This window comes from Copidosoma floridanum, unplaced genomic scaffold, assembly GCF_036245765.1.
Source record: "Copidosoma floridanum isolate Cflo_tuat_1 unplaced genomic scaffold, Cflo_Japanese_pri ptg000006l, whole genome shotgun sequence".
Lineage (NCBI taxonomy): Eukaryota > Metazoa > Arthropoda > Insecta > Hymenoptera > Encyrtidae > Copidosoma > Copidosoma floridanum.
In genome coordinates this window covers 16,155,348-16,280,174 of record NW_028321883.1, presented here as the reverse complement: position 1 = coordinate 16,280,174, position 124,827 = coordinate 16,155,348, and the positions used below count along the sequence as shown (strand labels likewise).

General features: G+C 41.0%; 4 protein-coding genes across 6 annotated transcripts; 1 reads left to right on the top strand and 3 right to left on the bottom strand.

Moving 5' to 3' along the window:
* Window positions 1-8,272: 8,272 nt before the first annotated feature.
* On the bottom strand, window positions 8,273-22,596 carry cyc (basic helix-loop-helix ARNT-like protein cyc). The gene is made up of 15 exons (XM_014359667.2): window positions 22,485-22,596; window positions 21,603-21,948; window positions 19,671-20,258; window positions 17,702-17,770; window positions 16,969-17,206; window positions 13,330-13,422; window positions 12,360-12,477; window positions 10,791-10,970; window positions 10,196-10,442; window positions 9,978-10,116; window positions 9,767-9,885; window positions 9,583-9,665; window positions 9,318-9,481; window positions 9,022-9,160; window positions 8,273-8,922 (listed from the first exon to the last, which is right to left on the bottom strand). Exons 1-15 carry the CDS (start codon window positions 22,498-22,500, stop codon window positions 8,744-8,746), a joined length of 2,718 nt encoding a protein of 905 aa, XP_014215153.2. The 5' UTR covers window positions 22,501-22,596; the 3' UTR covers window positions 8,273-8,743.
* Window positions 22,597-35,194: 12,598 nt separating this feature from the next.
* Window positions 35,195-36,784, bottom strand: LOC106644238 (nitric oxide synthase-interacting protein homolog). Its single transcript, XM_014359653.2, has 5 exons — window positions 36,510-36,784; window positions 36,297-36,408; window positions 35,829-36,232; window positions 35,651-35,759; window positions 35,195-35,563 (listed from the first exon to the last, which is right to left on the bottom strand). The coding sequence occupies exons 1-5, from the start codon at window positions 36,683-36,685 to the stop codon at window positions 35,492-35,494; spliced, it is 873 nt and encodes a 290-aa protein (XP_014215139.1). The 5' UTR covers window positions 36,686-36,784; the 3' UTR covers window positions 35,195-35,491.
* A 14,881-nt stretch (window positions 36,785-51,665) lies between these two features.
* On the top strand, window positions 51,666-100,817 carry LOC106644255 (UNC93-like protein). Of its 2 annotated transcripts, none has more exons than XM_014359680.2 (6): window positions 51,666-52,055; window positions 69,057-69,862; window positions 73,899-74,121; window positions 82,977-83,142; window positions 95,461-95,728; window positions 99,819-100,817. In XM_014359680.2, exons 2-6 carry the CDS (start codon window positions 69,076-69,078, stop codon window positions 100,136-100,138), a joined length of 1,764 nt encoding a protein of 587 aa, XP_014215166.2. In that variant the 5' UTR covers window positions 51,666-52,055; window positions 69,057-69,075; the 3' UTR covers window positions 100,139-100,817. The 2 variants fall into 2 exon arrangements, with proteins under 2 accessions (XP_014215166.2, XP_089454495.1); XM_089598369.1 differs by lacking the exon at window positions 51,666-52,055 and adding an exon at window positions 58,460-58,754.
* Window positions 100,818-106,958: 6,141 nt separating this feature from the next.
* On the bottom strand, window positions 106,959-122,589 carry LOC106644222 (uncharacterized). Of its 2 annotated transcripts, none has more exons than XM_014359631.3 (9): window positions 122,344-122,589; window positions 113,262-113,427; window positions 112,725-112,851; window positions 112,442-112,589; window positions 111,842-111,929; window positions 111,281-111,737; window positions 107,415-110,312; window positions 107,170-107,208; window positions 106,959-107,088 (listed from the first exon to the last, which is right to left on the bottom strand). In XM_014359631.3, the coding sequence occupies exons 1-7, from the start codon at window positions 122,438-122,440 to the stop codon at window positions 108,060-108,062; spliced, it is 3,336 nt and encodes a 1,111-aa protein (XP_014215117.2). In that variant the 5' UTR covers window positions 122,441-122,589; the 3' UTR covers window positions 106,959-107,088; window positions 107,170-107,208; window positions 107,415-108,059. The 2 variants fall into 2 exon arrangements, with proteins under 2 accessions (XP_014215117.2, XP_089454582.1); XM_089598456.1 differs by lacking the exon at window positions 122,344-122,589 and adding an exon at window positions 114,705-114,991.
* Between the last annotated feature and the right edge of the window lie 2,238 nt (window positions 122,590-124,827).

The window sequence follows — 124,827 nt, the reverse complement described above, 5'->3', positions numbered from 1 at the left end:
TAGAGGTATAAGAATAGAGGAGAAAAGGGGGCGTGATATGCGACAGCAGAATTCGCTACGTAACGAGGCATCTGTCTTTGTCTGGCAGTTATGTTATTGGTCGAGTCATACATGAGATTGAATCAACTGTAGGATTCAGGACGAAGAAGTAGCCAATAACGTGGCTTTGGCAACAAGGACAGATGCCCCGTTACACTTAGTTATGCTGTCGCTGCCGCTAATGGGCTAGTATAGCGCTTTTCCCCTCTATTCTTATACCTCTATGGTATATACACTAATATACAGTCTGTATCTGTACAGTCATCAGTATAGATCTCACTATCTCACTTAATCAGAGAAGGTTAGGTTCTTTGTTTATTTATAACACTTGAAATTTACTTCTCTGTAATAAATGTATTTTTTATTCAGTGAGATCCAATGCTCCATTCGTAGGAGACTCTTCGTGTGACTGTGCTTCTTTTTTAAGCCTTTTTACCTCAGTCATCTATTTAAGATTGATTAATTTACGTATATATTTGATTTCTGATTTTGTTACAGATTTCTGTAACACAAATTTTGCTATGTACATATTACAAAAGTTAACTGTTTATTGGAAATCTAAAGTTATAGGGCTGTGCTTCCATGAGTTAATGGTACAAGGTCTTAAGAAAGTATTGTAATTTTGTAAATGTGGTTGATTTTACAAGCCATATGAAATAAGTAGAATATTTATACTTTCAGAGGTAAACTTTTGGGTATAAGATAGATTGTAAACTTGCCTCAAATAGCACAGAAAATGTTCACTTTTTATTGTACATCTACAATATTAGTTGCGGCTGGTTTATAATTGATTGTACAGGGCTCTACTGTAAGTTGTAATATTTATATTGATCAGCGCCATCTAGCGGTTTTCATTTTTTCGCCAAAAGTGGCCTCTAAAATTCTGAAACCGAGCACAAGGGCTTAGAGCCATTTAGTCAATTATAAACCAGCCGCAACTTATCTTGTAGCTATAAAATGAAAAAATAACAATACATGTGTTTTTGGCGGCAAGTTAACAATTTATCTTTTACTCTAAAATTCATCTTTAAAAGTATAAATACATAGAAGGTCGATTTTTGGTAAAAAATAAATTGTCAACTTGCCGCCAAAAACACATGTATTGTTATTTTTTCATTTTATAGCTACAAGATAAGTTGCGGCTGGTTTATAATTGACTAAATGGCTCTAAGCCCTTATGCTCGGTTTCAGAATTTTAGAGGCCACTTTTGGCGAAAAAATGAAAACCGCTAGATGGCGCTGATCAAAATAATCATTACAACTTACAACAGAGCCATATAATAAACCAGCCGCAACTAATTTGATATATAGAAAATAATAAGTTAACATTTTCTGCGTTATTTGCGGCAAGCTTACAAATTACTTTCTACCCAAAAATTGATCTCCAAAATCATAAATATTCTACTTATCTTACATGGCTTATAAAATCGACCATAGTTACAAAACTACAATATTTTAGACCTTTTACCTTTAACTTTTTAAGCATTGACAACATTTAAGTAGAATAATAAAAATAAAGATATTTTTAATATTTCTCGCTATTGACGGACTATTGTATAGCTAATAAAAATTCTAGAAGAAGCAGAACAGGTAAAATTTAATATCAAGTATCTTTCGTTATTATATAAATAATGTCCAAGTGTATTACTAAACATTAGTAGAATTGATGATTAAGTAAAAAAAATAAAAATTTTTATGTATTCATTTTGAAAGTGCAATTAAATCTTGAGTATGTTACAAGTTTTTAATGTAATTCCAAAAAATGTTTAAATGTCAACTGTCGACAGGAAATACCACAAAAACTGTACAGTATGGCTGATCGTCATGATGAGATGCAGAAAAGAAAATCTGAGGAACGAAATGGAAGAAGATATGGAAGTAGCGGAGGTGGAAATAGAGGAAGAAGAGATGGTAGTGATCGTTTTGGAGGAAGATGGTAGTCATTAAATAGTACTTGTTTCAAAAATACTTAGCATTTTTACGAATTAACAGATTTTTTTATAAAACTTTTCAACTGATCGATTTGTTGAATTTGTTGATGCAAAATTATGAATGTGTTTACAGCATGATCATCATGCTACTATGGAATAATAATTTTTATATTTAAAAAAAATTTTAATTTAAGGAATATTACCTATAATGAATTATGTAAACTCTATTTTTTTAATGTGATTTACTTGTTTTTGACTGGTTATTAATAACTTTGTTGCAATTGCCATCCAAAAAAAAAACTGTTAGCAAAACTGTGATGAAATGTAAAAGTTTGTAAATTTAATTACAGTAGTTCCCTGTCAAAGCAAATGTACAAACTATTGTTATTTTTTAGTAAAAGAAATAAATCCGTTTGAAAAAGTGTTGAGAGAATCATTCATGTACTATTAAAATATATAAAATATTGTTTTTTTATAAGTTACTTGATAATAAAACGTGTCCAATGATAGAAATACTGATACAAATCGAGTATTATGAATAGTTCACTTCATGATATATGTATTTGTTGATAAAAACTGCTATTACACTACACGATTTTTTTTTTAATGATCAAAATAGTATTTTGAAAAGGCTTAAGTAATTTTTACGAAACGTAAGTGTCATAATCTCAAATAAATAATGCTGCATAAAGGCATAGCAGCATTTAATGAATGGACGTAACATCTGCATATTTATCTTATGGCGTCCATAAAAATTTCATATCCACAAATACACACTTATTGAGTACCTAATTTTTTGCAAAATAGGTATGGTAAATTCTCGACACTTAATATACGTATTACATCTATGTGTCAAATGTGTCAAATTAACACATAATGTGAGTAGACGTAAAACAACGATGCCATAGCCATACTTAAAAGCGAATAAAATTAATTTTATTTTCAATTCATGAGACTAAAACGATAATTTATATATCAGTTACAAACTAGCAGAATATTAACACCTAAAAACGCTGGCTGCCGGTATATGTTGTTATTGTCGTGTGCAGATTTGCAAAAGCAATTTGATCTTACAAAAATGAACCCATGATCAATTTTTGAGCAAAAAATGACTTTACATCATGCCGCAACTAGCATTTCTAAAAACATTATGTAGTTTGTTTCCCGAGGTCAAAATTGCGGCTGGTTTATAATCAATTACACGGCTCGAGCCGTAGATCTACTGTAAGTTGTAATACAACTGTTGTATTAATTATTTTGATCAGCGCCATCTAGCGGTTTTCATTTTTTCGCCAAAAGTGGCCTCTAAAATTCTGAAACCGAGCATAAGGGCTTAGAGCCATTTAATCAATTATAAACCAGCCGCAACTTATTTTGTAGCTATAAAATGAAAAAATAACGATACATGTGTTTTAGGCGGCAAGTTAAAAATCTATTTATTACCAAAAATCGACCTTCTATGTATTTATACTTTTAAAGATGAATTTTTGAGTAAAAGAAAAATTGTTAACTTGCCGCCAAAAACACATTTATTGTTATTTTTTCATTTTATAGCTACAAGATAAGTTGCGGCTGGTTTATAATTGACTAAACGGCTCTAGGCGCTAAAGCTCGGTTTCAAAAGTTTAGGGCCACTTTTTAGTTCAAAAATCCGCAACGCTAGATGGCGCTGATCCAAATGACTATTACTACTTACAGTAGAGAAACTTTTTTAACTATAAACTAGCCGCAACTATCCTGTATATAGACAATAAAAAGTTGACGTATTTTGTGCTATCTGCGGCAAGTTTACAATTTATCTTTGAGCCAAAAATTGACATGTAAAAGTGTGAACATTCTACTTATCTTATGTGGCCTAAAAAATCGACCACATGAAAAAAATTACAATACCTTAAGCTTTTTACCATTAACTTATGGAAGCACGGCCCTTTAACGTTATAGTTCAAATAAACAGTTAACTTATATGATACGTATTGTGTTACAGAAATCTTGAATAACAATCAAATAAATACATGAATTTATTAGTCTAAAAGAGATGACAGAAGAAAAAAGGCTTAAAAAAGATGTTCAGTGACATGAAAAATCTCATGAGAATGGAGCATTGGATCGCACTAAATCAGAGGTGTTTAAGATATAAAGAAAGTGAAAATTCATAATTTTATGTTAAGGGCTTGGGTTTATTTAAAAAATAAAGAAAATTTGTTAAAAAAATATAGAGCTTTATTTGTTTAACATTTAACAAATAATTAATGACGATTACACAAGCAGCTCTTGAATCTTATTGTAAGTCTGCAGAAGCTGATCCTACCAATTCTACCTTGATTAAATTTTTAATTGAAATGACCTTGTATGTACACTGTTAAATGATTTTAAATATTAAAAGTTAATAAGTTCTTTTATATAATAAACTCATTTTGATTAATCCTCAAAAATAATGTAATGGTCTATGTTGGATTAAAAAACTTTCAGTGTTATATATGTCACAGTGCAATGTATCACACATTCATGTAGTGAGGTTTTAATATTACAATAACAAAGTTGGATAACACGCAAGTTGAAAGTCTTAACTAGCATCATAAATAGAAGAATATTAGAGAAATTTGTGAACTAGTAAGATTTACCAACGAGCAAAGTGAAACATAAATCTTGATAACACGTTTGAATAAAGCAATTGTTTAATTTTTATAACTTTTAATCATAACAGTTGATACTGTAAATATGCATTTTATTTGCTCCTTTAAAATTTGGTTTTTCCTTGTTTTAATAAAAATTTGTGTTACAGAACTCTTGAATTACGATCCAATATATGCATAAATTAATCAGTCGACAAGAGACAACTAAAGAAAAAAGGCCTAATAAAGAAGCACAGTCACAGGAAGAGTCTCTTGGATCTTACTGAATAAAAAATACATTTATTACAGATAAGTAAATTTTAAGTCTTATAAATAAACATAGAACCCAACATTCTCTGATTATGTGAGATCCAATGCTCCATTCTTAGGAGACTCTTCGTGTGACTGAAACTCTTTATTAGGCCTTTTTTCTTCTGTCATCTCTCTTAGACTGTTGAATTCACGTATGTGCTTGATCGTTATTGATGATTTCAGTGACGCAATACATATCATATACTTAAGTTAACTTTTGATTTAAACTACAAAGTCAAAGGGCTATACTGCCTTTGCTTCCATGTGTCAATGGTGAAAGGTCTAAGGTATTGTAAGTTTGTGAATATGGTTAATTTTATAAGCCACATAAGATAAGTAGAATATTCACACTTTTACATGTCGATTTTTGGCTCAGAGATAAATTGTAAACTTGCCGCAGATAGCACAAGATACGTCGTCGTATTATTGTCTATCTACAAGATCAGTTGCGGCTATAGTTTATAGTTAACAAAGTATCTCTACTGTAAGTATATTAACAGTTATTTGGATCAGCGCCATCTAGCGTTGCAGATTTTTGAACTAAAAAGTAACCCTAAACTTTTGAAACCGAGCTTCAGCGCATAGAGCTATTAAGTCAATTATAAACCAGCCGCAACTCATCTTGCTGCTATAAAATAAAAAAATAACGATACGTGTGTTTGTGGCGGCAAGTTAACAATTTATCTTTTACTCAAAAATTCATCTTTAAAAGTATAAATACATAGAAGGTCGATTTTTGGTAAAAAAATAGATTGTTATCTTGCCGCCAAAAACACACGTATCGTTATTTTTATATTTTATAGCTACAATATGAGTTGCGGCTGGTTTATAATTGACTAAATGGCTCTAAGCCCTTATGCTTGGTTTCAGAATTTTAGAGGCCACTTTTGGCGACAAAATGAAAACCGCTAGATGGCGCTGATCAAAATAATTATTACAATTACAGCAGAGCCGTGTAATTGATTATAAACCAGCAGCAACTAATCTTGTAAATGAACAATAACAAGTAGACATTTTTTGTGCTGTTTGTGGCAAGTTAACAATTTATTTTTAACCCTAAACTGACCTCCTGAATCACAAATATTCTATTTATCTTACATGGCTTATAAAAATTTTATAGCCAAGAGCTTGTAGCTTAGGGCCGAGGGTATAGTCAAAAATCTAAACCAGCCGCTATTCTTAACAAAAATGAGAATCTTGATGATCTATTGATTCGTAAAGATTCTTTATACTTTTGTCATTTTCCATTCTGGTGATGAGTTATGTAGTAATTAAAGCAGTGCTATGTAGTTAATTTTATAAACCAGCCGCAATTTTGATGGACAGGTAGAAAACAAAATTTATTACTGTAATATATCATTGAAGGCGAGATTAAAATGTATTTTCTACTTGAAAATTGACCATAGATCTAATTCTTTGAAGGTCAAATTTTGAATAGGAGATAAATATTAATCTTGCCGCAAATGACATATCAGAAATGATCCTTTTATTTTCCATAGATTGATTCTTGTTGTAGCTGGTTTCTAATATTAATTACATGGCAGTGCTTTAATTATCATGTTACTCTTTACCAAAATAAAATATGATGAAAATATTTTAGATTTTCACTACTTAAATATGAAGTTTCTCAATTCTAGTGGGATTGACGGCTGGTTTTTGACTACCCTCGAGCCTCGGCTGTTGGTCTAGTACACTACTAAGTGTATATTTAAATTAATGCATGTATTGCAATGAGGGTTGCGGCCTTTTAGTAAAATACGACTTGATTTTATATCATTACAAGCTGGTTTTAAAAAATTGATGAAAAATTTTTTTTTCTGTTGCAGTAGAGTCGGGCCCAAAAGTTGCTAGCTAGTTTGATTCCAGTACAACTTGGAAAAATCGAGGGAGAAACTTGTACTATTTTAGTATAATCAGATTTCACCCATGAAAGTATTGTTTTGACACTGCGAAAGTGAAAAATGATGTTTAAAAATGAAAAATACCATTTTCAACGGTAAGGTTCGAATTTTATATATATTTCTTTCCAATTCAATACTTATAACAACACCACTGAAAAATCAGAGAAGGAACTTGACTTTTAATATAAATTGTTATTTGATAAAAAAATACGTAGTATACACATAGTATAGGTACATGACTTTTTCCTGATATTACAATAACTCATTTCACCAAAAACATCAATGTTTTGACATTATAATATGAATGGCAAAATCGTTTCATCATATTTATGGCATCTTGGATATTTCAATTACGCAATGACTTCATAATCTTAAGTCGAAAATATTCATTACATATATATCCTAATTGTGTGCATGTATCTATTTACATTTTTAAATTAATGAAAATATTTACACGTACGTAATTTTAATTGGCTTCATACATATCATACTTTTCGAGGTATTTCAATCAATTAAAATTGTAAATCACACATTTTTTCTTATTTAAAGAAGAATTCAAAGTTTTTGCTACTGAACTTATGTAATATGTATATATATATATATATATATATATATATATATATATATATATACATTCATATGACTTATGACAGTTCAGTTACGTTTAGATACAGAGGAGGCCGTTTTAATTCGTTGAGTGGAACATTTAAACGTTTAATTCCCATTGGTTGATTCGATCACATAACCTCTTTCATTCAATTAAACGGCCTCCACTTGTACACTCATATTACTCACACATATATTAGTCTGCACCTTCTCTGAAAACTATCAATTATGGGTGTAATCCACAATCGCCACCAACAGTTAGATATGTGAGACGTGACAACGTTGCTTGATTGGGGGGCGCTACTGTCGATTTACTGGTGATGTCACGTATCCGTAATCCCGCCAGCAGTAAAAAAAGCAGACGACGCGGAACTTCGTCCGATTTTGTCATATTGTGCTATACTATCCAAAATATCCTAAAAATTAAGCTATACTCGAAAATATAGCCTGCTTAACTGCTGGCGGGATTGCGGATTACATCACGTGACATCACGAGTAAATCGACAGTAGCGCCCCCCCAATCAAGCAACGTTGTCACGTCTCACATAACTGCTGGTGGCGATTGCGGATTACACCCTATAGATGCGACCAGATATCCCTTATGTTTATCACAACAAAAAAACTATTTTTGATTTCAAATAAATACAATAATTACAAAATATGTTACACATAACAATTACATCACACTTTTTTTGTTCTCAGAGTTTTAAAATTATTTTCAACGCATAAAAGAGTTTTTTTTTTAAATATTGATACTTATATACTTATGAAATGTTAGCTTTTATGCAAAATTTCAGTTGCTATTGACCAAATATATCAAATTAAATAACATGACTGATCTGTTTTCAAATAAGTTTGGCACTCACAGAGACGACAGACAAACATACTTTTATTGTCTTTTACCACAAACAGAAACAACATTTGAACTATAGTTATAAATAAATATATTTATCGCAGTTTCATCTCCATTGTTCATCGCAGACTCCAACGTATTTTCCTACAATTTCAATAATGATCGACGTGAATAAAACAATATTACATTACATTGATTCAAGACGCGACTATCACTTAAAATTATGCAAAGTCAATATAAAAGTCTCCATAATTTATATTCCTAGACGCTCGACACATATGAAAAAAATGGCACACATTGAAGCTACTAAGATTCTTCCTTATCGTATTTAGCCTTGAAAAAATATAATAATAATAATCATAAAAAACACTTAGAGCTACATTTTTTGTAATGATAATCGACTGAAAATATGATCTAGTTATAAAAAAACAAAAAATTGATTTGTATAACGTAGGTATGCACCTCGTCAGGCCATCGGACGAGCTCGAGTCAGGGCAGAGGCCAGGGCAGGCCTGAAAAGTCGACGGGACCACCGAGGCCAGCGTCAGCCTCCAATAAACTCATGATGACAGCCATCGCCGCTTCGTCGTTGCCATCAGTGGGCCCCGGATTCGACGACTCGTTGATCGTCGTGCCGCTTATCATGTCTATCATGTCATCCTCGCTATCTGTTGGTCAAATTGAAATTATTATTATTTTTTTCGCAAAAAAATATCCAACATTGTTTAAAAGATATTATACATACGAAAAACAAGATTTTCACTTACGCTGATCACTGGCGATGATGTTTAGTTGTACATTGTTCATTTGACTGTACAGGGACGTGGGATCGCTGCTACTGTTGTCGCTGCTGGCCTGTCGGATGTCCGACGTTTGCTCTGGGGAAGCCGTTGTCGTTATCTGTGTCTTTTTTCAAACAAACGCTTGATTAAAATTGACGGTTGCTCAACAAATTTTGAAAAAAGTTGTAACATTCATCTTCTCGAGACGTACGTATTCGAGCCACCTGCTTTGATATTTGTTCGTACCAAACGCGCATGGCTACGTGTATCTTGACAATTACCTCGTGATTGAGCAAAGCGGCTTCTAGCCCGGACATGGGGCTACTGCCCGAGGATGAGTCGTGGTCGCTACGCCGCTGCAGATCCAGGGCCTCTTCGGCTATTTGACGTCCGATTTTGCTCACCTCGACGTGACTAGAGATGAGCCGCTCGAGGCCACCGTTACCTACGATTAATGATCCTTCATTTGTTTTTTTGTTGTTGTTGTTATTTTGTCACTCGCTTAGCTCATGATTTTCATCCAATTCAACATACGGGTCAACTCACTTTGAGCAAAGTAATCGTAGTTTTCCTGAACACTACCGCCTTCCGATCGATTAGCGCTGCTCTCCACCTGCCGCGTATCCGAACTAAAAGCCAACATTGTACATGGTTTTATTTTATTTTATTTTTTAAATTATTTTCCAAATCCTGCGAGCAAGTAATATACTATAGGTATTCAGGGACTCACAAGACGGCCGAATTTTTAGCTATGAGGTACTCGATGTCCTTAGTCCAAGGATTCTTGAACGACTTCCATTCCGAGCGCAGTTTCACGAAACTCGCTCCCTTGCCGCGAAACCTGTACACCTGAAACACCGACGCTGATGTTTAACAAAAATATTATCGTATATACCAATTGATTATTTTTCGAGTGTTGGCCAAAGCATGTTATGTTATACCTGAGTGGTGACGGGTTCCGTCGTTTGCAAAGCCGTCTTGTGCGATTCCGCCAAATGCGGTATGTCGTCGTGGTGGTAATACTCGTACATGCTAGTACCGAGCAACTCTTGGGGCAAAAAGCCCAGCACGAGGGTAGCTCTAGCAACGATGCGATAGTTGTCAAATACGCTTTCGGTTGAAGAAAGAAAAAAAAAAATGTAAAAACAAGATAATCTACCTCTGATCGACAAAGAGGAACTTGCCGTCGATGGCGTGCCGCGAGACGAACTCGATGGTGCGCAGCCTGAGTCTGAGGGGTGCCGACGACGGTCCGATCAACGGCGCCTGGACCCGTCCCACCGCCACGAGGCAGGACAAGTTGCAGGCCTCGGTGTCCGCCTCGGGCTCCTGATCCTCGAGGCTCACCTTGGCCGGCGCCCACGACTTTAGGTAGCCCGTGCACTGGATCACGCAGTACTTCCAGTCTGCACGACGCACAACCGTTAACGCCTCAGTGAAATTTTATCGCCAAGTTGATTCCCACCCCTCGTCGCCCTTTTACAAGACACACGCTCTCTCTAAAGCATTCCCCATCGATTTTCGTATGCATACATATATACACCGAGGGGCTCAGGTGTCTCGGCCCCTTGTCAAAGAAGTACATCATAAAAATGTACGCCCTGCACCCTGGGTATGGAGGTGGGGTGGGTCGGATTCTTGAGATTGCGCAACGCTGTCCACCTCCCGGAAGAGCCGATTACGCTCTGTATTCTATATATACTTGGAAAAAAAAAAAAAAAAAAAAAAAAAAAGAAAGAAAAAGTTTTTCTCACCGTGATTCTGCTGTTTTTTCCGTCTGTGGGAGCCGGTAGTGGTGTCGGCCTCCTCCTTGACTTGCGTCTCGGGGCAGCGCGCGTCCACCTTGCGCTTCATCCGGCAGAAGAAGGAGCGCCTCGCGCCCGGGCATAGTCTCGACACTCCTTGGGGTACGTCCGTCTTGACCGGTAGCATCGCTGCGGACATAAAAAACACGTTGGTGGATGAATTATCATGCGCGCGTTATTCATAAGCAAATAGTTTATCAGGGAGGATATTATATAAGAGATCGGTATGTTGTATTGTGCGTAGGTGCGAGGGTTAATCTCAAAGTCAAGTTCGCCTCGATACGTCAGTATGTGTAGGATCGGACGTGCGAGTCGTTGCCGATGAATTCCAATACGAAAACGTTGTCGGATTTATGGAATACTGTTGCCGATCTTCCGAGTTACCGACTTTTTCCGTACAATATCGTGCTTGACCTCTTTTGTTATTCGTCGCGTGAAAGCGACCGATTGTGTAACTGCACACGTATACACAATTATTTCTCCTTTTTCCAAAGCTGTGCGATTGTAACGAGGTTGCTTCGAGCGCGCCGTCATTCATTGACGTAGGTATACTTAATTACCGCTGCAGCATGTCTTCGAAAAAAAAAAAAAAAAATGCGAGCAACTTTGTTGAGCAAAACATTTATCTCACGCAGGCATATACGTATACCGTGTACATATAAAAATTTAATATAAGTGGACCACCCAAAGAAGGATGTTTCAAAACGACACCGTAATATACCTGTCATAAACAATGGCTCAACTTTCACTGACTTACATAGATCTATATAATATATACCAGGATCTCAGCCTCGCAACTTTACCCTTTGATACATACGTATACGTATATTTTATATACCTATGATTTCATAGCAATCAAGACACGGAAAACGTCACCACGTATAATTGATTTCTCTATAACTGCAAAGCTATAGACTTTACCCATGTATAAGCACAGTGCACACTACAGTATACATATAGAGCTCGGTTATCGTGTTGTATTACGCAATAAGCGAGGGATCCGTGATGTAACTCCTCGCGCTTATGTATACGTATATAACGCAGCAGCGTGCAAACTCAAGAAGCACGAGAGCTAAGACTCGAGAGATAAATGTAATATAGGTTCAAGGTATAACGCCTCCCCGATGCCCCTATATGCAATATGACATGTGTGTAAGTATATCGATGGACTAATAAATTCGAGTGTAAGTATGTGTAAGTGTGACACAGTTTTTTTAATTCAAAAATATGCGTAAATGGTCTGTAATCCTAATGGTCCATTGTTTGGTCGAAAAATTAAATTGATCCCGTAATACCATCTTTTCGTAGTTACAAACCATCTTTGGTTTGCGTCTTCCCTTGTACCCAACGTACTCAAGTGGAAAAGGTCACGGTCTGAATTTCCGTCTTCTTCTCTACATTTTGTCCAAGTATTTCTTCATTAAAAAAAAAAAAGTCTCATTTTCTGTGCAATCACAAGTAGTTCATGGTGGAGGGGCATTAATTCACCAAACAAAAACAAAAAAGACAAATACTCACTTTTGGCATCGATGAGTCGCTCGCGGGGACTGAGATCCGAGGACGAGAGCTGCTCCTTGACCTTGGCGACGTCCTTCGGGTGTAGAATGTCGAACCAGCTCTGGCCGAGCAAATCGTCCTGTCGGAGGGTCAAGTCGGAAAAACGACCATTACATCCTTTGTCACCCTTATCCGGTTCATGGGGTCAAGGTCGTTCGTACTTGGCGACAAAAACGGTGCACGCGATCTGGGCGAAAGTGCGAGAGGGGAATTTCGCGGGTGTGGTTCTCGTCCTTTCTCCGGAGCTAAAACTCCGCTTATGTAAGCACCCCCTCCCCCCTCCCGATAAGAGTTCGCGAAACCCACCTATATATACATAGGCTCCGCGTTTACGTAATATTTTATTGCCATTGGAGAAAATTGAGCATTGTTCGGCACGAAGGGGGGCTCAGGTTTTTCCGTGTGTATTTACGTATACAAAGATTCGGGCGATGAATTCGTCGATTTGACGGATCAAACGAATATTGTAATTTTTTTTTTTTTTTTCACAAATTTAGTTGTTACTATGGCCTCCATGGGAAGCAAATATCTATGTCTACAAATCCCGATAAATCAGCCCCGGATGGTTTTGTTTTTTTTCTTTTTCAAACGCGCTTTAAGGTGTCGCGGTTAGTGGGGTACGGGTGATCATTACATGCACCGTTGGGCGTACTCGTTGCAGTTTTCTTTCTTGATCGTTTTCTCATTATGTGTGTTTCGGTACGCGAGTGAAAAAAGAAAGGCAACATTTGACGTATATAAACGTACAGCGTGTCCCGGTGTATCGGCATTCCTGTGCCATTTTCTCGTCAATTACAAACTCGCGGTCTTTTCTTTTCGAAAATTCGTTTTGTATACGCTGCACACCGTAAACTACCGATTTTTGTTTTCGATCGCGAGACAAAAAAGTTTAAGAAGAGAAAAATGAGCAACTCGCGTTGCAAATGCTTACCTGAGAGTAATTGAGCGCCTGCGAGACCGACTTGGAGACGTAGAGTATCCTGCCCCTATCGCACCCGACGACGAAGACGAAGCCCTCGGCTGCCTGCAATCAAATGCACGGTTTGTTTTGTAATTCGCGTACCGTCGTAATTCAGTTTCAATATTTATGCAATCTGCGGCATCAGTGGTCCTAATTTCTTCTTTTTTTTTTTTTTTTTTTTTTTTGCCTTTCTCGGGAGTACACGTGTAGCAAATTTCAATAAAAATGAAAATAAATGCCATTCAGGTACCGATCACCACAGTGAACGCATTAGGGGTAAAAAGAAAAAAAAACCAACGCGAGACCGTGAGAATTGAAACTCGCAAAGTCCGTATACATATATGTACAGTGTACAACACACGTGCGATAAGAGCCGCTTGCAAATCGCTTGGTTTGAGTTCTCCCGTGTAGGCATCGGAGAAAGGGGTTATAGGTACCATATACATATACCGATCGCCGGTTCGCCAAACAATGCAAAATCACGCAATCTTAAGCCCAAAAGGTCGAGGTACTTACTTACTCCATGCACGCGCAAACTAACACGTGGATCAGCGAAAATTCGACAATAAACGTGAAAAAATCATCTCGTGCGCAACAACTGCCGAGAAGTGTAGGTATATTACACCAATCCGAAAACGCCTTCTTGCCCATAACTTTTACTGCGTGTATATATATTATGTACATTTACGTACGTGGTATACATATTGTAATGTATGCAATGCGCAACGGTCCGAGCAGTTGAAAAAAAAAAAAAAAAAAAAAATGCAATCGAAAAGACGTGCGCGAGGGAGTTTGTTGTTGAAGCTTTTGTGTATTTGTATACAGAGCGAGAAAAGCACATGCACGTGTGTACATTGCACTGTAATCGGCCGACCGATTGTAAAAGGTATGCAAGATCCGAGCGGTCGGGGTGTGGTCACTTTATGTACTCTGTATCTCCATTTAACCAGTGCCTTTTTTTCTCTCCTCGTTGCACGCGGGGGAGGGAAGTACAGTGAATTCGTAGACAAGCATTTCGTTAATTTATTCGTTAAAGATCGAGCATTGGGCCGCGCGTTGCGAGTTGAATCGATCTGCACAGCTTCCAATTTAATTAATGTGCGGAGGGACGTAAACAAAAAAAAAAAATTTCGGGCCTTACATAGGTACACACACGTTACGATCGTGGGATATGTTTAGCTGCTGAACCGTTTTATGTAACAGAGGCAACCTTAAGTATATAGGCACCTATAACGATCATGTTTTGTTTGCGCGATCTGTATATCACGTCATAATCCTCGGTCTCTAACGCCGTGATTACAACACGTAAATACGTGTGTACCTACTTACTACTACCATACATATAACATATTATAAAGCGAGAACGTTTTTACCTTTAGATTAGCATGTGTTTTGTTTTTTTTTTTTTTTTTTTTTTTTTTCTTTCCGTGGGTATAATCACAATGTCGTATTCAAATGTTCACGCCTCAACGGGTGCCAAACGCAACACAGCTAATGGTTTCGTTGCTTTTTTGGCGTCCGCGTTTGAATGGGTACACACTTATTTTTCAATAGTATATTGAGACAATGTGCTTAACCATGTATGTAGTATATATAACTCGGAAGCTATACACATGGGGTGTGACGAATGCACCAAGGGCTCTTTTGTTCGTTGCGTATTTTAGGAGATTTTGTGATCTAATTTTGATTTATTTTCTATGTCTAACATACTTTACGTTTACCCCTGTTACAGTAAAACAAAAAAAAAAAAAAATGTATCTTTCCCTAGTTTCCACACTATAAATACCATTAAAAAGGAGAGCGAGTGAAAAATAAAAAAGAAAAAAGGAAACTGCAACATATGGGTGTATTTATATGTAGATCAAAGAGAGGGAGGAGGCGTCGAAGCCGCTGAAACACGGCGTGCATTGTTCGGAAGCATTTTATGTCTCTCCTTTTCTCGAGACTCTTTTTATCTTTCCGTTGCTTTTGACAGTTTTTTTTTTTTTTTTTTTTTCTTATATTTTCTACGCATTTATTAGGCATACATGCGTGTCTTTTGTCACGCGGGTACGTTATACTCGGCACCTATTGTGATTTTTCCTTTTCATGGGGCGATCGATTCTTTTGATCGTTCAACCAAGCGATGACTGTTTATTAAATAATAATTGTATGTTTCGCGATTTTCCACAGCAGGCACTTTGAATGTACCTGCGTGTTTTTTAAAAACAATCTCGATGACGACTGTAAGAGAAAATTGTCAAGTTTTCGATCGATGCAAGTGTCAACGTGAATCACACGAAACAATTCATTCAACAGCCTTCGTGACGTTGCAAGCAATTGAAATCCATGTAGATTCAACCCTCGAAATGTACCTACCCATGATTAGCGCAATAGACGAAGAAAAAAAAAAGTATAACAAAAAAAAAAAAAAAAAACTCCCCACGATTTGTATCGGCTCGTGTTAACTCGGCCAACAATCCGGCAAAGTGAGAGCACGTATAACAATGGGTACACGTATATATACATATAAACGATCGCGGCCGCGGAGAAGGAAGAAAAGCCAATCCATTATCATTATATACCCCGCGGCTGCGGTGCACTGCCGCACTAGAAAATTTACTATCTATCAGCTCCCCCCCTTGACGCGTACGTAAAATATTGTATATATATATACCAATGCATCGTTACAGGACTATATTATAACGAGCCGTATTCCTGTATCTACGTATATGTATATTTTTTTTTTTCTGCGCGTATAATATACGTATGCATTTCTCCGTCCTCTCGCGGGGGTCACGAGAGTGCAATAAAAGTCACGGAATTTCAAGCGAATTAATAATCCCCGCACGTGCATAGAAAACGTAATGATATATACTTACCGGGCGCTGCTTCATATAGATAAGGATTAGGTACAGTCTAGATCTGATATATACTTACAGGACGTATACGTGTATATGTATAAGTATACCTGGAAAATCGATCTCGTTTTTCAAAACTGTGTATCACATGTATATACACCTATATGTATGCACATACGGTACAATGTTTAATTGACCGGTTGCTCGTGGGTTTCGAAATCCCAAGGAGGGAACGACCATTGCTAGCTAGGGAGAGGTGGTGGTGCATTGTGAACTCTCGTGATAAGAAAGGCGGACGCTCGGGAACGAAAGTGATCTCGTTTACGGGTCTCTGTCTCGCGTTCGATCGTATCGCACCTGAGTTCGCTCTTTATTTCTCCCTCTGTCCAAGCGGCAGACAATAGATTTTTTTTTCCCTTTCGAACGAATAGCTATGTGTTTTTTGTGTTGCAGTTGTTTGGGCAATACACGCGTGGTGTCGTTTTTTATGCATACATCTTTATTTAACGTTGCAATATACCTAAGTACGCTCCGTTCGAGGGAAAGTTAATTGAAAGCGCGTATAATAACGGAGCTTATCTAAATTTCCTTTTAACTGCGCGGGTGACAATTACGCGGTGGATTGGCTGTATTATCCACACGCGCGTTTTTTTCCCTCCTGTTATCTAAAATACCCATGCCCGAACCGATGGATAATTGAAATATCCGTCGCTATTTGCAAAGTAATGAAATAATAGCGCGTGTTTGCGTCAATTGTTTTTGCGCCTACCTGGAGGATGAGAGTCTTGAGTTCCTGATCGCTGAGAAAGGCGGGTTTGTAGTGTCCTTCCGTGTAAGAAGTGACGGCTCCGAGGATGGTCTTGAGATGCTGGACCGCCATACGGAGCACGGTGAGCTTGTCGAGTTTGCGCGACATGGCGTGGCACATCGGTATCATGGCCGACAGCTCGGTTATGTACGTGTTCATCTTGTCCCTTCGTCGTTTTTCTATCTCGCTGTGGTTTTGCCTGAAAAAAAAAAAAAAAAAAATCGGTATTCCTACTTGCCGATTTCTCGTATAAATCGGAGATGAGGATTACATTGATTATTAATCCCATTGGAAATAACAAAAAATAGTACATGGAAGGTCATTAAATTTCTATCTATACACGTGAGTCTGAACCAAGTAACGGATTTCGTTAGTGCGACTTTTTTAACGAACTAACGAGATGAGGGTAAGTTGCAATAGAAGCTCGAAAGCAAGAAACGAATAAAAATTATCACACCTATTGTATTATATATGGTGTAAAATTTATATGTACAAGTATAGGTCCGTGTAAGCTAAAAAAACATAGTTTGTCAAAAACCTCGGGGAAGCCGTACACGCGTTGAGAAGGAATCGAGGCTTAGGTCAAGGTCGCCAGGTTCATTCTTTCTTTTTTGCTGTACTTTTCGAAGATGCATGATACACGATGTTGCTTGCAAAGGTGCAAGTTTAAGTCGTTTAATGGAGTTTGACTTACTTTTTACAGTCGTTGTTGGACCTGATGGATTTGGCATCGTCTCCTTCGTCCTCCATGTCGTTGCCATCGCTGAAATAAATAAATGTATACGATAAAATCGGTATGAATCGGGTAGTAAAGGAATCGAGAAAATGAAAACGTATCGAAAGTTCCAGCTTTGATCAAACACAAGAACTCAAAGTTCGGCTCTCGAGACGACAATGAGCCGTCACAAGCTTTGAATGATCTATCGGTTTTTTTGTATAGGTGTACGGTTACCGCGTGAAAATTCAAGGAAAAATCAGCTGTATTAACGGCATCGGCGACAATCCCCGAGGTTTTGATGAATTATGCAAAAGAGAGTAACAGTAGCAGTCTGTTGCACGATAAGTTGCGTTACGGGGTGTGTATATATATGTATAGGTATACCTATCCGTACGAATGTGTGCCAACGTATACGCCGTATACATAATATACCTATGTGCAAGAACGTGTGCTCGCGCGATCGGCCGCCATTATAACGAAAAACCCGGTTGCGCAACCACGCGCTGATTCTCTTTCTCTCTTTCTTTCCTCCAATTCTCGCGCACGTTTATACACATATGCATAGATAAGCACGGTAACGTTGAAAATGCACAGGCTGATCTATAAATTTTGGGATTTTTCCGATTTGCCACTCTATGAATGCACACATATGGGCGCAAATGCATAGTTCATACACGGCGTACATAAACACACAATCACCGCATAATGGATTATTTCTTCCTGTTTCGTAAAGTTTATTACGCTATACGTGTATGTGTATACATGCGCACGTGTAATACCGCCCCTCGCGATCATACAAAATTCATTGTTACCGATTTTCACGGAAGGATGACGATCGGCACTCATAATAAGCTCATCGGACTTTTGTTTCAAATCTATAATTTGTTCGCGGTGTCATCAATAATAATCGAGTCGGATGGAAGTTGGAAAACTACGAAACTATGTGATGCATGCTATACTTTTTTCTCACACCGATTTCCAGGATATTTTTTTTCCATATCTGTACGTATGAGCCTTCGAGTTGTGCACGCGAAAAAAAATTCGGACTCATCCGTGGCACCAATTACATACATACGAGTATTGCCAGTGCGACGCTTGTACGAAAAATAAGAAAACCTTTAAAGACACATATTAAGTATACGTACTCGCGAAGCTGCGGAGTCGGTGCAAACGAAGAGAAGAAAATCGAGGAGGAGGGAAGACTTTGGAAAGACTTTTGGAGGGGGGCGGGGGGCAAGGAACTGCGTGGCTTTTCCGCGACACAATCGAAGCGCGCGGATCAAAGGGTTGACTACACACCTCGTCAAGGCTTCTCTCTGCCGCTCGCGACGCGGGCACTCGAAACAGCTGCGACAATTGCGGGGTTTCCAACCGACACGACGACAAACGAGCGCGAAACTCCAGGAGCTGCTCTCCCGCGACCTTCGCGAAACTTCCCCGCTAGCTGTTGCTCGATTTCCTCTTGTGAGTTTTACCCTTTTGTCGAGGGTGCAAGTATAGATCGCTCTCTCTCTCTCTCGCTCTCCCTCGTTGGTGATTCCGACACGATGACAATTTTATGGGTACGTTGTTCCGTTACGAAGATCGTTGTGATTAAAATCAATTCGATTTAAGGGTTTTAATAAGTACCTATACCTGTTTTGGATCGGTTGGAAAATCGTTATCGGATGATTTACTCGAACATTCTGGATACGCCACAACGTATACAAATACCCTTCAAAATAATTGTACTAAAAGAAGGTAATCATCAGAGATGTCACAACAGGTATATACAAGATAGAAACCGATGTGAGTGACGTGGCTATCATTATACCTCCAAAAACTTGACAAGTCCGTACACGCATTGTAATTTTGCATAGAAAAAGAGTACCGATCGACACTTAATTTCCGACGAACCCAAGCATTTGTACTTACACGTATAATCATAATAAAAGGAAATACTCACTGGCCAAGGATCTTCCTCTTTTTCGACTGGTGCTCCAGCGCGTCGTCGACGCTGCCAATGACCCCGTGCTGCTGGTTATCGTCCCGCTCCGACAAAGAGGACAAACTCCTCGCGGACGAGTGGTGATGGTGATGATGGTGATGGTGGTGGCTGTGGTGGCGCCTTCCCGTTCCAGATTGTTGCCGATGCTGCTGTCGATGATCGGCAACCACGGCTGGGGTGCCCGCGCTGCTGGTTACTGTAGTCGCCACGACCGCTTCTGTTGCAACCGTCATCGTAGTCGTAGTCGTGGGGATCGACTCCGGGGTGGTGGTGGTATCCATACGCTGGTCCGTGCTGCTGTACACCGGCTCGGCGGGGGAGACCTCAGCGGGGCGACAGGTGCTCGCCACCGATTTCGCCACCACGACCACCAGACACGGGGACGGCGTTGCCGTTGTGCTCGGAGTCGACGGAGTTGTCGGGGAGGACGATGGCGTCCCGACTCGAGCGTCGCTGCTGACGATCTCACCTCCGGGAGGGCCGGCGGCTACCGCGGTGGTGGTGGGTGGTTCTAGCTCGCCATAGTACACCGTTGCGCAAGGGCTTCTGTTTTTTTTTCATAATTTTTTTTGTTTTTTACTTTAAAATCGAAACTGCATTGGTTAATACATATAGGTGCGTGTGTATAGAATTTTCATTTCACCGGGGGATAATTTTTCATCGACCGAACGCATCTTCGTGTAACTGCAGACACTTTTTAAACGAACATTGAAAAATAATTTAAGATTATCGTACATGTAACTATACAATGTTAATTGCGATTAAACTTTTTGATTTGGTAACGGCAAAGGTTTTTTTAGTTTTTTTTTGTTTTTCATAAATTTAACTACTTGTAGAGTCGTAGTTCCGAGTAGATTATCTAAGCATATTACGCGCTGGTGTAAATGTAATAAAGTACATATCAAAGTACCATTATGAAAAAAAAAAAAAATTAATAAATAATAATAATTTCTGCGCTAAGCGATCGACTCCCAATCATATTTATATAGATGACAAACGCGAAAAACATTTTGCAAGTTCTAGCTTAGGGTTTCCTCGTCCGCTCACATACGCACCGAAGCGCATTAGAAAAGGAAGAAAAATAATAATGAGAAGAAGAAGAAGAAAAAAAAAAAAAAAAAAAGGAAAACTTGAAAAGTCATGGATTCACCAAGGTCACCAGCTTATCCGCTCGGGCGAGCAGCTCGCCCGACTACGCTGCACGCGTTCCCCGCGCACATATATACGTACGTACACGCCGTCATCATCGTCTCGCGATCGTCGTCGTCGTATGCACGTAATAGTTATATTACACTTCCTCTCTCGCTCTTCTACTTTTTTTTTTTTTTTTTTTTCCGCTAGCGCAGCGCCACCGGTGATGTAACATCAGCCAAGATCAACGTAATTCCATTTAAGCTTATGCTATACCTACTCATGTGAGCACAAAGCAAACGTGCACCGAGAGATACATATATATACACCTAAGTGTACATACCAAACACGATACCTTTAAAAATTATTTATTTACCTATAATGAGTGAAATAATTGAAACGTGATTTTGGGTGTAAAATATTATTGTTACAAAGACTGAGAGGAATCTCGGCGAATCCATAGAGTAGAGGAAGGAAAGGAAAAACAAGAGAACGATGTTGTTGTACAAAAAATTGCGCTTTTTTTTTTCCTCGTCTCCAAGTATCGGCGTAATAATAGAAAGAAAGTGAGAGATAACCGTGATACGAGTCGTCCCCTTTTGCGATAATTGTATGTTTTGTCACTGCAACGCACGTATTCTCGGCTCTCCCACAAACTTTCTTCTTCTTTTTTTTTATTTTTATTTTTTTTTTATTATTATTTCAGCAAAAAATCTTGGGGGAAAAAAAAGTGTGGAAAGAAAAAAGGATAGCCCTTACTCTTGTAGAGCCTCGGGCAAGCCATAGTAGACTTGACTCTGTTGGTGGTAAATCATGGCACTGGCCGAGGAGTCGCCGGGTAGCCTCGGTCTGAGCTCCTCGAGTGAAACGACGAGCTCCCGGGGCTGGTGACGCTGCGATGATTGGTGGAGTAGCTCGTGAGCGTAGCCCTGGTTACCCTGGGCCACCATGTCGTCGATTTCAGCCCCAAGGCCCTCGATCAGCCCTACTGGCGCGACATTGCTGCTGCCCTCCGGCGACGCCTGCTCGATTTTGCTCCCGACGTCCTCGAAGCAGTCAGCGATCCTGCCCTCGATGCACCCGTCCAGCGATAGACCGCCCTCGTCTGTGTGCAAAGTGATTTTTTTTTTTTTTTTTTTTTTTTTACTATAGGTGGTGGATAAAAAAATCACGCTAATCGCATACATAGTTACTATATCCCGTAGCACGGATAGGTGTAACAATCACAATTCTATACTCGACTTGCACGTTTTTTGGAGCACGAAGTGAATCGAGTCATCGTGGAATGTGACATGGTGTTCTTACCGTCTGACCACACCTGACCCGTTCTACTTGGGCCCCGCGTTTTCAAGCTTACACGGGCGACAGAAGTCACTCGTTTACCCGGTTTCGCAGCGCGTCTCGGCGGCAATTTTTCAATGCTCGCACAGCCACGGCGTACTTACAAATTAACCCGATTCGTGCAACGGCAAGAAGAGCTGCATCCTCGTCAACCGGAATCTCGTTAGCCGCGGGGGGGCTTATCGCGTAATCCAATCACCGCTACGCAGTCATCGAAGAAGAGACACCGAGCAAATATCATCCATAGGGTAAACAACAACAACAACAACAAATGACAACGTGTGCGTTAAATATAATTACCGAAGAGCCTGTACATCCAGGAAGTGGCAGCGGCATCCTCGACCGGTTGCACTGGAGGCCTGTCCTCCCCGGTGCTCCTCCCCACGGGCAACGACGACGCCGGCTTCTCCTCCTCCTCCTCCTCTTTCCTCCGCCCCCTCGTGCCACTCCAATGAGTCCCGACGCCCGCCGTCGAGCCTCAAATTACACTCGACATTTTTCTACCTGCACCGATACATACCAATGATTCTTTGACTGTTGCAACTGTGTGTGGGAGCCTTTTTTTAACTTGCGCTATTGTTTCCTTTACTTTTCGTACGAGTAAGTATACCAGTGGCTCCGCTCACGGGTGACATCCATGTGCTCCTCTCTTTTTACTCGTGTGTACGTTTTTTCCTTTTTTTTTTTTTTTTTCTTTCTTTTCAGTCGAACGGGCACAGAAGACTACAGCTCAAACGCCGCGTTCAAAGAACAAACTATACCGTACACGTAAACACTGCACAAGTATATAGAGAAAAAAAAAAAAAAAAAAAGAATAAAAAGGATGGAGGTGGAACAATGCGTGGCTAAGCGAGCGAGAACAAGTAAACGCGAGCGGTAAGTGCCGTGTCACGAGAGCGACTGGAAAGCGATCGCGCGACCCGCCAACTCTCTCCCCACGTGGTCGCGTGCGGCCGGCGATCGGTTAACTCCACTTGCTCGCTCGCTCCCCCCCCTTTTTTTTTTTTTCATCCCGCACGCGTAAGTATATACGGCAATGTAATAAAGTGGAGAGAAAGAGAGCTGCCGCGCACAGGTGATGGGAGTCGCCCGAGTGTCTAATGTATGCGTGCACGAGGAGTAGATGTGTAGACCTATATATACGCGCGAGTAGGACGTACCCTCGACCGAGCCCCCACACCCCCTGTATACCCACTGCGGAGGCGTAGGGGGTGTCGCTCTTCGCGGCCGGCGCACGCGCCTCTTGTCCACCGCTCCTCGTCGCTTATTACTTTTTTTTACCCCGAGGTCTCGAGTATATACTTGTACCGTCAACCTATGTACACCACTTTTTACCACGATTTATATAATATATTCACCGTCATTTCTACGTACATCCACGCGCAATCGAACAAAACGTTGCGCGTTTCTCGTTTGCGATAAATCGGCGTGCTTTTCGACTGCCTCGTCGGGTTTCAAGTTTCGATATTCCCGGGAGTCGTTGAATTTTTGGCCAAGCGATTTCAATGATACGCGTGTGGTGCCTCTTTGTTTGCCCGTATAACATCTCGAGGAGCTTTTCGAGTGACGTGAAACACGCGCGGACAGACGCACATTATGAGAAAAGTTGCGGCCATTCGACTTCCAAACTTGGAACCTTCGAGTATACAACCCTCGAGGTATGGGTACCCGCATTTGTCCACCCTCACCCGATCCGGGACATTTTTCAGCATGAAATACATCCACGTACACACCCCAACACGCGTGTATATATCTTTGTTCTCCACGTCCGGTAGAGAGAGAGAGAGAAGTGCATCGTCATAACGATGGCCATTCGTCATTAAACAAACGCAGGCGCACGTTGTACTGACGATGATCGTTAAGTCGGGCTTATCGCGTTCGGAGGTCACATCCTGACCCCCTTCGGCCCTCGAGCTTTCGCGTTAATTACCGGCGAGCAGCTTTGACGATCCTCGTAATCCGTTTGTCCGGGTCTCCGGCCATCGGGGCCAAACGCCGAATTAATTAGGACGATACAATATGCCGGCAAATGCATGCCTATCTTTCCACACGGTTTTCACGGACGTTTTTTTTTTTCCCTCTGGTTTGGTGATATCGTACCACGGTGCTGCCGATCGCGTTGGTATGTGTAAGTGATCGGTATAGGACAGCTGAAAAGTTTTTTTTGCTTCTCAAAAGCTTCGAGAGGGGGTGGGAAAAGAAAAAAAATCAATTAAACTGGATATGCTACGTGCGGTTGTCCCCCGCGAACACGTTAGTTTTCCTTTGTTCGGGGGGGTGTGAGTCTCGCGTTACATCCGCGCACCCAGTTGGACGGGGAAACGTGATAATCTCGATTATTATCTCGCTCGTGATGGGAAAAGTGGTCATCTCGGACCTTCCGATTGATTGGTAAAACGAAACCACGTTGCAGCTCCGGGTGTTTTTTCTTTCTCCTACCATCCTCGAAATCTAAGGGACAATGCTCGTCTTACCGCTAACTGATGGTGTTTCATTCACTCATTGTTGCAGAATATAAAACTCAAGGTAAAAAATTATACTTTGCAGAATATTCTTTATTGTTTTTGCATTACTGTTTCTCGTTGCTAATCCCTTCGTGTACCATTTTTGTTATTCGGTTGGGTACAAAAATTGTTTTAAAATCAACTAAAACAGTCGATTTTTTCATATCTATCTTCAACTCGCGACAGGTACCTCGACGCCTGCGCTACATTGGACAGTCCCTGTGTCCTCGACAATCTAAAATTGAAAATAAAAAAAAAACAACCATTCTTAAAGTGACAAACGATTGATATACGTAAACAGCCCGTGTTTGGTACGTGTATATACTTGCAGCGCCGAGCAGCTCGCGTCTTATTCAATTCTATTGTAAATCGAGAGATTCACCTACGCGCCACAATTATAACGCAGCTCGAGATAGTTTTCGATACGCACCCAAAAATTACCGTTAACTGGACTCTCGAGCCGATTTGCCGAGTAATTATATGTGCACTTTGTCACGAAATTACCCAGGAAATGGCTCTCTCGCATATTCGTGGGGCAAATGGAGATTAATATGCTCTTATCGCTTGTAGCGTCGCAATAAAGATACACCAAGAGGGACACGACAAATAATTATCAAGCAACTCTGTTCGAATGAATGTAAACAAGAGCAAAGGAGACGATATCGAATCAAACGATACGAGGGAAAAAGAAAAGGAACATCGATGGCCAGGTTTAATTGGCACGGAAGACACAATAGCGAGGAGGAGGAGGAGGAGGAGGAGGACAAGACTAATCGATACAGTGCAGGGGATGTTATTTTTATTACCTTGTTTTTTCTCGGGCTCATTATTACACGATTTGGTGAGCAATCAGCGACGAAAATTAACGACCTGCCAATTATGAGGTGCCTCCTCTCCCAACTTCGGCTCTCTCTCGTCTTATGGATTATAATTAGGCAGTTCTTTCCAGAGACAATAGTAAAGAAGAAGAAGAAAAAAACAAAGTTGTATCTCAATTTGATCGTCAAATGTATATGTTTCATTAAATTGCATGCACCTATATATGTGACTACTGTTTTTGTAAAACGCAAAATCATGTATATATATATGAAGGTAAATGAATCAAATGCATATTATTTTGCAGGTATATTGTCTGTGTTTTTTTTTTTTTTCTTCTTTCCAACAGAGTCAAATATCCCAAGATTGCACAACCCTCGTGTATAATATACACAATTTTATAATGGGTGCTTATCGATGAAAGAGGTGGGTCGGAGGGGGGGGGTACCCAGTATTGGTATACAAGAGAGTAAACGCTGGCGAGTTACGCAAGTCTTATCGCAGCCTATACACCTATTATACCGGCTGCAATTGACGGATCATACCAGGGCGATGTGTACACACGAACCCGGGGATCTGCGTGTGCCGCTGACACGTTCGCTGCTCCGCAGGTTACACAATGTGTATATAGGTAATGCACATACATATATGTACATATAACTATGTGGCTTTCGTTAATTCAAACTCTCCCTTTTTCGCTTTGTGCGTTTGTCGCGCGAGAGATAACGATCGCGTAACAGTAATGAGAGGGAGAGAGCGTGTGTAAAGGAGGCTCGGGTTAATCAATTATGGGAGCCACTTTTTCAAGGTTTCTAGGGATATGGATTTAGGTTCTTTCAGCGCCACTGGGCACAGGTACACATGTTATATAATATGCTTTGGAGTTTCACCGCATTGAGATCACAGAAAAAGAAGCATTAGGTTGCATCTGCCATTCAAACGTATGGAATAGGAAACATTTATTTCATTCGTCTTTCTTGAACGACATATCTTTTGTACATATGTATAGCCGAGCAGTGCGAATAGTCGTCAACTGCAATGTATAGGTACATGCACTACTTGCAAATTGCGATTGTACAACGTATGATACACGAGGAAATCCACTAAAAAATATCCCGTTTTTTTCCCCCCATTTAAATAAAAAACATTTTTTTGAGGAACACCTTCGAGGATAGGGCTCATTTCACTCGTAATGTCATGTACTGTGAGGAAAAACTTTTTAACGCCCTTTTTCCGCGATTTAAAATTAATTAAATGTTAAAATTACATTCTAAATAGTTAATACGTATAAATTGGCGACGAAAACGAGATATTATTTGTGGTTTTTGTCACATACGTGTGTGTACGTATAACAACAAGATACGATGTAGCACATTCTACGAGTACTCAGATTGTTCTTCGATCTCGTGGCGCGGCACGTAAATATACCGATTTTTATGCAAAAGAGCAAGTGCCCTTTTTATTTTCGAACACAAATTTGAGATCAAGTGTACAAAGGGATGACTGCATAAGTACACCGTATTCGAATCGTTGGGTACTTGGAATCGAATGAACAGCACAAAGCAGATGTGAGAGAAAAAGTTTGAGGCCACCCGGAAAATCCGAGCACATTATGTACATACATTATGAGCTATAAGTCTGCGACGCGTTTGCGATGTTATTAACATCGTGCGTTGTCTTTGGACTCTGCTTGGCAAAGTCAAGGTTTCGACGACTGCAACCATTGCTTTTTTTTTTTTTTTTTTTTTTTATCTGCCGCACGCGTCTGCTTTCGTATACGTTCTCGCACTATCCATACATACGCGTGTGTTTGAATTGTTTTCCACTTGCTCCAACAATGCAAGTTAAAAACTGCATCTGTTACAAACACCACAACGCGTCCCGCGTGCGCTGTACACGAAAATCATTGCGATAAGAAAAATCGAGGAATATTCGCGACGATTTCTAATCGATTCACGGAGAGAAAAATTCAGCTCTCGTACAAGTTTATGTACAAGTAAAGACCCGTGACAGCGAGTCTGATGGGCTTACATATAAATCTAGCTTGTGTGGATATAATGGCTGGACTCGAGCTTTGCATTTTGTCTCGCCAACAGCCCGATGGATAATCATTACCATGACCTATAAACACCGAGACTCATGCAACGAGAGATCGTGTTTATTCTTTTTATGTCGCATCACCTGCTCGAGACTTTGGATCGCGGGTGTATAAGTACCCGCAAGTACCCACGGTAAACTGAAAGTCATCGATTGAATGAAATCCCGGAGAATCGGGGGATTTTTCGTTGTACGAATTATTGCCGCGCAAAAGGGAAGGAGCACCAACCGGTAGCGAGCAATTTTTGCCACGCCGTTCCAACGATACGTTGTTCATTTTGCAAGAGCCAAAGCTCGGGCGAGTCAAAGGTGGAGAAAAGTAAAAAAATAAAACAATAAAAAACAAAATAAACGTTTTAACCAAAGTAATAGTTGCCCGACGACTATTACGCTATTGTACTTGTTCTCGGGGCGGCGAAGGAATTGCCGTATCAGTTGTGTGTATCTGTATACAGATTGCGGTCGAGTTAACGCAACGTTACGCAATGATCGGCACTGTACACGAAATTGTTGGATCGGCGGGTGTGTGTATATATGGGCCGGTTATAATAATTAGTGTACGCTGTATCTCGTCGATGAACGTATCCGTGTGTGCTTTGGCACAGTTGAACGATGAAAGTGTTTTTCTTTTCTTTTCTATTTTATTTCTTTTTTTTTCTTTTTTTTTTTTGATTCATTCAATATCCCTCGGCGACAACAAAAAACAAACGGCGCAAATCATCCGAATGTATTTATAGTTCGCTCACAGTTTTCGGGAGAATGAAACGCTTTTGGCTGATTTGCAACATTTTTATTCAATGCAAATAACGTTATCAAGAAGGAAATAAACAACATTAAAAGTAAGGACCGGCAAAACAGTACGTTGGAGCTTGTGTATCCCGTAAATTGCGGATCATAACAAAAACAAACAGTTACACAGCCTATAACAAATGCAACGCACGGATATGCGTATACCCTAATGTCTAAGCACACGATAAAAAAAAAAAAATAATCCATTGGCACGCATCAGAGCTAACGCGATATCGGTGCTACTACGAAAAGAAAAAAAAAAATCACAAACGGAATTTTTTTTTGGTTTTTCTTAAACTATTTGCTCACACGAGGTTTCTACTGTTTTTAGTCTGCGATTCTAATGTTTATACGTGTACTTTCACGCACATAGGCAACTTCCATTCTCTCTCTCTATCTTTTTGTGGTGTAGAAGTAAGTAAATATGCTTGCACGATAGGTCCCATTTACGCGCTCACACTTGAATGTTTCGCGAACTTTTTTTTTTTGTTCGATAACGTGCAATTATAATATGCTCTTTTTATCAAAACGGTCGTCTTTGTCACGATCCCACGAAATGTACACGCATCATGTTCGACCGTACACATATTACTTTCTTAAGGACATTTTGAAGCCCAATTAAATATATTCTCTGCCACTTGAGTGTGTATCGATATCGATACCAGTTACCTCGATTATCCTTCCGTCCAAGCACACCAGCGCGATAAGCGTTATTATTTTTTTCATTTGTACAACAGTTGGTTGACGTTAAGTAATAACAGAAATGAAGTGATTACTTTCCTCGCTTTACAATTGGGAGGACGAATTTCCACTCAACGCGAGAGAAGAGAGCTCGCCTTGGAATTATTGTATACGTGAAGGAGAGGAAAATCATTACAAAATGAGATGTCGCATGACGACAATGCCACAAGGTGAAGCACCTCTATGAGAAGCAAAGAGAGAGAGAGAGAAACGTACACGTGACGCAACGCCTGCGGAGAGCCCGTCCTCGCCGGCGCTTGAAAACGGAAGGTGTTTGTCTTTTTTTTTTTTTTTTTTTTTTTCCTCGTCATAGGTAGGTTAAGTATTTGTAACAGCCGTGTATAACTATTGTACAGCAGCAAAGTCAAGGTCAATTGGATTTATCGAGTGTCGGAGCTTTACGGGCGCTAACGAGGATTGTAGGGAGACGTCTTTTACAGGCTTTTGCGGCGTATTTTAACATTTACTATTCACACGAGCAAGTTAATATATAGTGTTTACGAATCTCTTTGCTTTTTTTTTTTTTTTTTTTTTTTTTTTTTTTTTTTTTCTGTCACTTGCAATTGAAGTGAAAGATGTTACCTACTTGTGTAGGAAAGTAAAAAATTTGCGTGGCTTTTTTTTAAAAACCCACTGAGATTACATATCGTGTACATGTAGAACATACAAACATATTATTGTACAATGTTTTTGGGATATTTAAAAAAACTTTTTATATTTCTCTTTAAAAACAAAAATTTCGTCCTCGTGTGTTCATACGCAATTAGTTGACATTTACATCCACCATACAACAGGATTCCAAAAGGTATGTATTGCATTTCATCCAAAATAGGATAGTAAAATAATTACAATACGGAAATGTATGGGAAAAAGCTAGGCCTGAAAAATGTATTCAGTCGAAGCGCGTCAAGTTTAAGTCAATAGTGGAAAAACATGTATGAACAATTTGTGATGCGGATCGCGAAAAGTAGTTAACATCACGTATCGTAAAATTATATTAATTTCATTGTCAAGATGAACCTTTGCCAGTTGACTCATGACACCTTCAAACTACTCGATGAATATCAAATGATGCAGTTTTTATGCACGTATGTATGTATATATGTATAAGAAATAACAATGGATACCAAAATAATACTCGAATCGCCGTTCCATGGAAAAAATACGCGAGATAAGGTATGAATCTTCGCCTAACAAAAAACTGGTGGCATTATTCATATTCACTTGGACACGACTTCCAATCACGAGGCAATCGTTTTATATACTTTGTATACTCGTTGGACTTTGTACATTTGCATGACTCTATTATCACAGTTTCACGCGATACATTTTTCCAAGGGTAACGGGATGACTGAGCTTCATTATTTTTCACGCGCAAGTAAAAAGAAAAAAAAAAAAAAATGCATCGAGTACAATCGATACGTCCCTTTGACAACTACGACGATACAGCCACACACACGTATACGCTTTCCCCACTCAGGTATATACACAATGCAATGTACCAGTACCCGGGAAAAAAGATCTTCGATTATGTAACGCAGTACATTCGGATGTCCAGGATTTTCTTTGGCATTGTTTGTTCAGTCCCCACCCCATTATCGTTTTGACGATCGAAAGCGATATCTCTGCAATTGACGCGATGATGTACGCATGCAGCTAATTGTTTACGTAAGAGGTATTACTTCCTTACAATCGGCAGGATCGAATCACCACCGGTGAGGAATTCGCAGCTTTTCGGATCCTTCAGGCTTGGAGTGCTCAATCAATATTTCACTTTATTTTTGCCTTCGGGATCGGTTGGTTAAAGTTTTTTATCGTGAAGCTATAAGCACAGTTCCAGATCGTCCAATGTAAATTCAACTTGTTGACTGATTTGTCGGGGATGCAAAGAAAAATAATCTACCTATATTCGATACTTCATTCGAGATCATAATTCCGCGTGCCGTACGCGCGACAGAATGACGTTCATCGAGACAAGAAAAAAAAAAAAAAAGAAAAAAAAAAGAAAAGAGGATGAAAAAACAAGAAAAATCGATTACCACCAATCGAAGCTGCAATGTTGTAGCTCGTGTACGTATATACACACATGGCGCTCAATTAACGCGATATAAAATCGGTACGGCATCAGCGTTCTGTTTGATTTTTTTTTGTCAAATGTAAATTGGCGCTTATTACACACGCTGACAACCGCTTTCGTTTCGAGAAACCTCGCGTGTCACAAAAAAAAAAAAAGAAAAAGATTACAAACAATTAAATGATAACGTGACAAGAATAAAGATTTCCCGTAACAATCATCTCGAGTATATAATAAGTATACTGGTCAATCATTTACAAGATAACTGTGGCAAAAGAAAATGTTCTTATCAACTACAGAAATGAAACAGCTTTCGCTCAGAAAGCGAAGCTACGAAAAGGGTGTATAGGGGTAAAGGGTACAGTTGTTGACCCCCCGATAGTGATTGACCGCCACATGCATTTTTAAATGGAGTCTTTACATATAGATATACAAATTATACAGGGGTCAATCACTACCTTAAGGTGTCAATAACTATACCCTTTACTAGCAACGAAAATGATAATGGGAAAAAGAAAAACATCAGACACGGAGGAAAAGAGAGAAATAGAGAGAGAGAGAGTTCAATGGATCGGTATAGAGCGCTTTGAAAAGATGGTGGTGGACGTAATATATTACGTTGGACACTATTTTTTTCGACGACAAAGGTGACCTGTGGTCTATAATCTCGAGCGTGTGGACGTTCTTTTTTTTGTGCATATATGGGCCAGCCACTGCAGCAAAGGTCAGATGCGCTGTGCATGCATTCACTCGCAATGGATTGGAAAATAATTATTCATGGAGATCGGCCCGAGAGATAGGAATATACGGACTTGCTCGTTTTGTGCGCGTTTGAAACGCAAAAAAAAGTCGAGGGACTGAGCCAGAAAAAACAGCTCCAAGTTTTCCTGCCGATTGCGTTGACGTTACAGAACCAACCATATATTTTTCTTCTTTTTTCCAAACTCAATTTCACAAATGAAAGATTAATTTAGACTGATATCTTACTTTGAAGAAAGACTATCATGTATGGGAGCAGCGCGAAAAAATATCGGTAATTGATCGGTAAGAGAGTAATTTAAGTTAGTATACCTTCAAGCAAGTGACGCAATACCGAAACTGCCTATTTTTTTATTTAACACATTTGTAAAATACTGAGCTGCAATCCACATGTACATTTCGGCAGAAACCCGAGGACACTTGTCATATTCTTATTGAGGACTGAGTAGGTACAGCAAAACGTATTAAGCCTTACTTTTAATCGTACGTGCTTTTTTCTGAAAAACAAGTAAATTCGTATTTAAATGCGAGAGGAAAATATTACCACCGGCGTCACGGAAAAAAAAACCTTTCCCGATGTAGTAACAAAATGGAAAATTGGTAGTCTATACTTAAAAAACAAACGGTCGTGTATATTTTCCTGTTTGGTAATACCCAACCAGTGAGAAGAAAAAAAAAAAAAAAAAAAAAAAAAAAAAAGAGTTGAATGGTAATGCAACAAACTACTCGCGGCGATAAAACAATTTTAAGACGACGTGCGAAATTAATTGGAATATCGGTACGCGGACACGCGGAAAACGAGATGCCGAGAGCCGTGTACAATCAAGACCGGAGAGTGTGAGAACCTGTACGTAGATTAATCAAACACTTTTTCATTTCAATGTTAACACAAGTTTGACCCCGACTGAACTTCATTCCGATAATTGTGTCATTCAAAACAATTAAGTTGATACGTACAACCGAGTATAACGAGTGTAAGTACATAAAGCAGATATATACGGTTGTTATTGTGTATAATTTTTTGCAAGCACTCCGATGGTGTGACCCGCTAATCGTTTCGCGGTCTCTCAACATCGACCCGAGTTTTCGAGGGGGAAAAAAGAGTCATCGCTCACGGTATGTGTACTCTCGCGTACGCCTTCGATTTTCTCCGTCATACGGATTCGCGATGACCTTGCCATGGTATATCGAGCGGCCAGCGGTGCTCCTCATTTTCTCTTCTCTTCATCCTAAAACTCGCACACCTATACACAATATGTATATTATTTTACAACGTTTTTGTTCGTTTGTCTGGTAAAAATCGGGGAAAAAAAAAAAGACGAGCTACCACCGTACGGACACAGCATGCAAATTCTCACGTGTTAGATTCGCTTTATGTCGATGATCACGCAAAGTCGCGTGCAACAGAGATGTGCCATGTTTACCTGTTACGTATAAAAAACATCGATTATTGTGTAACAGCGTATACGTGTAAAGTGAATGCAGTAACGCGTTTTGGAGCGATAATACATATATTATACGTATTATGCATACACGTACAAAGTTGTAATTTGAAAACGCAAGACAACAAAATACCAACGCTGTATTCCTGCCTAACGCTTCAGCGAAAAAAAAATCGTCAGATCTCGCAACGATTTATTCAAAAGTGAAAATCGAAGGTGTCAATTGGGCTGCACGTTATACGGACACGTATATAGCAGTACAGGTGCGTCTTCGGTGTATTTATGCACGGGAAAAAAATCGGCATCCTTGATCTATAATTTCATCGCCTTTCAAGGCCCTCCCTCGTTCGACACGACTCAAATTATCCACCTCCAACCGATTTCCTTTCACAAATTTAAACCTACACTGTCAGGCTAGACGCGTACGTATACTGCACATTAATTGACCAACAAACAAACCGATAAGCCGCTCGTACACTCACCTACATATACAGAGCCGCGAACGTGCAGTGTACTCTCGCCTTTGCAGTTTTTCTATACATGTACATAAATATATTATATCTCGGTACGCGCCACGATTGCCCGATAGCTGCGATGCGCAACAATTATATGCTTGCTCGCTCGGTTTAAAAGTCTCCCTTGCGCGATTGCACGCGCGCGCATATAATGCATCGGCATCGACGATCGAGCGTCTTGTTTACAAGCAAACGATTGCAAGAGGTGGGATGAGGGGGAATAAAAAGCTCGCATTCGCGGCCACACGAGGAATCGGTTAGTTAAAAATTTACATTAACATTATGCTCGGGAAGGGAAAAAACGTCGTAGCGAGCAATTAACTCACTTCCAAGGTGGTGTCGAAGCGTCGGCTCCTTTCTTGCCGTTGATCCTCCGAGTGGATGGCGTATGGCTACGGCGAAAGCTTGTCAAAAGCGCACAAACACTCGTCAACACCCACTGATTTGTCTTTCACGTGATCGGTAATGGATTTATTTCGATCGCAGCGAGGGATGACGATCAAATAACCGATCTCGAAGGGACAGTGGCATCGGAAGGTGTCCGGTACCAGTCGGTGAAAACTACTCTTTGCGCGACACGCGACGCATCGTCGCTCACACATTTGCGGTACAGAAAAAAGAAGAAGAAGCACGAGAGAGCCTTATTACTTATTAGCGCGCCGCTAACGTACGTCGCGATGTAAAACGCGGTACTGATGGTATAGAGAGAGAGAATAAGATGAGGCAATGTATATATTGTTACGTGATGTGATGCAGTGCGACTCGCCAATAGAGTTGAGCTGATAGATAGCAAGGGAAAAAGAATAACGAATAGAAGCTCTACGACACAATACATTGTGCAACGGCTCGGTGGCAGCACCACTCGGAGACGAGCTTCATCAAACAAGTATATATGGGGATAAATTACCCATTTTTTTTTTCTTTTTTTTTTTTTTTGCTTAAAGAATGACAATGTGTGTATATATGCTTCTTATTTGGATTGATATTTTGCATGTGTAACGAAACATTATGTTTAACAGCAGCCAATGGCCTATTAAAGTTAGAATTTCTATTATGCCTGGTATGCAAATGGAAATGTGCAGTGAGTGTTGCTAAAAGTGGGTATAGGTTGTTTGGACGTGGACGAGCAGTTGACACGGAAAAAAAAAAAATAAATAAATAAATAACAGTAAAAAATGAAAACGACATGCAAAACCGAGGGTTAGTTAATGTAGCTGAAAGTAAATTGATGTTGCATGTTGCTTTAAATAAAAAAAAAAAAAAATAGGAAACATTATTTCCACAAATTTATTTACCTACAACTAGAAATATTTACATATTTTTACAATTAATTTATTGAACGTAATTGCATAGTTATCGTTTACAGTCTGTAATTCGAAGTTTATCAAGTATTTGCTTGTTAACGTTATTGTTGAATTAGAAAATAAATCTGTAAAATTATCTATCAAGCAAATTTTTTTGTCGCCAATCAACATGATTTTTAATTGATTATAAATTTAAATAATGCATAATTAATAAGCTAGTAGCTGATTGATATACATACTTCCATTTAAACAAGATAAGCAGTAAATTAGGCTTGTAAAACAGGTCTTTCATGCTTTCCTTGCAAGTCAGCATTAGCTGCTGAATACCCAGTGCCACCCTAATAAATACAAACGAGCATTAATTCAGTAATTATCTGTAGACAGACTTTGAAAAAGAATAACTTGAATAATTCAATCTAACTCACCCTCTGAAGTGGGATGATGTCTTCTTCAGTAATTTTTGTTCCATCCAGGGGATTAATCCAATCTTTTTTAATTATTTTTTCAACACATTCCATGGTAACCACGTCACCACTGAAATAAAATATTCTTGATGTAAAAACAATTGATGCACAAGGTATGATTTTCGTAATCATTACTTACGTTGTTCTGATGACTGCACACGGAGTACTGTTACTCAATACGTCATGAGTAATTGGACACATAAACCTGGCGGATTTTACAATCAACGACTTCTTGTCATCCGGATCGTTGACTTGTGTGAACTTAATCTCAAGAAGATCTTTCATTTTGAGTATCTTTCCACTCACGGGGCAGTAGATGTTCTTGTCTGGCTTTGTAAGGATGAGTTCTTTAGCTTCTGGGGTTTTCGAAGGTATCCAGAAACTGGGTAAATGCTTGTCTCGGCCATTGTTCATGTTAGACACCGAAGAGCTTGCCTCTTCATCAGTTTTGTCAGTCTTCTTGGAGCAAATTGTTTTCTCCCTTTTAAGAAAGTTTTGCAACTTTTGCAGCTCATCGTTGGCTGTTTGTTCTTGAGATTGTTCCTGCATAAAAATGATAACCATCAAAACCTTGTTGTACAAGAAGGGCAACGAACAACACACCAACCTCTTGCTTCTTCTTCTGTCTCTCGTACTCCTTCAACTTTCTTGTATACTCTTTCTTTTTGGTCAAAATATACTCAAGTATTGCCTCCTTGTCAAAGAGATGTCCATCTTTTCTGGAAGCAAAATAGACCCATACACAATTCTATCAGTAACAGCAAACGGAAAATTGTGAGCATTTCGAGGACAACCGAATATACAAAGTAGTAGCACTAACGTTATGACTGGATTCCTGCAAGGTTGCAAGGACAAACAGCAGCAATCGAAATCCCTCAAGGAATCTTTTCCTACGCGCTGGCTGTTGGTGCCGTACCCCGATGCCGCAGCGTCCTTTTTCTTCTCGTGGTACGTGTAAACCGCTCCTGCTGTGCAGTTTCTTGCGTGCCTCGTCATTTTTTCAAGATCGCGATCTGATTACTAAAGATTCGAGTACTTACCTATTAAATTATTGAAACTTTTACTTAAACGCTGTCGTCACTGTCGTCAGAACTAACTCAGTTATCGTAGCGTAAACAATAATATAGAGGCGAGTCAGGTGCAGAGTATTGGGTGTTTTCTGCATTCGGAAGTGAGAAAACTGCCGCACCGACGGCCAAAAATGAGACCCATCTACTCGATCGACTAAGTCAGCGGTCGGTATCACAAGGTCCCTACATTAACTCAGATTTAACGCCATCTAGCGTTACTAATGATGAACCAATTTCTGACGTTTTTATTCTCTGCTTGGCCGAAAAAGACGGTCACCAGTCCGGTGCAGGTGGTATTGTGACCGTCGTCAATCAGTCAAACGAAAACGTCGGTTTTTAATTTGGAATTAGCAACGATAGATGGTGTTAATGACGTGAAAACTAAACGTGGTTAAACCGTCATTTTAAGTTTATTATGGCTGTTCAAAACAATTTTATTAAAAAAAACCAACATACAAAAATTGATTTGCTTAAAAAGTCTATTTACGTGATTTTCATTTCCATATGTTTTAAAGTGCAAAGGACAATTTGATTGATACGAAAACCGATCGATTGGTGGGAAGAGAGTTTTTGAAACTTTTGATGCAAAAAATTTAAAATAAATTATTACATTAAAAATATACATCTTTACACACGACAGATGATGGATGGAGAGAGGGGAGGGGCGTTTAAATCGAGTGACTGACACATAAGTTAGCCATAAAAACGTTTTGTTTACAAGGAATTACCACACATTATTATTATTTTTTAAATTTCATTTGCTATTTTATCCTTTTTATTGCAGAACAAAAATATTTAAAACAAAAGCAAATAAAGAATACAGTGTCGTCACGCTCGTATTAAATTCTGATGGAAACAAGTTTTTTTTCAAACATAACTTTTAAATCATTCATCAAAATTCGTAAGCGAGCAACAAAAAAATCATGTATTACCGTGATGTAATAGCATTCTGACTTCATCAAAATAGACTTTGATTTGATTGTAAAATCCGTACTTTGATTTCCCAGCGGTTTCCCGGTCAATTAAAACTTTGATGATTGAGTCCCTACCGAGAACCAAAGTCCGCTAGAAACGTATTTTCACAAAAATTTAACGTATCCAAGGGTGTACGGTATACATAGCATACCTTCCAATTCGCAACGCAAGTTTTTATCATGTGATATTAAGTGGACCCTACATATTTTTCAAACAATTGCTACGATGGCATGCTTCGGTTAACAATATTCGTCTCAGCGGCAAAAGGTTTGGTTGTGGAAAATCGTTACCAATTTTTCAATGCATGTAAGCAGCAAGTTTTGTTTTTCCCGCCTCTCTAATCATTATTATTTTCCAGCTCCAACGATATGGTCAATTCATTGTACTCCCGCGCTAAATAACAGCAATTCTACAAAAAAAAAAAAAAAAAAACACAAACTCGCCGATTAATACGCGAACAAGTGGCCATATATATACCTATGGTTGAACAGTTATGCTTCGCTGGCTCGCCATCCTATTGTTACCGAGTTTATTTATCCTTCGTACGTATATCGAGGGAACAAAAAAAAAATGAAGCACAGCTCACGATTTTTTATCGCGCGATTAATGATGATACACGCCAAGTTCGGACTTACCGCGAGCGACTTCGCTGTGCACATGCATGGTACGGTACACCCACGGGAATGTCGGGCACCGAACTTTACGCAAAAAAAAAAAAAAAAAAAAAAAAAAAAAAAAAAAAAAAAAAAAAAAAAAAAAAAAAAAATGAAGCTAGTTCTCGCGAGTTAAAAAGCGAATGAGTTTATCTGAAAGGCGCAAATTGAAAATAGGTACACGCGCATCGAGCGCATAATTATACACACAAACGAAAAATATAATGCAGTATCATATATATAGGTACGAGAATTACGCAACACCTGCGTGCACTTTCGTGCGATGCATAGACGCACAGGTGGATATTACTATTCTCGCGAGAGCGTCTTCTGCCATTGTATAGTGGAGCAGGGAACCATGGCCTACTTGATCAAACAAAAAAAAAAAAAAAAAAACACCGCAACGCGATCATCTCTGTTTTCCGCTACCGTTTGTTAGTTTTTTTTTTATTTTTCTAATTGATATCCAAGTCGAAGGGATCCAGTATTGGAATCCACTTAAACAACGCATCTCGTAATCGCGAGTCTGACTTTTATCGGCGACAGTTATTTTTAAAAAATATATACAACGGCGCGCAGTAAGAGAGAAAGAGAGTGATTACCGGCTTTTTTTTTTTTTACGTAAAACAGTAAAACATTTAATGCGCAGTGCACTGCACGTGTCAAAGACGCGGTGGGGGGGGGGGCGGTAAATCAGAATTCCACGACACGGAAACTGCTGGGCAATATATTTCGTTTTTATTGACCATGGACTGACTCGCACGTCGCGTGCACGCCGCGCACCGATAATGGCTTCGTAAATTTGACGAGGGAGGAGGAACCCGTGGCCAACAAAAATTAATGTATATATACCTACGCTACCGCACTTTTATACCAACAAATACGCGTACCTACGCATTGTCGTAGTTTCAAATTGTTATTGCTTCGTGTTGCACGACACAGTCGTGATTTGAAAAATGCTGGAAAAAAACAACAAAACTTTTTTTTACCTCTTACAAGTATATAATATTATACACGCGCAGTTGAGGCTTTTTTTCCTCCTCGTCGCCGAGTCGTGCCGAAACTTATCTCCTTCTTCCCGATATCATCATAAGCCTCTTGAAAAAGCCAATTCCCCTACGTGGAGAAGCTAAACTTCTTTTTTTTTCCCCCTCACACTTACTGCAATATACGCATACGCACGATATACCCGACAGAGCTAACGGGAGTTTTTTAACTCAAATAGGGACACGAATACCATACCGTAAAGTTATGATTCTCTTTTTTGCATAAAGTTTTTTGCTCCGATAGCACATACCAAGGGAAGGAAAAAGGAAACACTCGGTCGTAGGGGTTGTTACTGTCGAAGTACCTACAGTGCACTTGTTTGTCTTCTAAAATTGAAAAAAAAAAAAAAAAAATAGAGTACCATCCAAAGAAATTGCGTTTGAAACAAAAAAGTGCACTGCACTTTGTTGAAAAACACGAGACCATTTACTTGTAAACAGCTCGAATTAGTCGAGCTTATCTGGTGCTTACACTGCTCCTTCCTCTATACCTCTCTGCGGTGACAAAAACAGCGTAGTCCAGAGATTACACCTCTCCCATTTCCCGTAGCACACAGTTCTTTTACTACTCTCTCGTCCGAGTTGTTGTAGCTACTTTTTACCCTCCGACACATGCACTTCAGCCTTACATATGTATACCATGATGTGACGTAATTCTTGTGATCACCACACTTGTGCTCAGCAGCAGGCAGATGACGAATGGCCCTTTTTTTATTCAAATCTTCGATTCCGTCCAATCGATGCATATTTTTTTTTTGATCCCGAGCAAATTCAGCGCTCTCTCGATTTTTTTTTTTGCAACCGTACGTCCGATCGGCCGCTGCGAGCTTTTACATTTCGAGCACGCGAAGATGAATGATGGCTTTTTAATAGCTGCCGCGGGCAGTTGTGTTTATCGAGTGGCTCCTACTTCGTGTATCTTTTGATCGGTAGAGTTTTTTTTTTTTTTTATTTTTTTTTTTTTTGTCAAACATGTAAGCGTTTCGCTAAAATTGAAGATTTCCGTGGGTGAAGGAGATGGATTTATCAGCGAACGCGCGTCCGCAGAAACGTTTATCCTCTCTTTACACCGGAAAACGAACGAGATTTTCACGACTGTTTAGTCACCGTTGCTCGTGACTCATGTTGTTTTCCCGTATAAAACCCCTTATTCCTTTGCTCCCAAACAAACGCATTAAATTTTATCTCCTAGTAAAAGAAAAAAAAAAAAAAAGAAAAAAATGGCACTCTGAAATTTCTTTTGTACATTATTCTTCCGAGAAATTATCACGTACGAACTGCTGAATGATCGGTATATACGTGTATACCTTAGGTGTGCACTTTGATTCGTGGAAATGCGAACAAATAACTTCAACGGCCGCATAAATAACACAAAAAGCACCGCATTAACGAGATTAATGAGACCGTAGTATGTTATGTACCTGGGGCCGGGCAAACGGATTTCAAGTGCGTGGGTATATACTTAACAAAGTTTGCCAAGTAAACGCCGCTCGAGCGAATTACCGAGCTCCCGCGAGTTTTTGTGCCGCGATCGATACTCTGCTCGAAAGATTCATTAAAACAAACAATGAATGAGCTCAGAAGGTTTTTTTTTTTTTTGCTCGACTTTGCATTGTTTGCATATATACAGGGTCATCGACCGATCCACATCGTGTACAGCTGAACTATGAGAAAAAAGAAAAAAATCGATCGCTAAAAAGCTCCCGTTTGAGCTTTTGGTAGAAATAATTTTTTATTTTTTTATGGATTACCAAATGGTGCGCGAAACCTTTGTTTCACCGCGAGTTTCCCCACTCGTTACATTCATTGATATTTTTTTTCGTCAAAATGCACAAACACATCATACGCATCACGTTGCTCAATCGATAACTTTCACGATTCCTCGACGATGTTGTCAATATTGCATCACTTGTTCGAAAGGCAGTTTTTTTTTTTTTTTTTTTTTTATATCAAATCCAGGAAATATAACTCTTTGAGATTTTTACAAATCCACCTCCCGTATATCAAACTGAATAAACAAACTTATCGCGCGTCCTTGTCTCCTCTCTTCCGAAGTGCTGATACAGCACGACTCGTTATTATATATACCTTCAGTCTGACATAATTTCGTGCGTTAATTTTATATGTTTAATGCATTTTTTTTTTTTTTTTTTTTTTTTTTTTTTTATGTACACATAAACATTTTATTGCAATCTGCACACATCTTTCGATGATGAAGCATAAATTAAGTTGTACATATTTTTTGGAATAAAAAAAAATTTGAAAATTTTCATCGACATTTGTCGAAATCGTCGATCGTGATAAATTTTATGGATTCCTCGAGATATTAAACAACTTGGGACTAATCACTTTGAGCCAAGGTCGAGGCATCCGAAGGACTACAAATTTCACGAAACTGTGGAATAAAGACAGATATATTTTTAGCATGCAAACAGCGACTGACAACTTTGAGAATAAAAATCAGCAAGGCCCGTGTTAATTATTATATTATAATGATTGGTCATAAACATTAATACCCCTAGTTATGCACTTATGAAAATTAATGATTCTTGTTACCACTTGATTCTCTTTTACATCTAAAAAGAAGTTTCCCAGCAATCTTTTATTGGATATAAAAACATATAATATTACAGGCGCACTTCTCTCCACGGAAAAAAAGAATCACATCAAAAACAAGTGAACGCCTTACAAGTTAATTTTTATTGGATTATATAATCACCAGAATGAGTACACAAAATGTTTCTCAGTCATCGTCGGTTGACAATATATTTTGACAAGAGGGAGAGAGAGAGACATATGCAGGGTATCGCTACGGGTGCACGTCCTTTTAACGATATTTGTAAAGCTCCTTTTCGGTATAGCCTTGAGACACCGGCTATCGATCGCTACATCCTTACAACACGCGTGCACGCATCGAATGGTACTTGTGTATATGCGTCCTCTTTGGCGACGGGTCACGTAAACGGTAGGTACAACCTGAAGATTTCCAATCATTTGGGAACACCTCGCCATCCATTCCGATCACGCCTATCCTCCGGCCCTTTCTGTAGTTTGACTTTGCTCTTACACGAGGCGCGATAAAAGAAGGGACGATCAACAGCAAACAGAAGTTAGGTAGGAACGAACGGACGAGCTTTTCGTTCGCTTTGCGATAAACATACCTACGCCCTTTTAGATGAATGGGTTATATATTTTTAAACGCATCTCGCCCTTTCTGCTGATTGAAAAATTGTAATTGTAGGAGGAAGCAAACGAGAATGACCGACTTTCGGTTCCGCGCTCACACCCCCCTCGCGGTGATAAACATATTTATATCCCTCGTCCGAGTGCAGTGTGGTATACATATACTGCACTGTCCCTCGGGTGTGCTTACACGCCCGCGTGGCTCGGGTGATCTCCCGGTGGGATGGAAAAAAAAAAAAAAATAATAAAAAATAATTGCGCGCCGGCGCTACTTTAACATTTGCATTTCAAGTTGGGGGGTGTATAGATCGGCTTGTAAATACTTCTGTTACACGGGTCATGCATTTTTTATTATGCCCTTTTGTCGAGAGTTGATGGATTTTTCATCCACCCACGAAACTTTGACATCATACGTCGTTCTTCGCGTTATTTGCGATTCCTCCGATTTTCATCGAATGTAACTTTGACGGTTGACAACTATTGGGATATAATCGCGCAGTGGTGGAAAATAAGAGGTGTTGTTTAATAACTTCAAACTATCACACAATGGCACACATGTAAGTACGCACGGCTGTGCTCTTGCGTCACGTAAAAAAGCATCAGGTATGCATATCCGAGCTGATTCTTCGCTTCCTGCATTACATCGCCCACCGAGAAGTATGTGCAGTTGGAGAACGAAAGGAAAATCATTTTTTTTGCTCTTCCTCCTTCTGTACCTCTTCTCCTTCGTCTTCTTTTCGGCATCGCTAATTGCGAGGGGATATACAACACCGACTCCTCGACGAGCGTAAACGTACCACCCACACACGCGCCTTTGCACGAGATTACGATCCGAAGGTCGGCTCCGAGTTTTATGGTAGACGAGCACGCGAGTGCCCGTGAACCGCGGCTTTGTATGTATATAGTTACGTACTCTCGTTTAATTACCAACCGTGTGTGTGTGTGTGTGTGTGTGTATCCACTAGAACATTTTTACACGTGTGCATAATATACTTACCCATACATCCAACCGCTCGTGTTTTTGTACATTTTTTCTTTTTTTTTCTTTATTTTACTCGGAGCTGTGTATAAATATTTTGTCAAAATGCGAGCGTAGAACTTGTTTTACAGCTGTTTGTTGATTATGACAAGATCATTTTATTTCATTTTTTATTTTTTTTCTTTTTTTTTTTCATTCAATGATTTTATTGTTGTAAATAAATTACGTATCGGATGGTGCGATTCTAATGTACACCCTTAAATTACTCGCTTAGTTTTCCCTCTTTCTCTCTTTTTTGCTGCCGATCCAACAAAACACGACTTTACTCCCAGGTCTTCTCAACTGGATGATACATCATGCGACACTAGGTATACACTGCACGTACATTTATGTATGTACGAGCGAGACGTACATGCCAGAGAGCGATTATCGAAGGATGCACGTGCAGGAAGTCGGCGAGAAAAATTGCAGGAAATTTGGAAATTTCAACAGATCGCAGGAAGCGGTAGTGTAACTGCTGAACGGTTTTTTTCCTTTTTTTTCATTCGCTGGACATTTATTGGCGCGGCTGCAATAAAGAGTACGGATTATCGGGCTCTTGATTGCATCGGGTATGTACAGCAGTCCCGGAGTACAGAGATGTGCGGGTTTGCCACGAAAATTCCCTCGGAAGACCGAGCGCCTAATAAACGATCGACAAATAAAAAACCCCCACCGAGTGCGCCAAACAAAAAACACGCGTACGAATAGTACGGCCGATACAGTTTTTTTTTTTTTTTTCCTCGGCTGCTTATGTATACTTTATTGTTATCATCATCATCATCATTTTTGTGTTTCCATTCGTATCAAGTGCCGTCTCGTAAGTGTGTATCCCCTCGTTTGTATTGTTGCGCGGAAGCAGGTCTTTTCAGCGCGAGAATCGGCTTATGCAACTTGCCGATCTCCGTGTGCGTATATGGCTCGCGGAAACCGGATGATGACGGTGATAGTGCGCGCTCCTGTGTGTAACAGCATCGAGCCCAAGTCGGTTAAGCGGCCACGTGTATAATAAATACGATTTGAATCGCTCGCGGGGATTTTCCGAAATGATCGTGAGTACTCATTTGGCGATCGTTATCGCGTGTTCTCTCACTGCGTACCTACATATATATTTTATTCGGAGCCCATTGAGTGTACCGTATAGTTAAAATCTTACAATCACTTGGTTTCTGCCTTTTCGCTTTTCTCGGGTATGACCAGATCGCCTCGTGCATCAATCAGCGAGTATTTGCGTGAAAAGGTACGGTCGATGGAAACTGAACGGTGTACAGAGCAGCGATGGAAAAACCCATTGTGCCCCGATATTTACGCAGCCGCGGTTCCAACCAAAGTGCGTATGCAAATACACATGGGTTGAGGATCGATCTCCGAAAGCGCCTCTCGAATCCTCGCTCTGGTCAAACATCGGCCGAACGCGGAGTAGGTATCATCTCGGGAAGCTTTTGTGCAGGTCCAAAGAGTATAGGTACTCTCTTCGTACAAAAATCGGTGATGGAATAGAGGAAAAAAAAAAATAAATAAAAGCTCTCTTTCATCGTACAAATGTTTGTCCACTGGTGCAGGGACAAAACAGAATTTGACGCGAACGGCTTGTATAAACCACTCGTGTGTTTGTACGTGGGCGTAAAATCAAGCAACGGTGACGCGAGAGTGTCAGGCAAATACGTATTAGCATTGTTTGGGTACCGTTTTTTTTTTTTTTTTTTTCGTACCGAGACCCTTTTTTACAGTGCGCCTGGGAAAAGTAATAATACCCATCGATGTTTGCTTTTATTCAACCCACGGGATGTGCTCCTGTCACGATCTCTCTTTTTCTTTTTTTTTTCTTTTTTTTTACTGATTGTTCAGATGTACGGGATTTGAAGTTTTTTGCTTTACAGTTGGAAATAATTCTGGTTTAATGAAATCGCAACCAACAAAGCCCTTCGGATGCAAATATCTCTCTCACCTGTGAGCTTTTGTTGAAGGAAAAAAAAAAAAAAAGTTGGCTCATTAGTCCTATCCGTTCCTGGAGGAATTTCCACGGGCAATATTGTCCTTTTGACTCTCCGTATACAATATAATGTATAGACTTACGTACTTGCCATATAACAATAATCGAGAATCTCGGCGCTCAATACATCCCCCTCTATATTCCTTTACGTATATACCCTCACATATACACGTACGCGTAGATTTTGAGAGAGAGAGAGAGAGAGCTGTCGCGCGAACGCGGGTGTAATAAATTGCACTTGTGCACACGTGGCTGCAGGCGGTGGGGCAAATGACAGTCGTCACGCTGAAAACGCCGGGGACAAAGGAGGGCTAATTTTCGAGCTTTGGTTAAATTCACGGGAGGGTGAATAATTGACAATAGCTGCTACGCAGCCAAGAGGAGGGTAAAGGGGGGGGGATGAAACTTCGCTAGTGTGACTGTGTCTCGTTTAGTCGAGTATACGACAATGGAGGGACCGAATTCTCCGCTCGGCAGACCTGACGGGATGGGGCTTTTTTTTTTTCTATGCACCTTTTTTTTTCGTGCGACACGAAAAAAAACCGAGAGGACATCATCACTCTGTTTAACGCGTGGGGCTCATCTCTCGTCCCTTTACGATTATTCGCGTCGAAATGAAAAATGCCCCTTTCACTTGTGCCAAAATATATTAGTCGCGCGACACAGCCATTGTCACGAGAGCTAATTACATTTTTTTTCTTCTGCTCGGCACGCGTTTCATTGAAAATCCCTAACGAGCCGGTACGTCGTAATGAATAGCGCATCGGGGGTTGTATACGGAAATTCTTTTTTTTTTTTTTTTTTTAATTAAAACAAAATTGAATTTTATTGTTCATCGCGAGTTAGGAAAGATACGTTTTTGCCTGGGGTGGGGGGGAGGGAGGAAAAAAAAGCAGCCACAATGCAGTGTTTTCCGGACCCATGTACTACAAGAAAAGAAGCTAGCCTGCACATTTACGTGCCAAAGAAAGAGGGAATTACCTGCTGTTCGATTGTCTCTTCCAGAAGCGTACGTATGCACGTACAGATGGATACATGTATGCGGTACAAATGTATATATACGATGAAGGTGTACATTAGTCATCGCCGGATGACAAAGATGATAACTGGGTGATGTCCAGTGTGGCCGTCGTCTGATTAAAATGCAATTACATTCGGACTGTGTATAATATTTGCTATACCGTCGAGGCCATTTTTTTCATTAATTGTCTCGCCTGTAAGCCACCGATGACGTCCATGAAAAAATGGCAAAGTTATTGCTTATCGTGTCCACGTATACTTGTATATTATACACGACGAGAGCAAAATATATATGAACGAAAGGTGTAACCCGCACGCATATGTATATATATATGTATATACCTATGCACAGACAGACAGTCGCGCGAATAATGAAGTTTAGCGCGCGCGTTTCTCGCTTGGTAATTATCGTTGTTGCGCAATTCGAAATTATTGTAATGCCACGGCTTCCGGGAATTTCTTTCCGCCTCTCGAAGACTCCCGTGCGCCGGTGCTCCTCCAAGGTTTTTTTTTTTTTTTTTTATTTCTTTCTTCTCGTCGCGGTGTTGATGTGCACTTTATGCATCGTTGAACCAAATATTTATCGCCAAGTCGAAAAACAAAGGAGCGAGTTGTATCCGGATCAAGTGTGTTTGGGCAATGAAATTGACACGACACGCTCCCAATGCGGTACCCAATTAAATGAGTAATTTGTTTTTGTACTGAAAAAAAAAAAAAAAAAACCTGACAACACGCGCTCACGCGAAATCCAATCAGAGAACATAGGTATTATTTTTTTCCTCCTTCTAGCAGAGTGTACTGCGCGTATTGTGAAACAATGAAGAAGCCATACGTGGAGTGAATGTATAATTTATTTCAATAAAAAAAATTGTCGCCACTCGAGGAGGCCTCTTCAAGACATAATATATTAACAACCCCGCCCCGCAGTTTAAAACTTTAACAATGAATAAATGTTCCGGTCTCACTGAACAGACATACCTCCAAAGAACCATCTAGTAGAATGATTGGTTACCAGGCAACGCAGGGGAAAAAAAAAAGAAAGAAAATCATCGATCCTCATTCTATAATAATTAGTCCCCGCTATATGTGTAAGCACACAGTGTGCACCTGTATACGCTTTAGATAATCACGTACAACGTACCCAAAGCTCCGAGCACGTCATTGTTCGACGCGAAAGCTACTTACGCGGGACGAAGGGGCCCAAATCCCCTTGGAAAGCTCCGCGATCGAAGTGCAGGCAGATTCGACGTCATTAAAAGTACACGTGGTGCTGCTCTCAATATGCATCAAGTCGGGGGGGGGGGGGGGGGTACGTCGGTAATCATGCACGCGTGGCGAGGGCGAATGGCTTTGAGCCCCGATGGCAAATAGCAAGAGACGTTGCATGCTGCACGTGCGGTGGTAAGCCACTCAAGGGTTGGGGGGTGGGAGAGCTTGTAAATTCCAATAGACTTGTGTATAGGCATCGCCTCGGTAGGTTTATCAGTAAGCTTGATTCCGTCACGCCAGCCGTATATATGTGGATGATAATTGCAATTAGCTGCTGCTTACATTCATCATTGCTGTGGGTTAACGCTTTACAGAGGGGCCGTGCTCCGCGGGATTGAGATTGCTTCAACATATCGATCCGACATCCCCATTATTTTAATTGTGCAGAGTACCGAATTCTTCTGCATTGTGAGTGAAGCTGATGACTGGTAGTTGTGTAATTTTTTTCAGTGGTCTACTCGCGAGTGTCAAAATAACGACAAATACTATCAAAAAGTAATGATTCCCTCGAAATGTTTCATTTGTTCTTAGGTATACTTATGATTGAATTGCAAAAACCACGTAGTGCGGAAATATAGTCAAAAGCGAGATGACCTGCAGCTTTGCATCACGATAATCTACATGGGATTCAAAGGTATAGGGTTTAGAAAATAAAGCTTCAACTTGAGATTCTCATCATGCTTCAAATGTATGATCTGATTTTTTTTTTCTTTCGGTATCCATGTGTGAGATGTCGACAACACCATACACGCTTGTATTGTAACAGCTCTTGCGACAAAACATTGCTGTTATTATTATCTGAAAATACACATATGATTAATTATATATTATTGACAAAACAAATTTCATCCACTAGTTTCTCACACTGTATAGCCGTCCATCCTTCTCTCGCAGCTTACGTCTCCCAACTAACGGAGTCGCGTAAGCACCGAGCCATTTGAGCCCTCGTACACTCGCGCAACACGAGCTTGACACCCTCGGAGTGCCGCTTGAAGATGTTCACGTCGAGACCAGGACCTATACACTATCAGTTAAATGTGTTTTCGATGCACGAAAGTTTCCTTCGCACCTCCAAGCGAATCTCGGCTCTCGGCGACTGCGAATAGGGCGGAAGTTGAGATACGCATTCAAGAAATTAGTTTCAAAGTACAATTATATACTGCACCTGCCGCTGTTGTGTATCGTTCTTCGTGAGCACTTTTTAATCATTATCAATATGGGGGAGGGGGGGGGGAAGGTACTCCACGGAGTCGAAAATCCTCGAGCGAATCGCCGAGAGTAGCCGTTTTACGATCGCGGAAGATAAATGGTGTGCGCGCCTATATACACACAGAGTCGGCGAAAAACAACGCGCGGCAATAAACCCGCGCCGTGAATCACGCGTGCACCTTAAACAGAAGTAAAACTCGCCTCGAACTTCCAAAGAAATAAGTCAATGGTATACGCGGAGTGGTGGCCGCTTCCTCTTGAACCCAGTGGAATTACCGCTCGGCGCACTTGATCAAAAAACTTTCTCGCGCGACCCCGACTCTTTTATTTCTCTCCTCGGCAACAGGCGTCTCTTTTTTTTTCTTTTTTTTTCTTTCCCGTCGATTCACAAGAGCTAATACCCATCGAATAAAGTAAGTGGAGGAGGAAAAAAAAAAAAAAAAAAACAACAAAAAACGAGACAACCACAACATCGGTGAGAAACTGATTTGCGTATGCCTACATGCGCAGGCACGCGTTTGATTACCCTTGACTGATGTGCCTGAAAGTGAGTCAAGTGCAGCAGCGGAGGCTTTTTCGGGCGAGGATGAATCGTTGAATATGTACAAGAGTACACACACGCGCGTTTCTTTTTTTTTCCCCCCCGACACGATTCGATTCGCCCTTCGACCGACAAACACACAATGAAGGATGCGCGTTATTTTCAGGACAAACAAAGCTGCGCGACGCTAGTTGAACTCGCGAAGGATTTTTGTTGTTGTTGTTGTTGTTGTTGTTTAAGGTGCTTTGTTCCATTTTCCTCTTGGTAAGCTCCTTCGTTTAAGGACCGGCGTGTAAGTACAAGGACGGGGGAGGTCGGGCCATTCATCGTGTTTTTCTCCACAGCGCGGCCAGCCACCGCGTTTACTTTCTCGATTAACGAGCTGTCCGGGCTTTTCCCGCGCCATTGTCTTTCGCTCGCTCGTGCGTACCTATTCAAGCTTCTCGCGATCGAGTGGGGCTGTTCGATAAGAGCTGGGCCCATAGGAGGAGGGCACGGACAAGCTGCAGGTGTATCTGGCGAGCGCACGCCTGGAGCTTTCGAGATAATGTGGACACACCTACAATATGTGGCAGTGCCATGTACATCAGGCAGGGGGGGGGGAGAACAGTGGAATTTGCGAGTATACCACCTCGGCTGTATGAGAGTTGGCTTGTGGAGCTGCGTTTGGAGGCGAGTTTGCACAAAAATTAAGTTTTATCTCGTACCACTATACGACAATGATGCTTGTGCGAAGAGCGCCTTTGTTAGTTTTATTTCGTTCGAAAGCGTGGATTAGGCATCGAGGGTTATGTAAAACAAAAGAAAAACCAAAAAAGGTTTATTACCTGAAACAAAAATGGAGATTTTGTAGATCATCAGCGAGGTTTCGAGGTGTACCTTTATGCATCTGCCTGGTTATTTGAAGTATAATGTAAAATAAGCTCGATTGGAGACTCTGCAGACCAACTTTCGAAATGTTTGCCTTTGATCGCGTACAACGATAATATTGCTCGTTAACTTTTTTGTTGTTGTTTTATTTTTTCTTTTTTTTCGAGTCCGATGACTTGCTCCCACGTCATAATGTCGTACGTGAATGTCGTATCAAGGATAAACAGTGGTCCCTGAGTTTGAAAATAAATTCTTTTCATTTCTTCTTATCGTATTCATTTCGCGCTAATTGAGTAATTAGCAGCATGCACTTGTCATTGCTCGTTTCAACGAATATGTATTGCCTCAAATTACATAATCAAAAGTCAGCAACGTGCCCGTGTTGCGAGGTGTACTCCTACTGTCGATCCGAAGCCTGGATGAAGTGTGACGGAAAAGATGATAATAATTTTCTTTGAAAACATCAATAAGTAAGGAAACAAATTGATTTACACGGAATAGTCTCCTAGTTTCCAAGAGCATACGTTCACTATGCATATAATTCAATGTTTTGATTTCGACATTTGTCATCGCCTATCGATTGTTTCAATAAGGTAACTATGATGTCATACGAAAATACCGCAACTCTACACCTTGGCGACTCAGGTTTGCCTGTAAAGTTACAGTGATGGACCAGAAAATCGGTATCACCGCCAACTCGGTGGCGCTCGGATCTTCCGCTGTATGTATACAATACACAACGTCAAAGCTCAACAAACCGAAATAAATTAAGATAACAATAGAGAGTCGCGATCGAGAGAGGGAGGATAGAAGAAAAGAGAAGGGGACCGGTGGCTGCTGCAGCATACCATAAGCTGAGCAAGCCGTCGACGTCGCCGTGGCGCAGAGTAGCGTGCCGCGTGGGGCCCAAACGCGACTGGCGATGATGTTGCTTTGAAACACCTCAGTAATGTATATTTACTTACTTACCGATCGTCTGCTGAAAAGTGCTCGTAGATACGTACCTGAGCAGATGTGGGTGTACTCATGTATGTAAAGCCGACGAGAGAGAGAGAGAGCCGAGAAAGAAGAAGAAGAAGAAGAAAACTGTACCGAGTGAGTATAGTGCCCCGCGAGCGAGCGTATCTCTTCGAACGAGCGATCGGCTGCGCTCGTTCACCAGTTGTCTCCGAACCCTCGTCTCGCTCGGACTGGCCGCGTTATTTTCAAAGAGTCACCGCGAGACACCGATTGTCGTCAAAAAGTTGATCCTCGTCGGAAAAGTGCTTGCCGATTTTTCTCGTTTCTCAAAACGACGCGTATAGCTCCGTGATCGGTGTGCAAAATCGCCAGCAAAGTACAGTTGTACGACAGAGTTTCCCTTTCATCCTGCGAGTTACGGTAATTTTTGTGATCTGCACGGGGTTGTTTCTTCAACCTCCGATTGAGAGGAGTCGCAGCTGCGAGGAAGACGCAACGAAGACGACGCCGCACGCGCACCGGTAGCGACCCGACCAGGGTTCGGATCAAGCTTGACAACGTGAGTGACGTTCATGTTTGAGAAAAATAGTACACATAAACTTTTCTATACATTGTTTTGCATTCGTTTGTGGCGATCGTTACCAATAAATTACCGATTTATCCGATTTCCGATGAAAAAACACTAAATATATCTCCAAGTGCCCAACTACCGATCTCAGCTAAAATTAAGTTTGTACGAAAAAAAAAAAAAAAAAAAAAAAACAGAAAAGAAATCGGCAAGCGATCGAGTTGTTTTTCCATCGATGTAGGGCAGTTTAAAAACAACAATGTAATAAACAATTGAAATATAAAAATTCGCCATCACCCACTTAACAGGCGGACCAGCTGTTTTTATCTCAACCACGGCCAGACAAACGTATTCAGTCCACCTTATCGTCGATTGGCCGATGAAATGTTTTTCCTCCCCGCAATAAATCAGAAGGGCCGTTTGAAAAAACCGCTTGCAGATTAGTCTCTTTCTCTCCGCCTTATCGTATCTTCTACGAGTTTCCAAGCTGCGTCAGAACAAAGAAAACGCTCTCTCTCTCTTTCTCTCTCTTGGCATGTTTTACATTCTCGGATATGCATACACACTGTGTTCTGAAATTAATCACTCGTCGAACTCGCTACGAGTGAACGTAATAGTGTATACCGTATCACCCGGCGATCCTGCCATAAATCACGGGTATATTGTTTCATCGCGATTCCCTTTCTCGGCTGCCACAAAAATACGTTGTACGACTCGGCTGTGGTGATTTTTGCATAGTTTCAGAAAACTCTCGTAGGTACACATGCTAGTATGGAAGAAAAAATAAAAATTTAACGCGCAAAGTCAGTGGTGGTCACGTGCGTCGTTGGGCGCTTTCACTCGACGCAGGCCTGTGACGTGGGCACGTGCGTTTTTTTTTTTCCTTACAGTTTGATTTTCTTAGTGAAAATAGTTCTTCGATTTTCACGGTGGTGGAAAAAAAAATCACTGGCGTAAAAAAAGAGGAATTAGTGCCAAATCAGCTGACTCTTCAAATTTCGTCACGTGGCATTGAAATCGGTGTAACGCACTTGCCACAATTGGGCTGAAACAAAGATCAAGTACCAATCGATTCTTTCGGAGAGGAGCCTTGAATATTCATGAACAAATTTCTCTCTCGCCACTCTGCCGCGCGTATACCGTCCTAAAACTAAAAAAAAAACAAACAGCTTTCAGTGAAAGTAAAAAGTGCCGATTTCGTATCCTGCCGATTGAATTTTCCACCCTTCACAGAGCCCATTAACATCAAGCGACAAAAAAAAAAAAAAAAAAAAAGTGCAGAGCACAGTAGCAAATCCCTATCGCGAGCCATTATTTTTAGAATCTCATGAGCTCGCTATAAATAGAAGCAACAACTAGTTGAAGGAAAAAAAAAAAAAAAATTTCGCAGCAGCCCAGTTAAACGCTGCTTCACCTGCTCTCCGTAAGAAAAAACGAGAAAAAAAAAAGCCAAACGAGCCGACATTTCCACATAACGAGTCTGACGGAAGAGATCTCGGGCAAAAAGTAAAATGAAATAAAAATAAAGAGTCCCCTGCCAGAGGAGACGTGCTCGTCTATATAACCATGTATATACTCGCCCAAGAATCCGTGAGCTAGAGCTCTCTCTCTCTCTCTCTCGATAAAGATAGGCTTTGCTTTTTGCTGCCCTGCATACTTGCTCTTTTACGCGCATACGTATACTTGTACAGGTGATACAGGGGGGGAAGGAAAAAGGAGACGCGACAAGTGCAGGTTGCGTGCGTATATTATATATATATACACGTACCGGGGAGTATAGACCGGTATGTGCAGTGTAAAGTGCAGCGACGCGTCTATTCTTAGACCGGACTTTTACAAAGAAGAAGAAGAAGAAGGAGGAGAAAAAAAGAGCTTGAAGGAGGGAGACTGCGTTTGTGCGCTTATCGGGAGGGATGACACGTGCGTGCGTGCAGGATCGGTAAGTACACCGCGAATCCTGCATCTCGTGATTTATCCGGTAGTTTACTGCCCGCGCTTTTCCCGCAAATGAGCACTTGCAAAAAGTAGTGGTACCTGTACGTCGTTAGTTTTCCTTTGGAGTATGTGACAACGGTACGGGAATGAAATATTATAAGATGTATATCCAATAGACGCGGAGGGTGATCGAACACTTTCTCGATCTGTTGGAGGCGTGTTTGTTTTTTTTTTTCCTTCCGATTTTCATAATTATAAGGTCACTGAATACTAATTGCGATATTCGTTCCGGTATGTATTTCGTCATTTACACGTGAATCCATCTAGTGCTGTATAGGCTCTGGTATTTTTCGCAAAAACAAAATACTTTTGAAGAAAAAAAAAAAAAAAAAAAAGAAAAAAAACCATTTGGACGCGCGTTGAGGGAGAACGTATGCAAGGATCATTAATCACGCGCTGGTCGCGCTGTTAAAATAAACGATAAGAGTAAAATACGATTTTTACAAGCAATTCATAATTCATTTAAATCCGCGGCGCAACAAAAAAAAGAAAGGCCATAAGTACAAGATGCGCACCGGAGATCGGTGGATCGGTGGGGGGGGGGAAGGACATGATCATGTGTATGTATATTAACGAACGTCCTGGCGCCACTGCCCCGACGAGCTTCCATAAGGCAGTCGCGCTTGTGCTCCTTTCCTCGTGTATACGTACTCATACGCCATCAACTTTAATGCTCTTTGGCTTTTTCTGGCTTATATTTAACTTTTTTACGCTTCACGCGCGCACGGGGAATGTGGCGCGTGATTTCCGAGACTAATTAAATTTTTGCAAAAGACGATGATACACCTTTTTTTTTTTTTTTTTTTTTTTAAATTTACTCGTTTATTTGGAATTTTCGCATTGCACCGACGGCGACAGGGCGGGGACCCGTACGAGCGGCAGGAAATAAATATAGGCACGTGCATGTACTCGGACGTGTTATTAAAAGTGCAGTGACGAGCAGAGACGCACTTGCACGAAAGGCACTCCTCTACTGTTATGTAGGAAAATTCTTGGGTATTGATTTCACAAAAAAATCGCCGCATCTTAGTATTTGCGTGTTGATAGTTCAGATAAGAAGAAAAAAATTCATGTATTGTGAAATTGCTGAAAAATATTATTGCTATGAATGGTCATGCAATGGTTATACGTAAAATTTCGAAGCCACACGTGAGAGATCGAAAATCTTCGGGGACATCCCTTACCGATTTTTCGAACGATCGCAATGATATGACTTTAAAACATCATTTCAAATGCACATGAACATTATCATATCGATAAAAAATAACTTGCACCCTGATGCGCGTTCATAAATTGACGAATGACGGAAATTTCAATGCGTCCCGTTGTTAATAAATTATCGTAACAAGATGCAGGTTATCCCTTTGCGAAGGAACCCGGTATTGTCCTGATGTAATTATTAAGTATAGTAGGGGTCTAGCACCCACAGATCGGCAAATAGACCCTAGAAGTCAGGTCTTTATACTTTTCCTCCCTTTTACCAAAAAGATTTCTACACACGTGTAATTTTATACTTATTGTGTGCTATCTGCTAGACAGGTCTCATAGTGTTACAGTACACAACACCAGCACCAGTAGTAGAAACTTACGTACGCTACACGTGGCCTCGGCGCACTCGTATCTATCGTTCTTCCATTTCTACACGTGCAAAGTAACCACCTCCGGATGCGTACAATCAGTCGATCGTGTTTTTCATACTTATTAAGTAATTGATTCATGAAATATCGACTTCTCCGATTGAGCTCATAGATAAGTGACACGAGTATCCGCATACTATGCATCTTTTTTTCCTATTCAAAAATTCCGCCAAAGCTGGCAAAGTGAACTGCATAACGTTGTCTACACCTGTTGGCTCCTTTCGGGAGTACACTTTTGCTCCTTGACGGACCAAGCAGAGATGGAATTTTTCACGATTCATGCCATTTTTCTTCCAGACCACGTCAAACGATGGAATCACACGTGCTTTTAGCCCCTTGATAAAACCAATCAACTGGGAACGGGTGTTTATCACTTTGATTGATAAATTTTTGATACAGTTAATGACTTTCGATTAATTTTAACGATTCTTTGGCAGTGTTTATAATTGGAAGCTTACGGATTTAGACCAATTATAAAAGTATTTTCATCAATCAGTTCTCATTTCACACCAATTAATCCAAATAACTCCCGAAACCACTTGCTCATTTGTACGTAATTTCAATAATTACCTAATTCGAAATTTCATAAATTTTACAATACGAAATTGGTATGGAGATACTGCGTACGCGTGTACAAGAAGAAGCCCGCTATCTTCGACAATACATTTTTTCGTGAATGAACGAAACATCGATTAACTACACGATGTCAGTCATCACTTCTTCTAGGGCGTGATAAAAGTGACACAGTCAATTACCAAGACCCGAATCTCCGACGAGCACCTCCATTAATCAATATATCAAATGCATACTATCACCTGAAAAGCTCGACAATTAATCAATGCTCAATATGAGTATTTTCTGTCTATACTATCCAGTTCATTGTGCGATTTTAAAAACGTGACGTCTATTACACTGGTTTCATTCAAAGTAGGTATAGATATGGATTTCACGAAAAAAGAAAAAAAAAAAAAAAAAAAAAAAAAAAAAAAAAAAATAGAAAAGTCGATCGATGTTTACTGGCTTCCAGTTGAAACGAAAGCTGTGAGACGAGTTGATTTGAAAGTTAAATCACCAATTATGCATACCATCACCCGTTCGTCTCCAAAGTGTAACGGGTCCAAAGACTTCCCCACTCCCGAACATGAGTCAACATTCAAACGCTAATATTTCCTTTACTCTGTTTTCCTCGGCAATTGGACAGCATTGTTTATCGCTTTTTATGCATTACATTTGCTGGGAAACCGGAGAAACATTTGTGCTGGTAGTTATCGCCCATCAAGACTGTAATTAAATTGTTTTTAATACCTATACCCAACGCAATTATCGCTATGATTGATTCCATTTTTAGTGGACAAACAATTGATCCATCCCCAACGAATGACAACCCTCGTGCACATCACGCCCGGGATTTTCCTTCTTTGGGATAGGCTTACTATCACACAATGCGTGTAGCGTACGTGACATGGAGGGTAAAAAAAAAAAAAAAAAACAGTCTCGTATTTATACGTGAGTGTGTATTTTCTTCCCTCCACCGTAAAAGTACAATGGCCAAAGTGAATAATGAACTCGTGTGTGTGTGTGTGTCAAACGAGCAACAACAAACCTTAAGCATATTATACAGGAGTCGATAAGCTTTTATCTCTGATTGTTATGGTCTCTCTCGAAAATCCAGCTGTGCGAGAAAACAACGTCCGGATACTCATTGTTGCGTGCGTTATAAATATTGTTTTTTTTTTTTTTTTTTTTTTTTTTTCAAATGGACCATTGTCTCGATAAATGCTGCAACATCTTCATTCCCAGAGAAAATGGCTGTAGGATACGTTAAAAAAAGGAAAAAAAATTACGCGGTAGCGAGACAGATACAAAAGAATGCACCGGACCTATGACTTTTCATCGTTACCGGGATATCCGATTTTTCCAGCTGCACGGGTGTTGCGCGCTATATGTATGTCAGAGAGCGCGTTTTGAAACTTTCTCGTGATCGGTCGATCGGTAAGGATCCGGCGCTTCTCACCGATCACGCGCGTGTGATTTCTGAATAAATAACAAAGCGTATATACATCCAACGCCTCGGTGTACACATAGCATGTATACCTACAACGCAATAATACAATCCGGCAAGTATCGTACACTTTGCTTCTAAAAATAACTTAATATTTATTACTTTCGTACTCGCGCCGCAAGCTGCAGCCGCCACGCTGAGTCATGTGGGCACGTATATGGGATACTTCAATTCTTTTCATCCTCTCGCGACTCGTAAACCACAATTCACGCGTGCGATGGGTTATACCTATTATGCATGCATTTGCACTCACCTCGTATTGTTCGATTTCGTCGATTGCGCGAAAAAAAAAAAAAAAAAAAAAAAAAAATCTTTGCTCGTGATTTTCGTGCGAAAATGATAACTTAATTGAATTTCGTGTTGGGGGTAAAAAGGGGTGAAAGAGCAATCGATCGACACACCTCGAAGCTCACACCGTATATATATATACACCCGTTGGCTGTCGACGTCTACAGGTGTACATGAGCTCTTTCTCTCTGTTATTTGTCTCCCATATAGGGGTATACGACACGGTTGCGTGTGTCGCAAAGAGCCTCGCAATCGATAATCACACACACGCTATATATACCTACTACTCTCATTTATTCGACTGCGGACAACATATTATACGGTCGGACACAATTGCGTCGACGACGCAGCGCCAGACGGTAGTCACGCACGCGGGTGTCTCAATTTTTTTTTTTTTTTTTTTTTTCTTCCTTTCTTCGCTTGTGCGTACGCGTCTCTTTATTGTACAGGTACGAGTTGAGCTGCCCTATGCGTATTTATACCTGTCCGAGTGTACGTACAATATGAGGCTTGTGACTGGTGCACTCGATAATTGTACATCGTTTTTAACGCGCGCAGAGGTGATTTTGTGCGTATGGTGTATCCACGAGGATTGACTATTTTTCGGGGAGTGAGGGGTAAAAAAAAAAAAAACGAGGGTAAGTTTCATTAACAAGAGAAAAACATGGATGACCCATGGAATCGACTTGAAGACACACGTAAATAGACGTACGTACGATTATTTGTTGATCCTCGTTGTACATGTCAATATTTATACTATCGCGTGGATGGTATTTCAATATAATTTTTAAATCGTTTTATTAACATTTTCGTAACGAGTAACAGTATATCAAATTTCATGTATTATACTCTTACTTACGTCGTTCATCATAAAAAATTACGCTTTTGGCATACAATTTCTAAAAAATTTTTTTATTTATTCTTTTTTTTTTTCATACACTTCCATTACTTGTTACCAAGGGCGTATATGACATGTTTATCAACTAATAGCTCTTATCAGTCGTGATTAAAAAAAAAAAAAAAAAAAATTACATTTCATCGAGCCATAGAAGCTCTCCTAATAAACAGCATCTATAAATCATTACATACATATATATCTATAGTCAACTCCACTAAAGCTCACTTGGTATACCATAGCAGGTATGTTGTGTATTTCAATTTTCGCGAGCGTACGAGATATTTTCACCCCCTAGCGCGTACATATATATATAGGTATGATGGATTTCCTGAGCCAAGGGGTATACGGTATATCGGTAATGATGTGCCTCCTGGTACGCTTCGGGCTCTGCACTTGGAAGACCAGACTCCCGTCGCCATCCGTATCAGTAATCACCCATGCCCCGGGCTGTCCTCCTCTTGAAGGAAGTCACGCGTGTTACGTATAGGCACACGTACCTACTTATCCGTTTGAATCGCCTGCAGCCATCAGGGTTGACGACTCCTCACTTGTTTGCGACGTAATGCCGATGCGTTTCTCTCATTTTCTTTTTTTTTTTTTTTTTTTTCTTTCTTTCTTCTAATCATTATTATTTATTTGTCCTGCGATCGTTAGTTATGTTATACCTCGGCCTCTCTTTTCGTGCCTCGGTGTCGGGCATACACGTCCGATGGATTACGTCTTCCAACGGATCGTTGGATGTATAAATATAGGCGGATGGACTTGTTGCCGTGAGTTTTTTCTTTCTTTCGTTTCTCGTGTGGTGTATCATCGGTGATGTTTATACGTTTGCGCGTGAGATGACGAGGTCCACCGGAGGCGTTGACCGATCCCGTTGCGGCGCCAATGATACATCGGTTCTCGTTTCACTATTCATGGATTTTTTTTACTTTTGATCTCCTTTTCGAACGACAACGAGGAAGTCTGGAGCACTTACCTGCACGTAATTACGGACGCGTTTTCGTCGATACTTTCAGACGAGAGATAGGTCAAACTTTTTTTATTTTTCTTTAAATTTTTTAAGAAAAAAAAGAATTTGGTGGCAAAAAACTCGAGCTGACTATCATACCTTGTATTGGATGGTTGTACTCGTTGTCGACAAAAAATTGACTGTGGTGTTTTTGACAAGGAAGTTGGTTTCAATGTATATAATAATATACTGTGTGCTCCTAAATACAATTTTTTATTTTATTTTACACACTACAGAAAAAAAGTCAATTATTAATGTTACACGTTGTCCTTATCGTGTTCAAATCAGACGTTTTCTCTTTAAACGTACAAAGTATTATTTTTTTTCCAGTGCCAAATGCGTTACACGTGCTCTGCGCTCAAATAGTGGCCGGACGATTTATGAGTTGCCCTCTATGATGATTTATGCGGGTAAAAGAGAGCAGGCAATTATTCATTCCTCTCGTATGCAATTGTGAATACGTGACGTGGGTAGATCCCACTTTTTGAATAATAGTTTTTCCACAAAATCTCTTTGCCTCCCAATATATAGTTCCAACCCTCGTTTCCCCAACCGCACCTTGCCACGTCGTTCTACATCGTAATTATGCACTTTAACGTGACAGCGTGTTATAAAGGAGAACAAATAAAAGATGTAATCAGGTACACAATCGAGCATTCGAAAATCAATTTCGATAGCTTGGCAAGTGCACAGCGCGTTGCTGCGTCGCCTATAGAGATATACAATACACAGACTATTGACTTGGCTGGTATCCAATCGCCAGTGCACTCGGGAGCACTTTTTTTTCCTTTGTTTTATCTATCCTGCGAACAAAACGCTTGAGCGACAGTGACTCCCACCTCCCTGTCTTTTTACACCCCTCGTGTCGAGCTCTTCGCACTTATCTCTCTCTCTCTCTCTCGCCCGTTTGACTTTTCCGCGCCCAAGTGACTGCCTGTCTCAAATATTTAAGACGTCGATCTCGAGTGTGCACGAAATGTGTAATGATTTTCTGTCAGGGAAAAAGCCAAGGGCCAAATGAAAATCTACGAAATTTCTTCCACGTGAAAAAACACAAAGGTGGCTGTCGATATTTTTTTGCTGAGTTTTTTTTTCCCATGCCACGTAAATTGGTATTTATCGAAGCAAAAATTTTTGTACTATTTGCATGCCAAACATTTCAAATTGTTTTTTGCAATTCAGTGGCAAAGTAAACAATAACGTATGACTCTGACTTGTGGCAGGAAATATCATAAATTGGGCAAAATTATTTTGTGAGTTTTTAGGTATTGAATACAATTTTTTTTTCGAAATAAAGTGCATCCTAAAATTAATACGATGCAAAACTAACAAATTTTTTTTTTTGTAGCAGAAAAGTGACGTACACTGAAGATATACATCCACATTTTTCGATGGTTTAACTCTTTTTTTTCAAATTATTATTTCCTATAATTTTCCGAGAAAAAATTTTTTTAAGTACTGTTATTCAATAGTGTTAAAAAAATAGTTAATGAAAATAAGTTGTAATTTGTTTTCATTTCTTACTAATTATTTTTTTATGCATGAGCAATATGTCCCATTTTTAGTAAATATTTATACTGCCCAAAAATAAAAAAAGTATCTGACCCCAAGTCTGTCTCTAGTTCATAGATATGGTCTCATGGCTGCGGATTGCCATGGAACTCTTCTGATAAAAAATATTTTTATGAAAGGTACCAGGAGGCACTTAAATACTTGTCTATTTTTTTTCTCATAATATTGATTAGTTCTCGAGAGTCAAGAAAAAATTCAAAGATACCGACAACCAACACTCCACTCCCTCTTCTACATGCGGTACATAATAATAATACGTACAGTTGTCAAAATATCATCAATACACCCACAGCTCAAATCATCAGCCAGAAGTAACATTGAAAATTAAAACTATCCTCTCCAGGGCAGAACAGAAAAAAATAGCACGTAACCATCAATCTTTTTTTTTTTTTTCTACCTTCGCTGGATCTATTCATACTCACGTGTATTATGATATAAACACGGTAACGCGAATTTTTTTTTTCTTTACCTTCCTGCCTGCGTAACGTGTCCATATAACCCACGGCCTTCCTACGTTTCCCACAACCAGTCAATACTGCTGTCCCTCAAAAAAAAAAAAAAAAAAAAAAAAAAAAAAAAAAATACACACACAAGTTTGAGTTTACATCAAAAATGAGCCGGCAAAATGACAGACAAATTTGTACCTTTGAAAAACATACGTAATGTAATATAGGCGTATCATACAATAGAATCTCGAACACAATACCACCTGACGTCAGCGTTAGCCACGGGTACGGGTATTTACTACAGCAATACATATACGTCATAGCTGGACGTGACTCGTTAACTTGCACGTGTATACCGAACGTATCAGGCGTACCTATACGTATATATATTATACGCTCATTTCTATTGGGTGACTCTGTATTGATGACCACTAATTAGTCAGAGCAAAGTCCCTGCGACCACAGTAACTACGTGTACCGGTCAATTTATTTATTTATGTTTTTTATTTTTTATTTTTCTTTTTATTTTCAAGTTCCACTCGGCATTACAAGAAAATTGAAGTCACCAAAGGGTTGACGCTCGTCATTTACCGAATGATCCTTTTCAGGGCAGTTTTTAATACGAAGGGACTCGTTAAGTCAAGTTGCTTTGCTACTCGTGTTGCTGGATATGTATGTACAATTCGCGGGAGGGCTTGCTCTGGTTTTCACAAGTACGTGTAAGTATGCGAGATGGATATTTTCACGTGTATGATTTTATTGAAAAGATCTGCTTTAAGCTTGAAAAGGAGAAAAAAAAAACCCACATTTTTTTTCGCGATGATATAATTGCGTGTTTGAGTCCGGCTCTCTCGCTCTCGACTTTTAATAGACGTCGACGCGAAATGTCGTGCTCGGAGAGGCAATCCGCAGAGCAATTAATTACGTATGGATGGGTTCGTTGCTTTTGAAGTACATACAGCAGGAAATGCTGGGGATCAATTTAAACCGAAAGCCCAATTTCACGTGGTGGTGGTATACACATGATGAAAATCTTTTTAAAATGGCCTTTTCAACTGGCTGTGGTAATTACGCTAACGAAACGCGACTGATTGCTAAGAGTGAATTAGTTGAGCGCTATTATTCAAAAAAATTTTTTATTCGTGCGACTGAAAATTTCATATTTTTTGGTCCTGAACCAACAGGAGTTGTGAAATGCATGTGATTTTTTTTCGATTGCTCGTTTGTGACATTACGAAAGAAGAAATGTAAATAAAAAAAACGATGAATCTACAAATATATGAATATAATCAAACGTAACCCAACGCGTTGGCATCGTCGTATCGACATCAAGAATAAAAGAAAACATACGCGCGATTAATCACATGTTTCCAAACTCTCGTAGTGTGCGCTGTTTGTTTGCCATTAGGAATAACAATTTTACTGTTTCAACAACTTTGTGCTTCGTTTGATTACCTTCAAAATTAAATACATTACCCAAACAGTAGCAAATAACGTAATGTACGCATGTGTGCCAATAATTTTACAGTTGCAGGACAATTTCGAGTCGTGTGTCGTGTCCAAAGATTGTCACGATTGCCTCCTGCTTGTCGTCACTTGCTTCAGTGCGACGTAACTTATTAAATTTTTTTTTCTTTTTCATTTACATCAAAGCTGTTTATCAATAATATATTTTATTTACCGTGTCAATTAACAAATAGGATTTATGATATAAAAGACACGTTTAATTGTGTGATAGCTGTTTTTTTTATAAATTACAGCATACAGTCGACTGACTAAGACAGGGAGGCTGTAGGACCCCAAGGCATATTACATTTGTGGCAATTTTTTTCCTATCATAAATGATTAGGGTGTTCATCAAACTCCGCTGTCACATTGAAGGTGCGAAAAAGGTGTTAATTACTCGTGAATATAATTAAATTAAATTGACAGGTGCCCAATAACTCCTGGAACACAATATTGCCCCGATGGAGAGCTGTCAGCACATTTATTTTTTGTTTTTACGGTTTTTTTTTTTTTTTTTTTTCTTCAGTTTTCCAGATCAAATATAACAATACGCGCGAGTTGTAATTTCAAATGAATGACAGAAAAGGCAATCACAAAGGAAAAAATGACACATCAATTTTTTCCCACTCGCAAACACACTCCACGCGGCCTTTTACGTCACGCGACGACAATAAAACCCGCGCAGTACCTATGTATACTTGATGTCTTAAAAATAGATGTTCGTTTCGTTTTCCACATCAAAGCTTAGAAAAACAATACATCGACGACGAAAGGTGACCCGCAACACTTGGCAAACACCTTCGCTCGTATACTTGCCCGGGGGAAAAGAAAAAAAAAAAAATTTTCATGCAAAAGCCATGGTCAGGCTTATCACCGTGGCGAATCCAAAACTACAAGGCTAGCCGCGACCCATGCAAGTGCCGATTGCCGGCATCGCCGTCCAAAGGAAAATGAAACGCAAGGAGCTCGCATCATCGGCCCAAGCGAGCGCTCGCGTTTAATTGGCCACACATACACACTGGCACACTTTAAAGGTCGTCAAAAGCAAATCGAGCCGTAAACTCTCGCGCTCCCCCTGGCAGTATAAGATATTTTTTTTATTCTCTCATAGAGGATTACAATAGGCTCGTTGTGACCCCAGAAAATCGGATGACTCGTCTCAGCTGGAAACGGGAACTCCATCCGGTCGACGAACCATCATTTCACACGCGCAATCGGCAGCCCATTAGCCAAATGTACACCATATGAAATATCAAATTTGCATTTTTTTCGCCATTACTTGTGATGTATCGTTTGTACAGCGCACACCGTAACCGGTATACATATATATATATATATTTCTTCTTCGGCTGTGGAAACTTTTTAATTATCTCGTGTACATTTCAACTTATATGCTAATCGGTAAATTATATACTGTCGCCCCGTTCGTGTATACACGGGCATTTTATGTACTCGGACGAGATTTTTAATTGGCCGGTATTATCGGGAAAATTTATTTCTTCATAAACGTCTCGCGTTATCGCAACGCTCGTGACCGTATATGCACACAAAGGTGCTCCGTACGCGATTTTTTTTTTTTTTTTTTTTTTTTATTTGTTTTCTTTCACCTGCACCGAGTGCACACAAGACAAAGCCAAGTTGTTTTAAGGCACTGCGCGCTTTTTTTTTTGTTGCGATTCCAATTTTCGTATACGACCGTGCAAGAGAGGCGGATCGCGTGCTTTTCGCCTTGGTGAGGCTAATTACACGGTGACACATTTTTCAATAGGAGGAATCACATAATTACCAGTCTCTCGAGCCACTTTGATCGAAAAAAAAAAAAAAAAAAAAAAAAAAGAATTCCTCAGCCTCTTCGATCGCAGCGACGACTAATGAGTTTCGCGGCCCGAATCAACCTGTGCGCTCAGTCGTTACCAAACTAGGTGCTTCATCCAAACCCGCGACCCCACGTCCAACCGATCGATCTACTTGCCTGAAAAACAAAAGGCCCAATACCCAACCCTTGAACTTGTTGCTCCGTCGCCCGTACAATCAATGCCGTCAGCCACAGTGTACCATGGACACCTATACCATGCGGTCAGACTCCCGTGTACCAAGTGGGGCTGTACGCGTATTGGGGATGAAGAAAAAAATCGCCTCTGGCAGCGAAGGTGACGCACGTGACGGAGTACAGCTTCGGCACATACAGCACTGGCGCGTGCTATCGCATTATTGATGCGTCTCACGGACATTTGCGTATATACATGTATATGTGTGCAAGGTGTGATTACACCGTGTCGTGTCGCCTCTCCCCTTTCAAGTGCCAGCGCCGCTCACGGGGACGGGGATTTACTTTGGATTTTCGCCGAGTTGGACGTATACATGGAGTTTGGAAAGCCAATTTGTTTGAAGCTGAGAGGGTGAGGGGGAGGAAATAGCGTATAGGAGATTGACTTTTTCCTATTTCTTGTTTCTTTTTTTTTTTTCTTCCAATTATTTACATTGAGCTGTTGGTCGTGAGTATATATATATATACACACGTCAAACTTAGTATGCACGACAAATCGGCAGTGCACCCAAGTCGCGTTGCGCAACAGCATGTATACGCGGTATACGCTCGGGTATATGCACAACGAAGAAATGTGGCGCTCGGTGATGTATTTTCCTATTACACGGCGACGTAATGACAGCAGTGCGAACACGTGTTCTTTCTTTCTTCTTCTTTTTTCTCTCCATTTTGCTCATTCGTATCAAAGGCTCGTTCCTATTGTCAATGCTGTGCACGTCACGTGCGCGGTACGTTTACACACAACAGCCGAAGCCCCGGCATCAGCTGTAATCCTCAAAGTAGGTGGAAAAGTTGCGTAACCGAGGAAGCGCTTTTGTACGAAAAGTCTCGTTATTGACTAGTCAATTTTTTTTTGTTCCATTCAATAACGGAGTACAATTGAAAGTGTTCACGGGAGTAAATAATTTTTTCTTCCAAGAGTTTAACCCGATGACAGCTGTGTCACTCACCTGTACAATCAAATACGCGGGCAAATGTACAAGAAACCTATGCGTGTAGCGAACGAAGGAAAAGTTACGAAAACAAAAAATAAATCGAGAGTATGACTCGCCCAACAATTAACGGTTTATTGTACCTCAAAGTTTCGATGATCCGTAAATTAGCATCAGAAGTTTGGGGTCTCTTTTAACGTGCACGAAAATTTTACGAGCTCGCTGTGTCTCGAGTAATTGGGCAAAAGAGGTTTCATACTTACTGCCCGTGGTCGCGAGACTCACTTTGGTGTTATTTTCGCAGAGAACGCTCTGTGCAGTGTCTCTGTACCTCGACCTCTCTAATTTTTACGTTTTTCCATCAAAAATATTGCCCGCGTGCATTACACTCTTGGTTTCGCAATTAAGGAAATCAACGCGTTATTTTTTACCCTTTTTTTTTTTTTTTTTTTTTTTTTTTTCGTTTCCTCTCTTCGACCGCTAAATTATACATCGGAGGAAATAATCAACTACACGTTTCATCTGCAGCGCGCACTGGTGTAATCAAAATCAAATTATAGAAACTCAATCGAAAACTGTACAATGTGTCATTTCGCCTCTACGTATATGTATTACGTCAAGGTGATTTCGAAAAACTGTAATTTTTTTTTTGTTCGTAACTTTAAAAAAATTTATGAATCATCGAGACAGACAATAAGAGTTAAAGCGTACTTTTTGTTATTTTTTTGTCTTATATACTTTGATTTATCAGGCGATGTTGGAGGGTCCACACTTTTGGAAACACAGTATAATAATGATATACAGTATACTTCTGTCAATTCTCGAAATGAGATATAACACATAGATTGGATGTTTTACCAGTTACACAACCAATACTTCTCGTAGCTCCATACATTAAAAAAAAAAGCGCGTGTATCGCATTATTAGCCGTAATTTCGAAATGGTCCGAAAAGCCCGTACAACCTATACATCGCGTCGCGAGAACCCGCGCACGAGCGCACGTAACGAATACGAAATTACAAGTTAATTAATGTGTTCGCACGTACGCACGAACGTGATGTATGTGAAATGTATCACTGTGCGCTTCGTGGCTTAGTGTTTGTGTACTTCGGACGTGCGCATCTCCCTCTCGATGGCTGCGGTGGAAAAATTAATGAAGTTGACGAAAAAAAAAGGAAAAGAAAAAAAAAAAAATTTCGTTAACCGTAACCTGCGTGCGTGGTTTTATTTGTTGGCGATCGCACGAGACGAGGCACGTTTTCACGATAATAAAAACGGAGGAACACCGAGGCATCGTTCGATCGCGATGCGAGTGAACAATAAATTCTCCGTCAACGCGTTAGTGTGAAAAACTAAATAAAATGTATTTTTTTTCCATTTACACCTTAATGTAGGAGATTTTCTCAAATACTTTTATAAAATTGATATTTGAATAACGATCGGATTAACTAGTTCATTGTATGCATGGGATTGTATAATTTTTAACGGCAAAATTAACCCAGAAAAGCTATGCAGGATGCAACACATTGCACTCAACAGCCTTTTTGTGTTGATTTTTTTCAATTAAACGTTTAAAGGTTCAGTTAATGCACCACCGATTCGGTTGATGTATAAATACTCCTAACATGCGATTTTTTTGTTTTAAATACACACTTGGATGACCAAAGATTTTTTTATTCACGTAAAATAGTAAAAAATACAACTTATCGGCTTATCGATTAACATCGTAAGGTTTCATATCCGTGAATACATTATCGGGCGTGAAATTACCTCATACTGTGATTCGAATCGACTGAAAGCAGGAAAGCTGTATAACCGAGTTCATGGATCGATTGACGGGTGGTGATGGAACTTTACGGTAAAAGTTTTGAACGAAATTACCTCGTGGGATTATCACTTTTTTCGCGTCACTTATTCACTCCATGGAAAAAAAAGGAAATATAATAAGTATCCGGTAATGCGCTCTGTATTGCTGGACCAAAAAAAATTTATTGCAAAAAGGTCGCATTGAAAGAAATATTTCGCACTCCACTTATCGCATCGCCTTTTCCGTTACCATTTCGTGTTCAATGTGGTGGAACCGGAAAAAAAAGACAGACCATAATGTGCGAAAAAAAGGACTCCAAGCACGTACAAGTAATATATTATGACGTAAGCACGACCGTAGTGGCTTCCCCCGTTTTTAAATGCAAAAACCAATAATTCACCTTTGGGTCGAGTTTCCTCGAACATAGAGAGATGAAATTTCGTGCCACGGGAGACCATCGAAGCGTCGTTGGCGTAACCGAGCCTCGACCAACTTTTCGAAAGGATAGGTACACCAGAACAACCGTTGACGTCTTTCACTGTTCTCCCGTAGACTTTGGACAAACTGAAGCATCATAAGCCGCAACTCTCGCCCAACTTACAACCCTCGAAGTGCAAAATTAATCCTCAAGATCTTTATAGGGGGCCTAGCCATATGTTATATATTACGTGTAACTCGATTCGCACAAAAGTCAAGCAAATAAATGCAAAACGTAATGTAGTGTTAGGAATGTATTAAAAAAAAATAAATAAATAAATAAATAAAAAAATAAATAATAATAATGATCCAACAGGTAGTCCCCAAAGGGCGGAATGGTGACAGACAACAGCAGCATGTCCAACAAGAAGATCGGCTCGGGTGACGGGGGAGGCGGTGGGGGTGGCCAACAGCACTATCCACATCACCACCATCACCACCATCATAGCAGTGGCAACAACAACAGCCCCGCGTCGCCGAACAACACGACGGGTTACATGGGCACGACGGCGGTGAGCAACGTCGGGTACCGCAACAAGGGCTACAAGGACGACGGCACGGACGGTCTGCCCCCCGAGCCGCAAAAGCCACCCCACCTGCCCGAGGATGACGGCCAATCGCGGAAGTTTGAGCTGTCGCGAAGCGAAAAGTGGCGGATCCTCAAGAACATTGGAACGGTCTCGGTGGCCTTTATGGTCCAATTCACCGCGTTCCAGGGCACGGCGAATCTCCAATCGTCGATAAACGCGAGCGACGGCCTCGGCACCGTGTCCCTCTCGGCCATCTACGCGGCCCTCGTCCTCAGCTGCATCTTCGTTCCCACGTTCGTCATCAAGAGGCTCACCGTCAAGTGGACCCTCTGCCTCTCCATGCTCTGCTACGCCCCGTACATCGGCCTGCAGTTCTATCCCAGGTTCTACACCCTCGTGCCCGCCGGTGTGCTCCTCGGCCTCGGGGCCGCCCCCATGTGGGCCGCCAAGGCCACCTACCTCACCCAATGCGGGGGTGTCTACGCCAAACTCACCGACGAGCCGGCCGACGCGATAGTCGTCCGGTTCTTTGGCTTTTTCTTCCTTGCCTGGCAGACGGCCGAGCTCTGGGGCAACCTCATCTCCTCGCTTGGTGAGTTTGCTATACTACACGCGTCCATCCCTCGACAGAGAGTATACAAAAACAAGCAAAAATATATGTTGGGTATATTTATGTATCTCTAGTCGCCGAACTGGCGCCTCGTCGGCTTGTCGGTCCTGCCGATCTGCCGCTTGTTGCTCGGATCGGTATCGGTGCTCGTTGTAATGCGCAGTTAAATTATACATGCATCTCCCCGCAGGAGACTCGTATAGCGTACGCGTTGACTGTAAAATAAAGTGATTCTCGCTTTGGCAGCCAACAACAACTAATTCTGTTTTTTTTTTTTTTTTTTTTTTTTTTTTTTCCGTTGGATGGAAAATTAAAAGTGGAAGACAAAAAAAACATGATCGTAAATCCATCGCCTGCGCGATTGCCTTTCAGCGGTTCGACAAAACTTCTTCTTTTCGCGCTCCGCTGCGCAAAGACGTTAACTACATTGTTCTGTATATATGAAACGGTATCCGCTTATAAGATTCCTTTTTTTGTTTTCAATACTACTTCGATGCATAACCACATTTACGTTAACCGTCCAATTTGGTTCATTGATGCTACTAATATTGTCAATTTCCTCCTATTTAACAAAAAAAGAAAGGAAAAATGTTTTATTTTTTATTTTTATAGATTTATTAAAATGCAGTAAAAAACACATCTATATAATTATAAACTAATGTAAATGAACTAACTTGTTGACCGATACGCCGTAAGAAACATGTGGTTCTAGACGAGCGGCTAAAGTGTCCCCGCCGCCACGACATAAACATAATATATACGAGCGCAAAGCTCCGCCACACACAGCCGCAGTAGAACGAGTCCGCGTGCGGTCAGACGCTGCTGGGCCGCGCGCCACTGACTTGCAACTGCAGGGTGTATACGGGGTACGAATGGATACCTCCCGAAAATTAAACGAACCGTGACACGAGTAGTGTCTCGGTTTCTGCGTCATAAACGCCAGTTTGTAACCCACGAACAGGAGATGGATACGTTGCACTTTGGAGGGTATAACGTGGCGTTTGCGGTGCAGCTCGGCCGACGCGTCGTGTCGTCGAGATTTAATAATTTAATTTAGCCGTTGCGTTGAATTAACATGGTCGCGTGCACGCGTGATCTAGTGCTTGGGAAAAAAAGCTACGACCGGAAAATCCTATCCCGTTTCGAGAGTACTGTTATTCCCTCGTGTATTATATACTTGCTCGGACCGTCGCGTTCGAGCGAGGATGCTATTCGGTATTTTTCTACGCGAGCAATGGTTTCTTTTTTTTTTCATTTTTCATTTCAAAGATCTATCGCGCACGAGGGATAATCTCGTTGGGATGAGCTTCGCTACGTCGCAAGGGGGTCAGAGGGTGAGCTCTGTTAGGGGAGGCTAAGAGCCTTAGTTGGTATACCATTGGAAATCCATTTTGACGTTTCGTACGCTGCGTGGCGTCCCGTGAAATTGCATTGAGGGTATCACCTGCAGACCCCCCCCCCTACATTCTGCTTACCCGCTCAGTTTTCTAAAGCTCATCGCGGAACGATTTAACTTTTTTCTGCTGTCTTTGTGAAAAGTTGTGTTCGGATGGAGTGGGTGTAATTTTTTTTTTTTTTTTTTTTTTTTTTTACGATCAAAGTACTGGTCGCGACGGATAAGAGGTAAATAAAAGTGTTTGCGTTATTGAGCTCGTGTATAATTGGAAACGCGTGTTTACTGAAAACAAATTTAATCGCTGCTATAAACAAAACCAACAAGACAGAAGCTTTTGAATTTATCTGATGAATAGCAAAGTAGGCGGACAATTAAATCAACTCGATCATCGAGTGGAATTGGAAAATACTGTATGTAGATTTTCATTCGAGTGTAATTCGGGATGAATGTGACTCAAGGTGGACACAAATTTATTATCATTCAAAGGCGCCAAATCGAGATCGTGTTGTCGCTTTTTGGAGGATCGGTATGTATTATGTGCATTTTAATTGTACGCGTGTAAAAAGGACTTGAAGATAATTTACGAGTGCGTGTGAATTTCTTTCTGATTTGCCAAAAGAACTTGTTCTTCCGGGAATATTCTGTTGACGTCTTTTTTTTTTTTTTTTTTTTTTTTAACTGAGCTTTGCAACGTTGACACGAAAAATGCCGTGCTTTTGATTTACGGTAATTTTAAACATTGAGGGAGCCAACTGCAACAGTACAAATTGTATATGATCTCCATCGCAAGAAGACGAATGGAAATATACTAGATTTGAAAAAAAGTTGCTTTGTAATTGATTATAAATCCTCGTAAATTCTGAGGGGGAGAAATTTTCCTTCATTCGTTCTTCCACCAAAGCACCACCTGCCAATAACCCGATGACCCGAATTAAGGATATGACCCTCGTCTTGGTTGCACAACTGCACAGACGCGCTGGAAAAAATAAGTTTCAGAAGCTTCGCGTATGCGCGTCGGGAGATAAGAAGTCTCGAGCCGGTGCGATAAGGCGAGCGAGAAAAACAAATGGCTAACTTTTTTTTTTTTTTTTCCCAGTGCTGGCTTGTCGAACAAGCTGTAACACAGTCTTTCCAGGTCGAGGAAGTAAATCTGGTTTTCAAGACGAATGAATCTTACGGATGAAAACATCCGAAGTCGTATCGGTGGGGAAAGCAGTTTTGGCAAACATCGGCAAGACTCGGTACATGCACGCGCGTAACACGAGTGGGCGCCCACGCGATGAATATTAATAGTTTGGGCGTGTTTGCTTTTTTTTTTTTTTTTTTTTTTTTTTTTAGTGGGTTACAGTTGTTCCCGAGCAAAGTTACTTGTGCAATACAACTGCGGGAGCTGTACATGGTAGACTTTACCGATAAAACTTTGGAAAACCACGGGACCTACATGCTCCAGTTAACGAAATGACGAACTCGAAACCTCTTTTTTTACAGCTTTTAATTTTTCTGAGTATCTACACCGAAGTAACGATTGCAACAAAGTTTGGGCACTTGTACTCTTTCAAATATTTTGTATGAACTTTTTTACTAGAAAATACCATGAAGAGAACACAGTTTCTTTTTTTTTTCCCCAAAAAAACCATTAGGTCGTGACTATGTTGAGAGAGAAAAAAATGTACGAAAAATCTATTTAAAAAAGCACGTAACGTATTGTATCTAGGAGCAGAAAAAAAAATTGCCAGACACACCGGTGTATTACATTTTTAGAAAAAAAAATTTGTCAGAGCGTTTAGACACAAAATACCCAAATCTAACGATTATTGATCACTCGGATTTTGTTTGACACTCGAAAAAACCTGGCGCCGTCATACCGATTTTTTCCGGCATTTCTCAAGAATAACCGATCGCTACCACTGCAGCTTGTTACAATTTTCCCGGCTAACGTTCATGCAAACGCGCGCTCAGAGGTTCCCAGAGCCGAAGGTCTCGCGTCTATCCAAGGCACCAATTGCGTCATCGTTCACCTTCATCTTCTCTCTCTCCCTCTCTCTTTCTGTAAAACCAATTAAAACTCGGTTGTGCCTTAAAACCGGTAATTTCGACACGCTTCCTCTCCGTACTCGGCCCGGACGTAACTATTTATTTTCACACAAAGTGCCACACTTACAGGGAAAAGGGGACAGTCGGAATAATTCAACGAGTGATACATAGCGTTAAATCGTGACACGAAGACGCCATCGGGTTTGTTCAGCTGCAACGACGTTTGGTCGAGAAGGCACTTACACGTACGAGTGTATACCGAAGGTCGCTGCTTGTAGTCTTGATCGACGTGCGTATAGGAACAAAATTTCTAGCTAACGCGTAACAATGTAACTTTGATCTCAATATTTCGTTGCCATACCGTTCGAAATCTGTTTACAATGAAACAGGTGTACCTATTTTATACCTATGCCAACTATTATCATACAAAATAAATTTGGGTATTTATCAATAATATTTTATGTAAAAAGACCCAAAAAATTTATGTTACTTTGACGTTTAATTTTTGTGATTCAGTGAATTACAAAAGCGATGTCGTGGGTTTAACAGCCAAATAGAGTAAAAGTAGGGTAAATGTGACATTCGCAGTGCTGAGCGAGGGCGAGTTTGGAAAGAGCACGAGCTCGAACAGCAGCGTCGTCTCGAGGAAGGTCAGCAAGTGCGGGGCCAATTTTTGCATCATCGGGAACGGCGGCTACGACAGCCTGTACAGGCCACCCGAGTCGGAGATCTACGAGATATCGGCCATCTACCTCACCTGTGTCATCGTTGCCGTCCTCATCGTCGCCCTCTTCGTCGACCCACTCTCCAGGTAAGAGCTACTTTGTTTCATTTTTTTCTTTCTTCGATACCACGTACCTAATAACAGAGACATGGGAGTTTTTTTTTTTTTTTTTTTCTCATCGCGCGATGGAAGCCTTTTTTTCCTTCAACAATTATCCCATACGATTATCCCGAGCAAGATTGGTTCATCACTTTTTATGCCCATACTTAATTTTTTACGCTAAACACGCAAGTTTTTTCTCTCTCTCTCCGACTTACATAAAATGAGCCATTTTGTTTTACCAACAGCGCATGTAACGAGACCCCGTTATATCACACCCGCGCTACGCACCGCAAACCTCATTATTTCTCCGCAGTCTGAAATCATCGTTACATCGAAACGAGCTCGCGCATGAAAATAAAAAAAAATATGAACGGCTCTTCCGAAAGATCCCGAGACTTGCGCAATACATATACACATATATGTTTGTCGTAGTTAATGCGCCAGTAAACCCTAAACGCGGCATCCACAGAGTACCAATCGGCATTTAATTCGCGAGTACATCAATCCCCTCTTTCCGGACAAAAGCGGAAGGCAAAATCTCATTACGAGAGTATACTCTTTGGATCGGTGCATACGTAATAATAAGAGTTGAGCCAATGCGCGGCTATGATACACATGTAATCCTTCCGATCTCTGGACAATGGACTATATACGGCCCCTACGATCGCACACCGTATACTTAACTCGGCGTAGTCGCTCCTAATTGATCCTTCCTCCGTTGGGACCTGATTTTTTCCCCTCCATCAAGCCACGGATCGTCGACTAGGGCTGTGGTGATTAATTTTATTCTTTTTTTATTTTTTCGCATTTCTGCGCACCCAAGACAGCCACAGCAAATTTCGGCTCTGCTAATTTTACATCAGCCCCCGTGTCTACGCGCAAACTTTCGTAATGATATCCTTCCTCGAGCCAACTTGGCAACACGTAGCTGCTGTTTATTTAGGATCGATCCATCAGCCAAGTTCCCCGACAAAATTCATTTGGCTCCAAGTGAACGAAGGAGCGTAAAATTAAAGAAAAAAAAGTAGGTTATCCGGTTCGACGTAACGATTCCTTTGCTCCCGTACTGCCATCGTGTGTATTTGTAGGCTCTTTCGTCGCAACTTTCGACTTTAATTTATCGTCCCTAGATGAATCATCCTCTCTCTGGCTTTGTTTTGCGGTAATGATATTATTGAGACTCGAGTGAGACTTCCAGGGGGTGTCAAACTATCGCGAAAGAATCTTGGTTATAAATAGATAGAATGCAAAAAAAGGAAGGAAAAAAAAAAACAGAAAAAGCTGTTGAAACAATCGATTGCACTTTGAAATTAATTATCGCGCATCGAAGTTCACTCGTGTCGACAAATCGGCAGTGGAAATTAATCACGTGCTGATTGCACGCGAAAGAACATTTCAATGATGAAGAGGAACAGTCGATCGTACGTAGATGGGGAGATAAGTGAGCGCGAAGCTGCGAGGCAGTGATCGATCGTCTGCACGCGATAGTGGAAGCTCGAGTGTATATCGGTATGGAAGCAACTGTGTGACTCATATAAAATATAAAAACAGTGTGATATCGATTCAGGTGGAAAATCGCGGACTCTATCATTACTGCCTATATCATTTCGCTTGTTCGATTGCGAAAATGTTTTTTTTTTTTTTTTTTTTTTTTTTTTTTTTTTTTTTTTTTTTACGATCGCATGTTTTTTCCCTGACTTCACTTTATTTCGCGATAATAACTACAACGGTTTTGTGTAGTTTGGCTCTTTTTGCTTACTACCGTAAATTAAATTTTGATTGATCGACCATTATGCGCACTGACGTACCAATTTTCTTCCTGCTCTGCTTCGTGTTCGCTCTTTTTTTTTTTTTTTTTTTTTTTTTCTCGTTAGTGGAACACATGTTTATCAAACTGATCGCACCATGTTTTTCGATTGAAAAAACATCCAAGTGTTGTGTATTTTGCAAATATAAACAAACAAATGTACCTTTCGATTTATCGTTGGCTTATACGTTTTACGGTACGTAGCCAGATTTGGTCGCTATTACTTTATTGATTTTTTAACAATTATTTGAAAGACGATTTTTCTTATCATCATTTATAAACTAAATTACGAATTTTATTGTAAAGTTTACTAAATTAAATTTATGATAAATATTTATGTACCGTGTAGCAAGAAATAATTAAAAAAAAATCTTTTTTGCCTAGATAATGGATTAAAATTTTAGTGAAAATTAAACCGTTATCCGTGAACACATTTGTTAACGTGCCGTAAAAATAATTGCAGCGTTCTAAGACTGAAAAATAAAAATTCTTAGAACTAAGAAAATATTAACTGTAGAATAGTACTAAGTAAATGTATTTTTTTGAAACAAGATATTACTTTTTTAAGTTACGATTATTATGTTACTTGAAACAAATATCTTCTTAAAATGAGAAAATAATTATAATCTCATTCACTTGGAACTACTCTGTTAATTATTTTCTTGATGCATTTTTCCTTGACACAATGGAGCACCATAAAAACCTTTGCTTGGTAAAAATAAATAATAAAGCGAGCATTTACGGACAATCGATCACCCTCATATTGTAAAGTACACGTGAACGATACAATCGAGAGTAAATTTAATTTTTCGCCTTCCCACTTAAAAGTCTAAATGTATCCAAAAAAGGATTTTTGCAACGAATTTCGCGTATTTAAATACAGTTGTGATGGGTCGTACCTCCGGGGCCTCGCGCAATGGAACATCGTGATTTTTAAAAGCACCGCGGGCGTGATTACAAAATAACGCACATCCGACGTGCCGTTGCGCAATAGGTACACCTACTGCTGCAGCCGATCGGATGGTGATGGGAGATTAATTTTTTTTTCTGCATGTGCACGTACAGGTATACGATCGTCCGTGTGATTCCCCTTTGTTTTTCGAAACGAAGAAACGCAAGAGTCCACGTTCAGTGGATGATTATTAGCAAAGAACGTCGCCAAGGTCGTTGGGAAAGATTGCATTGACGAAAAAAAAAAAAAAAAAAAAAAAAAAAATGTCACCGTACGTTTCAATATAACGTATTACAGGCACATTCGTATGGATAGCAAAATCAAAAGGGCCCAATAAAAAATAGTCGTTGTCATTATTAGTTGATAGTCCGAACATTTTTCAGTCCCTTTTGTTTCGTCTGTTGACTATTCCGTTGTCTTGTGATTTGAAATATTTGCCGGTAATCGAGCTATTGGTGGCTGATTATCCTTTGATTCTGCACTATTTTCTCATGTATGTAATATATGTGTACATGGCTGCAATTGCGATAGAAATTCGTGGACCGACGCAATATATTATTTGTTGTGGGCGTATGCTTACGTGGAAGCACTACAAACACGCGTAATATATAGATAAATGGAGGAAATATACATGGTATAAATAACGTATTATTATCACGTCAACGGCGTCTACCCAAATTCTTGCACCGTCTCTTTCCGGTATAACATGCTTGTGTGTGTGTGTGTGTGTGTGGGCTGGTGTAAGTGCGGGAGACACGAATAAAATATACGCTCGTGAAGAATAATGTGTCGCCGAGGATGGATGTATAATTAGGTAGTGTTGCATTGTGGACGAAAAATCTCAGTGAGAGTATCGAGCGAACAATTTTCGTAGAATAATATGTGCAATCAAGCAACGATAGATTTTCAAGAAATTTTTGTAAATTCGAGAAAAATAGAACTGCAATCACTCGCATGTACATTATTTTGTTCTACTTTGTCGAGAGCGAGAAAAAAAGATGCGAAGGTCGTTGCGCGCGTTAAGTAAAAAAAAAAAAATAGCTGGTCTTCAATTTTCATGCGTGTAACGAAGAAAAAAAGAGTTAATGAATATCATAACAAAAATATTATTAAGAAACAACGCGTGCTATTACCAGCGAGTATAAACAATTATCTTGGCATTAACTGGCACGGGCAACAATTTACTTTACATTTTTATGTCCCAAACGGTGGGTAAAATAAAAGTAAAGGAAAAAAAAACAACATCTTTACGATAATTGAAAAAAAATATTACGTTAAACATCGCGTATGTACGGATTTTTATTACTTAAAAAAATATTAAACCCCCTTCCTCCGACTACTCGTGTTACAGCTAAAATAATTAAAAGGCAGAACAAACAGTAGAACAAAAAATCATAAAAGGCAAGGCTCATTTTCCAATACCGTAAAAAAGTTTTTACATGCGCAAATTACTGTATTGCGGAGAACACGAGACCCTCCACCCCCGTAGAAGTAAAATAAAAAATTGATTTGCATCGGTCGTCTTTATTTGTTTATCGGAACAAGAGGCAACCTTAAGCATATTGAAATTGATAGTATAAACGTGTGCGCGTTCGGAAGGAGACTTTTATCGAGCGCTTTTTTTTTTGCGAGTCACACTGAGTCACTGGTTTTGCACATACGGGGATCGGAAGCCGATTAATTCGTACACGTTAATTGCCTACGGAAACGATGATTTGGCTTGCTATACGTGTGTTGTACGTATGTCACAATTAGTCACAAAGTGACGGGCTGCCGTTCGTCCTTTGCGCTCAGACTCGTGATTAACAAGATTCCCTACACTTGCAGTGCTTATTTTCGTTGCTCGATACATTTTTTTTTTTTTTTTTTTTTTTTTTTTTAGTGCATCACTTATGTAAAAAAAAAAAAAAAAATGGTATAGAGATCGGCTATCGAGTGCCGGAAGATGCACGAGTACTGTGCTTCAAAGTGTACAATACGGAACTTACGTACAACCATCATCATCATCATAATTATTGCGTGAACGTAACGCAAATTAAGTATGTCCACGGCCATACGACGTGTGCAGTATCAAAGGAGGATTCACACACACACACACATGTGCCTTTATCGTTATTTGTGCAGTACGTATATATGATGGGTGATACATTATAAAGTCAAGGTTACAGACGATGTATACACTTTCGTATTCTCATTTCAACTTGTGTCTCCCGTCCTTTGCAATGGCTATAGCTAATTATTTGTTTGCTATAAATATATAATTGATATACCCGATGCCTATAAGTACATAACTTTATACTTTGCTTTGCGCATTTGTCTCCGAAGAGCGCATACACAGGTGTGTAGAGTGGGGGATATAACCATTTATCATTACCGTACGTACGGATGTATTTTTAGATGATGGACTAGATTTTTCCGCGGCCATTGTTTCCCGGGATTTCGGTGAGAAAAAAAAGAAAAAAGAAAAAAAAAAAAATATTGCGAGACACGTAGTTGCGTAAGGATGATTTTCGCGCTATACCGTTTCACGAGGATGCAACAATGACGAGTCGACCATTATTATACCACTGCACCAACAAAACTCATGCTAACTCCAAAACAATTTTTACTTGAAGACAAACATGTTATTTTTAGGCCTAGACGAGGTGAAAGTACTTTTAGATATACCTACCTTATAGCCCCCCCCCCCCCAAAAAAAAAAATCTCGATCAATCGAGCTTCCATGCGCGTAAAAATTGCTTTCCACCACTAAATGTATAACATACGTACTCGTCATAAAGCCCGCTCATCCGTATCGCGTGCCTATTTTTCATTTTCTTTTTTTTTCCCCCCAAGTACTGCTTGCACGTACGTACACGTACGAACAGATCAACAGCCCGACTGCACGCCATATAATATTTATCATCGTGCAGAGACGCGCGGAGGCATTGCACTCGATCTCTCGAGGCCCCCTTCAGACTTGCGACACACACACATGTGGGAAAAAAGAGAGAGAGAGATAAAACCGCTCACTCGACGGCCTTGCAAGGCTGATGCTGTACTACGTATATATATATATATATATATATATATATATATATATATATATATTACACGTCCTCTGCATGCATCTCATCCTCTCCTGTATACGGTGGTATGTATCTATTACCTGCAGGCACTTTTCTCCGGGGACTATATTTTCCCATCCATCGACCTTGGAATTTTCGCGAAAGTGCCATTTTTTCGGTGCTGTATGCACATATCTACCTGTACGATGGGGGAGAAAAAAAAGCTATCTAGCTATCTAGAGAGAGAGAGAGGTAGGTACGGTTACTCCCAAATCCCAAAGGTACACTGCGTATACCGAGTGCACTTCACTGCTATACAACGACGGAAATGTATCGCTTTAGTTTCCAAACGTTGATTCGAGCTTCGTTGCCTTACTCTCCTTCCCTCTCTCTCTCTCTCTCTCTCTCTCTTACGTTCTGCTGGAAGTTTCGGATGCGCAAACGTTTCAAAAACTCGGGTAAAACAGCACGCGGTCGTCTTGTAACGAAAACTCCCGTAATTGTGTACACCGCGTACCTATATATAATATAATGTTTGTCATCCTTTTCTGCAACAACGTTTCGAGGCTTCCGCAAGCATAATACTCGCACTAACTTAGTTTTGCACTCCAAGAGCACTTGATGGCCGGGGTTGTGGGGGAATCGCGAATTTGCCGTTTGCTACTAGAGTCTGTACACTCCTGGCTCTTGTCGCCCCTTTGGTCTTTTGTTTTAGCAAATCGAGGCGTAAGTATATATATATATACCGATACACAACGTGTACGTATACTTTGCAGGGGTTAATGAGATTTAGGGGCACAAGCACAGAGAGAGGTAAAAGCTCTGTCGTATACGACCACGCGCGCCGACTCAAACGAGTGTGGTTTTATTTCGTGGATCATTTACGCGGTTGAAGCGTCATTTACACTATTTTTGGAGTGCCGGGTTGAAAATATTGTGAATTTACGATACGATTGTCTCGAGAAAAAAGTATCCCGAAAAATCAATCATCCCCGGAAGCGCACGCGCGTGGAAAAAGTCCTTACTCTCTGTGCGCGACTGCACTGCATCATCCGAGTCGTGTGTTATCATCCTTTGGCGGGGTGTCTCGGGCACCCGGCCAGATCCAAGGTACATTTGGCCGCGAGTTTTGGGCACACCTTTTTTCCACCAAAACAGCGGAGCGACGTAAATTCCCGCCCTATCCAACTTTTGAAGGGGGAAAAAAACAAGAAAAAAAAAAAACATCGCTAAAGTGCTAAGTTAAAGCGTCGCGTAGCTCTGAGAGCTGTCGATCGAAAGCTCCATGCGAACTTGCAAGGTACCTCCTACGGGTATACACGGTGCTGTTATTTTACAATCACATGTACCCGCGTGCAAGTGATGCGCGTACGAAATTTTGTTTTTTATCGCCCCAGCCCCTTGTGTAGCCCGGAGAGGACAACGTGTATATCAATGAGCGTGATAGTACCACTCGCGGACAGGCACGCGCCCACACATTAAACGAGCGATAACGATAACGATACACATATAGTACATATATACACATATATATAGAGTTATTGTAAATTGTATAGAGGTGACGACCCCCGGGGAGGAGAGCGCTCAGCAGCGGGCAAACGTGTTCTTTGGAATGCCGTCGGCCGGGTTTTTTGCGCTCGTGGAGGAGGAGGAGGAGGAGGGTCATCGCCCACTCATTAAGCCCGGCCAGCACATTGTCTCTCTATTGTTATCTCCCTGGGCCCGACTCCCCCCCCCCTCCCGTGGCTTTGGGAGTAACGCACTTTCCTCCTCCTCTTTCTCCTCTTCCGCGATCGTATGTACATTGTGTATACGTATAGCACCCGAGTCCTGCTCTCTGTAACTTTTCGTACTCCATATATAGGTGTATAGCACAGGGTTTCAAGAGTGGAAATTATTGCACGGGTTTTTTTTTTTTTTTTTTTTTTTTTTTTTTTACGGCGACGCGCTTTATTGCACAGAGGCGCACAATTCACACGGGGTGTATCGACCGGTACTTTATTTCTCTCTCTCATTCAATAATCATCACAGTTATATATATAATATGTACTAGTTGCCCTGGAGGGAGTTGAACTCATTTAGTTTGCACAAAGGTATTATAGAATATCACACAGGTGAGACATGCGTGTGCCAATATACATTATAGTCATTGGATGCAGAGATCTCTCGGTTCAAGAGATTTAGAGGGACAAAAGGGGAAGGGGCGATTGATTGACCACAGAGAAGAGGAGCTCAATTCAGTAGCCAAACGGTAGACATCAGCTCGAGGGGGCTAATAGAGCTTCGAGGAGGCGATTGTAACGTCAGAGGCTCGTAGCGTCAAGGGTCATACGGACCAGCTTGAGCGCCTTGTATATTCATAAGTTGCGGATGCATCGCGCGGTGCAATCATTAATATTGAATAGATGATCCCTCCGGCTTGGGCCACGATCGAGCTTAACGCTGTACCCGAGAACTGGTGATTTTCCCATCGGGGGTGTTGGTGTTCCATAATTATTCCCCCCCCCCCCCTTGGGTCCCAAAATAAACCTCGGACCGCCGGTTGCCCCGAGTGCGTTCATAACCATCCCCCTTTTTTCGCTGCTGCTCCGTTTAATTTGTGGCTCTTCTTTGTTATCCCGAGCAGTGAAAGAAAGAAACAGAAAAAAAAAAATCGTGGCCCCAGCGAGTCTCCATTATTCGTCTTTCCTTCTTTTTCCACCGGGGCAAGCGAGATAGCCGCTCATCCCCACTATTTTTATTTTAAATTTTTTTCGTTCATGGACAGATTTACGGAGGGGTGAAATATTGCTGGGAGTACAAAATGCACACGCTCCTTGCCGCTTACTCCGCGGAGAGGACCGTAGCTGCATCGGCTCGCGAAAATAATCCTCTTACCGCACATTACTACGGCCCAACCACGCGTAAATTCAGCCCAACCCTCTTTTCGCGTCAGATCGATCGGTAATCCCACAAACAACACCCTACAGGGGTATTGTGTGTGTGTATATATGTATACTTATGCAAGCGCGTTTGTGTGTGTGTGTGTTTACAGGTACGGGGAGAAGCAGAAGCGGAACAGCGACAGCGCGGAATTGAGCGGGATCCAGTTGCTGTCGGCGACAGCGTATCAGCTGAAGAAGCCGTACCAGCAGCTCCTCATACCGATCACCGTATGGATCGGTATGGAGCAAGCCTTCATCGGTGCCGAGTTTACGCAGGTACATAATCAATTACCCAATGTGTATCTATTATATATAGATCATGATAATAATATCTAATTGACCCGTCAACTGCAGATGCTTGCCTTCCTGTGGCCGGGCATAGTTTACCACCCTCCCACCTCACGGGGTGGCTTAAAGGGGCACTGCACCTACAAGTGTTGAAAATCTACGGCAATCGAGTTGTACTTGACACTTTTTTTTTTTTTTTTTCTTTTTTAGCAACACGTAATTTATTTCTGATCGGGTAAGTGCGGGTGCTCACGCACGATGTACGTCTTTGAATAACCTGGTAAATTTTTTCACCTACTTGGAAAATCTGGCCGAAAATATCAAAGTCGTCACAAACGATGGCGAAAGAAAATCTTTTACGTTTCCTTGACGTCCACAAGAGAGACAAACACCTCTTTGGGGGAAAGAAGAAGAAAAAAGAAAACTGCAAAAGATAGTTTGATCTGGCGTGGGGGAAGGTATACGTGCAACTGTAAGAGTGGTGTTAAGGTAGGGAGGGGGGGAGTTAGTCAGTTGATATTCTTTAGTTTTCAATTAAAGGTTACCGGACGCGTAGAGTTTCTTATCTGACCCGTTTGTTACGTATCAAGTCCAACGTGTACTGGATAGATGGAGCAAGTCAAAGTTCAAGAGTTGGAGGGGGCGAGTCATGGCCATGCAATAAAAGACTTTGTACAACATAATAAAAAGTCTTGGGTGGTGAATCGTTTCGATGGCTCTTGTTTTTCGAGCTTACGACTGCATAATTGTATACAATCTCTTATGTAGTTGTCCAAGGAATTTCCATACCCTGGCTCTGCAAAAGCACGATGGAAGCTTTGACTCGTAAAGCATTCCGTTTGATTTGTGTACGAAAACAACAAGATGAAACCGAAGAGGTTTATTTTCATGAATGCAAGCCCGTAAAGTATATCCGCGGAAGTTGAACGAGGCAACCGGATAGCTGCATCGAATGGTTCGTGAAATTCGACATAATTGGGAGTAGAATGGAATCCCGTTAAATTATTGCGCGCTCGCAAGCTCTCCCTCCGTCGTTCCCAATTACGGGAGTTAAAAACGCGAATGAAAAACGAGAAGCAGCCAAGAATAACAGGGAAAAAATGTACACTCTTTCGAGATAAAGACCCGAGCGAGGCACACAATGGCTTTTTAACGAGAGAAGTGCCTTTATTTACCTTTTTCCTTGTAAATGGCTCTTCCTCCCTTTTCCAAAGCTTGGCGTGTGTAAACCTCTGTTGATAACGCCTCGAATGACGATGAAATTGTTCTCCTCCTTTTACAATACGTACGCCTATACAACTCCCTCGAAAAAGTTGCTTTGCCCGGAGGTTGGAGTTGCAAACTTTTCTTTCTTTTCCTCGAGCGATACCGAATCGATGCTGATGGGGATCGTATCGTCTACGTTGCCAAGGGAAATGAAGAGAGAGAGAGAGAGAGAGAGAGAGGCTTGGTATTGCATTGTCCTAGCGTAAACATTCCTTGGCTGTTGGTAATGAAAAATTTCTCCTTTGTTGTAGAAAAATGTGCTCCCATCTGAGACAGAAAACCTCTGATTTTTGTTTTCGTCGTACTTCTTTCTTTCTCCCGAATGCAAATCTCGCGTTATTCAGTTTCTCGCGTTGCGTTCGATAACCTTTCGTTATTTACCACTCGTTTTTCAATCCCACGCTTTTTGCCTCAATCAATTTTTCGATCCCACTGAAATGCTATATTCCACCTGTGCTGTAACAATTAGTCGTATTTCGAACTCTATGTATCCTTCCCCCAGTTTTTTTTTTTTTTTTTTTTTTTTTTTTTTTTTTTTTTTTCAATTTAAAAATCCGAGCGAAGGAGGAAAAGAGCGTTTCTCGAGAGGTTTTCCGCGAAGTAATTTCCATCCCCGCGATTACTATGACGCAGAGGCGCTGACAATTTTGGTCACACGCGGACAGTGGGATTTGTGAGTGCCGTAAGTACAGTTGGGTCTTGAGTCACTTTCGACTGTGTGAGCGGAGTTACGACAATGCGCTTAGAGATTTTTTTCCTCTACTTCCTTTTCAACTTTATTCTCATTATATTAATTTTCCATGGGAGAGTACGTGGTATTGTATTGTACTTAATGAGGTGTTACTTCCACTGTTTCCAACAATGGTAAATATTGCCCCGATCGCTTTGACGCGCTAATGCGGCTGAGACACCCGATAGTATGTACACGCATGTATGGAAGGGACAAGGATACGTGACATTTTATTCGCGATTCACTTTTTACGGCACATGGACTTTCTTCCCCCCTTTTGTCGAGAGATAAGTGCGGCTGGAATTTCCGACGTCGTTGCGATTTATACGCCTGAGCTTTGCTGGCTTGGAATTTCGTTCGGTCAAAGGCGTACTGTCGCAACAAAAGACGGAGCAGCAGCTGTACACGTGAAAGCTTTGTTGGAAAAATGATGAAATACCTTGTAATTTTTTGTAGGGCAAAAGAAATTTGTTTGGTCGCTGCTTGTGGAATGAGTAATACTCATGATCAGCCCCCTCCAAAGCACCAATAGGGTATTTCCAAGAAATTACGGAAAATACTTTTATTCGAGTAATTTAGTTTTTTAAACAGTACTTTTTTTTTTTTTTTTTTTTTTTTTTTGTTGCAAAAGACCAACGAATGAGCTTTTCAAGCAACTCTTCTTCTCCTACAACTGGAGAATAAAAAATTCTCCAATAAATATCCGTATAAACACTGCGACGAGCTATGAAAAGAAAAGGGGGGAGAAAAATGCACCCCAACAGTCAGGCACATCCGAGTTAAATGCGAGAAAGCTCTTAGTCAAATGCCGAACGTAAGTATACGATGAAAAAAGGAAAATCAGACGCGATAAGGTATACGCGGGAGATCTCGTTTGAAAAAGTGCAGTCGTCACGAGACGAACCGAGCACACGCGAGTCATCGGGGAGATGCGCCCTGGGGAGCGTACGTATATTACACCCTTCCATCGATATCCCAGAGAAGCGCTGACGCTGCTCTTTTGTTTTTTGCACTCGCTCTGTACACCCTACCCCCTCCCCAATTTTCAGGTTTTACGCTCGCGTTTCTCATATCGCTTAATGAAATGCTGCGCAGCTCTCGTGCACCCAGTCGAAAATTTCGAATAAAGCACACGCTAGCCTAGCAGTAATTATTATTTGGAATTTCCAGGGTGATATTCGATGCGTGTTTATGCAGTATAGACGAGGGTACGAGCGTTTACTCGACGGGAGAATTTTCCATAAAAATTCAAAGCATTTTTCGATTTTGTGCAGGTGCACAAAAGGAAAATTGATGTTGTTTCCCGGAAACGCTTCTGAGGGAATTTTTTAATCAACATTATACAGGGGATGGTTTTTTTTGTTTTTTTTTTAATAAGTACTGCAGCAATTTACCAGCTTGTTCCGCTCGGGGGATTTCATTAACGTTGAAAAATGATTATTTTTGGAGGAACATTTTTGAATCAATGCCGAGTGAGAGATGAAATTCCAGGAGCACGGATATACATCAGATCCCCTCGTCTACTCGAAAAAGTATCCATCCTTCCGCGCGAGTTCCCAGAAACGAAAGCTCTTTCTCATATTCCGAAAGGATTTCCTCCGGCGCATAAACTCTACGTGTACCTTTTGCCTTTGCAGTTAAACTCTATAGCCGAGCGCGGTGCTTCTATCCAAGAAAGAAAAAAAAACACACACTAGTACATCCTGATCCTGATCCCTCGATTTTGGGCTTTGGTCTTTTTTTTCTTCCAATTGGCTCTCGATGACGGTGGCGATAAGCGACTATTCAGAAAGGGAGCATCAAATCGTTGATTGTTTCACCTGAAATCTGTACAGGCACTCCGATTCTCGTGAGTCCGTAAAAATATGTTCTGAATAACAACAGGATAAAAACGATACCGGTGAGCATAAAGTATATGGGTATAAATCAGTATTTGTGGCTGTTCCGTATACTTTCTCCGGTGGAAAATTAATCGTTCCCTTGCCCGAGATTCAAGGTTGCCAATGTCGTAATTTGAGAAAGTAACTAGGCCAAGTGCGCGGAGGCGCCAATGTGATTACCGGGTACGGAAGTAGCTTGGATTTTATACGCTATACATGTATATCCCTCGTTTTTTCTTTCTCACCCTCGTTTGTTTTTCAGCTTGGAAAACTACAGCGAAAGCGACCGCACCGACTTTCGAAGACAATTATATATATGTATGTTTCTATATTCATCGTATCGGTCGTTTTTCCCGTTTTCCAGTTTCTCTGCACTTTATCATAGCAAAAAAACAAAAAAAAAAAAAAAACATCAAAGACAATTTATACGTAACGATGAATGTTTTAAAATCGAGCGGAATTTGATAGGCAGGTATGTTTGGTTTTCGTTTCGTTCGTTCCAAAGGAACCAAAAAAACTCGATCGATCGGCTGGTCGCCCGAGGAAAGGAATCTGCGCGTATATTTTTAGCACAAATTTCGCGAGCGCCCGGAGGAGTCGGCGGTCATTGCGCGCTTATCCAGAACCGGTTTTTGCCTCATATATTTTACTTCTCCCTTGCAGCCTTAAAATACCCAAGTACATGGGCGAGTTGTGAAAAAAAAAAGAAAAAAAGGAAAGACAGCGGATGGGAAGGAACACGCCGGGGGACCATTTGTCACGGGCACCGCATATACGTATAGACACCGCCAAGAGGTCACTGGTCTTTCAGAGAGTGTACACCCGACGGTGTCACAGGGGCCCATTTTTACCGCTGCCTGCGAAACGAAACTCTTTTTGGTTTTTTTTTTTTTTTTTTTACCCCCCTTGGCCGTAATATTGACACGTGTAATAACGAAACTGTGCCATCTCTGGCACGAGTCGCGTGGCGCGTGTAATTATGGCTGGTCCATCCACACGGAGACACGAGCTCTCCGGCGTATATCAATCACGTCGAAGCGGTCTGACGCGTCATTTAAAACATGTATGACGGGTAATTGGTGTTTGGTGATTACTCGGGCTTGCAAAACAATACACATCGTCGCAACAACGAGGATCGTATCCAAAACAGGCTGTGTTCATCCATTATTTAAACTGAAAGCGGTGGTACGTGTAACAATTACGTTGTTGCTATGGTGTACACTATGGAAGTACAGGGTACACGCGCGCGGGGGTCCATTAATATTCACGCGGCCCTTTACGCTAGCCATCAATCGGATTATCTTTGTAATCTCAAGGCACGTCCATCGCACCGTGTGTATATATGTATGTCGTGTGCGCGTGTATTTAGAGCAGTGATGAGGATGCCATGCGTGTCCAGCGGCAGAGGAGCTCTCTGTTACTTTGACCGGGGCATCACGGGACACTGCTCATCACAATGAACTAATATTAAGCCACATCGTGTGTGCGCGTATCGGTTATCGCGCGTATAAATAATTATATGGAAGCAGCTCAGCGGGGCTGGATACACTGACTGTATAGGCTCGCTTGGCGTGCAGGGTGGGTGGCCTCGGAGGAGAGGGTTCCAGAGGGATGAGAAAAGGGATATATTTGAAATACATGAGCGCGCGTGGATTATACTTGAAATTTTTTTCCCTTCGTTTTGGGGAAAATTACAAACTATACCCACCCCCCTCTCTACGCTTTACTCTTTGATTCGAAATTGATTAGCAGAGCGGTGCGGGCGTGATTTATCAAAGGGACGATAATTACAGCCCCACGTACAACACGTTTGTCGTCGCAAAATTATCCACCGTGACTCTTCATCACTATAGTATATACTCAGCGATTCGACTCGCAATGGATCTCTGATTTTCCGGCTCGGATATATATATATATACAAAAGGCTAGCTTGGATGCGTGACCATTGGTGAGGACGGAAATTCAAACGCCAATTTATCCGGGATCAAAGGCAAGCGTCTACGTGCAAGTGATTCGGGTACACTGAACGTCACGTGTTGTAAAAAAAAAAGGAGAAAAGGGAAAAAACTAAACGCCCAAAATCGCGGTGATTCAGCACGTTTCACATGGTAATGAGTAAGTATACTCATGACATGTATACACAGAGCGGAGTATAGGTGGAAATTTCGATAATTTGTCCCGCTTTCAACGCGGCCCTTAAAGTTTGCTCTGGCGATCAAAGTGCAAACGAGGCAACTATGTATTTCCATTCGCTCGTCTCATCCCTTCGCGTATAAACAATATTATCGAAACTTTCTGCAAGCGCGTGAAAATAATGGCTGCGATCCTGGCCCCAGTATATTATATTTCACCGGCATCTGGAAATTTCCCCATTTCGGCAGTATGGACTTTTACTCGCCTTTGACGCCGTGAATATAGGAGTATAGGTACAGTTTCACCCAAAAGGGCGAAAGAGGTAGGGGGGAGAAATCTGGTCTTACCTTTGCGTGCCCGGGTCCGCGCATGATTACAGGGGCGTCGGGTTGCTCTGCAGTAAACGAGTCTTTTTTTTCTTTTGCTTGGTATACTTATGGATTGGACAATTAATTTAACGCTAAAGTGTAATGGCATTTCGATAAAATTAGGTGCAAAACCAGGTGTAGCATATTCTTTGACTTTTCGTTTATTGGCCCAAAATTAGTCTACTATTTGGTGGATCTCCAGTGAAGCTTCGAGACTTGTTGTCGTTGTCCTTAGACTTCCAAGTTGTTTTATGAAAAACGTACCATTTATTACGATAAGGAATTCAAAATGAGTTTGAATAAAAAAAAATAATGGACCAACACAATAGGTGCAAAATATAAATAGGATGAAAGGATGCACTTTTCTAGTCTATCAAAATTCCGAAAGTTTGCACGTGCACGGAATGAATGTTTTACCAAACTCAAAGGATATCATACCTACGTGTATCAGAGTAAATTTTGTATTCGCGTTTGAATTCCTCCCTTTCGTGTAAACACGCGCGGAAATTTGTGTACCCAACCGAGCATTCGCTATATACACGTACGGGCGTGGGTAGGTATTATACGCCGAAACTATTAATCCAATAATTAGAGATAATACCCAAAATCTTTTTACTTTGGAATTTTTATTTTTTAAAGTTAAAAAAAAGTTTTTGTCGTAACTTATCACGGTACCTTCAAAAGTCATTAAAACAAGGTCCAGCATGTAATTATTTTTGGTACTTATTGGTTTTTTATTAATGATTAAAAAAAAAGAAACTTATAATCTGCAATTGTTTTTTGATTAAAAAAATTTTTAATACGAATTCCAATAAAAAAATTTCGTCAATTACAGTAAATGCATTTATCTACTTAATTTAATAAAACACTTATTCAAATGGATTAGACCACGTACATACTTAAGTTCAAAATATGTTTGTACAATAATAAAAAACATTTATTAATATACAATAAATACATGAATCGCAACAAAGTAATGATTTATAAGAACACGTTGAAAAACACCCAAAATCACATACGTTTGTCGCGCTCTTTGGGAACTCGAAACGAAAAATTTTGACTACGAGGCAAACATTATTTTTGCACACGATAAAATTTGTTATAAAAGCCTTTTAATGAAAAGTACCTATTCACGCCTAGAGAACTCACCGTCGGGTTTTATAACGAAATTGTCGAGTTCGTAACAGGTTTCGGGATCGGCTTTTCGCTCCCACTTTGATCTCCAAATTCGATGAAAGAGCCTATACCTCCCTTGGGTCGCGTTCATGCAAATTTGCCAATTAAACAGTACTTTAAAATAGAACCCATACACGACCGAAAAACGTTCCGTTCAAAAGTATACGTTTCCCTCTTTCGGTCCTCGCGTTCGGACGTTCGAGGGGATTTAATCATTCATCGATTGCTACATGTAGAGACGATTGACCCCACACTGCACTACATATATTCGACCCCCGTTACCACTTCCTTTTGAAATGCGAATTGAAAACGTACAAGCTTTTCATCTCTTTGACCTGTGCACAGAGCTGCGCATAAGCACATATGCTGTATCTATTGACATACCTGTGTAAAAGGATAATTTATACTTTACGTGTATTGGCAATCAGGTTTTTTTTTTTTTTTTTTTTTTTTTACAAACTCGAGATACAAAATTTTATTCGAGCTGTGGTACTTTATCTTGGTTTTCGGTTCAGTGGGTACAAATGAAAATCACGTTGAAGTAACACATACATATATATCTTCAACGGGGAAACTGAAGTGGAAGTGAAAATTCAAAGAGCTGCCCTTCTTTTTGAATACACGTGCATGTAAAAACGAATGAAAATCGAGGCTCTTTGTTCGAATGTTCGGAACAAACAAGTCCAAAGTTCTTGCCGAAGGGGGAAAAATGAAATCGTGCGGTGAGGTATATACAACAGCTCAAAGTGGAGTAAAAAGCTGGAGTTGCTGAAAGTCCATGTAATAGTGTGCAGGTATGATATTATAAATCTCACGGGCGTCTACTTTATAAATTTGCGCTTGTGCTCAAAATGGCTTAGGTACTTGTATCCGCTTGAAAAGCGTCAATCAGGGGAGAAAGTTTTTCAATCAAATGTCCCAAAAAGTTTTCTATAGCCGCGAAAATTACGAATCTAAGGCCATTCACGTTTGTGGGTTCGCTTTGACACGCAGTATGCATCAGCGTTGGGGCGTAATAAATTATAGTCTCGCAATTGTAGTGACAATTTTATAAATTTGAGAGGTATACGAGGCTATGGCGTAAGCGGTTGTTGTTCGTGAATTGAAAAAATGGTCGAAAAGGAAGAAATAAAGACCAGCATTTCACATACAGAGGTGAAGGTATAGCAAAGTAAGCTGTGCTCCTGAATTTTTGTTTTTTCATCGAAATTTGAGTGAGTTTGCGCGTCCCTTTTCAGATAAGCTCTTTTGTGACGCTCTGCTGCTTTTGAAAGAAGAGACGCGTGGTCCCTGTGCTCCCAGATGCCACGAAAAATTTTATGAAAAGTGAAATTTCATTTCACGAAAGCGCTCGAAAAGAGTCTCTTGGGATGAAAGAACCAGATATGCTGAAAGCTCACGTTTCACCCTCACAATGGTTTAAAATGCCACTTCATGTGGCTTGCACAACCACGTGTATTCTTTTTGAGATGGAAAGATGTTTTTTTTTTTTTTTTCCCAAGTGCACGTACATGAGGGAGTTTTTTTGAATGAAAACATGAGCTGTTGAAGCTTATTACATGACGCTTGAAATTGATATTTCGTTTGAAATGGCATCTGTTGAGTGAATTGCACTTGTTTCGCTGGTGCTTTGAACGCCAATGAACAGTTTGACAGAACAATTTGCACCTAACGTGATCGAACAAATGATGAAATTTCAATTCAAAAGATGTTATCGTGTTTTAGAAGTTAAAGAGAGAGAGAGAGAGAGAGAGACGGGACCATTAAACTGCGTAATTCTGTAACAACGTACCACACGTTCCGATAATCTTCTCTGTCAAATAAAGTTATCCAACTCATAAAGTCCACTTGCTACTGCATATACACATACCATGTGCTGTTTATCATATGTGTGCTTATATTCATGTGAATTTATATTTACGAGCAATTGCACAAAACATATGTACCTTCTGGAGTGTGTAGTTTGAATAATGGGATTTACTCCTTGGATTAAAATTTGTTTTTTTGTTTTTTGTTTTTTTAACTAGACTTTACTCGTTTCATTAAAAAACTATCAAAAATGTTATTTCAGGTGTTTTTGATTCGTTGCCAGGCTACTCGAAAGATTTGGGGTACAAAATTTAAAGAACTTTTACTTTCATCCAAATGTAAAGAAAAACGAATTCACACAGTATCGATCATAAAAATTTCTTTAAAACTATGAATAATGCATGATTTGTGTGGAATTTAAAAATTACGTAAAATATGTCTGTAGGCAATGTATTTGTATAGGTATATGTCTGGTATCTCAGGGCTGAGGGTACAGGACTAACCAGGTAGATAATAAACTTGCTAAACTCGAGAGTTTTGTAACAAATGCATGTATATCATAGCTTCTGTTTCATGCGTTGTGATCTAATGTTGTGGATATTACTAAAAAGCGCGATGCTTATGTACGGTAAATCATTTATTCATACTTAACCACTTTTTACATGGTTAGTCTCGCCAAAGCTTTGACAAAAAACCAGCTCAAAAACTTCGTTATCAGTTAATTAAAAAAAAAAACATATTCTTCTCTCGAACTCCAAACTCCTTGTAACTTGAGGCAACTTTTTTTTCTTTTTTCTTTCGCACTCCTCTCAGATCTTGTTAACCCTATCTATTAATATTAAGTAACGACTAGCCGGCCCCTCTCCCGTACAACCGTCCTTCTTCCTCGTCAACGGGCACCACCGCCCTCATTTTCTTCCTTTTTCCCAACGACCAGCCCGATGAAGTTGAATTTACAATTTTTCACAAGGAGTAGGAAAAAAAAAAACCCCAACGTCACCGCTGTAAAAGGGCCGTCTCGCCTTCCCCCTCTTCTCAAATCAAAAAGTTCGATTCCTCTGTCGCCAGTTGACGAGGTCACTTCGCTGCCCTGCCATCCACCCCTGCCTACACCACGAGAACTGCCAAGGACGCCAAGCCATCTTGTGCAAATTGTTCCAGGGACCACTACTACCAAAAGCACCTGCCAAAATCAACAGGACTGCGCAACAGCCCTCACCCATCAAAGCAGTCAACCAAGCCAACGACACTCTCAACCAACGCAAACAAGGATTGAGCTACGCCCAAGCTACCATGGGAGCAGGCAACCAGACGTCCCTCCTTGCTCCCGCTCCAAATAACGCACTACATTCGTCGCCTATCTAACGGCAGCTATTCTTCAGAAAAATTAAACACCACTGTACCTAACACTGATCGAACGAAACATTCGCCACAAATCTTCCGAACAGAATTAGCTCTTGACCGGCACACCCCTCAGTGCCATTAGCTAGTAAGAAAACTTCATCTTTTACCATCTGGGTTACACCCTGTCCGAGTCCCGCACCTATCTGCGTCAGCGCCAAACTAGTTCTACTCTATGAATTCCGATTTGGCCCCAACTCTTCGCAGTCCAATTTCACTTCTTCTAATATTTTTCTCCGCTTCTCTTACTTCCTTCTCTCTTTAGGATCGTGTAGCCAACCCGGCTGGTCCTCCATGTGTTGGTAGGTTTTAGCCAGTAAGAATTTGGCACTACCTTTCCGTCTGGAAGGTGCCTATGTAAGATTTCCTACACCACGTATAAAAAAAAAAAAAAAAACAATCCCCCTCTTCTACGATCTTTGCGAACGAAATTGTTTTCCATCCTCACTCGGCAACTTGTACCCGCGTATCCCGTGAAATTAAATTACCTGTTCGATTCCAGCCGTACATAATATTACACGTAGGCACTACATGTACTTATACAGGTAATATCTACCCAACTCTTTTTAACGACGATGCACCCGTCACGGTTCTGGTGCATAAATTGGTACCCCAATGTAGAAACATGATAAAATTGCCTCGTAAACAAAATTTTACGTACATAGTTGCGTATTTGTACTTGTGAAGAGGACTCAGATTTTTAGGAGGCCAAAAAAAAAAAAAAAAATGGTTCAGTCCAATTAAAGCGTGTAACTCGAAGCTACCTTAAATTCCACCATATTCCCATCAGCCCCATGCATCAGACCATCGATACACACTTGACATAGGGGTGGCAACTGTCTAGCACACGATAATTGTGATTCGGTGTAGATGTATAATAGGTATAAGGGTACACTGACGGCTCCAAGACGCCAAATTTTGCCAAATAACCACACTAACGAAGACACGTTTTTACCACCCTTGTCCTGTATGCAGTCAAGCTGAAACATTTGTAACGACTGATTGTATAATTATATGTGTGATTAAGGTATATTATGTGCGAGCAAACACTTGTTCGTCGTCTGTACGGTGCAACGATATACGGAGCCCCAGCGAATTTTTACCTCCTCCAGCAGGGCCATGGGCCATTATCACGGAAAATCGGAATAAAAAAAAAAAAAAAAAACACGTGCATAAATGGTACACGCTTGTACCGGTACTCCGCGTCCCGGAAAATTAAACAGAGCCGGTGTTTACCTATGCCATCCCGACCTGCTCATACACGACTTTGAAACGAAGGGGATGCAAACGAAACATCGAACCGTACAAATATACCCCGTAGGTACATGTATAGGTACTACGTGTGTACCTTTCCCCGGCACTACCGTTTCCTTATCCTTACCAATTAGCCCTGTGGACGCAGAGATCTCTTTGGCGCAATGTACATACCCTCGCGTAGCAGCTCCAAGTTCACCCAGGGGGGGGGGGGGGTTTATTATCGAGCAAACAATGAGCGGCCGCTCAGGGATGTAAAATTATAACGAAGCGTCCGTTGTTGTTGCAGGCGTACATCTCGTGTGCCCTGGGGGTGCACAGGGTCGGCTACGTGATGATCTGCTTCGGTGTGGTCAACGCCGTGTGCTCCCTCCTCTTCGGCTCGGTGATGAAGTACGTCGGGAGGCAGCCGCTCATGGCCCTCGGGGCCGTTGTCCACGCGGCCCTCATCGGCGTGCTGCTCGTCTGGAGGCCACATCCCGACAAGTCTTACGTCTTTTACACGGTGTCCGGCCTTTGGGGGGTCGGCGACGCGGTCTGGCAGACCCAGGTCAATGGTAAGTGCCCGGCTCTCCCTCTCTCTTTTTAACTCTACCGTTTACCGGTGCATGGCTGCGCTTATCCAATATTGTACAACCAAAGTCGCAGAGTGACACAATTCCTCCATTGCCTCGAGATGGGGATGATTCGTCAATTTTCAATTGAGCATAGATTGAAACTTTCATCCGTGTAAATGTCCTTCGTAACCAATTAAAAGTACGGCCGTGCATTTGCGTATATATAATCAACGAGATAGAAAGTCGCGGGGGGGATAAAACAAAGAGCGAGAGGATCAAGATTGCACACGGGCGTGACGTCGGACATCAGCGCCGGGAAATTTTCCTCGCTAAGGCGCGGGTGCTAGTCACTCGCGATAATAATGGTAATAAACGAGGTGTGTATAGCTGCATGGCAGCGAGCCATATAATTATTTGCATCCCATGTGTGCTCGGGCGCGTCGATACCGACCTCGATCTTCGAACGCGTGTGAAACTCTACAATATTCCCATCGGTCTTTTTCTCTTTTTTTTTCCCCCCCAAGCTAAAAATAAAAAGAAAAAAAAGAAAAAAATAAAAAGATAGTCGGCAGGGAGTATAAATGGGCGCGTAATGATCCCCTGGTTCTATTTTGATCTGACGCGCGCGCATACGTGTATGTATAATGTATATATGTTAATGAAGCGGGCACTTGCGTCGTCGTCATTCACGTGAGCGCCGAGGGAAAGGAAAACGGGTGGACGCGATAGGCGAACCCATTCAGGATAGCCGCGCGAGTCTCAGGAATGCAAAACGTCGCCGATCGGACGAGCATAGGTGTAGAGCAGACCGATCGAGGTCGGCATACTTTGCTGACGTGTCGCCGGTAGGCGCCTCTGCTTTTTTCGCGGCTCGGAGAAGAGACCTGTTTTCCCGGGACAACCGGATCTTTGACTTTTTTTTTTTTTCTTCTTTTTTTCCGGCGCCACGGTTTCGTTTGATCGGTAAAGTATATAGATCGGGTGGCGCTTATTTTACCTGGGGCCGATCGGGCGTTTTCAGGGCGAAGCCGGATCCTCTTGCCGAACGTGGATAAAGCGTTGAAAAGTCAGACCTGCTGTGCTCTTTCGGAAACGCAATATATTTTCCGTTCATGTGGATCAACTGTCAACTTTTACGGTGACGCAAGCCTTTCGTGGCTGTAACGTATACCTCTTGCGCCGTAAATACTTTTATAAAATTACTTTACAAAGAAGATGTTCCCCCCTTATTTTCTCGACTACCGACGGTCAAAGGTATGTATGATGGTGCTGTGCGCGGAGCAAAGAACCCCGGGGCTCGTAAAAACGTAAATAAAAGACTCTTTGTTAAAAAAGTTTACGGTAATTTGCGTCGTAAGTAACTCGGGTAATTCCCATCAGGATAAAAGTCATCAGACAAATATTATTCTTGTAATGTAAAAATCGCCACAAATTTCGCAGTGAAGTTATTGGCCAAATAAACGTCCAACTAAATTTCCACGTAACCAACAAACGTATACCGTACACCCATCCACATCTCGCACTCTGGAACAGATGAAGCTGCTCGATCGAGCGGCAATCTGTTCACAATTAAGTATCCTCCCTTCGATTCCTCGCCCGTCATACATACATAATGTATACATACATACAAAGACATGAGCATCTGCGAAGGTTTCCATCAGAGCCGACAACCCAATTTCGCCCTTCCGCTTTTCCTCGTTAACCGGGAGCACAGTTCCCCCTCATCAAAGGACTGCAAAGGAGCTCCCTTAACAACAGCTTTTTCTGGAGAAATCAAGGCTTCGAGAAAATGCCCAAGAGCACGAGGGCCCCTACAAAAGAATCCTCTTTTACTTTTGTGCTGCCAGTAGCAGGGGGGTGGGGAGAAAAGAAATGTGATGAAGGAAAAAGAATAGGATGAAATGGAGAGTTTCATTGTCAGTTTGAGTATATATGTGCATATCGAGGTGTACACCCATTATCATACATTGTACAGGTATAGCTGTATAGAGTGCAGAGGGAGAAAGAGTTAATTGGAGCGACGTGGGTGTATGCTGTTTTAGAAAGTTGCCAATGTATAACATGCACCTGGTTATCTACTCGTCAATGCCACACGCGTCGGGCTAAAGTTCATATATTTATGCTCGGTTGTGTTTAACGAGTTTTCTTTTTTTTTCCATACGCATGACTTTGTTAAATACATAACTAGCTAAGACGATTTACAGCCAGTCTTTTGATACTCTATTTTTTTTTTTTTTTTTTTTTTTCCTTTGTGTGTAAAGCGCTGCAGCATTACGGTTTGCTCCTTATTTTTTCAAAGGGATGGTGCTGATGTACACGTGGCACAGACGCGGTATGCTCTTTCTACGCGTTTTTTTTTCCTACCCAGTTGGATTCGTTTGCTGATGCTAAGGGAGACACTGTAAATTATTGACTTGCAAGCTCCTAAACGTCACCTTTTGTTTCTTTCGCGTTCAAAATGCATGGGCTCTATCATTGGATGTTTCATTTCGTTGTCAAAGACTTTTTTTTTACCTCAGTTTGTGTTTGCCGTCAGGGCTTTGTACGTTAGTTGACGTGGAAATTTAATTGCTACTTGCGCCGTTTTACACGCACCGGCAATCAAAAGGCCGAGCTCGAGCTTTGGGTTTTGTTGAACTATACAACAACAAAAGTGACAAGTGGAAAAAGGGTCTTTGCCGTGTTTGAAATTATATATAAAAGTAATTGCTTTAGCGACCGTTAACGAAAAACTGAGATCGCTCGGGTGTACACCTGAATTCGCGTATAATTATGAACTCTGTTTGTTTTTTATCACCTGCACGCGTATATTTTCCCCTTCCAGTGTGTCAACGTGCCAGTTGACAAATAAATGCTTTCCACTTGAACATTGAAAGGACGCGTCCCTTCATTTAATTCATTCACCGTTGGAGCGGAATTTTTGCAATATAACGTTAAAACCTCGCGGTGTTCTCTTACGTTTTGTCCTCCGTTTCACGTAAAATCACAGCCTTCCCTTGAATACCTGTTTATAATATGCACCCCCAGTGAATATTCACCGTCGCGATGTATATACATAATATACACGTAGTACACGCGTGCCAAAAAGGACGTATGCAATGTAAGCCCCTTATACGCCCCACGCAGATATGACTCGGACTCGCGCGTTTTTTAAATTATTTCCCGCGTGGGGTGGAAAAATGGAATTAAAGGACCAAACTCCTTTTTGTCTCCTTCCCTTCTCATTGATGATGGAAAACGTCTCCCTTCTTTTGGAAATACTAGTGGCACTTTGGGGCGTGACATATATATACATAATTATACGCGTGTGCATTCAACGCGGCGGCAATTCCTTTGGCATTCCGCAGTCCCGAGAAACATAACTGTATAAACGAGAGGCGTGTATAGGTATGTATCGTATAGGTGCGTGTTTGAGAGGAGCCGGTTTCTCTCGTTTGTGTACATGTTTAATGTCTCGCGACTGGTTGTTCGCTATAATATATACATATGCATGACGAGGGTTAGCGCTCGCGATAAGTAAAACCCAGCGACACGTGCTACCGATACGCACGGACGTTTTGTGCGTTAACGCGTTTACGTAACGCTCGTATTTGGGTATCACCGTGTCACTTGTTTGGAGAGCATATGTATATATGGATACATACATATTATAGAGAGAGAATGGGGGTGCACGGCATTAGAACTATTTATGACGCGTTTTCGGGGTATACGACACAGCTGATCGATTAATTTTCACGCCCACGGCCCACATCGTTCGCACGTGCCCCGTATGCTAACGCGTCTACATATGTGGCGCTTGTCGCGGTTTATCCCCCCAATTTTGGGTGTCAACCGCCCCATCCAGCTGGTGGACCGGGGGACAACATTATTTTTACATTTTTAAACAATTGAGGGTACCATGAAGTAGTTTGCAGGGTACAGAGTATAATATATATGGTTACAAGTTAGTGTGATGCTTTATAGACAAGAATCGCTCGAAAGAGCACACCCGTGTCCATATGGTATTCTATAGAAACTAATCCAACATTGCGAAGAAAAAAAAAAAAAAAAAAAAAGAAATTAACACGATTGTCCTTGATGTTCGACCCAGGTTTGTACGGGACGCTGTTCCGTCGCAACAAGGAGGCCGCCTTCTCGAACTACCGTCTGTGGGAGTCGGCGGGTTTCGTCGTCGCTTACGCGTACAGCACCCACCTGTGCGCGCGCATGAAGCTCTACGTCATGCTGAACGTCCTGCTGATCGGGACCATAGGCTACGTGATCGTCGAGATGCTCCACAGGCGCAAGCAAAAGCGCCGCAAGGCCTTGGCCGAGGACCCGAAGGCCGCCCAAGCGGAGGCCAACCAGCCCGAGGAGACGGACGACGAGAAGGACGACATCGACGATGACATCATCATTACCCACCTGTGAGGACACACCGGCTTGTTAAGCGCCGGGGTAAATCCGAGCCCCCACATATATACATGTTTACTTGTACACGTGATCGAGATATACACTTGATGCCAACCCCCTCGTCATTCCAAAAGGGGATGATTAGAAAAAGGGGTGACGGTGGGGTCCAATTTAGTTTTTTTTTTCCCCCCCTCTCGTCTTATTATTCCGTCCCGATGCTGCTGATGGATCGCCCTCGCGGTGGAAACAATCTCGGTGCATGCCGTGGACGAGCAGTTGGAGGATTTCTCAGGGAAAACGGAAAAATATGCTCCCTCGTTTTTCGTACTTCCGTAACTCGTGTGTATAGGTGTATATGGATGAGCGCTTGTACATTGTGATCCGTCAGTGCATAAATATACCACGGAATAAGTGGCGCGCCGTGGATTCGTGAATCCTGCACGTGTCGCGGGAGAATAAGGGAAATGCAGGGGGGATGATGAATGCTCGCTTCTCAGCGTGCAGGGGCCACGCTAATTAGAGGTACACCGAACGCGAGTGTGTGCGTGTGTGTGTGTGCGCAGAGAGAAAAAAACAACCGAATGCACGCTGTTTGGTGTGCGCCTACTCGAATGGAAAACGCGCGCGTAAAAAGTGCGCTTTTACATACTGGTGACTTTGAAGTGCGCGTCGCTCGTCTGCCGAATAGCTGAGCAAATGAGTGGTGCAAAAATAAAAAAAAAAACTGTAGAGGCAGGATTATCGTGCGGATGGTGCGATGACACACCTGTCACGGGATAAGCGGTAGTTGTTGGTTTTCGTAAAGTGCCTTCCGTTATTCCTGTGAGTTATTAGCAGCGGTGTCTCTTGTACACATATATATATTGTAATATTTATAAACGGATGATAATTTTAGAACTTGGACTCGAGGAGGGAGGAGATTCCTCGTCGGGTGGTCAACTGCACTTGTTTTCTTTTCGTTTTTCGCAAGTAGGTATATTTAAAAGCCGAGTGAGGAGTCGTATTTTACCAATTTGAGATGTCCCTCGATCGGAGCTGGTTGACGCTTACCAGAAAAAAGCTGGAAAAATGTGTATAATACATACAGTCCAAGCGTTGAGCGAATAATACGTGTACATCACTTGAGAATCTTCAGAATCTCCGGATGTTGTAAAAGTATTTTTTTATTTTTTTCTCCCAAGCGACATGGATATACGTATTTCTGTTGTTTGAGCAAAATAAATAAAAAAAAGGGGTTTTACATAAAAAAAACCATGTAAGAAGTAACTAAAAACGTTTTCATCTCCGAATTTGGGAAAGATGATTTTTTTTCATCGTATACTTACTCGTCGTCAAATTTGATAAAAGGCCTTAAAAACCTTAAAAAAAGGCCGATTCATTGTATATTTGTTCCCTAGATTTTCATGCAGATGCAAACAGATTTTTTTGATTTTATCGTTTACCGACACATCTAAGGATCATAGTATTATTACTTTACAGAGTGTACGTTGTTTGTTATTTATAAAAAAAAGTTTCATTTACTTCATTACTTTTTCTTGAGTTGATAATTTTTTTTATAAATTACTTAGTTGCTCGCACACTTCAAGCAGTTACTACCACATACTTTTCATTACAATCGTTAAACTGTTGGCTGTAAAAGTATAAGGAGTCACTCCTAACAGAGTAAAAGCCCACTCTTATAGAGTGAATGAATATTTATATGTCGAAAATTAATTTGATACTTTCTCACTTTTACAGCGAAACTACGCCACTTTTCTACATATAGATTCATTTAGATGCACACAATGTTTCCAAAATTGTTTGGAAACACCTGAAACATTCCAATTATATTGTTTAAAAATATTATTGCGTAGCATAAATAATAGTTAACAAATATATTATACAATAACTCTAATGACGATATTGATAATAAAAATAATCTAACTTATGATACATAAAACTCTTAAATGGCATGTAATAATCATTTTAGATTGTAATATCACTGAGCTTTAAGTGATTGTTAATTTGAAATATATTATCCACGGCCAATTCAGTTACATTTACTTAATTGTATTTTAAAAGTGTTGAAAAACATATTTCGTTGACACTTGAAATTATTCTAGTGAAATCGTGAAACTGATGCGGCTCGTGTGACATCAGTATTTCAGTATCTCGAATATTTTGTAATCGCATGTAAGATTAAACGTTAATAAATTATTTACGATTCTCGTGCATACATGTAAGTGCCCTTTTTTTTGGGACAACCATAATTGTAAGTCATTGCATAGTGTCCGTGTGATCTCAGAAGATAACCACTAGCAGGCAATTTTGATGAAAAAAGGAGTGCATAATATGTAATACCTGTAAGATTAGATATTTTTGTAAAATATTTACCTTCGTGCACGAGAGAAGTGAGGGAAACGTCGCTCTTGGCAGTTCCTCAAATATATGTGGATATGCGCGTTATGTATGCATTTTCCATTTATGATTATTCCTTGGAAAAATCGGTTGTTTGCCAGCCTTCGAACTTTTCCTATTTTCTCCTTCACACAACGATCAGTAGTTATAGTTGTGTCACGCACGTATACTTACTATAAATATTTAATAATACAATTATTATTATTCTTATCACAGTTACAGTTTTATAGTATAATTATTTTACAATCGTTGACGTTTGCAAAACATTGGCGAAAAATGTTTGTACAGTTGTCATTAGTAATAATTAAAAAAGAAACAAGAGAAATGATAAAATGGATGTAAAAAGATTGTGCAACCATTGTGCCACATGTCTGTCACTGTTGTTTACTTTTTTGTTTTTTCACTTCGTTAATTATAAAGTATAGAAAAAAAAAAAACTTGCATCATACATATACACAATAAAAGTCTATACAATTAATCTTAATGTATATTTTTAGCGATAGATGCGAAACACGTTACAACACTAGCTTTTTATTTTTATTGTAAGTATAATTTACAAACGTCAGAAGTTGTCGCATTATTACTGTTTTTTTTTTTTTTTTTTTTTTTTTTTTTTTTTTTTTTTTTTTTTTTTTTTTTTTTTTATATGTAGAAACACGATCCCTCACTCGAAAGGATTATAAGTTATAAAGCGACAAAAAAGATTTTAGAGATCTTTTGTTGAACCGATGTTACGGTTATGACTATTTTTACGATGCCTTTTCACCCTTGGTTCATCGCCATTAGGTACTTGTAATATTTTTCTCATTAATGTCATTAATGATTCTCTGAGTTGATTGTAGTATTGCCTATATTTTGTGTCATCCCCAACTTCGATTGTAAACATTGTTAATTACTTAGACGTGAAGTATTCTTACGATAGGTAGTTCTTTTATTTACTTTAAACATGATATTATCCATACCGTAATGTGTTATCTTAGAGTTGATAAAAAAAAAAAAAAAAATCATTTTATTAAAATTAAATAAAATTTAAAAAATCTGTTTATTTTATTCAATTACACGAATTCCCACTTCCCATTATCTTTTTCCCGTAAGAGCTATGCAACATCACACTTGACAAAATCAAAACATCAAATCTTGCGTATGAGATTAGCTTTTAATTAACAAAAAAACATTTTGTGTTCTACATAACGACTGTATTTTTGGCAAATAAATAAATAGAAAATAATATTATTTGGTAAATTTCAAAAACGTAAACATGTTGTAAAAAAAAATTTTGGTTCCAAGGGAAAGGGTTCATGAGATCAGAGGTAAAATAAAAATTTGCTTATTGTTCATTCGAACAGGCTTTGAGTTTATTGTTTACTTCGATCACACACCGATCGATTTTTATAAAATGTACATTATACATATATGTATGAGTATATACATGTATTAATATACACCATAATTAAATACTTTATTCGCACTCTGTCTATAGTCTTCTCTTCCTCCCTTGAATTTTTTTGTATTTTTGTATTTTTTTTTTCTTTTTCTATAAAAATAACGGCCGTAGGGTGTACGTTTTCCATGTTTGTTTTCCCATCTTATCTTTTTTTTTTTTTTTTCATCTGTTTATGTATTTACAAAATGTTAAAGTAATCGATAAAGAGCATCTCGATATATACTTAATCTCCTAATAATACAATCGACGGCAAATACATTATAGACATTGTCTCGCAAATAATTATCACCATCGTCCCTTTATACTTTTGGGCGTCAAGTTGTGTACGCGTACACAAAAAAGCTGTGCAAAATAAACAAAAACCAAAAAATCATTGGTTATCGGACGCCTCTGTGCGCTATAAGCACAGAGGAAGTATGTGAATACACGTGTGTACAAGTGCTGATGCTTCGAAATAGCCTAAAAATTTGTCATTATTAACACGTCATTTATTGATTGAGTAAAATCAAATGCTTCAACTTCACACTTTGATAACAATAATTATATGATGTCACGTACACAAATTATATCATTCCAAAAGGCCACAAAGTGCGAGCTTAGTGGAAATAAGTGTAATCTATACAATAAGTGTTTACGTTACGTAAGTATATATGTATACGCTAAGCGTTTCATTTCTTTTCAAGTCTTTTGATTTAATTTTTTGTTTATTATTTGATTTTGTTATAATTTGTATATAAGGAAAAAGGCCTTTTCGAGGCTTGCAATACGACTTTATCGTAATCTCCGTCCCAAAGACAGAGCATCTCATAGGCATCCGATGTATTTTTTCTTCTTAACATTTAATTCTATTTTATCGTTAACTTGTCATTATATAGTTTTACAAACGTAAACGCATCGCTTTCGCTTTTTATTTTTTGCTCTTCATCCATTTGTACAATCAATATGAACTCGGCGTCAACGATGCCACTAAACATACATATATTTTTTTTTTCCTCATATTTGATTCTCAAATCTCGTCGAAACCGCTATTTTTTGTACATCCATTAACGGCTTAGGAAAAACGTCACGTCTACGGAGCCTTAAAACAAATTTTTTTTTTTTCTTCCAATCTAGTGGAATGCAATGATCGTGCAAGTGTACATTGGTACAATCGAGTAACATTATACTTTCCATTTTTTTTACATTACTGATGAAGAGATGGTAACATTTGTTTTTAATTTAAGTACAACAGTCTTCATGTAAACTTATGGTCCAACAATGGTTGGACTCTATTTTTTCTACTTTTATTGCTTACATAAGACTTTGGACAAATAAATCACGGAAACAAGCGTTACTTCCGTTCTTTCGTAATTATTACGTTATTTTTGCGATTGATTCATTACTTTATACAAAATGACTTTTATTACCAAACTTGTAAGGTCCATCATTTTCTTTGATGCATTAACTATTTGGCGATTCGACTGATCAAACTATCGGACATGCGTAGTGAATTAGGATTATTTCGTAAAATATCGGTTACATTCTAGTTAAAATAAAAATAAAAATACATGGAATCAGAGAATCACAGGCTAAGAATCGTTTGGAAGTACAGTATTGGACATAATTCCAAGGTAACCATTGAAAACGCAAATAATGAGTTACGATAACGCATTACATATGTCAAACATAATATAGCAACTTGTCATTTTTTTTTACTCAACATCATCTATAATTTCTAGCCTGTTATATCTCTTACGAGAAAACAACGGATATCGTTACTTTTTTCCATTCAGCCTTTTTTCTTTGTATTTTTATGATTACAGTATAGTTAAGATTGATGTGTACTTCATTGTCTCTGTCATTCAAACTTGAATAGATTTTTTTATTCTTTTTTTTATTTGGAAGGGTCAAAATTAAGGAAGAAGACATCTCATCAAATTAATTATCACATGAGTTGTATGGCTTTACGTTTTGCGTTTTTCTCTCGACCATCATCTGTCTACCAGTTGGCACTAGTCATACATTGAAATAATTATTTTGGTAGGTACGTGAAAATATGCTTGTTACAGAAATTAGCTTTTTAGTTTCTTTAAAAAACAATAATACATTATTTTGTAGGTATAATGACAACTGCACTCGACAATCATTTGATCGCAAAAACATATTTTGTCACCGACAAACTATTCGGATCTTTCATTCACGATTAGGTAACAACAAACATTTGGCACTCCACGTGAGTAATCAAGAATTTCGTGAAACAGAGGAGAGCATGCGGTGTCAAAAGTAATTTTTAAATCCGTCGGAGCATTCACTTTTCCTATTTTATTTCGATTCGACCCGAGTATCTTTACATTGTTTTTCAACTTATCGATTTTCCTATTATCGCTTACTTGTAAATTAGGTAAAAGTAAAACAATTGTCGCGACCGTGGAACACTTGGATCATTGCTTCGCCTAGCATAATCCTTAATGTTGACTAGTTATCATAATTTATTTATATTTTTTTTCCTAACCCTAACTTAAATCTCTAAAATCGCCCCAACGTAACACTCTTCATTACTTTGTTTCCACGAAATTTGTATGTTTCAATACAACATTATTATTATTCTTCTTTTGTTACAAATGGTAATAATTAATATTATTGTTGTTATTATAATTCAATTTTGTATTTTCGTTTCTCCTTTATTTGTCCATCCCCCCCACCCCCTCCCTTTTGGCGTCCACTCTTTTTGCATTCAACACGCGCAGACAGAAACTGTTACGAGCAAACTGCAAAGTCAGCTCATATTTTCTATTTGGCAAATTTGATTTGATCAACTTTCATACAACTATTAAATTGGCAGGTTGATTGTTCCCCCTTCTATTTCTCGCACAGTGATGTTTTGCTACGTGTACCAGTCTTGCAAGTTCGCAACTGTTTGTCCTCCTAATGAAGATGATTTTTTTTTCTTTTTTTTAAATTTCCATGATTACTGTTGTAAAAAAAATGATGATTATTTTTTTTTTCGTATACTCACTAGAAACGCAAAACTGCTGGAGTGCATTGAGGTTCCCGCGTCCGATTTCAGCGCAGGCACGAAAGGCTGAAGGACTTTCAAGTGATTTCAAGCCGTAGCTAGCAGTTTCCACTCGTTCCCTTACGCTACTCCCTATTGGAAAAGCACAAGAAAAAAACCTTCTTTACTATATTTTCAAATGACATCAAAGCCAAAATAATTCTTCAAAATTACCTCGATGACATTCCTCGCAAAGTGCGTTTGATGTGGTGGCTGCCGAAGAAAAAGAAAAAAACAACGAGTTAAAACCGTGAATTTCCCATCGTATATGTATAGCACGATGAATTTGTTCTGGTCACCATGACAACTGTATGTAGGCAAAGACGCAGAACAACGAGCAAAAAAAAAAAAAAAAAAAAAAAAAAAAAAAAAAAAAAAAAAAAAAAAAAAAAAATATCCAAGTTGAAAATGAATCTCACCTTGCAAGATACTTGGTCGGGCTTATACAGATCTTTCCAGTGAACGGAGATCGTTTCGATAAGGCGGTTTACCGTCCTATATCTTGTTTCATTGTACAAAACATATAATCTTCCGAGTCGCGAGAGATGTCGTCTCGACGCGAGTGGGGAAGAGACAGAGAGAAAAAAAAAAAACTCGACCCTATATATATATATACGCTCCAACATCCTAACTCTATGTATGCCTGTACGCGTAAGTAAATAAGCTTAAATCTTGCAAAAAGTATATTATATTGCTAACAGCAACGGTTTACGAACTTTGGAACGAGACGTGGTGTACGTAAGGTACTCTGTGGCAACGAAAACCATCGGGTTAATCGACCACCGCGCGAGTATGTATATTTCATAATGTATGCAGGTATAATATACTTATAAATAAAGGTAACTACAGCAAAACAAAAGTAATTAGTGGGACGAGGCAAAACACGTGTCTTCGTTTGATCTTCATGGCCGTGGTCTTGGACGCATCTTCAAACGGTGGGGACTGTTTTATATATATTTTATATATATATATTTACAATATGGCGAAGCGCAAGTCAAACGCACGGAGATGGACCGAGTCAAAGCACACGACAGCACCATCAAGGAGCTCGTGGGAAGGCCCCATCATCGGCCGGTTTTCTTCCTCCTGCATCGCTTGCCGGACGGATTCCACTCGGGATCGACCTCGGGATGGGCGTAATTGACGACCGGCAGGGCCCGCTTCGAGGTCCGCTTGGCCCGTTTCCCGGTCACGGTGGTGGTGGTGTCAGCCACAAGCTTGCCACTCCTCTTGCCGGTCTTACCGATCTTCCTGGGCGAGCAGCCCTTACCGTCCGCCTGCTTGCGGGTGGCTCTACTCCTGGGCCGTTGTTGTTGCTGCAGTTCTTCCGAGCTGACCTCGACCATGGCCCCGATGTCCTGGGGCACCCCGATATCCGAGGCGACGTCCGCTATGGACATCATAGGACCAACCGGGTGATCAACCGGGGCGCAATTAAAGTCCATCGAGACGCGCAGTCTCTTCTTCAGGGGCAGTTGGCTGTCGAAGCTCTGGAACCTGCTGGTCGGCGCCTCGCTCCTACCGATCTCCGGCTGCTCCGAGTCGGTCTTCCTGCCGGCGCTCCTCTTTTGCTCCTGGACGGCTGGGCTCGTTTGTACTGGCGGCTGAGAAGGGGCCGGCGCGTAGTAGACCGGCGGGGGCCCGTAGTAGGCGCAGTTGGCGCAGGTGCACGCGGCCGACGAGTGGTGGATGATGGCCGGGTAGGCGGCCGGGGCATAGTGGAGGACCGACTTTGGGGCCTCATCGAGGATCGATGGCTTGAGATCGAGGGCGTCGGGGTCCGGCTTAACGTCGAGCTCGTGCTTGATGCTCGACAACTGCTCGGTCGGTATGAGCTTGCTGCCGGGGTCCCCGGCCTTGTTGATGATGAAGTAGTTGCTGTTGGGCGCCGTCTGCAGGAGCATGACCGTCTCGCCGTTGAGTATGGCGCTCGCGCCCTCGGGGTTGCAGTCGAGGTTGGTTTGCGCCGGGTCCTCGGGGATGTAGGACGGGAGGGGCTCGAGGACCTCGGGTTTGCCCTCCGAGGGTGGAGCGCACTCGTTGCTGGCTACTGCCTGCTCGGTGTCCTCGTCGGCCCTTGGCTGGGCGAGGCTGGAGTACGGCTTGACTTTGAGCTTCTCGCGCTTTCCGGTGAACATCCGCGCCGACAGGGTGGCCAGCAGCGTCAGGCCATCGAGCTCGTCCAGCTCGTTGCCACCCGCGTCCTGGTGGTGCTCCTTTTCCGCCTCGTTACCCACACTACCGATACCATTGGCCAGCGGGGGCTCGGTATTCACGCTATTGGCCAACTTTTCCCTGGCTTTTAACTTGTCTCGCGCGCTACTTCGACTTTCATTGTAACTGTTGTGGTTATTATTACTCGATAGGTGGCGGCTGCGATGGCTACTACTCTTGGCCATCGCCAGCCCATCTTCCTGTTGTACTTTCTGTTCGCTCGGGTGATAATAATTATAATCAGTCTTTGTTTCATTGGAATTGACGGGCGCGTCTTTTGTTAACTTACTACTACTACTATCGTTACTGCTCGTCCTCCTCCTCCTCAATACCGTTTTACTACTACTACTACTACTACTATCATCGTTGCGATTATTACTACTACTACTACTACTGGTACTGCTAACGGCGTTAATGATATTTGTATTTGGTTTGACGGTGTCGGTGTCGGGTGAGGAGCTCTTGGTGCTCGCAGCCACCAAAGGCAGTGTCTCGTCCTCGTTGCGCAAGGCACTGGCTTCATTGTGTAGCCTCTGAATCTGAGGTGGCGTTTCTTCGCTGTTCTCGCGGTGGTCGGGCCGGAGGTTTTCCGCGCAGTCCTCCACGGAGCTGGTGGATACGTTGGACTCAAGGTCCGAGTCGCTGTCGCACTCGAGGGATTTGGAGCTCCTCAGGGACTCGGCGAACCTCTGCTTCTCGAGCTTGATCGCCGCGGCCACGGCCTCGCGTTCCTTCTTCAGCGCGGCCTCCCGCATCTTCACGTTGACGCGGCTGAGCGCCTCGAGCCAGGGCATCCTCTCCCGCGGCCGTCGGCTCGCCTTTGGCCGTTTTATGATCTTCGTCACCCCGTCGTCCGTCAAATCGATCAGGACCACGTCCTTGAGGCTCTTCGTGCGCTGCTTGTCACCCGCGTTTTTGCTGCTACCGTTACTCTTACTGCCGCAACGGCCGTTCGTTTTGGAATTTACAAGGGGAATGTATGCGACGTCTTTCAATGAGTTTTGCATATCCGCGAGATTTATTGTTTCGCTGGTTTTAGAAAAGTGTTTAAGATCTACAGACTCTAAATTTTTACTCGGTTCGGGGGTAAGCGTACTTTTCAGCTGTTGCCAGGATAACGGGGAAAGAAGAAAATTTGCTTTTGTCAATTAAAAAACATTTTGGATTTCGTCCTGGGTTTCGTTAACGGTACACGATAGGGAAGAATACAACAACCAAGGTTTTTTTTATTTCCATTAGGTCGGTCGTGTGGATTGTCGGAAAACCCATATTTTTTGTTTCCCCCACATTTGTCATTGACGAGGACAGAGTTTGACAAAGTTTGGAGTGACGTCGCTTTACGGTACAACGGTTAAGTTCAACACCCATGTATACCATCGTAAAAATCAACGAAAAAATTTTACTTTATCCCTGTTTCAGTGTGTTTTATTTTCTAATATTATTCACCAAGTTATTTTTCAATTCAACAAAACTATGAAATTTTGATGTAGCAACACGAGCACTCGTCAACCGCTGTATTTTTCTGTGCTTACATTTTCGATCAAGACTGCGGTACAAAAAAAACTTTAACAAGCAAATTCATCATTCGAATTAAAAGGCGTTTACTAAATGGAAATATTCGAACTTTTGCTGAATAATCAGTAAAATTTCGAATCAACCGAGAACCAAATCAAGTAATTTTTCAGTGAAATATATGGCAAGTTAAATACAGTTTCATTGGTAGGTTGTTTAGTTGAGTAGAGCGTAAGGCCTTATACTTAACGGCTTCAATTCTCTCGTTGATTTTCACTCAACTTGCGCTACCTCGATCGAGCCCCTGACGGACCTAATAGATTTTGTTTGCTATTCTTCCCTGTGCACCCAATATTGCTGTCTACATTAGTAAGAGGATACAAATCGCGTTGATGAAAAAAAAATAACAATAATAAAAATAAATAAATAATCGAAAGCACGAGCTTTTAAAATGCCAATAGAGAGGATTACTCGCACAGCGAACTGTACCGATGAGTGATTCGGTATCCAAATAATCCTGTCCACGGATAAATGAAAAAGTGAGAAAAAAAGGGCTTACCCTCTGATCTCTCTCCGCGACATCCCTGTGCTGGTCATCGGCCTCGTCGCCAAAGCCGAGCAGCCGACTGGTCGTGATGGTCGGCCCGTCCTGCCCCGTCCTCAGCTCTTTGAGGAGCTCGGCCTCGTCGGCGTCGCTGCCCCGGCCCAGCCGGCAATACCTGAGGAACCGCGTGCACGCCTGGCGCAGGTCGAACTGCTGGCAGAGGCAGAACTTGGCCGGCTCCCCCAGCTCCTCGGTGCCCCTCGGCCTCGGCAGGACCTGCTCCCGCAAGTACGTGTCCCAGTTATCGGGCCTCGAGCCCCGGCAGCCGCGCAGGGCTGCGAACGCGGTTGTGTTCGCCCGCTTCTTGGCCCCCGCATCCCCGAGGACCCGCCTCCACAGCCGGTAGACGAGCAGTTGGCGCGCGAACTCCGACCCCGTCTCCGGGTGCTCCCGCGCGAGCCTTAGGACTTTCCTGGGAGCAACGCGCCATCGGCACCCCGAGTGTTTAATAGCTTTTGTTCGTGCGTGCGGGAAATTTGCGAAGAGGGGATGTGAACAATTTGACGTTTGACTTACGAGATCACGGGGTCCAGAACTTGGGAGTACTTTTCGCTGACCAATTGGACCTTTATTATGGTCTCCAGCAAGTGTTCCTCCGAGTTGTCTGAAAAATCGAATCGGATGATGTCATCCTTTTACGGGGGATTTTTTTTTTTTTAAATAATCAAGGTGTACAGGCTTGGTCCAGTATTTCAGCGGCTACAACTTGAGCCCCTCTCTACTTGCGGATAAAATACATCACGTAAGACGGCACTGCTCCAGTGAGGAAAGGAATTTACTCTGGTAAATTTTTTTTTTTTTTTTTTTTTTTTTTTCAAACCAACGTTTTAGAGCGAAAAGAAGCTTATTGAATTTCGCACCGATGATCCAATTTCATATAGCCGTCGGGTCGTTTAGCAATTAGAGGGACATATCACGTGGTGCACGTGCAGAATCAATCGCCAAAGGCGAGTGTAGAAGCCTTACTCGACCAGAAAGTTTGATTAGAAGGTGTCGCGGTGTACACAAATTTCGCCCTTTGACCGCGTAGCCCCCGAGTAAAGAGGAATTGAATCTCGCAACCGAGAACCAACCGAACGAGTGTGTGTGCGTGTGCGTATACGTGTGCATACTAACCGAGGTAGATGCAGAGGTAGGTAACGATCCTCGACGAAATTTCGCCAAACTGCGGTGCCGAGTCGTTCTTTGACGCCAAAAGTTCCAGGTCTATGTACATGGCCAGCAAGTCCGACATTTGTTCGAGGTAGACTGCACGCGTGCGTCCCTGCAACGTAATGGGTGATGCCACCCCCTTCGTTATAGTATACGGCGTGTGTGCATAGGCGTGTTAAAATCATTTTGGTGTTTGGGAGAGTGTATGATTGTCACCCTCGTCCTGGATTTTTAATAATATTTATACCTGAATCTTTGGCCCGCAGCGGTAATGGCACAGGAACAGCGGCAGCGCCTCTTTAACGAGGTCCCTTGATTTCGCCGCCAAATTTGGCTTTTTGTGCAGGCAATCGTTGACGTTCGAGCTCACGTTTCTACGATTAAAAACAGAGAAGAGAATTTTTTTTTTTTTTGTTCATGAATTTCGTTTTGAACCATTTTTCTTTTAATCCTCCAGACTTTTGTTTCTTTTCAACAATTATACTCACCCGAATGGCGTAACGACGCGCAGCTGTGCCGGTATTAATTAATTATGCAGCTACGGTCGCGACAATATTGAACAAACCAGGAATTTATATATTTCGTTTCGAAAAGCCAGTGGCCATTATTTATGCATTTTAATCAGAATTTATTATTTTCACGCGAAACATTAATTAAAACTTTAACAAGCGAAACCCCATTACGTATATGTACGCGTGTGCTTAATTATTTTTTGTGATTTCATGGCGCACGTGAAATATTGTTATTTTTTTTTTCTCATGCCTTATTATAATTATATGGTTACCTGTTGAAAAATTTAATGAGCTTGACGAGCAAAAGCGGATCCTGCACGAGTTTGGGCTCCTGCATCTTCCGAAATTCTGAGCACCACGAGAATCTATCCGTGTCCCCGGGCTTTGTCGATCCCGTCTCGCCGTCCCTACTCTTCCTCTTCTCTATGACGTTTGAATCTGTTGGAAAACCAAGAAAAAAAAAATTTATTTCAATCTTTAAAACACACAACATTTTCATGCAGCATCCGCTGAGTGTGTATTTTGCACGCGTGACTAAGCCCTTCCCCCGTACTCCCGAAATACCAGAAGACATCGAAAACACGTTGGAATCTTTGCATTGTTTTCGTACTTTCGAACAAACTGAGCCTCTTGCGGTCATCTTATGTGCTCGTGTCTTTTATGGTGGTACGAGACATTATCCTTTGCAACTTTCAAAATCACTCCCACGGGTGCTGTAGGTATTTTCATAAATAAGATAAAAATACATTCTTACGAAAAACTACTGAAAAGCTAAGTGGTCGGCTATTAAAAATTATATACTCCCCATTTTTCACGCTAATGACTTTTTTACACTCCTCAAGTATCGTGCAAATGATATCACTTTTCATCGGAAATGATATAGGTATTGGTACAGATTTACGGGGCCATTAGTTTCAATCTCATCCGTAAATTGTTGATAAAAAAAAAGGTAAATAAATGTTACCAAGTATAATGTTTCTCGAAGGAAACAAATCCCTAAACGAGTTTTGGCGCCACGAGGCCTCCAGAAGATGCGTATACTGCGTCAAAGATATCGAAATTCAAAATGGTTCTGCTTGGCGTAACGGAATTTTTTGAAATCTCAAACCACGTCTACTTACTTGCAGGCTAACAAGGGATCTATTGTAATGCCCAAACGAGACACTGGATTTAAAAAAAAAATAGTTATTAACTATCGATCAATAAAACATATTTTTGTTACATCATATTCAAAGGAGTAAAGTTGCAAGTTCACGTGAACAGAAGCAACCGACCAAGGAGCCATTAGCACGATGTATATACGTTACTTTATTCTCGGCCCTTCGACTTCACCTTGTAACGTATAGGCACGATGCGTGATAAATCGTGTTTCCAAGGGAAAATCATGTGAGTGTATGTACAGTACAATAATATGCACGTGAAAAATTCTGCGAGTCATACCTCATACCGTACGGCCAATATTTTTGTTGATGACTCAAGCGAGTCAATGGAACCTTTTCGTACACTTTTTCTCAACAAAACAATGTAAAAGTTACTATTTCATTTTCCATTGCCGCTTCTCGGAGTAAAAAAAAAAAAAAAAAAAAAAAAAAAAAATATCACATTTTCGCTCATCAAAAGCTGAGAATGTTCTCATCGGTAATCATAAAAACTCTTAGCTTCGATGCAGTTCGACAACTCGATACACGTATGCGTTCGTAACAGGCCAGACTTACCCATCGCACTATTTTCTTCAATTTTCTTTATTTTCGCAAACATCCGAATGACCCCTCGCCAAACGACTAGGAACTTTTATTTTTATCCCTCCAATAAAAAACACCCGAATATTGTAAAAAATAGTTTGGTAAAAAAATACACAACGGCACAACGTAACGGATATAGTCGCAGGAATTAAAAAATATGTATATTTTATGCGTGAAAGCACAAAAAAGTACATGTAATATATGTATATATAGGCACGGTGGAAACTCGGCCTCACTTTTCCGTACAACAGTTGCCGAGCCAATGGTCACGCGTTTCCAGTACAAGTCCGAGAAACTCTATACTAGCAGCCGGCTTTTCTTGACACAATGCCCCTATACATTGGGCCCAAAGCCCCCCTCCCCCTCCTCTTCACTTCCTCCGCAGTTGCAAGAGGAAAAGCTGCACACTGCACGCACCTTACGAGTATCCTTGTCTTCGTCTCTCTCTCTCTCTCTCTGTCTGTTTGTCTCCCTGGCGCATAATTTAAGGCCCCGCAGTTTGGAAGAACCAGAGCGACGGAGGATGGAGAATTTCCGTGAAAAGTAAATTAGTTAGTAGGTATACGTATACGCAGCGCTTACTATATATAATATACACTGCATGTACACCCATAATACGCCCTTTTCCGAGACGGGAGCGCAATATGCATCATGGCTGGGCCATGTGCTCCGCCGGTTTGTGCCTATCTCTCGGAAATTATTGATCCAGGCCACTCATGCCCCTCCTCCGTCTTCTTCTTCTTCTCTTGCGCGTCTACGTGTGTGTGTGTGTGTGTGTGTGTGTGTGTGTGAATACAGTGACACCACTGGCAGCAGGAGGGGTTGTCGGCGACCGAGCTGTACATCCACACAGGGTCCCAAGGGGGAAAAACGGCTGCTCAGTGGTTGGTGTCGGTTGAAATTTTCCATGACCCGCCACCCCGATTGGACGTAGGGATGCGGGAGTCTCAAGGTTTTCGGGGAGGGCAGAGGAAATTGTTGTGCTCCTAGGTCGAGAAAAATCCGCGTGGAAAGTGCGTATTTTTAGAAGCTGTGTGCCGTGGAGGGCTAGGGAGTGCGGCGCGCTGCGGGAGAAACTTTTCCAGGGGCATCTTTTTTTCCAGGCGTGTGTCGGGGTTTTTTTTTTTTTTTTTTTTTTTTTTTTTCAAAATTAACCTACTTTATTTTATTATCGCAAAACGATGCAGAAAGTAATAATACCATCAATCGGGTAGATGTTGCGCTCGCGAGTATCGGGATGTCGTAATTTTGTTTGATTTTCGGAAAAACCACGTGGCAGTAGAGCGTCCGCAGGTGCGAGAAAAGTGAATTACCCTTTGCCAATCGAATTCCCTTAACACGCTCCACTCCGTTGTGTGTGAATTACGATGTACATTGACGCACACGCACATACATAAAAGTGAGTATAATTTTGCGTTATACGAGCGCGCAATGAACGTTAAATTAAATCATTGGGTTAGCTCCGGTGCGAATTCGATGCACTTATGCCGTGTTTCATTATTCAATACCCGAATAACCTTTTATACGCATCATTTGCGATGGGATTCATCAAAAATAATAAATAATGCAATTTTACTATGATTATTCAAGTTTTAATTGTTAGTTCCTTTCAATGTTGCCGGGGAAATAAATCAAATACCTTCGGCTTTGTGAAAGCTTTTCTGCACCTTTGACTTTGATGATTATTAAAATATAACGCTCGACTGAATACGTGGGATTACGTCATGCCAATGATTAATTGAGAGACATTTCGTTCATCGAACGCGTAACAATTTCAAAAGAAAAAAATTTATTTACACGCCAAAATTAGTTCAAACATAAATGTCACTTGTTATCGCTGCCCAACGAACCTTACACTATCGTTCATTTAAGGAGCCGCACAAATTTTTCATACCAACTACCAATTACGAGTGTCAGGTATGTGATTATCGAGTGATTTTTGCGTCTACAATGCACTCATATTTGCATGTCCCGACACCTAGGACTACTATATGAACAAATAAACTTGGATGAGAAAATTCGTGTGACTCTGAATGGGTTAGCACTTTTGAAAATACCACATCAATATAATAAGTCGAGACTGAGTGATATTTTAATTACAGTATCCTTTCATAGTTAATGTTAGGATTTTTTATGAATACGAGTAGTGAAAGCTCAAACAATGCAAAACCAAGTCGCTTGAAGTTTATTAAAAAGATATTATTTGCAACTTTTAGCAAAGTATCAAGTTAATTACTGTAAGGTGCGAGCCTCATTAATCCTCGACAGTAATATGGTTTATGCGTTCTCTACGTGGCAGCTGCATAAATTTCAACTAACTGCGCGAAAACGTATTTAATAAAGCACTTAAATGAATCACAATGAGGTATAACAACTCCTCTGCAAGCAAATAAAAAACAGAGGTGTCTGTGATGATGCAAATTACGGTATGTAATCAGCGTGAAATTCGATGTAATTAATTAATATGAACTTCTGCTGTGCGCCACTTCTTGTTTGATAATCTCTCGACAAGCCTCCACCAAGTTTTATGAAAAAAAGTCAGTCCAACTAATGCGCTAATTAATAGCTACACTATTGTGAAAACAAAAAAAAACCATCAACACAATTTCTATGAACAAACAAACAACTATACTCTTAAAAGTTTTGACATTTTTTTGTGCCAACAAGTGCCATCTACGTGATTTGTAACTTGTTCAAATAGCCACGAGGGTAAAATTTCACATTCTACTATGTTTCTACGTTGTAAGCCAACTTGTTCGCACAATCGCTTTTTTTCTCTTTCAAACAACACCTCACACGGGGTTGATTAAAAAAAAAAAAAAAACTACAAAGAAACAAAATCATGAAAACAACAGCAAGTATATATATGTTTATTTTGTTTCTCTGCTACGGACACATGCACGAGTCGGAAGTAACGTGACAGACTTGGATCACAAAGCAAACTGTGAGGAAAGCAAGGAAAATTGGGATTAGAAGGTCGACGACCCACCACACGTATAGAGTACACATGTAGTGACGGGCAGCGTACAATACATCACGGGGGAGACGATAGATCGATCGCGAACATGCAATTTAGCGAGTGCCCGAGACGCTCCTTTTTTTTCCATCACATCACCCGCTCCCCTCGATGGGTCATCATTCAACTATGGCATTGTACGTGACGGGATGATTTTTGCGACAGCCACACACGTACGCGCGTAAGTACAGGTGTAAGTAATGCAATTGTAAGGCAAACTACGCTTGAGGCTGATTTAAAAAAAAAAAAAGAAGCAAAATTTTGCACTCTGTTGTACAACTACGGAGTAAGGGGGGAAAAAATACGAGGCGATTGTCGAGCTGTACGTGCAAACAAAACAAGTAATTGTTTTGCACGTTCCAAGAGTTACTTTACTGCCAATGCCTCGATTTTGCCTGCGTACAGATTTACGTGGTTGTAGTCAAAGTTCAGTGAAAGCAGGCAAGCGAGAACTTTTGAATTATCAAGGAATGAGCCAACGAGGTTTTAATCGATGCTATATGTCATCGCGCAACTCGTACAGCGTCGGTCTCTTGTTCGATTCGTTACTCTCATTCAAATCTACTTTCTACATGCCCCGATCCCACAAGCGACTACTGGGAATAAGAGCAATCAAACTACTTGCAAGTTACACTCTCTACGAATGCCACAAAGATCAAATAGTATGGGTACAGGATTCCATAATAACCCATCAAATTTGATTAACTACTTGGCAGAGACAATTCATCATTTCTTTTTTCCCCACATCTGATTCACCTTTGACAAAGCCTCGGAGCGAATCTGTGACGGTTTTAATTTACGTCTATGTCAAACAATGTTGCATTATACAGTCGGGTGCAAGTTGGAAGCGGGGGGTTGTCAAGCACAGGGAAACCGAGGATGCGATTTGACGTGAGTTTTTTTTTCAATTTGCAAAATTAAATGTTCCCAATCGCCGGCTTGCGTGGAGGAAAAACAAACAAAGTCAAGCGCACCTGAAAAATTTCGATAAACCCACGCTCGGAGAGAGGAGCTGCGGTTATATATGGCGCATAACAAGATAAGCAGGGAGACGCGTGTACTTTTATTTTTTCTCTTTCGGTTAACGTAGTTTGTTTGCCGCTCGAGGGAAGAGCAGAAAGGCACAAAGAATATATGTGTATAAAACCACGATATGGGGGCTCGGGGTGGGAAAAAAAGAATTACTCGTGAAATAGTCGCGGGGAGCCGTTTGAGCCATAATTTTTTTTTAATTTTTTTTTTTTTTTTTTGTCGTTTCTCATTTAATTACTTTCCCCTGCAGTCACTCTCTGGGGTTCTTGCTCGCTCCCCTCGCTCTTTGTTTTTAATTGCTGTGGGGGTAAAAAGCCTTTTTACCCAGTTTCCTTTTTTTTAGGGTGTATAAAAAAAAAAAAAACAAACGCGTTGACGCAAGTGTCCACGCGAGGGGTGAGTTTGAACTGTATCGTGCTTTTCATGTTTTTCCTCGTTGCCCCGCGTGACTTTTTCCCGGAAAGTCCAGGGAGAAAAAAAAAACCACTACATTTTCCACCCAACAACAATAACAACATCCAGTATTGTCGAACTAGCCGAACAAATAGACGTGTGTGTATAGTATACAGGGTTGAGAATTAACAGAGGGCCCACGACACCTGGGAGAGCCCGGCGAAGCACTGGGAAAATAAACGAGTGCGCTCTCGCTTGTTAGTGTCCCAACGAAATTTTTGAGTTCCAACATTTTTCCCTCTTTCCGCTACTTTGGCGAACTTGACCGTATACGCACACGCGTGCACGCACAGAGAGAGAGACAGGAAGGAAGGAAGCAAAGGGAGAGCCGGTCTCGCGCGCACGCGAGAGAAATGGCGAAGGGACGAAAAAAAAAAAAAAAAAAAAAAAAAAGAGAGAGAAAAAAGGGTGTCATCAACAAAAGGCTATGTACATCACGGGCCTGCAGATTCTGCCGCTGTGTGCTCTCTCTCATCTCGCGCATGAAAAGAGCGCCCAGCGGGGAATCGATCGTTTCCACCACTGCTCTGTGCCACGTATATACACGCTCGCACACATAGGCATTTAGATTCAAGCTGCAACACTATAATTGCCATGGTCTCTCTCTCTCTCTCTCGCTACACGCTCTCTCCTTTTTTTTGCGCTTTGGTCCTTTGGTTATTCTCTTTTCTGCCCGTACATCCTTAGGACGCTTACATATAATACGTGGAGTGGAAAAAAGGTCCTCCCTCTCGCTCCTAAAGCGCGCGTGTATTTGTGGGTGAAACGAGACTGGCCTGCCCGTACGGTTGAATACAATTACGTGTATATACGTCGGGTAGCGCCATTGCGACACAATTTTTTTTTTCCTCCCTCCCAGCAGCAGATATATATAAGAAGGAAGCTGGATGATGTCGATGGAAAATAATGAAATGAGTTTCTCTAGAAAATATAAGTACGCGGCGACAGTAACAGGAATATTATTTTGCTGATGTATATGCGTGGGGCAGAAAAGGATCGGCGACGAGTGCGTGCGGGGGTAAATTATATCCGGCCAATGTATTTCTGTGTATAACGCGATATCCCTTGGCTCCTGCGTCGAGACTAAGAGGAGTCGGAGGAGGAGGGCTACTGGTGCGAGAAGAGAAGGAGAGAAGCGAATCGAAATATTTACACACACCGACAGCGGAGGGAATGGCATTACTGCGTTGTTTGCTGCTCTCTTGTGTGTATACCTATCTATATATTATACATCTCGACTGTACGTACCCCAAGTGCGTTTATAATATTCGACTTGTTTTTTCGTACAACTGGTCGTATAAATCTTTCGCTTCGAGCGTGTGTGTACCCGAACGCGACGACCCCCAGACCATTTAGCGTGTGTATATATACGTGGGCCCCGGCACTTGTATTAATTTCTCGTTGCTGTAATTTTTGGCAGGAAAAAAAATGGCTCATGATACCGTACGAAGCCAACACGACATTCCACTTTAATATTTGGCCTATCGTAAGGAGAAAAAAAAATTCTCGAAGCTCTTGATGGTTGCTGATTATTTATTAAGTTGAAGCTTTTTAAAATAAATTTTTATTCCTCCAAAAGTGGAAATTTACGTCGTAGGAAGGATTACTCGAGTTTTTTTTATTTTAATTCTTCAACTTTTTTCGTCTGATAGAGGTTTAATCGTCAAAAAATTTCGTAAAAATGCAGAATGAGCGTCAACCACTTACAACTGTTAAACAACCGATTTATCGGAAAAGTTTCAAGTTCAATTGTTGTTGATGGAGGACTTTTTTGTATAATTTCTACTTTTGGAATTAACTCATGAAAATCGCGCTCCCCTGCCTATACAGTATGTATTAAATCTCTGGTCTGTATCGTGTACGCTCGCACGATAATCTCGGAGACTCCGTTCTATTAAACGGCTAATGCAATTATATGGTCACTTTTACGCACGTGGAGCTATTAAAACTTGCGAGGTGAAACATGTTTATATTTTTTTGACACTTTACTTCTAATGTACGAGCTACAAATGCTAAGCACACGTTGGAACAAATACCATATTGGAAGAAGAGATAAAATCCCCGTGACTGTGCCGTTATATACATATATACATACACCTATACGTATTGCATAATATCAAAAATGTACAGTCAAAGTGTAGCCATAGATAAAACGAGACACGACATCAGATGATAAAAAAAAAGAAAAAGTCTCTGTTGTTGCGATGTACACTTTTTTGTTTTCTTGTTAAAAGAAAAAAAACTCGTGTCGGTTTACCGTATACGCGTGAAAACATCATTTACTCGACTTACCATCTCTGTTGACCATGTACGTGTCCAAGTACCCGCACGAGTCTCTGTACGAAAAATGCGTCATTTAAAAAAACCGGCGGATAAAAAACAAAAAAAATTACCGTCAGTTAGATATTCCGATCGCAAAACGTATACATTCCGTATATGGTCACTTGTGACACGGTGTCGACTGTAGTCCATCATTTTTACGTGGTCGCTCGACGGAGGTGATATATTGGTATTCCTGGCTAACCCAACCCCTTTTCACGAGGGAGGTACAAAGAAAGGAAGAAAGACTGTTGGTCTCCGAAACAAATAAATAAAAACCATTATCACGATCCCTCTCCTTCCCTCGTTCGCTTACGCCCGTTGTAACGCATAGGTACATGTATACGTGCTCTCGCATCGATCGGTCCATTCACGATTTCTCCCCTTGCTCGTTCCTTCCTCTCTCTCTCTCTCTCTCTCGACTTACCCCTACTTTCGTCCTCAAGAAAGGACACAAGGGGCGAGTCCGAATATCGCACTCGGATAAAGAAGGAGAGGAGCATACACCCTTGCGCCTCTCCCCTCGTGCGACCCCGTGAGCTTGTACGCGCACACACACGCGGGCAACATCCCCCTTTCTAGCGTACATAACGAACCAAGTTGGAAAGACATCGTGGCAGGGTGACTCTCGCTCTCTACCATGTATATACGTGCTCGTTGCGTTTTACGATTCTCCAATACGGTGTATCGTTAAATTAAGATTCTTCTCAACTTTGTCCCTCGCAAAAGAGCCGAAATCGTGTGAGGGTACACACATATGCATGTATATTTTTTTTTCTTTCTCGCAATTACCAGTGTGTAAGTGGTCGCGGTCGTCGTCACCCGCAGATTCCTCCTCTTGTGGCGCCGCGGCACCGTAGCCTCGTCCGGAGCGATTGCCGTTCTTCATCGTATCTCCTCGAGTCAGCAGTCGCAAGAAAAACACAACAATCCCCAGCACAACGGGATAGGGGCTGGTGGTTTCAACCCTCTCGCGACGAATCGCCGAGCTTCATAGCGCGTCAACCGGGTGTTACGTAAATCGCGCACAACAGCTCGTATCAAGCGCGCCAATAACCTCAGCTTTCCCCCAGCGGGTATACTGTTTTTTTTTTTTTTTTTTTTTTCCTTTTGCGTCTCTCTCTCTCCTTCTGCTTCTCCGATGTTTCGGGAGCGCGCGGTGCTCGAGACAAACTCTCACTGAAGGAGAATATGCACGCTCCGCTTCGAGTTGTTCTCCCTCCCCCCCATCCCTCCTCTTGTCCTCGGTATTTTTTATATATAGATGCTCAATGCGTGCACGGACGTTTGTCGCACGCGGCGCGTACAATGTTTCGGAGCGGAGCACATGAGTTTTTTTTTTTTTTTCTTTTTTTTCTATTTCCTCCCTTGGTGTAGGTACTCGTTGAAAAAACGTCAACTCGTAAAAGTACTTTGTACTCGCTGCAATAGGCTCCTTTTTTTTTTTTTTTTCTCAATTTTTGCTCGCTATCGGTGTAATCATCAAAACGTGTGCTGCTCCCTGATTATTCAATTTAAATCTCGACGAGCCGATCGGGCGGGGGGCACTCGAATCGTCGTATGGTGGCTCCCGAGGGCGGAGTTGTCCCCAGGTGCGGCGACGACAACAGCGCGACAGTATAGTAGCGGCTGCACTGGGTGGCCACTGTTTCACGGCGCGGGCGTTCGGATAGCGATTGAGCCGGTACTGTACGCGACGACGACGACGACGACTCGCTGGCGACAATAGCAGCTCCGTCCGCGGCTACGGCCATATTGACACTGGCGCTTGACGGGCCGACCGTGCGGCGGCGCGGCGCCGTGCCCTCCCTCTCGCCTGCTCGCTCTCGCCCCGCCTTTCTCCCCGACACCGACCCGCGGGGCGATTTTGGGTCGTTTTTTTCTTATGTAATTTTAAGCACTACTCATCACATTCTACCAAGCCAAAGCTTCGCAGTGGTCTTAATGCGGTTCGTCAACCCTTACAGCTCGCGCACGGAAGCCCCTCGTAAAAGCACGAGCGAAGAACAATAAAAATCATAACTTACTTTCGGGAATGGGGGGGTGGTTTATGCCTCACTCGTTCGACCTTACTCAAACGCCACAGTTTTATTCTTCAATTACATTTGTTATATTTTCTATTTCAAAGACACCAATGCGTGCGTTCACGAAAAAACAACCCCCTCCGTCTTGAGCGAGTTTTTCTCGCTCTCTCGATAGACCCCTCGAATTTTCTTGAAGGGCCACTACAACGAAAAAAAAAAAAAGAAAAAAACCGGCACTTACGCGATCGAGCTGTACAGTGGTGCCCCAACCACCCCTGCACGCGTTGTCCCGGAGCGCATGTGCGACGCCCCCTTCTTTCCACGGTGATTCCTATATGTGTGCGTGTAACATACGCATGCACGCGCGATCGTATTACCATTCCTCCCTACCATTGGGGTACACGTATATACGAGCATCACGCATGCTCCGAGGGGATGTGTGCGGCGAGGCGAGCCTTGGAGGGGGCGCGTGGGTAAGTTTAGCGAGGGCGTCGCGCTGGTGGCTTACGTATATACGTGCCTGCAAGAGAGAGAGATAGCGCAAGTGAAGTTTTCGGGGGAGACGCAGGGGAGAGTTTTCAGTCTGCCTCCGCGAACGCGCTGAACCGCTTGACAGCCCACCCCCTGCGCACACCTACTGCTTTTTACCTCTTTTTCTTCTATCCCTTCCCGACGAGGACGATGAGTGATGATGGTACACAGGCCGCGGCTGGAGAAAGCCGGTCTATAGGTACGTGGGACGTACACGTGGTTCGAATGATTTTTTTACTCCACCTCGGGAGCTGATTTCTTTTCTCTTTCTCGTGAACGATGGCTCGCGACTAGGGGTTTCAATGAGCCTATGATGCATTGCAGGTGCGCGCATGTATATATATATGGGTACTTGAAGCTGCGGTAGATGAAAATAAAAAAAAAAAAACGGAAATTCACTCACAAAGATTAATTGGTCGAATTCATCACTCTGAGTGCGCGTGAATTCTCTCTCTCTCTCTCTCTCTCTCTTTACGATGCAACTCTTTGGTCTGGAGTGATTAGTGCGATTTAATTGATACGAAATCTATTTTGCCATTGTTTTCACTGCTTTCTTCCCCATTTACCAATCCGGTCGTGCACTAGACTCTATTCTACAGAGATTCGAGGGCTCGCAAACATATAGGGTTATATATCGCGCGTAGGTGTGCTCAAATGTTTTTTTAAAAGATGAAAGTACCCCTTGAGTACATAATAATTACATACTGGTTGGAATAAAAGA

What these genes read in the sequence shown, in the direction of transcription:
- cyc (XM_014359667.2), bottom strand. An exon ending in AAGAGGAAGATCCTTGGCCA is followed by an intron (nt 17,771 to 19,670) that starts GTGAGTATTTCC and finishes TATTTATTTCAG; the next exon opens with CGATGGCAACGACATGGAGG. An exon ending in CCGCTTTGCTCAATCACGAG is followed by an intron (nt 9,161 to 9,317) that starts GTAATTGTCAAG and finishes GTTTGAAAAAAG; the next exon opens with ACACAGATAACGACAACGGC.
- LOC106644238 (XM_014359653.2), bottom strand. Translation starts at nt 36,685, where the DNA reads ATGACGAGGCACGCAAGAAACTGCACAGCAGGAGCGGTTTACACGTAC. An exon ending in TGTGCAGTCATCAGAACAAC is followed by an intron (nt 35,760 to 35,828) that starts GTAAGTAATGAT and finishes ATTTTATTTCAG; the next exon opens with TGGTGACGTGGTTACCATGG. An exon ending in ACATCATCCCACTTCAGAGG is followed by an intron (nt 35,564 to 35,650) that starts GTGAGTTAGATT and finishes TGTATTTATTAG; the next exon opens with GGTGGCACTGGGTATTCAGC.
- LOC106644255 (XM_014359680.2), top strand. Translation starts at nt 69,076, where the DNA reads ATGGTGACAGACAACAGCAGCATGTCCAACAAGAAGATCGGCTCGGGT. An exon ending in CAACCTCATCTCCTCGCTTG is followed by an intron (nt 69,863 to 73,898) that starts GTGAGTTTGCTA and finishes TGACATTCGCAG; the next exon opens with TGCTGAGCGAGGGCGAGTTT. An exon ending in CTGGCAGACCCAGGTCAATG is followed by an intron (nt 95,729 to 99,818) that starts GTAAGTGCCCGG and finishes TGTTCGACCCAG; the next exon opens with GTTTGTACGGGACGCTGTTC.
- LOC106644222 (XM_014359631.3), bottom strand. Translation starts at nt 122,440, where the DNA reads ATGAAGAACGGCAATCGCTCCGGACGAGGCTACGGTGCCGCGGCGCCA. An exon ending in CCGCGACCACTTACACACTG is followed by an intron (nt 113,428 to 122,343) that starts GTAATTGCGAGA and finishes GTTTTCCAACAG; the next exon opens with ATTCAAACGTCATAGAGAAG. An exon ending in CTACCTCTGCATCTACCTCG is followed by an intron (nt 111,930 to 112,441) that starts GTTAGTATGCAC and finishes TCGATTTTTCAG; the next exon opens with ACAACTCGGAGGAACACTTG.